Source organism: Scatophagus argus, chromosome 4 (genome assembly GCF_020382885.2).
Source record: "Scatophagus argus isolate fScaArg1 chromosome 4, fScaArg1.pri, whole genome shotgun sequence".
NCBI classification, from domain to species: domain Eukaryota; kingdom Metazoa; phylum Chordata; class Actinopteri; family Scatophagidae; genus Scatophagus; species Scatophagus argus.
This window is the reverse complement of record NC_058496.1, coordinates 24,742,537-24,886,715: the sequence shown is the minus strand read 5'-3', so window position 1 is coordinate 24,886,715 and position 144,179 is coordinate 24,742,537. Positions and strand designations below refer to the sequence as shown.

Genomic DNA, 144,179 nt, shown 5'->3' with positions numbered 1-144,179 from the left:
TCATTCATGTATTCATGCACATGATTAGTCAAAAAAGACCAGGCTCAGTTTGTGCCAGTGAGCATCACTTTCAAATACTCAACAAAAATGTCTTATTCATGTCAGGGTCACTCTCCATTTCTAAACTAGACTGTACACTTTCACATTTTCAAGAAGCATTATCATCTCCTCAGAAACTCATTATATATCCCATCTCTGTTACTCTGTACTTGATCTCAGATATCCTTAGATCAGCTCATATTCTCTTTCATCGCATCTCTCATAAGAAGCATTTCATGAACAACTCTGTAGAAGGAGGCCAAGTTCAGCATCAGCCTTAACAAAAAGGAAATCTCAGTATTATGTGACAGCACAGGGAAGATTATTAAAAAGTGCAGGTTGCAGTAGCTGTCTGAAGAACAGACGTATTCATGCTAGTGTTTGCATCTTCACGTCATGATTTTACTGTCACCATTTCAAAGAATACACGTCTAAGTGGGATAGTTAATTCCTTTGTTGTGACATGATCCAAATGACGTTCTGCATCTGTGGTTCTGTTGGCTGAGCAGAGAGCTGTTATCTAAAGCTGGATTTTATGGCTTTTGACTACTGGAAGGCAAAAAAGTAACCAAAACAAAATCACAAAACAGCAGTCCCAAAAGTCATCTTGACTTCTCAACTTGTTAGGAACACCAGGCACACAACAGAGTCAAATATTCACTCTACTTTTAGATCTGGCTTGGTCTCCAACAACTGAAATAAAAGCTTTTCAGCTCTCAAGCTCACTGTTGTCACTTTACTGGCATCACACTGGTACACTATTTTATTATTATATTTAACTTCTTCTATTCTTCGTCTATTCTTTTTCTCATGTCTTTGTTTGTATTTGAGTATTGAGCTTGAGAACAAGAATTTAATGGTCAACGACTGTTTCTATGCAATTGTTGTGCATGTGACAAATAACAATAATTATAATCATACTGCGTCACACACATAGCAACTCTTCTAATCTGAGCTTTGTTTTACAGGCGATGGCAGATAAACTGGAGGCAAAGATTCTCCTACACTTAAATATTTTCATGTTCCTTTTAGGTGCAAGAAGTATATTTATTTGTGTTTGACTCTTTCAGAATAAATGAATAAATATCAGGTTTATGCACGCTATAGGGTTTATTGATATAAAGGGATATGAAGCATAGCGATAGGTAAAATTAAATTCACAGTCACATCCAGTCTTCCATGAGAAAAAAAAGCTGCTGCCCCCATTTCATTTTAGCGACTTGTTTTGATGAGACAAAATTAGTTGGATAATGACATCTCCACAGCATCTGCAGGGCAAGTCCACAGAAATCCGAAAGGCTTGACAAGACTCATTATTCACTAATCAAAGGTTGGGACTGAAAGGCTTGTGTGTGTTATTCACACAAGACACTGAAGAGAGACAGGCGAGAATAATCTTTGGTGCCATTTTGACACCATAATATGGTTGGTTCTATTGCCACCTTGCAACCCTTACATTACAGCAAACTTGGAAACAAATTCAGTTGACGACCACTGAAGCTTGAAGCTACTGCTCAACTGAAGAGAGGGAAAGACATGGCAGACAAAATTGTCCAACATACATTGGGTTGACTGTGAAGTTATGTTCCTGGTCTAAAATGGTTCTTTCAGTATGGTTATAAAACCACAGCTGGTGTTGCTGTTTCATGTTCAAAAATGTTCTAGTCAGACCTCCTCCTCCTACAAACCAAAATATATTGATCATATAACTACTAAAAAAGATTTTTGCTGTTTTTCATAAATGCAACCTGCTTTAACTGACAATATATTTGGCTTTTACACCAAAAGTCTCTAACCAACCACTTCTTGATCCTACATCGGAGAAATTTGCCTTCGGGCCTTTCCAGAAAGTCAGGAGACGTGGAATCTAGACATGCTTATCTAGACCCGCCTAGGCTAGCCTAGCCTAGAACCGATGAACCCTATGGGATGAGAAACTTCTTCAAAGACATATAACCAAGTCCAGTTGCATTCAATTCAATTTCCTTGAGACAGCTATGACCTGAATAAATGAGAATATCCAGACATGTTAGCATGCTAACTTCAGTAAATATCCCCGCAACACAGAACATAAACATCATTGATATAACATTAACACTGTTGTCTTCTTCTTCGTAGACAACATTACTTCATTTTAAGTACTTTGAACAAAAATGTAGGCATGTAATAATAACAGTCTATGCCAGTCACATCACTGTTCTCATGTGAAGCATATGGTTGGCTCAGCTCAACTAATGAAAATTGGCTTCACAAGGGAATTGAATGCTGTGCAGCAGGTGGGCGAATTGTGAACACACAGAACCACAAACCTGCAGCCAGATGCAGATGGTGTAAGCTTTTTCAGCGTTAGAGACACTTCAACTGTATTTCAAAATGGCTACATTAGATCTTCTAACATGGCACAGCAGTTTTGGAAAGGAAGCTGTTGCATATGGGATTGATGGGCTCCAGTCTGATGTGTGTGTTGATGTGTGTGGCTATTTTTGTTGCAGCCTGGTGTTGTTGGAACATAATTTGATGGTGGTAAACACACTAGACAGCCCAGTGTAATGGCACTGTGCTCTGGCAAGGTGCTGGCAGATTTATCAACTTATCTTGCCAGCCTGCTGTCTTCAGATGTCTGCAGTGATTTAATGAAGTAAAACATAATAAAGCAGCTGTGACAACAGATACAAAATCACTCATATTAAGTTACAGGTAAATGCAGACTGTTTTACTGACATTCCTGCTTTAGCCACATTAAATGTTACCTTTTTAATGCAGATTTAAACACACCTTGTTTTGTATTCACATTTTAAGCATTACTTTACTGTTGTATTGGATTTGTTCTTGTTGATAAAAATCACCAAAATAGCAGTTGAAGTGATGTTCCCAGAAACTGATGCATGTCTGAGACATCTACTCTCAGCAGAAATATTTTCTAACAAAATACCAACAAGTCACTTTGCACTGCTCCACTGTAATAAACCCACTACCTGTGCACACAACTGGCCAGAGCCAAATTTCAAAGTCTGCAAAATACCAAAATGTCAGAATGCTGCTTGCACTGGTTGTTGAACCACTATGATAATAAAGCCCTGAGAGTATATGGATAGCCATAGTGCAATCGAGCCATATATCCCTGTAACCAGAAGCAATGACTTTTTGACCTTTTTTAATGACAAGATTTTAATCATTAGAGACAAAATTCTATTGACTCCAGCTGGTACTGATCTACCTTCAAACACCAGAGCCTCAGAAACAGCAGTAGAACCAGATAATTATCTTGAATGCTTTTCTCCCATTGACCTTCATCAGCTAAATTCATTTATATTTTCATCTAAAGCAACAACATGCCTCTTAGACCCAACTAAGCTGCTCAAAGAAGTTGTACCCTTAGTTAGCACCTGTCTATTCGACATGATCAATCTGTCCCTAATAACAGGCTATGTACCCAGTCCTTTAAAGTAGCTGTAGTCAAACCTCTCCTTAAAAAGCACACACTTGACCCAGAGGTTTTAAGCAACTATAGACTGATATCTACCCTTCCATTTCTCTCCATGATCCTTGAGAGAACAGTCACCAATCAACTACATGACTTTCTATGTAGTAATAGTTTGAGGTTTTTCAATCTGGCTTTAGAGCTCATCACAGCACAGAGACGGCACTGGTCAAAGTCACAAATGACCTTCTACTTGCATCAGGCAAGGTACTTATCTCTTTCCTTGCACTGTTAGACCTTAGTGCTGCATTTGACACCGTTGACCATTCTGTCTTATTACGCAGACTGGTTTCAGTCCTATTTATCAGATCATCTCAGTTTGTTCGTATTAATGATGCATCGTCCATACTCTCAAAAGTTAGTCACAGAGTTCCTCTAGACCTGCTTTAATTGGAAAGTGTCATGAGATAACTTTTGTTGTGAATTGGTGCTATATAAATAAACTGAATTGAAATATTTTATATTATTCTCATTATTATTTCAAAAACATGTGAAACCAGTGATAGTGGAATGAAAACACTTTTTTGCACACTTGTTTTAGTAAGTTGTAAACTCATGTTTCCCACAGCAGTGTACAACTGACAGTCTAATCTCTGTGTTTCTTCTGTCTGGAAGTCAGACCACTCTGAGCACTGCAGTGGAGCAAAAGTGAAAAGTTCAAATATTGAACTTTCCTGTGAAGCTGGTGTGGTGACAACTGCCCTGTGCAGGAGTGCAGCCAGAGGCTCTGCCCACTCTATACTGAGGTGTGACTGAGCTGTAGGAGCAACATCAATGTGAAGCTGTGATCCTCTGTGTAGACTCACAAATGCAAATTCACAATTCCCTGTTAGTGGTACGGGTATTCTGCAAAGTGGCAGGATATGTTTTGACATCATATGTGCGATTCTCCCCATAGAAATAATTTCTTCATCCTTTTCCTCAAAGGAACACACATGCAAACCCTAAACACTTGAGAAACTGGAGAAAATGTGAAGAAGAAGAAGAAAAAAAAGAATGCAATTAACATGTTTTTTTTATCAGCGGTGTAGGTGTTAGTCACAGCAGATGATGTTCAGCAACAGATGGTGTTGAAAACAAATGTCAGAGAAGTGCAAGAGGGATGTGTATTCTGGGGCAAATAGTTCACCCACGATAATACTTAATTTTGGTAGAAAATCTATGATTTGTTTATTCCCCTGGATATCATGTATCATTTCTTCCTTTTCTGTGCTGCTGCTGCTGGTGCTGTTGACAAGGAGCTGTCAGGGGACAAGGACAAGGAGCTGTCTAGGGACAAGGACAAGGAGCTGTCTGGGGACAAAGACAAGCTTCCATCACTGTTTACAGCCAGTCCTTCATGTGTTAGATGTCAGGTCCTAAGTTCTCCTTCAGGAACATTAGCCGGATCCAGATTATTCCACTGGTTAGTCCTCATCCAAAAAGCCTGCTCTTTTTTCACATCAAAAGTCTCACATCATGTCTACAAATGATAAAACTTAAATCTGACCTCTGTCCTACTTCTTCAAGTATAAGCTAAGCAGCCAAAAAAGCATTTTTTTCTCTTTATCATACACTTACTGTATAATACCAGCTAGTGCTACACTGGAATGCAGAAAATATCCTTTGTTTATTTCTTTGTCTGCCGCATGGATCATCATTGGTGAGGATGCTCAGTTTGCTTGGGCCCCGTTAGTTTGGGATACACATGGGATATGTTGGGTACAGGGTTCTCATTTCGGAATGAAAACTTTAAGAAGTCAGAGGAAGACCTTTTAAATGAAGCTAAATTCAGCTACACCTGACTATACAGTATGTGTCAGTGACAACAGACATTTCAGATGTGAAATCAGTGGTTTTACTGCATGCACCCAGCTAGAAATGAAAAGGCTGTGTGTTTACAATGAATGTACCACATTTTCATTGTAACAGAGGACAGCACCTCCCCAGACTTTGACATTTTTGGTGAGTGTCATAAATCTAAGCTGTTACAGACATTTCCTTACTAAGCTTTATAATTTTCAGAGAGTTTTCAAATTTTAATAGATGTGAAATCCTCAGGTGTGATTTTGGATAGGTGTCTGTGCATTTGCCTCTGCCTACTCTGTAATGTTTATGAACATCTCAGTTCTGAGAAGTGAGAAAAACTGATATTCAGACTTTGTCCTGTGTGCAGAGAAAGCTTATATGATTATGCCCCCCCCTCCCCCCCTTTTGGCCTCCTCGTATTTGGTGTAAGATTTATTTGGGTGGTGTGAGCGCGTCAGACAGAGCCTAAAAGCAGATGTCTCATGTCAAAAGCAAGCCTGCAGTGGATGTCCCGGCCCCAAATGGGGCTTTTAGTAATGTAACATGTAACCCCCACAAAATAATGTACTGCAGGCTAGTCAGCTAATGGCTACTACGAAGTGACACGATGTTAACACACTAAATCTCGAGCACATAAACACTAACAGATAAACACACTGTTTACACTTTTTATGCACACATGTACACGCACACACAAACCCAACCAACCCACCAACCCCCAAAACTCTTTACACAATCTTACCATTGCACTACAAAAAGTATTACTGTCTAGTCCAAAATCAGTAAATCCTCACATTTAAAAACTTGGAACCAGTGAACATTTTGCTTGATTGGTCAAGTTTTAAAAATGATTGTCAATTAATTAATTTTCAGGTCATTTAGAGAGCCTGCTATGAAGAGGGCTGTCTCGTGTTTCTTCCATTAGGGAAATCAGGGGAGGAATCACAGCTCAGCCTCAGTCTGTTCACCCATCTGTCTGTTTGTCTGTAATTCCCAATTAATCCAATCACTCATGCCTGGGCACTTGAACAGCAGCAACTAAATTTAATGAGACTTAATGAAACTTAATGTATTTCATTGCACAATTACAGCATTTTCAAAAAGGACACTGGTAGGGACCTACTTCATATTTTCTGATTTTCTTGTTCTTTTTTCATAATTTGAAGGTTGTGACATGTGTGCATACTTTATATAAGGTTTTCCTGGAAGATTCCCACAGCTGCTCAGGGTCACTGAGGTGGTGAGCTGTGTGGGATGTTTTCATGCACACAAATAACTCATTAAGAGTGAATATTCAAAATAAAAGCATAGGCACGGTTCACAGTAGCTTGACTTCTCAAGAACCTGAATTTCCATGGATGATTTAATAATGTCTGTGGGGATGTCAGCTAACCTAAAAACATTTATTACTGACCTAAACCTTTGAAACAGGAAAATGGAAGGACTTTGTCCGTGTGTCTTTCCGCCTTTGCACATGCTCTTATTGTTAGTTGCATCATAAAATTAGACCCCAAAGATAAGATGAGGCCTTTATTAGTCATGCACTGGGGAAATTCACATCGTTACAGCAGCACAAAGATAGTAAAAATAAAAGTGCGGGTAGTTCAAGTAAAAGAAGATATATAGAATAAAAAATACCAGAAATTGTCAAAAACACACAACACACACACATACTATTTACAGTCTATTTAATAGTTAGGAATAACAAAAAAAAAAAAAAAAAATAGCAAAAAAATACAGTATTGCACCAGGATGGGGGGTTATTGCACAGTGATTTACTGAGATTCTGTTGTGGAGTGCATGGGGTCTGCCCAGAGCAGTGCTGGTTGTACAATCTCACAACAGCAGGGAGGAAGGACCTGCAGCAACACTCCTTCACACACTTGGGATGAAGCAGCCTGCAACTGAAGGAACTGCCCAGTGCTGTCAGAGTCTCATATGCCAACCCATGCTATTAATAATAATATATATATATATATATATATAAACATACTTCAGTTGTCTCGGTTCGGCTTTATGAGTCAGTAGTTCGCCTGTCGCCGCAATATGGATCGAGTTGATGATAGAGTGTGAGGCCACTTTAAAAAATGATGCATGCAATAAAACAATCAAAAGCTATTGTCTTATACATTGAATTTTCTTCTGCAAACCTCAATCTGCATTCAATTAAAATAAGTACAATCATAAATACATTTTGTTTGAACATATATGCACATTACATCACTTTCAAATAACATGAGATATAGGCATTATGTATGGCATATATGCAAAAAATCAGACATATATGAGCTGTATATAAGACATTATGTATGACATATATGCACCTGACTGTGGCACATATGTGGATATATATAAGTTATATATGACACATGTATTTCCTATATATCCACATACATGGCAAATGGAAAACATGCAACATATATTCTGCATATATTTGGATATATGTTCATATATTTCCTTTTCGTGTGGGAAGCTCAGGTCTGTGCTTATTCACGCCTAATCACATTCACTTGCATCTTTTCATTGCTGCCCCCACACCACTTGTTAGTAAATAGTTGTCTATGTAATCAAGCAAATACAAAGCAAGATTTTCACTAATGTGTTTCTGTAGGTCCAGTATTAAATTTTTCTTTTACTTTTGGTTTGGCCTCCACCAACTCCTGGGGGAAACAGCTGTCTCTTTAGCTGCTAAAAACTACTCTATGTTCAACAGCTAAGTTCCTAATTTGAAACTGAGCAGATGGTACACAGGTGAATAAGTAAACCAAAGCAAAGCACTTATAGTCGCAGACAGTAAAACCTCTGGACAACCTGAGTGGCACACGTCATCTCTTGGCTCTTAGCTAATGGATTCATTATTAGGTGGGTAATAAAATAGTTTTCCTTTATAACTCAATAACATCCAGGCCAAATAACATGACTTTATTACGTAATGTTTAAATATATGAACCAAAGTTCATGGCTGCATTGTTCTATCAAATGCACTTTATTACTTTTCAGTGCTGCAATATTATGCAACCCAGAGCCTTATCAAATATTTTAGAAACTAAAAGTAAAACAAAACCAGTCTATTGGACTTACATTGAATTCAAACTTAAAATTCCACACAGATACAACATAGTCAAAAATTAAATTCAAGCTACAATAAATCAGGTTGTTGGCAATCTCTCCTGGCCTTTTCCTACCCACTGGTAGCCTACGTGTCCTGCTGTGTGAGTGCGATTATGTGCTGTGTTTATGTATTAGAGCTGTGGCCTTTACTCATTTTAGACTTTTATGACAAAAGCCTTGTTTTGCATTTGCACTGTCTTCTAGTTAAGAAATGAATAATGTCCTTGCTTCTCAGACATTATTAACGTATGCATAAATATCAGTCTGAATACATAGCCCTGGGCTGATTATATGCAAAAATGTTCCATGCTCTTGGTAAATCAGCCATTTGGGGTGGAAGGCCTGCTCGAGGTGGTTGTTTTCGCTATGGTTAACAGTGTAGGAAATCACAGGGATAAATAAGGATGTTCAAAGCAAAACAGCACACAGTATCTGACTAAGACCCTTCTACCCCGATCACTCAGATCACTCAGTTTAGTTGGGCAGCCAGCTCTAGGAAGAGTCCTGGTGGTTCCAAACTTCTTCTTCTTATGGATTATGCCTTTCTGTCACAGAAATCTTTCTGTACCCTTCCCCAGATCTGTGTCTCAACACAATCTTATCTCAGAGGTCTACAGACAATTCTTTTTGACTTCATGGCTTGGTTTGTGCTCTGACATGCACTGTCAACTGTGAGGGTTTATATAGACTGGTGTGTGCCTTTCTAAATCATGCCCAATCAACTGAATTTACCACAGGTGGACTCACCTCAAGTTGTAGAAACCTCTGAAGGATGATCAATGGAAACAGGATGCACCTGAGCTCAACTTTGAGTGTCATGGCAAAGGATGTGAATACTTATGTACATGTTACCTTTTTTTGTTTTTCATTTTTAACAAATTTCAAGCAAACTTGTTTCACTTTGTCATTATGAGGTATTTTGTGAAGATTTTTTAGGGAAAAAATGAATTTAATCCAGTTTGGAATGAGACTGAAACATAACAAAATGTGGAAAAAGTGAAGCGGTGTGAATACTTTCCGGATGTACTGTGGTGGCAATTTGGCCGTTCCAGGAGCTACAGTTTTTGGTATTTTGGTATTGATTAATTTTTCAGCATAGGAGATTGCCACTTGGGTTTTGAATCACTGTGTTTTGAATATCTAAGGTGTTTGGACTGTTGTATGGACAAATCAAATGGTTTGAAGGATAAAGCAAACGGCTGGCATGACCTTTCACTCTGGTAACCTTTTTCTCACAATTTGACCAAACAATAAACAAGTTGAATCTATGATAAAAATAACAGTTTTGTAAAGAGATGACTCCTCTGCCACCATTTTAATACATCTCACCTTCAAGTGTTCATAGGTGATAACCGATTGTTCCCAGAAATGCAACATAATAAAGTCTGTCACGGCATCATTATGTTCACTATGGTGCACAGTCCACAGTGCAGTATAAAAAACACTCCTGTAATGGTACAGCTTTAATATACTTTCTCTTCCCATCACATTAACAGTCTTACAAATTCTTTCTGACACAATAACACCTGAGTTTAAATGGCTTGTCAACATCATCTGCACGTCTTATACGTTTGCAGAAAAAAAAAGCATAACTCAGCAGCTTCTGGAGATGACTAATGCTTGGGTGGTAGTCTTTTTCATCTTTTGTTTATGAGGTGATGTGTAAAACGACCAGACAGAGCAACATGACCTAGTTCTATCGCCATATGGGGGCCACTAATTCACCTCCTTCACAGTTTGGGCACATTTTATGGCTGTTTCCGCTGGGCTTCTTCTGTTGAAGTGAGAGCCATGAAAGCGTAGGGAGAAAAGGGGTGAGAGTGCACCACTCCACTCTCATTATTCACTTTTGTTTCAGTGGTTTGTTTGACACGACAGAGGAAGTAAGAGATAATTTTGCTCTGTGAAAAAAAAACCAAACAAAACAAAACAGATTGACAGTAAGAGGTGTCTTGAATGCATGTGTCCACAAGCCAAAGGTTCATCAGGAAATTTATTCTGACAAGAGTTTAAATTGGTTAACAGATACAAAAATATAATGGAAATATCCATCCATCCATCCATCCATCCATCTTCCACAAATATTTTTCAAAAATAGTCAGCTAGTTGGCAAAGGAAAAAAATAAGCTGAGGAAGGGCTGATAAGTTTTTTTAGTGATGTAGTTTTTGCAGCTGTTAACAAAGACTGTGATTGGGGTGTTGCTGTCACTGAAGCAGCTATATAAAGGCCATTATATTATCCATCCATCCATTTTCTCACATTAATGTGAATGTGTGCGTGGGGAAATGTAGAGTAGGCAAATTACCAAATGTGCATGTTTTTGGGATTGTGGGATTAAGCCAGAGTACCTGGAGAAAATCCACGCAAGCACAGGGAGAACATCCATCCATCCATCCATTTTCTATACCGCTTATCCATCAGGGTCGCGGGGGAGCTGGAGCCTATCCCAGCTGACTACGGGCGAGAGGCGGGGTTCACCCTGGACTGGTCGCCAGTCAATCACAGGGCCAACACACAAAGGCAGACAACCACACACTCTCACACTCACACCTAGGGGCAATTTAGAGTAGCCAATTAACCTAATGTGCATGTTTTTGGTATTGTGGGAGGAAGCCGGAGAACCCGGAGAAAACCCACGCAGGCACAGGGAGAACATGCAAACGTATTAACTATTGCATTATATTACACACAGTTCTTCCAGCACATTTTGTTGCCTGACATTGACTAAACTATGAAAAATTCATCTCTGTTCATCAAAATGATAAATTTAGAATTTATTTTTATCCCTCCATGCCTTGGTTGGTTTCTCTGTTGCCCGTCCAATCTGGAGCAGAGCTGGGTGGAACCATTCCTGGCACCAATCAGTCACCTACCTGTGCACCTGCTCCTCATCAGCCTCCAATTACACATGGTTACCTGTGGCTATTTAAGACCGTCTCTCCCTCACATACTGTCTACCCTTGTGGTATTTAGTCAGGCTTACCTTCTTGCGATCTGTTGTTGTTTGTGTTGAGGAAACTAATTCTGATCTCCTTGTTCAGGTTAACCTTAATGCCTGCCCTTCCCATCCCTGACCTGCCCTGTCCTGTTCAGCTTTGTCTCTGGATTTGATCTGAAATTCCCTAACTTTTTGTCAGTTTCTGTGAGCTATATCTAGTGTCTTTGTACTGTTTCCTGATACATTCACTAAAGATGTTATTGACCATTTGCCTGTAAGTCTTTTGTCTGTTTTCTGGAGTTGTCTTTGAAACTCAAACCTGACAGCTAATCTAAATTGTCCCTGCCTCTATCTCCACCCACTCTTCTGCCACTTTTTGAGTTTGAGCTTTCCTGCTCACTCTCCAATTACTAGGTCAAATCTGAAGGTCAATGACAATGACAGTTCATTACCAGAACTGCTTGGTCAGCAGGGGATGCATTTAAAAGTGTTTAATCTCTAACATCACCCACTTTGGTGCAGATTAGGTGTACAGCATAAGTTACCAAGGTGTTAACCTTGAAGTTACTAAATAGCAAGCTGACAGACACACTGCTCTGACACTGCTCTTAAAAAGTTCCCAGGTCTTATGCAAACATTCATTTTCATTTAAAGTTCATTTCCACAAACTCCTGAAAGAAATCTTCTGGCTCTTTAGCTGCTAAATATTCCACTTTCCTCACCAAGTATTCAGTAACTATGTGTTATTTGATGCTGGGCAGGCGGTGTGCAGTGGGTTTTTTGTTATCAAAGTGTGTGAGCTTGTTGCCACTGGAAATGGGGTTTGCTACAAACTGCAGAATGTGTGTCTTATTTGAATTCTAAATCAGATCTGTTGTTGTTTTTTTATAAAGTGTGAATATGTTTATGTGCTTCTCTGAAATGTTAATTGTAAAACATTATTTCAGCATTTTTTTTTATTATTAAGTTCCATACAGCAGGTAATCAGGAAATAGCCTAACGGTACCTGAAAATTTGAAGTAGACCTGCACTCTGCTAAATGAGATGAATTTTATCCACCTGTGTTAGTCCTCATTAGTGGGACCCTTAACATGCACATACCTGTGGCCTGAAGCTGCTCATAAAGAGTGCATCACACATGCCTCCACTTTGGTGTAGTCTGATGAGTGAAAACAAATAAATAAATAAATGAGAGCAGGGAAAACAATACATTTAAAAAGAGAACATCAAAAATTGAAACTCATCAACACTTGAGAAAATGAGGCAGAGGTACTATAGGCTTTTCTCTTTGTGAAAACAATGCAAATATAGGCTTCAGTCATCATGTCAAAATGGATCATTTAATCAATAAGCCAGTAGGTATTTGACTGGTCTGTGGTGCTCATTAACCATCAAAGTTGTTGTCTAATTGTTTCCGCCACAAGAAAGCCTGGAAGGGATTATGCCTTTGATCATGTATGCGTGTCTGTATCTGTTCACAACTCATACTACTGGATCCATCTGCATTATAGTTTTTGTGCACATTTATGACTGTATGCTCAAGAACCTCTTGTAGTTGTGGGAATTCACAATTTTTGACAAGCCTATTTTATTAACTGCTCTGTTTCATACCACCACTGACTCCTTCATTCTCCCAGCTGGCCACAACTGCTTCAAATAGCCCCCAGACATGCCTGGTGGACATCTGGGTGTAGTCTTCTAGTTAACCCATGTGACTCCACTGACAAGACATCATTCATTTAAAACCAGTGAAACTAGTGAACCAGTCTCCTCAGAGGGTTGATTGACTTAGTCCTATAGTATCTCTAATGATCCTTCATTAGTCTAGTAAAATTCATTTAAGGCTGAGCTAAATTATTCAGATTATTCAGAGCCATATGTGAAAAAGACAATTCAGTTAAAGAGCCACTTTAATCACTAAGTATGGAGCCTAAGAAACTGCCCCCATTTTTAAAAATGTGTTTTGGCCGCACTACACGCTGATTCTAAGAATGTTTTTCAGTATGTTCACGCTGGAATTTAATATTCTCAAAAAAGACAGCATATATAATAAAAACCACCTGATGTTTGCATGTGCTGCTACTGCTGTCAAACAATGCAAAAAGATTCTCACAGCTGCATGCATACAGTATTAAATATTATGTATGGTGAAGAAACAGTTCCAGGAAGATCTTAAACAAAAACAAACACATTTTGTCTTATGGCCTTTGGACAGACTTTGTCAAGTTGAATTGGCAGTGGCAGGGAAAGTCACTCTGATGTATGCGTTGGATGTTTGTCCTGTTACATAACAGTTAAGTCCACTGAACAATCAGAAGGTATTGCTGGTTGTCTGTGTAACAGGCCCAGCAGTTCTGTCAACAGTGTGTGTGTGTTAAAAGCCAAAAGCTGAGCATTAGCATATCAACTATATCATTAGGATGGCAGGCAGTAATTAGTCAGAGACTGCCATGTAGTTTGTCAGGTTTCTTGGTCAAGTCATAACTTTATTCACCTAATTTGACTGACCATCCTAAAAGACAAAACTTGCATTAGATTCAAAAATAACAATCCATCCCTCTGCTTTTGTCAACTTTCTTCTATTGAAAATTACTCCTAATTTTAAGGTGGAGTAGTGCAGTAGCCATGAAGCTGTGTTAAATCTGCCATTGTTGAACCAAAACACACATTTAGTGCTACCTTGGAAAGCTTGGCAGCTTGGCATTACTGCTGGCCTCTCTGGCTTCTCACCAGTTGTCATGATGTCATGGTCTGTCTTAAGAGACACTTTGGCATCATTATGGCTTTAATTTGAATAAAACTTCCTCCAAGGACACTCCATGCTTCGTCGTTTAGCTTCACTGAAACCAACAAGCATTATTCAGCATAATGTATATGAAGACAGGCAGAATGCAGCGAGTATCAGTGCTGTTTCTGAGCTAAATTTAGTAACATATGAGAATGTTTCTGGTCAGCAAGTCTTTGTGGGGGGCTGCTGCCTCTGCCAGGGCTGCATCAAATCCTCTGCTGCTGAGAGTCGTTGAAATTCACTGACTGTCAGAGGCTCTACTGCTTCTGTCTCCTTAGAGACAGCAGAGGGATAGAGGGACCCAAGGAATCTAAGACACTAGTGCATTCCCATGCGCTGAGAGATCCATTAATTTCTTCATTCAATGGAGAAAAAAGAGCAGAATAGAGTTGAGACACATCACCTGCTGTGTCCCTGAAAACTGTCTTTAGCCAGCTGTCCCACATAAGTGAGTGATACACAGGCAGGACAAAACAAACAAAAGTGAATTGATAAAAAAACAGAATTTATACATTTACATTTGACTTTCATTTACAGAAATCTAAGTAAATGACAGAGAAACAAAATCAGCCAAGCAACAGATATCATAATGTTCGACATACTGCAATTAGTTTTATTTTTACCCGTAACACAACAATATGTATCGTAAATAAGGCAAGAAAAAAAAAGCTAAAAAATAAAGGTCATGCAGAAAGAAATGAAATATACAATCAAACCCAAAGAATAAGAAAGGGACAGAAAAGAACAAAAAAATAAATAAATAAAAATATGGAGCAATGGAACAAAATTCACAGATTGGGGCAAGCTGAGGAGATTAGAGGTGACAGACAAAAAATGCTGCAGTTTGGATTTGAGCTTATTGGATAACTGCCTGCTATCAGAGAAAATCTCTCCTTCTCAGCCTAAAGTGGATGAGCAGACATAAAGTGAACCATCAGCCCAATGACACAAATGTGGGATTTTTTTAGGGCTCTCTAAAATGTATGTGAACGGAGCAAGAAGGACTGAACTGAAGGACTACGCTCTGAATGACTGCTGTTGATGTTGATGTTGATGATGATGTTGTTTTTTCATGTCATTTATTTTTAGTTTGTAAGAGCAGTGACAGACAATTTCAATGGAACTGCTTAGTAGGTATACAGTACATTATCAAGAATTAATTGACATCCTGCAGCCAATCAGAATCTGTAGTAACCGTGGCACATCACATCACACTCACACAGCTAGATTCTGAGGACAACAAGTTTAGACTGTTAAAGCAACCATCCATCCATCCATCCATTTTTTATACAGCTTATTTGTGCTGGGTCACGGGGGCTGGAGCCTATCCCAGCTAACTACGGGTGACAGGCAGGGTACAACCGGACTGGATGCTAGTAAATCACAGAGCCAACACACAAAGAGACAATCACACACGCTCACACACGCACACCAAGGGGCAATGTAGAGTAGCCAATTAACCTAATGTGCATGTCTTTGGTATTGTGGGAGGAAGTCGGAGTACCCGGAGAAAACCCACGCAGGCACAGGGAGAACATGCAAACTCCACATAGAAGGGCCCAGACCGGGAACAGAACCAGGAAACCTCCTGTGAGGTGGCAGTGCTAACCACCACACTGTGCTGCCCAAAGCAACTATCACAGCAATTATTTTATTTGCTATTTTATTGTTTTTTTTGTTTTTTTTTACCTGAAATGATCTGCATTGCTCATCAATGTAACTTTCAATTTTAAATGACAGAGGAATGTAAATTTGATTTGATTTTCTATATTTCTTCTATATTTCTTATTCCTGCCACAAACTGACTCTGTGGTAAAATGAACAGACAGCGTATGAAATATAACAACAGAGTATTAAAGCAATTCGAAGTGTGATCTTTCAGACTCACTTTTGTTGAGGTGAGGGAAAAATCATGATTTTGGTTAAATGTTTAAAAAAAAAAATCAGTTTGTAAAATACTGCAGACATTTGAACTTTTGGATTCATGTATATGGACACAAATCTTTAACTCGTGTTGACTGTCCTGAAAAACATGGACAATTTGTGTCCATGTATATGAGTCTTGTTTAACTTTAGCCACTATTCCACAAACTGCCATGATAATGACTTATGATTTTACTTCTATAATTGTGGTGTAAACTGTGCTCTAAGTCTGTGATGGTCAAGTTGTTGGCCAAAGAGACTGATTTTTTTTTTTTTTTTTTTTTACAGTCTTCATTGTAAACCTGAACTCCTGCATGAAGGGAGTGCTTTTGATCCTTGCAGATTTTGTGACTAATCACTTCCCGTCCATTCACACGCATATTGTAACACAGAACAGTCAACCCTTCTGCCCTCAATCTAGTTGTTTTCCTCCTGTTCCCAAACAAATCCATTTAGATGCGATCATGCTTACGTAAGAGCCACAAAAGACAAAACAGAAAAAAGAAAAAAAAAAAAAGGTTTCCACTCAGGAGGGAGGGGGGCACCCATTCAGAATATGACAACCATGTTTTAAATTATGTCAAATCCCGACGTTCCCCTCCCTCTGCTGGAATGTCTCTTTTAGCACCATGGAATTTTATTGGCCCACCTTCCCTCTGTTGTGGTGACACTGGGGGACAAAAACCAGCATGACCCCATGGGGGCATCTGCTCGGCTCACCACCTAGATGCACATTGTGACTCTGGCATAACTTCGCTGTTAGACGTCACAAGTCATTGTGTCTGGGCGTTTTTGTGTCTCGGGACAAAGCGTGAAAGAGAGAAAAGAAAACAATCCAGATGCCTTCTGTGAAATGGCTCAGTTTGCCCCCTTTTATAATGCAAGCGGGGGTCAGCTTTGTTCGAACGCGGCGATAGTTGTCGTTTTAGAGAAACCAACTTTCAAAGCACATACCTACATCCTGTAATTAGGTTGGCTGTTCCCCTTGCTGATGGCTCTGTCTTCTCATGGGGGATTACTCTCTCTCGGCAAAATTATACAAATTAAACTCTCATGTTAGAGCTATGTATTAATTTTCTGACTGACTATCAGTTGCCCAAACCCTGGGGACACACAGGCTGTCATTAAAGACTTTTGAAACGATAGGTTCTCACCATGAATATAATTTTTGTTTTATTTCTCTGCTTTCTGTAAATATCTGGCAGAAAAACTGCTGAAGAATAAAAGAACACAAGGAGGACTCCTTGTCTCACAATACATGTATGCTGACTATACACTCTCTGTGTCTACTTTTTACTGGGTGTCTGATTTTACGAGGTGCCAGTCAAATAAATGAAAATGTGATGGAAATATAACATTTACATTTGTTCTATGTATGGATGTGATAAAGGTTACAGTCATCGTCAAGGCTCTGTACAGATCTGTCGGTTTTGTCTGCCAACAATGTTTCTTAACGATGTTTCTTAATTCTTATTTCCTTTCTTATTATTCATTACCTCTGAATCAGTACTTAAATTCATATACTCAGTTAACTGTCCACCATTCAATATGTGACGAATTTAGAAATTCATAGGAGTAGGAAGGGAGTTTTATAGGCACAGCATGAAAAACAGGAAATTGGGAGGGGGGGGGCAGGGTGCGGGGTGCTGGGATGGGCGGGTCAGGAGTAATTTAATTTGTCCCATTCATACGTGTAATTTTTGCTTGGGTGATAGACAGTAAGTGAAAGAACATTTGTTACCACATCTGTATAAGCAGATGCCATCTGTTCTATCAAATGATATCCCCAAAAAAAGTCTTCCCAAAACCCTACTACTTCCCAAAAAAAAGAAACAATAAATTGTTTCCCTGTAACCTCTGGAGTGAAATGTTTTATCACACTATCTGCGTAGCAATCCAATTTTGCCGCAGAGGCCTGTTTTGAATTTGCCTCATGTGATTCCCTGCCAATTGTAACAGCAACTTATTTGTCTGGATCTGCGGCTGTGAGGAAGACCAGATGTTGGACTCTGAGGCCAGATGAAGGAAGTCAGAGGGTCTGTGTCTCTACTGTGGGTCAAGGATGAACAGGATGTTGATAAACTAACAAACCAGAAAAAAAAAAATCACTCTCACTTCCCAGCTGCCCTCATTTCTTCATCTCCCCCTCCCCACCTCCCCAACACCACCATCTTTTCTCTCCCCAACCCAACACCTAGATTCTCTCACCTTTCTCTGCCTTACAGGTTTTCTCCTGTGGTCGTGGAGCCATGAGGTGTGCAGATGTGCCAGTTAATTGGCTTTCCTTATCTGCAGGCAGCTCACCCATAGTCCAGCCGAGCCATAGAAGGCTGCAAAGCAGACACAAACAGGAGCAAACAATGACGAGGGCAGGCTTGTTATATTTCCTCTATCTTATCAGACCATTAAATGAATCCTGCAGCGCAGTGAGAAGGCAGCCCCATGTCATCACAGTGCAGATGGTTAGGGAGGGGATAACAAATATGGAGAGTGAGGAAAATGGACAGAACGTCTTGACACAGAGCTCTAACGGCACTTTCGTTGTGCCCAACAAACACAGTGATATATGATGCGTGTCTTGTGTGTGTGTGTGTGTGTGTGTGTGTGTGTGTGATGCAGCCACAGACTGTCACAGAGTCTCAGGACTCCAGTAGTCTGAAGGCTCATTCTCTTGGTACAAACCACATCAGAGAATCTGCAAACTTGGAAATTAATTTAATTTATTCATTCATTCATTTTCTATATTGTTTATACGTCGGGGTCGCTGGGAATTAATTTAATTATTAAGTTATTTCCAGTGAACAGGTGAATCTACTTGAGGTACTGTATGTCAACAAATAACTGAAAAGAGGACCTGGAGCCCAGTCTCTGTCGAGATATCAGGCTTATACGTTGGCTTTATTAAAAACTAGATGTCTGCATTTATATGAGCTTTGTTTTAACATCAAATTTCAGAGTAAAATGTGTCCTAGTATGCACTGATTTTCTAAATGCTTACATTACAGAGACCTAATGATTAAATCTCTCTGATCAGGATACATCCAAGTCAAGTCTCAAGTGTTAATTTTTGTGACTTAAAATCATTTTCATGTTATAAGATTTCATGAGAGGAATGTTTGCAGATCTTGAAAGACCTTGACTAGTTGTCTTTAAATGAACAGAATTGCATCAAAATCCTTGCAGTGTCGGAATTGTAGGATCAAAGGTTCATAATGTGAATACTACTATGATCCACATCTACAAAGTCAAGTCAATTTTGTTTATAGACCTTAAAATTAAAGTTTTGCCTCAGGGGGATTTGCAGTTTGTAGTGCATACAAACACTCTGTCATTAGACCCTCAGTTTCAACCTTGTGCCCCATAATTCATTCATCCATCCATCCATTTTCTATACCGCTTATCCGTCAGGGATGTGGGGGAGCTGGAGCCTATCCCAGCTTAGTACGGGCGAGAGGCGGGGTTCACCCTGGACTGGTCGCCAGTCAATGGCAGGGCACACACAAACACAGACAACCACACACTCACACCTAGGGGCAATGTAGAGTAGCCAATTAACCTAATGTGCATGTTTTTGGTATTGTGGGAGGAAGCCGGAGAACCCGGAGAAAACCCACGCAGGCACAGGGAGAACATGCAAACTCCACATAGAAGGGCCCAGACCGGGATTCCAACCTGGAACCCTCTTGCTATGAGGCGACAGTGCTAACCACTGCACCACTGTGCCGCTCCACACCAATAATTATGATTATATATTTCATAATTGTTTCAGAATTGTGTTGCGTTTTCAAGTGTCTGGTTTCTGTTCATAGGCAACACTTTTTAGCGCTACATTGAGTTCAGAACTTTGGCTCCAGAGTCCGTGGTTCGCATCCTGAGTCCTGTCTGAAATTCAGGCAGGCAACAAAAGCACTTTGGTTAAAGTGAGACCAAAATTGTAGTTTGGATGAAATTTTTCATTTCAAGTCACTATGAACTCATTCTATATTAACTCTGACTAAGATCTTTACTTAGCCTTAAACAAGTTATGTTTGTGCCTGAACATGGCTTTATCAAAAGTTTGACGTTGTGTGTAGTCAGTACAAGAAGATATTGTGATGCAAAATCATATATATATATTTTGCTGATATATTCATTTTTGCCACTTGCCATATATATATATATATATATATATATATATATATATATATATATATATATATATATATATACACACACACACACACACAAATTCTTCGTGATGTTATTTTGACTTTGACAAGACAAAACAAAATAGAGCATGAAATGGCAAAATGCTTGCTTTTCTTTATGCTGCATTTTCAGAACAGACGGGTGCCTCTTGTATCCCTGCTTGGATGCTTTTTCTGTTTAAAGTGTACAGCTACAATTATCCAGACATTCCTCACACAATGTGATCATCATACAATCTGACACAGAATGTAATGAAATGTTTTTTGCTTTTTCTTGGATCCAATTCACTCGGTGTGACATGAAATATGCACTTTTGTGTTTCATGCAGTTTTTTTGGTCTAATTTTCTGTTTTTTCCTCCATCTTGAAGCATTTTACAGACCCTGGATAATGGCACAAAACAAACTCTTAAAGACTGATATACAGTGTGGCTGGATTAGAAGATTAAAATCACACAATTCTGATTTTCTTGCCCTGGTTGACTCTTGTACTTTCAACAGGACTGATGTAAGACTAGTCTCATCTCCTTTTATGTTTTCTCGATTTATGTTGGTGCCTTTGAGCAAGACCTCTCACCTTTGAACCAAAATGCCTCAGTCAGCAAATTACATCTGAATCTTTCACACGGTGCTGAGATATCAAAGAGATGTATGTAGAGAGAAGGTCACACAGTAAGCTCAGGCCGAGAGGCAAACCTGCTGCTACATTTTGGGGTAATGCCCTCCAGTATTTGACAAAAAGTGGAAGAGTTCAGCTTCTCATCACAATGAAGCCTCAAGTCAAGCAGCAAGCAGAAAGTGCAGAGGTCCCATTTGAAAATGCCCTAACATACTTTTTGTTTAATGTTCATTTTCTCTCTTTTTTTTTTGTTTTTACCTCATTACATTTATTTCTCATAGTTATAGTTGCTGGTTAAAACTTTGCATAAAAATAACAGTTCATAAAAATGAGCATTTCATAAAACACAATGCAGTGTTAAAGATAAAACCAGTGGTTCTTCATTTTTTGGCATGTGATCCCTATAGAAAAAGCAGTATCTGGGCTCCTTGTGACTGTTCAGTTGCTGTAAAACATCACACAGGTATGTGTGGAACCTACAACCTTTACATATTTAAGTTTGACTAATTTCAATTCCATGTCAGCTGTTTGGAACACGTAAAACCCGTAAAGACAAATTGTTGGTGTGTTTTTTGACTTGAAATTATGAACTGAATCAATGGAGTGCTGAGAGTTCACTCAACTCATTAAAGGAATTTTCAAACATTAGCAGCAGATCTGCAGACTTTCCAGCATGTGTTGCTCCAGAGTCAAAACTTTTTTGTTCAAGCGGTTTGAAGAAAACATGCATGATGGAAATTCGTTTTTAAAGCATTAATCATGACTGTTTCTGTTTGGAATAATGAAAACAACGAGAATCTCGATGAAATATCAGATTCAGTTCTCTTGACAAAGTCACTGAACAAAACTTTTCATTTTGTCTTTGTACCAAAAATAATTTTATTAACCAAAAAGTCAGAATGAGTCTCAAACTTGGAATAATATGTCTGTCACAGAAGTTGATACTTTGCCTTTCTGGATTATACTCATGCTCTTACTTAAGTGGGATTCTAATGCAGAATTTAAAGCATGTACTGGTAGTGGAGTATTTTAGACCACCGTATTGATGCTTTTACTTAATCAGAGCTTCTGAATGTTCCTTCTCAGTAGGTACCTGCTGCTGGGAAATCAAAATGGATCCCTTTACATACGTTCTGCTGCCATCTGAATTCCAGTTCACATGTCGGAGGTGTTTTAATAGGATATGCAGTGTTCATGTGAAGCCATCAATATTTATAAGTGTCATTGCTATTCAGAAAGTGTGGGCCCAAACCATTTGCCTTGTTGTGAAGTCAGCATTCATTGGAGACATTTTTTGCTCATGTATTCTCCCAAAGATTTACAGATCTCTCTGGTGCTCTGACTGGAGGTGCCCCTATTTGCTCACCCTGAAATTCTGTACTAATATTCAAATGTCCCACTGGACCTCTCTTACATCTAGAGCCATGGCATTTTGAACTTAGAAAGAGACGTGACATGGAAGAAGACGCACACAGAGAGAGAAAGAAGTAAATGATGTGGTGTTAGTAATGAGAGAGACCAAAGTTCATATTAATGTGAATGATTGCTATGCCCCCTAACCAGGTTTTACATGTAGCTCTCGCCCTCTGGAGAGTTTCAGTCAGCTACTCTCACGAATGGTTCATGGAAAATTCAGTTGTTGGAATATTTGAAGACTCATAGTCAGACACATGAGAAATAGAGCTGAAGAGAAGAATTGAACAGAAATAAAAATATCTTCCCAAAAGTAAAAGTGACTTTAGTTTTCACCAGTATCTATTTGATTCAGTATAGATTCACACATGTAATGATCTATATTTACTGTCTTATTGTTACCAGCATTAGTATTAGTTTCTCTGTGACTTTTCCTCATCAGTTTGGGTGCTAGAAGCCGAGTGCCTCTCCTTGTTCTCCTGTCCCACCATGTGTTCAGACGAGGAAGGGTAGGCGGTATAATTAATATTGCTAGTACCACTACAATCACTCTTAATATGTACTCTGTGTGTGTACAGGTCAGGACTTCACAAGATTCTTAAAGAAATAAGAAAAAATGTCACACAACATTATGTTTATTTTTCCTGACTTTTTATTTCTTTTATTTTTACTACATTTTACTATTGAAGAACTGAATACTCTCATCTCTCAATGAATCAGTCTGACATAAACACATAAAAGTCATCCTTTCATTGAACTGCTTTACTAAAGAATGTTGTTTTTTTACAGCTGTAATAATGTACAGTATTATACATATCTGTTATATGACAACGTTTTTGCAAGTGATGTCTCACATTTAATTTGTCAAATATTCGAATATTACAGGTGACTGCATCACGTGAATTTATGCATAAATACAATCACATTTCAAGAACTGTAGTCCTTATACATCATTTGAGTATTTCCATTTCATGCAACTTTATTCTTTTACTCCACTACATCTCAGAGGCAAATATGCTGTTTTTTTTACTCTGACATTTGTCTCACAGCTTTATAAAACCTTTTGGATGATCTGTAGAGTGCATTGTCACAAAGCTGAAAACCGGCTGTATGCACTGCTGCACATCAAACATCCCAACAGTAGTTGAGACAAGTAGTCAAGTGAGCTCAACCTTAAACATCCACAGCAGCAGTAAAATGCAAGTACAAGTTACAGTAGTAAAACTGATATGCTGGTACTTACAGTACATACTCATACTAACACGTAAGGCTTTGAATGCAGGACTTTTCTTGTAATGGAGAATTTTCCACAGTGTGATACTGATTTTGGAGTTACCTCTCCCACCTGTGTGTTTGGGTGTTTTTGTTTGTTTGTTTGTTTGTTTTGTTTTGCTTTTATTTTGAGTAAAGCTAGGCCCACTGTAATGTTGAGTCTTGTAGTGGACATCCTCTTGAGAAGGAGGAGGAGGAAAGGGGGTTCCTCCTCCTCCTCCTCCTCCTCCTCCTCTGTCCCTCCATGTGTTCAGGCTCCAAGAAAGGGCAGAGTGACGTCACGCAGGGCTGGTCTTGTCGTTTATTAGCCAGGGGAGCCAAGTGCCAGGTTGCAAGAGCTTCGCACTGCGGCTCTGTCCGGACAGCGGCAGAGGGGATGTCTTACTAACTCCACCAAAACTTTCTAGAAACTCAGTCAACAGAAAAGAAAGAAACACTGACTGACTGACTGACAAAAGTGTCGCAACCCGCCTCACTTCTGCTTCAATGAAACTTTAACTACTTTATGTGTTTTTCTTTTGAACTAAAAAAGTCTTCACATCCACTTTCATAACTTTTTTTTTTTTTTTAATGAGCCGGGTCACGCTTGCGTAGACGCTTTTTCTTTGCCAGATCTTTTTGTTTGTTTGTTTTCATTTTGACTTTGGGATAAAGTTCTTCTTTATCATTTAAGACTCGTGATGGCTGTCCTGTCACTAGCGTTACTACTTGTAGGATTTGTATTGACTTCAGCCGACAAGGTAAGTGAATGTATCGCTTCATAGTTGCCTCATTTTACTCTCAAATGTGCGCATTATCACCTCTCAAACTGAGTCCCGTTAGTATAAAATAAATCTAGTCTTGAACAGGGAAAAAGTGGGCCGACAGCAGGTTTTTAAGTGTCTCCAAACGTACGCGTTTGGCTCTGTGAGCGCACACACTGCTTCCTCTGTGAAATACATGTTGACACTGCACACGCATGACTTTAGCCTGTTACATAAGACATGTAAAATAGAGGCATTTTTGTTAAAATTTTACAAGCAGCCCAGCCAGCGTTAAAGTGCTGCAGGGCGGTAGTGTTTCTCCTGCTGGACATCTCAGGCTCTCAGATCATGATTTCCTTCTGGCTTGTACCACATTTAACGAGCTTTTTCTTTCCTCTTACAGGCTGGTGGAGTAGATAGAGAGGGTAAGTGTTATTTATCTCTTGGCTCATCTCGTTAATAATTAGAAGTATGTGGTGAAAAAGTAGAAGATTTTACTCCAGACGCTGATACGAACTCTCACAAGAACAACCTTGGTGCAATGAGATCAAAGTGGGAGGGGAGTTTGTGTGTGAGGAGCTCCGTAACCCCCCCGACACACACACGCACACACACACACCATCATTCCCCCCTAAACACACACACACTTATATTACATGAGCAACTGCTTCAAGGGCTTTGTTATCCAGAAAAAAAAATTCCACTTCTAAATCCTGCACATCTGTTACCCATTCTGAGGTTAAGAAACAAGTGAGCTACAACAGTGTCCACGTAGGATCCTTTTACACCCACCGTTATCTTCTGAACCCCTCAAAGGCCCTCACACAGTTAGATGAGAGCCGCCAGTTGGATTATGGTTGGTGTTTGTGGTCACCCGTCACCTGTAGTTTGCCACTGTTGGCTCTTCTTGGCCATTATCAGCCTCGTAAAACGGTTATTTCACCCATTTAGTGTGGTTTCTCTTAAATTTTCACCTCTGACTTTTTTTTCCTCCCATGAGTTAAAGTCAGTGGGGCTCATGAAAGAACCACTTATTCAAGCATATTTTGTTCCTAAGCAAGTCAAGAGAACATGTCACATTCACCGTATTAGTTTCATATTTAGTGCTTTCGTTTGATTAAGAAACAAATTCGGAAGGAAAAAGTACAGACCTGCTGTATGAGTCATAAATGGATTGTCTGCCAGTCTTCATGCCAATCTGAAGGAGTTTATGACTAAGATGTAATTGGCATGTTAGGGCAGGGGAAGTGTTGTACTGATTGTGCTAATGATGACATCTCATGTTAGCTGAAGTGGTTTGTTCAACTTCACAAGCTTTTAAGTTAAGACATTTGATCGAATAGCGTCTTATCTATCTCACTGCGCACCGTGCGACTTTTCAAATAATCCAAAAATCTTGCCCACATCAGACAGTTTTTTTTTTCAGTGTTTGTTACAGAAGCACAGAACATATTTATATAGTGATATTAAGGGAAAATGACCATTTTTGTGGTATGACCAACTCACGCGGTTTGAGGCAAGCATGGCAAGAACAGATTTAAACATGTCCATACGGTGACATATCGAAGAAAAAAACATATATATATATATTGTACAGATATATCTGTGTGTGTGTATACACTCAAACGTATAGTATCACAATCAAAGAACCTAAGAATCAAAGAAGAGGGGAGAGTGTCTTTGGAGAGCTGCCTTTTGGCACTCGCTTTGAGCAATCAAGCAACCATGCAGACATCCATTACAATGGAGGCAGAGAGATCAATTTCTGCAGTCACAACAGTAGCAGAAAACATATTGTGGTGCTGTACTTGTAGTAAGGGATGCCACTTTTGCTTTTGCTCTTTGTCTTCGCACAGACCCTTTGCTTTGTTTTGTATGGCAAGGCCGAATGGACATTTACGCAGGATAATTTGATCAGCCTTCAGTATAAACAATATAGATAATAGTTAAAGAGAATATAACACAAGAAAGAAAAGAGAGAAAATAGATAAAAGATAAATATATAGATTCAGATCTGCATTAAAGTCATTAAAGTGCACACAGGAACCACACAACTAAATTAAATGCTGTCCATGAGAATCAGACTACAGTTGAGTTGGACTAATGACAGCTGCCGTATGGTTATTTAAATGTATCTTCTACTTCACCATCAATAGATGAAATTCAAGCAAATTATGCAACATCACAGAGGCTACATGTGTACACCTGTCATCAATGTGTGGTTGCATTCAGAAGTTATAGCAGTTTACTTCAACCTGTGCAATTACTTAGTGATAAATTACTGGTAAGTGGTAAGATTCATGGGATTGCTAAAATAGGTGAAGTTTGAATGAGAGCTGTTTTGTTTGCAAAAATGTGGCATGAGAGAATGTGGCAGGAGAGAATTTGTAGTACTTTTACATACAAATTTGTCATGTATCAGAGAGTCTCAAGCTTTAGAAATGACCACATGGTGGTGCCATCCACGCCAAAAAGTAATTACATATTCCTTCACCTATGGCTGAAATCTCTCCAACGAACAAGCAAACAAGTTTTTTATTTGGATAATTTTCACTGCTGTTTGATACCCAAGGATCAAGATGGAAAGAAATGTTATTAAGCACATAGCTGAAATCTTAAGATTAAGGAAACCAAATCAGTTTGCTAGCCATTTAATTTGTGCTTTGAATTAAATATTTACAGGGCAAAAATTGTCGACAATCCTAACTCAAACCCCTCCCAAATTTTTATGTTTTAATAAGCTGCCTAATATCCTAACAGTGTATCTTTGTGTATGGTTTCAATTGGTTTTAAGTGGACTTTATTGACTTATGTAACCACAGAAAGGAATGGAGAAAGTGAAAAACTTTCCACATAAACTTTTTCTGGCCTTGCCTTTTCACTTTCACAGAATATATCATTTTGAATAGACTAACAGACTTTGAATGGAAAATGATGGAAAATGGGAGATACTTCAATTTGAAATAAGTTTGTTGCTGCAGTGCAGAATCTTCTTTTTGTGACACAATGAAGAATGGAGGTTGACATGTATAACCTTTTAAAGTAATCTAACACTAAATGGACTAAATGTGCTATTTGGTCTATTCACTGGATGCATTTCATCTTTCAAAACTGAGCGAATTTGCCTCCTTTGAGAACAGATTCACAGTTAAAATGTCATCTTTGGGGTTCTTCGGCATATCACATTGATATTACTCCCTGGAAGGCAAAATTTTGTTTATCTTCTCTTAAATAAATGGATTCCAATCCATAGTTCAAATTTTTGCCGATCAGCTCATTAAATCCTGCATATTCCCACAAGAGCGAATCTCCCACTTCTTCGGAACAACTTAATGGTCTATTCAAAGTAAATGTTGTCTTAAAAGTCAGCCTCTCAGGAGAATACTGTGAGCACCTGAATGAACAGCACTGCAAATGTTATGCTGTTAATGATAAGCTTTTTGGGGGTTCGTAAATTGTCAAAAGAATTTAAAGGCCCTGAAAATATATAAATTTTTTAACCCTATTCTTCTTAGGGCAGTGAAGTTCTATATTCACTGTTGTCTTGTTAAAGTTGGATGAGTTGGTTCTCGTCGTAGATTTCGGTTCTGTCTTTGCTCCTCTCGTTGGTTTGACATTTGTGGGGCTCAAGTGGAAAAAGTTATTCATTTAATTCCATTCACCAGTCAGGATGTTGCAACAATATGATCTAATATAATATAATATAATCCTTCAGAAGTTTTCAATTCCAGCTGTTTTGGTAAAACCTCGGGTTACTATGGCAACAGCAAGCATAGTTTAATACTACAGCAAACAGCGGTGACTTTGCTGAAACAAACAAATAACAAAAATGTTGCTTCAGTTCACAGAGCAGCCAGACTCATGTTGTTGTAATAAAAAAGTCAGTCAAAAATAACTTCAATTTGATTTCACGTGGTGCAGGTAATTTTCCGCACAACAGCAGGACACAGTAAAGCTGGTGGCCTTGCTGACGAGCTGGAGGTGTGCGGCTTGTTGTCTGTAACTCTTCATCTCGCAGCCCACTGTAGTTGCTTCTTCCTGTACCATGCACCCTTTCCCAAAATTTAAAATGATCGTTTGATGAAAATATTTTTTGTTTTGTAGATGATTTTTGATAAAGGGGTGCTATCTGTGCTAACCACGGTGACAAACACATTGTGTTTCCTGTGGCAGCTTCACAAGAAAAACGTGCTTTGCCATTTAAAGTCTTTTAATGTGAAGCAGCAGCTGTAGGAGGTAACTTAACACACTCCTGACTAGGTGCAAAGTAGTATACTAAACTGTTCAGCTGTTATTTGCATCATGAAATTTTGTTGCATTGACACATTCTGTAAATTCTTAGATAGACAATATGAAGGAATTGTAAAGGATTATAAGTATTATAACTTAAATAAATGATAACTAAAGATGTCATTTAGGAACTCTTGATTATTGTTAAGATTTGAAGTTTTCAGGAGCTGCGTCATAGGTAAGAATAGTAGAAAAGTAGTAGAAGACACACAAGTCTGCTCTCCTTCTCCTTCTAAGGAGTAAAGGCTCTTGAGATTGGCCCCTGGGCCTCCTGAGGATTAAGCAGTGAAACCCCACTCTTCAAATGCTCACTAATGAACAGCGCTAATTCTAGACTCCTCTTTGACCCATTTGACTCTATAACTTTTTTATCCCTTCTAGATTTGTCACACCAGCTTTCTTGCGTAAGGCAAACTGTAGAGAAATATGCAACACTGTGTCTAAATTTACATCAGCGCTTTCACATACGAGTATCAAACAAGTAACTCTCTCATTAATGTTTGTAGTTAGCTAGATTATAACTGTGAGGTATTTGCCATGTAAAAAACTCCTTTGTTGTTTTCTTGCATGTTCAAATCAAGACACGTGCCTGCACTTTGCTTTGGTTATGGAGTTATGACGAAAGTCTCCGATGTTTCCTTATGTGTTAAAGAAACAGTGTTCTGAAGCTGTCGTTATTCCTCACAGCAAGTATCATCATCAAACTGGCTGAATAATATCTCCATGTTTTTCTTTTTTTTCCCCAAAAGTTGTTTTTTTAAATTGCATTTGTTCAGAGCATGCACACTATGATTTGTAAAGAATGTCATTTCCTCAGACATGTAATTTAAGTTTAACTATTGACACCTGTTTAAATGTCTCCTAGTCAAAATCTACAAGATAATTACAAGGTTTAGTTATCCATGTTACATTCCTTTCCATCCAAAACCAACCAAAAAAATCTTGAATGTGTCTGCCATTGCACACATTAACAAAAGCAAACCAGCTTGGCTTGATGGAAACTTGAAACTGAGAATGCTTTCAGGCCCACAGATTTCCCTGTACAATTGATTTGACCACTAATTAGCCATTGAACAAGGACCTGAGGATACAAGAAGCACTATGCCAAGATGCTAATGATTACCATTCAGCATAAGATGCATATTGTTTAGAGCTAGGTATTTACTTTGGACATATTAAACACAGCAACAGCTTATAAAGAACATCTGGAATAGAAAAGATTTTTCCTCTCTACACTCTCTAAATGAAATATTTCAGCTTGTAGCTTGCACTGTCAGATCTAAAAGCATTCTTCCTTAATACTGGAAACAGTCTTAACAAAATTCTGGATCCCATCCATAATGAGAATAAAGCTGTGCTCCCACAAAGCAAGTCACAACCTCCTCATTCATTTCAGAGGCAAATGGAACATACAACACTGATTCCAAATGGTGTCAAATTAGGTAACATGCACGAAATTGGCAGTTTTTGTGTGATATTCGTTCATTCATTCATTCGTTCCTCCCACTCTCTCTCCTCAGTTTCCTTGGGTCAGATGATTAGGGGTGTTTATTCTTTTTGCCAAGATCTTTACCAGCCAGTCTCATCTTTGCTGTTCTTCTCTTTGTTGTTGTCGCTGTCGTTTCAGATGTGCTATATTTTGCCACATAGATAGTTACTATCAGACAAACTTCATGGTCTTGTAATATGATCAGCACAGCAATATTGGTGACTCAGCCTTTCAGATGAGGCGGGTAGCAGTTGTAAATAATGCTATATTCATGGTGCCACACTTGATTCTTTGTGAAATCGCCCCTTACTGTGTCACACTAAGGACACTGATGGAGAAGAGGCAAGTGAGAATGGGAAAAGCTTGTGAATATATATATATATACATATATATATAGTGCCTCTCCCCTCTTGGCAATTACTTTACAAACATGTAGTAGTGAGTAGAAAAAAGGTCTGATTGACAATGTGTTGTTTTACAGACCAGCTGAGAAGCCGACTGAAGGAATTTGGCCTCATCACTCCCTTCAGCACTGACTCTCATGGACACTATCTTTCACACCTTCTCTCTGCCTCTCACAAGCAGCGTGTCAAGAGGGAGGCCTTTTCTTCTGGCGAATCAGAACAGAAACTTTTCTTCAACATCTCCGCCTTTGGGAAGGAGTTCCACCTTCGTTTGCGTCCGAATGACAAGTTGGTGGCACCAGGTGCTATGGTGGAGTGGCACGAGGAAGTTGAAGATGTCGGGAATATCACTGACAGCACTGGTAGCGATGCCAGTACAGGCGCTAACCAGACTGAACCCACCAGCAGGACAGAAAGGATATTGCGCCGTGAGCTGCTGAAGACAGACTGCACCTTTATTGGTGACATCACAGATGTCCCCGGGGCCACCGTTGCCATTAACAACTGTGACGGACTGGTAAGTTTTTCTTTTTAAATAAAGATCCTTACTCCCCCACCCCAGTTTTCTTCATAACAAAAGGTACACGACCTTATCAACTAACTCTAATGAATTTAAGATGTCTGTAACTTTTAGTTTAGACTTTCTTTACGTCAGCACTCAGCATTTTTACAGCACATTGTTCTTGGAGATATTCTTCAAGCATGCCGATAGAATAGCTTTTTGTACAGAAGTTTGTCATGGTTGAGTGGCCATTGTGGGCCATTGCACCCACAAACCCAACAGATTTTCCCCCAACCTCTTCCCAACATAAAACACGAGTTCTCTTTGTGCTCCACAAAAGTCTGCAGTCCTATCCTCCCCATCACCCCTCATAAAACACTTGAGCAGTAATTGGGGAATGAATGGAGCCAAAATCTCTGAGTAGGCCAACGAAACATCTCTCCATTCAAGGAAAAGACTCAGTTAGCAAACTCAAAGACATTTAAATGCAGTTCTCTGCTGAAATACTGCAAACTTTACAGACAACATAAAGGATGTACTATGACTTACATCTCCTAGGTATTCAGAATCAACATGAAAAAGCTGGTGTTACTTTTGCTTATTATTATTAAAAGCAATTCTCCTGAAGACACTGAACCAACAATTTATTTATCCTCCTCCATGCTGGTAACCAGATGTTGCTCAAGAGTGCTACACCTGCACTAAATTTCTCTGGCACTGCACTGTGTTTGTTTTCCTGCATGAGAGTCAAATATTGTAGTAAAAAAATAAAATGATTATCTCATGTCCTGATCATTAACTGATTGGTGACTGATTTTTTTAAAAAAACAGAGTGACAAATCTGCTGCGATGTTTTGGAGTGAGACCTTCACCAATGCAGTAGTTTATTCCTCTGTAAACACAAAAGCATATGCCACAAATATCTGCCAATGTGCCAGATGGATTGGCACAAGATGAATCCTAGTGACTTTGGTGACACTGTGTTTTTCTCTTCTGCCCCAAACATGTTGACACTTATGAGTCTGATCCATGTGTGCATGGTCCCTGCAGAATGAATTTTGATAAATTCCTGTGAACCTCCAGCCTTTCTAGCTCCATTACAGTTTGTCTAATATTATGTGCAATATTAATTTTTTTGACAAGAAAAGAAACCAGATATTCATTGATACTTGAATATGTTACTTAATTAAATTACACTGAACTCTGTGTTTCCTTTTTAGTATTGTGTTAATTTGATAATTTATCATGCTAATATGCTGAATAGTAAACAGCATTCCTGCTAACATTTTAGCATTTTCAAGTGAGCATGTCAGCATGCCAAAGTAATTTAGCATCAGCATCAAAAGCATTATAACTAAGTAGAGCTTCACACAGTAAACCTTTGGCCTTGTTAATAATCTGTTAATAAATTTAGATTGGCAGTGGAGGTGTGTGGTATGACAGACTAGCCTACATCAGACTGTGGCTGCAAGGGCAATACTTATTTGTAGGATAAATTCATGATTGGCTTTGGACAGTTTGTTTATAATCCAAAGAGAAAGGAGAAAGAGAAAGTAACAGCAGCCTTTTTCTGCCTTAACGTTTCATCAGTTTGACTCAGCTGTAATTGGATTTTAAGATTGCACTGCTGCTGCTTTTGTGAAAGTATGATATGCTCAAACGTGCCTGCAAAGTCTAGTGTAGCCTTCACATCTGCATATTAAAAGGCGGAACTTCCCTTCAGGACCATTTAAAAGACTGGATATGATGATGGTGAGTGAGAGAGCCTCAGGCACTTGAACATAAATCATTGAGAAACAGGAGAAAAAAAAGCCTGATGATGTACATTTTCTTAGATATGTCAGTGTGTCTGAGTGTGTGTGTGTGTGGGTGTGGGTCCTCAGGATTTAATTCTCAGGGGCTGGCCAAAAGGTGCTCTGCGGGGATTCACTTAATTCTCTCCACATTACAACACTTACAACACAAAGCAGCACATGTAAAGGGAGATTCTTACAGGTGGGCGTGGGGGTCTGAGGTTTTCACAGTGTGCTGGCTAGTAAACGATATTAGCCCTCACTTTTTAAGATGGTTGAAAGAGAATTTCATGAAAAAGGGCTGATGTCACTGGAAACTTTAAACAGGTTGATTCATTCCAGAACGAGTTTTGTTTTGGGTTCTGCATGAAACTTGAGTCTTCCATTATACGACGTCAGACAAAACAAAATGCAGTATTTCTTCTCAGATGCAGGCCAAAAAAAGCAGACTGCAATAATAGCTGCCAGTACAAATCAAAAATGCATATTTTTTTGGTGACTACAAACCCTCCTGGCTTTGTGAATGACTATAAAAGTGTCAATAATAACATGTTTATATTGCATAATACATTAAAACATAAAAGCAGAATCGATCACTTTTATTCAAATAATTGGGATACCCAGGTAATAAGTATGCAGTTGTACCTTAAAAGCTTATGTTTGTATTAGTAATAGTGGTCATATTAAAATGATTATATGGATTTAGATTCTGATATTTTGTGTTCTTCGGGAAGCTGTTATCATAATTTAGGGAACTGAAAAGTAAAAGTTTCTTTGTCTCTGGTTGCAAATTTAGGTCTGGAAATAACAAGATGACATTTTCTCGCTAAAACTAAATACTAGATCTGAAGCATCAAAACTCCAATCCAAAAACCAGTAGCATTTTTCCATATTGAAGTGGCATCAGTCCAAATGAGAGATGACTAAAATGGTAAATGAGCCTTTTCCTGTCTTTAAAGATCCCATGAAACAGGCTGTTGAACTTCCTTGTAAACAGTTCATCTTCAGTGGTCGAGACTCATGCTTCCTCAATAGATGAATTGTTTGGTCTATGAAATGTCACACAGAAAAAGAAAAGAAAAAAAAATACTCGTCATATTTTCCCAGAATCCCAGTTGACGTCTTTGTGCTTGTTTTGTCCGACCTACAGTCCAAAGCCCAAAGACATTCAATTTACTATGAAGAAAAACTGCAAATTTTCACATTTGACAGGATGAGCAGTTCCATTTTTTTGTCACTTTGCTTACAAAATTGCAAACAATTTATAATCAAAATTGTTGGGAAATTATTTTCTCGTCACTTCGATGCCTGACTGAAGAATTTGTCCTCATGAAAACATCTTACTTCATTCTTTCTGTGCTGAACAACTGCAGTGTCTCTGTGTGAACTCTTAAATATAATGTCTAAAAATATTACAATTGCAGTTGCGAGCACATGTCCTCAACAATGATAATGCTAGTCTGACCTTTAAGTCACTCCTCTGCACTGCGGGATTTGGCCATTTCCTTTGATTGGAGAAGGAGGAAGCAGTTCATCATTTGAACAGATTCTGTCTCTCCAAGACATTTATAGTTGAACCTCGCAGGAGATTCAGGTCTGAGAGGGGGCCACACAGGATGTGGGAGTTTTGTTTTGTAAATACTGTTGTGACAGGATGTCACTTTGAAGATGCCAAAAGCCATCAAAGGATCAGTCACTTTGCTCAGTGGAAGGCTGATCTGAAAAGACTGCTGCTGCATACAGCACTGTATGATATCACAATACAGTGTGAGTGCCATCCCATCAGTTTTTCTTTTAATTTAAAAAAATGCTCCAAATCAGACAATAAACAATCAGCAATACCAAAGTAGAAATGTAAAAGTTGCTGCATTTTGCGTTTCAAATAATAGTCATATCCTTTTATTTTCTACTTGCATTAAGGGATTGTGGCACATTCTGTCGTCAGGAGCTCAGAAGCTCATTTGTCTTTTTTTTCCCCCATTTTTCTCTTCACATTCTATTACGGGATGCATTTTCTAAGCTGTCAACATCACAGCATGGCTTATAGCTCTGTAACAACAGGAGACAACACCTTTAATTATAATGGGATGAAAAAAACAAAGCACTTAAAACAAAGTGTGGGTCAGTTCCACCTGGCCTAAATATAAAAAAATGAGTTATTGTTTTCAACCTGCTTCAAATGGACATGTAATAAGCAGCTTTTTTTTTTTCCCAGTTTTTGTATCACTTTCTGGCTGTCATCGTCACAGTAGGAGTTCATTCCCAGGGCAGCAAACAACATTTTTTCTGGATGTGGTGAGGCAGAAAATCTGGGCAGTGGTTGTGAACTTTTAAAGAAAGTGGGTTATGTTTGGTTGAAATCTGTGAAAAGCAAAAGGACCAAACAATACTCAGATATGTAAATCAAAGTTAAAAACTGGCGCCTCAAATACCCGTAAGTGTGACCAGGTCATGTTTTCGGCACAAAAGCAGTGGCTTATTTGTTCTTTTTCTACCAATTTTTGTCTTCTTGGTGTTTCTTGTGGCAAAGATCAACTGTCAACATCACAAGATGTCCTAATTTACTTTCAACTGTCATGATTGTAGGGTTCTGTTGCAACACAATACTAAATGTATAATGCTATACTCTTCCCTGTTAGTATTTGGTCTTCTGGTTGCTGTAACACAGAACATGATTTGTGTTTTCCACTCACTTTGTTTTCAGCCTAAATGCAAAGCATGCAGGACAGCATGACTCGAGATCAAACGCTCACCAAACCAGTGGTTGCTGATAAAAAAGCCTGTTGTTGAGGACCAGTGGTCTTTGATCTCAAGTGGTATCCATAGCCTTTGCTAGGTGTGTGTTTTACTGTTTCTTAATTATAGCCAGGCTACTGCCTGCAAGAATTTACTGGAGGAGGCAGGCAGGCAGCCTGACTGACTGCTAAATGCTTATGAGGCAGATACTTCCTCTGCTTCAGCAGCAGCGGCAGTGTGGGGGTGAAGTTAGGGTGATCTGTGCTGGCCTGTGTGGGAGACAGCCTTCATGTTGCATACATGTCAGAGAGACCAGAAAGAGGGGGGTTTCTTGGTTAAGGCAGATGAAATATGTCAGTGGTCAGCTCTGTTTTCTGCCTCTTTACATTACTGTATGTGGTAGATGTCTGTCCATTAACCTTTTTATTTATCAAATGTCCACTGTAATACATACATACACATGAATCCAGAAAGCCAGACATTCTCCAGTTCCAGTTTCCCAAATGTTTTTTGTAATGTGTGATTATTGACTTATATATTTGACTGACTGATGAATGGATAAAACAAGGAATATGAAGATGCAGTTATGTTCTTTAGGACATTATAACAGGAACATTTTGATTTTTACTGACATTTTACAGAGAAAAATTTGTGCTGGTGTCTCACAGGCTGGACAATGGGTGGTAAAAGGTTAACATTTTCTACATATCGAAGGCTTTTCTGAAAGCTTTGGTAAAATTCGTAGAACAAGAGCTTTCTTTTCAACTTAGCACTGTTTTTGTAAATTTGAAGCTGTTCACTTCCATTTATGGTATATAATGACAGTGTTTGATCCTTGAAACACACCTGGTCTGTATGGAGTTTTTTTGTGAAAGGATGGTAGTTTTACAAGTACAGTCAGAAGGACTCGGCAGGGGACAGTTCGTTATGTAAGCCTTGCTTCTTTTTCACGTGGATGAAACATACAGTGCACAGCAAGAAAAGCATTACAGCAAACAACAAAGGAATGTGACTGACCTCGAGATGTCAGAAGTTCATGTATACTATCCAATTCCCATCCTCCTCCTCCTCATCCTCCCCCAAACATGACTACTTCATGTCTGTCCTCTCCTCATGTGCTCACAGGATTCCCTTGTCCCTTGTTATTCTATTGGGGAGTTGTTACCCTGAAAGGAACGTAGGGGAAGCTTCTTATGTCTCATGTACTTTTGAACCTTGGGACACAATCTCTGCCTAGCAGGAAAGATGAGGCATTTGAGTTAATGATCTGTTTCTACATACGATAGATAACTCGTACATAACTCCCTTGGGCTGCTGTAAATGACGTGAACGGTAGTGGAGCCTCAGGCCTCAAAATAATTCAAACTTTGAATTAAAATTAACAACCTTCAGAGGCAAACATTCAGACATGTTAACTCACCAGTGAGCCTGAGTTTAGTTTTTACACTGCAGGGCTAGTGATGATTTATTATTTTGGAAGACTGTTAATATTTTCCTCTGGGATGTACCATGTCTGACACCAGCAAAGCTCAAATGAAACACTTGCAGATAAGTGTAAAACTAATCTCACTGGAGTTGGAGTCCTACATGAATTATGATGTATCCTAAATACGATTTAAGTCATCTGCTTAGCTCTCTGTATGTTTTTAGTCATGCGGCTTTAGACAGTCCAACACGGCGTAACACTTTGGTCCATATGTCAACGATCTGATGGATTACTTTGAAATTTGGTACACACTTTCAGGGTTGACAAAGGATGAACCCCAACGACTTTGGTGATCCCTGGATTTTTCATCAAGTCAAAATTTTGAATCTATCAGTTCTACTGTTAGTTGAGGACAGTGTGCCTGCAACCTAATGATATTCCCATCAGCCATAGCTGCTTATGTTTAGTGCTATCACACTAAACTAAACATCAACATGTTAGCATTTTCATTGTGAGCATGTTAGCATCCTGACATTAATATTTGGCTCAAAGCACATCTTTGCCTAAATGCTGGCTCTCTTAGCTACAAGCATGGCAGATTGTTGGTGTTCTTGATGAAATAGGATAATAATTTGAATTTTTTGAAAAGTTTATACTCATATATAGGAGCATGACGGCATTTAATCTTTATTTTTTTCCTTTCTTTTTTTTTTAATGAGCTGTTTGCCAATTTATAAAGTGTATTTTTTAAAGACCTAGTGCGTACTTTTGTGAAAAACTGTGGGACGAATGAATGGTCAGTTTTCAGTCTGCTATCTAAAGCCTTTTGTGTCAACAGATCATCTTTGATCTCTGCTGATATTGTACTAAATAATGTAGAAAACACTGCAGGAGCTTTTTCAAAACACAATGCACAACAGTTAAGGGAAAGCTGTGTTTCTTAATTCTGAGATTTTCAGGAGTCAAATATATTGATGTGATATAGGCACACTTAGGCACACACCACTACTGTATATTTTTCTGCTGCTGCTTTTATGTAGGAAATTATAAAGTATTTATCAGAGTGGTCTAGCAGCAGGTATTTAGAATCAGAATCAGAATCAGAATTCTTTATTTGTCACATGTGGATGTGCATCCACAGTGAAATGAAAAAACAACACTCCTTTTTATTTATTATTTATTATTTACCATTTTTTAGTAAAAACTGGAATCAGGAACCAAAAAGGAAAGTGACATTCCTCCTACTGTCATTGGACCACTGACAGATTTTAGAGTTTAACTAAAGCTCGGATTTGCAGAAAGGTTTTTCCAATTGCTGTTGATTATGGAACATCTGTGTGTGATCTGTGTCATATGTTAGAGAAAAAAAAAATCAGACATTTGGTCACTTTCAGCTGCAGCATGAGGTACACCTATGTGCCATGAAGTACCAGCTTTTATTTCATCTTGACAAACAAACTGTAAGCTGCCTGGAAATGCCTTAAAGCAACCATGAAATATAGCCTTAGCCTCACTCATTTATTTCCATGAAGCAGGACAGCTGGAACAAAAACCTTCTCTTACCCTGTGTTCCATGAAGGAGAATTTTTTTTTTTCTTAGCAGGCTTTGGCAGATGGGCTGTCCGATCGACTGACAGATTGAGACAGACAGGGGCAGAGCTGACCTGAAAACAGCACCGACTGGAAGTCCAACTGTTGATATTAACCTTTACCTTGCCAGTGGCTCTATAAAACTTGGACACCTCTTAATGTGTGTCATGTTGCATAATCACCTCTGCCAGCCAGAAAGGGTGAGGCACTGCTGCGTCTGTGGCATGTGAGACTCGCAAGTGTAAACACACTGCAGGCCTGATGGGTAATGCACCAGTTAGAATATCTTTTCAGCGCAAAAGCTTGCCTGTTGGAGGACATTTTAACTAAAATGCTCCCCTGATCCTTAGCTGTCAGTCCATCCAGGCAGTTTAACACCTCCTCCTTCAGCTCCTCCAGTAAGACTCACCTCGGAGGAAATGTTTACAGCCCTGAGATTCATGAAGAGTGACAAAATGAGCAAATAAGATATGGTAATGTTTTGCTAAGAGCTACGTGTGTTCACTGGCCTAAACTTTTGGCCTTGGAGACATAAAAGAGCATTTTTGGACATGCACAGCTCCTGACATATCTGGAGCTGCTGTGGAGGGAAAAAAAGCAAAGAAAATATCCTATTTGATTAGAAAAAGAAAGTGAGCCAGTTCCTCTTTGCAGTGAACTGTAGTCAGGTACAAGAGTTTTATTCACTAATAGTTCTTAATGTTCCTTGTTGACTTAGCCAAGGCTTGTTGCAGAGGCTTGACCCCAGAACTGTTTGGGTATATGGTTTGAGGTACAGGAGGGGAGGCACACCAAGCTATGCAAAGCCAAGCTATTTCTTCCAGGTTTTCTTCTCAGCAGTTGAGTTCAATTCAGTGTGTACTGCAGGGTGCCTTTATTGATATTTATGTGTTGAAACATTTTTAATCATGACCTATATAAACATAAGAGGAGGCCACATTTTCTGTTGTTGTTACAGACAGACATTGAGTGCCATTCACCAGCGTATGGTTTTATTTAAAGTTAAGCGTGGACTCCTCACCACCTTCTCAAAGTCATCTGTAAATGTTTGTTCTGTTTGGTCGAGCAGCACAAAAAGACCGAACTGAATTAAATTCTTAAATTGTTTCTCAAAGTGCAGCCTGTTTCACACAGCACTTTTACCAAAACCCCTTCCTCTTTCATTCAGTTCATTATCTGGAAACCTTTTTGAACTGTCTTAAATTTTCAATTTGCTTTCTTTTCAGAAAGCACTTTGGAAAGCAACAGACTCTGCATAGATAATTTGGAAGTTCATCTTCAAACATGCAAGAAAAATGAATTGCATTGAAAATAGGAATTATTGTGTTAATTTTGCTAAGGAGACTTCTGAAATAATTTCTGTTTATTACTGTTAAGCATTTTCAAAAATAGTTTTTACTTCTTCGCCAAGGGATTGAAAACGCCATCCGCAAATCTCAAGAAATTAACTTGTGTTTTTTTTCCCTTAAAGTTTCTGTAAAGGCTGCAGATGAAAATGGCAGGTAATGATGACGAAGGTTTGCTCACATTTTTGAAGGCAAACACACCTTCGAACAACACCAAGGGTGAAAGGTGGCAGTGTCCTGGCTGAATTCAGACCTTTTTGGAACATTGCTGTACCTCAACATTTTTTTTTTCTTCTTCTTCTTCTTCTTCTTCTTTTTTTTTTTTTTTTTTTTTACCAAAAGCACGTTCATACTGACCTCCTTAAGAGGTTTAGACTGAAAGAGGCTGTTTTTGAAAAACTGGAGCCCTTCAGCTGAATCCCATATGTTTTTTTTGGCAGACGACTGCTGTCTGCTTGGCTGGGGCTGATGTTGGGGATATTAAACTGATGGAACACAGGACTCTTGATCCTTTTTTTGAGGCTTGTCTTTACAGCTTCTGTCAGACACCTGCCATTGTCTCCTGTGGTACTGGGTAATGCTGAATACTGGGTGGCAAGTAATGTGCCATGAGAAAGCCTTCTGCTGTGAAACCAAACTTGACATGGCTGAAAGGCTTTTTGAAAGTATCAGGTCTTGCGTAATGTGGAAGTGTAATTTTTTAAAACCAGTTGTCGCATTGCAGTTTTTACACTCAATAAAGGATTATTACCAAATAATCATCCACAAGGCATTTTATCTGACAGACTTGTCCTTCCAGAGACAGAATTGGTTGGATTTTTGTTATTTTTTCACTTAGAGCCAAGACTGTCATTATTTGCAGATACACTTTTAGTTAAATGATTAACTTATATTTGTGTGTGGTATCAGAAAGCATCCCTCACTCCAGAAGAGAGCTTATGCCCTACCTTTGCATAAAGTGTGTGGCTTCAGTAAGATGAAGAACTTTTGACCAAATTCCAAATTATCTGGTCTAGCTGAAGTTTTAGAGAAACTAGAAAACAGTTAGGTAAGAACATTTTTATCTCAACACTAGATAAATCTTATCAGTCATGTTTTTTTCTTAACAATCAAATTTATGGAATGTATTGGATATGATGAAAAAAAAGAAATTGGTTTGCAAATTATCCCAGTGGTAGAGCACAAGCTGTAGCTGATCAGCCCAGCTTTTCAAGTATTAAGATAGGAGTACCTCAAGGTTCTAACTAAGAGCCCCTTATATTTACAATTTTTGTAAATGAATCTAGAGTTAGAAACAGTAAAATATTTTATATACAGTAGTGTTCTCTGTTGCCCAAGTTTTTCAAAACTTGAAATTTGGCTTCTGTATTCAAATTTTAATTGATGTTAAGTTACTGTTAATCTGTTAAAATCTAGAAAAAGAGTCCTCTTATAAATGCCTTGTTTACAGGCTAAAAGACAAACTGTGCTTCCAAAAGATATTAATGAACCAATATCCCTTTCCCAAAATCCCCATTTTCCCCCAATCATGAACAAGAGAGTGAACTGCTAGCACATGTCCAACAGATCAAATGAAACCTTTGATCAGGAGAAAAACATACTTGGTATCTCCTTTTTAAAAATCTTATTTATTGAAATAAATTTACTGAACCCTTGTGAGTTTCTCTGTGAGTTTGAGGCTGCAATGTGTGACTGTTTTTATTCAATTAATCAGTCCAGTTGATCCAATCTTTTTGGTTTTTGACCTTAGAGTGAAGAGTAGTAGTTCGGTTTCCTGCTCCGGCTGTCATATTGTTCTTTTGAAGTTTTTTTTTTTTTTTTTTCTATAAACGTAAAAAGTGTTAGCTGAAATCCGTTCACCAGTTTTGAGCCCTTACCACTTCTTATGTTGTATTTTATTTTCCTCTGGGATCATATTATAACCGTCTGCTCAGTGGAAATGGTTCCTAGCAAACCAGGCAAGAACATTGTTTAAAAAAATCCTCTGAAAGGCCACAGTGATCTGATCTGCTCACTGGAGACAGGATACAACAAAATGATGGACTTAATGAAGTTTTCTCTAAATGTCGGTGCGTACTCATCCGAAGGGTCTATTTCTCTTGTGAGTGTGCAGACTGTATGTGTGCACCATGACAACAAAACACATTTAACTGAGTTTAGAATCTAGTTATTTTTACTGATTGTGGAAGTTACTACCATACTGATCATAGTAGGCGTGTTTGAATACGGTATTGTGTTTTATGCCCTGAGGTGTACACCTAATATCCTGTCAAATTCCTGTGTTAATCTAGTTTTCAGCTGCAATAGCTGCTAATTTAAGGGTTGCCTGCCTATTCATGTCAATTCATTCGTCAGCCAGTCAGTTGGTCCAGCTCTCTTGCTCTGAAACTTGGTATAGACATTCATGGTCTCCAGAGAAGGAATATTGACTTTGTTAATCCTCAGGAACTATTGACTCCTATAAACAAAAACAAAACAAACCAAAAAACAACCCAAGGGGAAATACTGACAGGGACTTGTTGCTTCAGGCAAGAGTTTGATGCCTTATCAGGCAACAAATATGGACATCAAACATTTGATTGATCTTGTGGATTGCATGGTAAATTGAATAGAACTACACCATCATGTTTTAAGCAATTCACCAAGAATTGGACTGGCTAATGCGGCAGTGGGCTAATGTCTGTCTCAAAATAGCTTTAAAGGTCCCATAAAATGGTTGCATTGCTTCTTTAATGTGATTAGTGGAGAACAAGTCTGATCAAATGTCCATTTAATGAGATAAGGAAGCATACTAATAGGTCAAACATTTATTCATTTAGGTATTTGCCTCTGGTACCATAAAAGGAAAGTCATAGGTCCATGATTCTCTTAGGTCATGTGTGAGGAGGGATGAAAAGAGTTAGTATTACTGGGAAAATGTGGGGCAATGCAGACACCTGCTCAATGCCTGTTTGTTTGATCTTTATTTGAAATAATATTCTTCTTGTTATTATGATATGGTTGACCACAGTTTAATAGTTTCTGCCTAGGGCTGCACATTATCTGAAAAACTGACTTTGTGATATCTTTTTATCTTTTTGTCAGGATATGAAAAAACACAAGAACTTTCACCGGATACATGCAGTGTGTTATTCATGTGTGGATACACAATTAATGATAATTTACACCATTATGTGTAAAGTGGGGTTGAGTTAATTTGCCTTAATTGATGTTGCGCATCCTACAGTGTAACCGTTACACATTGGCACGTTACAGTGTCAATACTAAAATGATATATTGTGCAGCCTTACTTCTGCCATGTGTGTACATGAGTGTATTCAACAGCAGTTGAATGGTAGATTCTTCTTTATCTCACCTAAAAGCATAACCACTTACCTGGTCAGAAGATAAAATTTGCGATAAGCCAAAATGTGTTTCTTAACTCATCTTTTCCCTCGCAGAGTATCTTGAGTGTATGTTAATCTCTGCTTTAAGGATAGATGGAAAAATAATTTCAGGACAGCTGTATCCAATTGCTTATGTCGCCATTCATTTGAAATGGTGAGAGCTCAGCACTTCTTTTTGTCACCACAGATTACTGAAATGCCTCATTGAGACTTGGGAGGATATTTGCTTTGTTGAGACACAGCGAGTATGTTTCAGCTTGATATTCACATGGTCTCTTTTTAATGGGTTTATATAAGCAAAGAAGGGATTTGATGAGCTGTTCTGTTTTATGTATTTCTATTTTTTGTCATAATTTACAAGATAAGATGAAATGGTTTAAAAATTACTGACTGTATTAAATAGAGCTTTGCTGTGCTGGCCCACTTTTCATCCCTAGGAGTTTCAGCATAATTTAGTGAAATTGTGGGCTGTCAATTATTGTCTTACACACAGAAAGATGTGATATCATCTGAACAGTCTGAAGCTGGCCATCCTGTAGAGTGGCTTTGATTACTGTTAAAATATCAGCTCCTTGTCCCATTACTTAGATTCTTGCATGACTTTGGTTTTGAAAGTTAGACCTTGACTCCTCGCATTGTTTTCCTTCATCATATCTTAACAAGATGGTAGCATATAGTTCACAAGATGCTGAAAAATAAAACAGCAGCGCTAGACAGAATCACAGTGTTCTCTTTCATAATATTTCGCTCGATGTCTCACTATGGGATGCACGCCTTGCTGCGGACCTCAGAAGCATCAATCTCAATAGGAATGATCAAAAGAATGAGATACGCCAATCCTGATTGGCTGGTGAAACGTGTCCGTCTGCCCCAGGTAGTACCATCTACCTTAAATAGTTTATGCGGACTGCAACACGTCATTCAAACACCTCTTCTCACTCGGAGCATATCTCGTGTCCTGGGCTAGCTAGCTTAACTGTCCACAGACGGATCTTATTTAGTCTCTGTCGCCGGGCGCTACCTAGCTTTGGGCATTTTGATGGAGCACTAGTACACCAGCTATTCCCTCGGTTTCTTCAGAGTAGCACACCAGCTACCTGCCTCTACTCCCTGCCTGCACACCAGCTCGTGAGGAATGGAGGCTAGAACCCCTCACACCAGAGGACACGGAGACTCTGAGGCCCGTCCCTGTCGCTGTGGGAATAAGATATCGCGCAGGGACCCACACCAGGCCTGCTCGAACGGGTGGAAAGGAGAGGGGGGTTGCGGCGGCGGTATCTGAGGCTAGCGTCAGCTGGGGCTCCCAGCTCGATCTAGCGGACCCCTGCAGGAGGAAGACATCCTATCACTGGACTATGGGGACGATGAAGATGGCGCCTCAGTGCTCCTCATATCAGAAGATGAAGACAAGGACGACATCTTCATGACTCCGGCTCGGGCTGCACAGCCCGCGACTTCCGTCGCCTCTTGGAATAGAGATGAGGGAAGCACACCAGCTTCTCCTCTCCCCAGCTCGGACATGCTCGACGTGTGCAAACGCACTGCTGCCCGGCTGTCCATCCCCTGGCCTGCTGTCGTAGCTGAGACCTCCAGATCCCGCTACGAAGGGAAGAAATTGCATGTGGCCAAGAGTGCGACGAAGCAACTTGTCCCCGTCTTCTCAGAACTGCTGGATGAGGTGGCGTGCTCATGGAGAAACCGCCCTTACAGCACTAGGAGCCCGATCCCCAGGGCCTCGTCCCTCGACTGTGAGGCGATGGAGAGCCTGGGTCTGCTCCGCATACCTCCGATGAAGCCACTTGTCGCAGCGCACCTTCACCCCCAGCTGTCGGCGTTGTCCTCCAGGAGTCCCAGCCTGCCGTCCAAGTTTGACCATTTTCAGTCAGCCCTGACTGAAAAAGCGTACAAGGTGGTGGCGGTTTCAACCAGAGCGCTCAATGTCCTCTCCCTGCTCACCGCTTATCAGGCTGAGTTATGCGAGGATTTTGGGCAAACTCAGGACCCAGCTGCGTGGGAAGAGATCACGGTCATTACTGACTTGTGTCTCCGTCTCCAACTCTGCACGGTCCAGGCCACGGGAAAGGCGCTGGGGAATATGGTACTGCAGGAACGTGCACGGTGGCTCAACCTCACCAACCTGTCAGACCGGGAGAAGGATGACATCCTGGATATGCCCGTTGTCCCGGAGGGTATTTTTGGGATTTTTGGCATTGCACTCCATGCAACGGCGGTGTGAAGCCAAAAAGAAAGAGGATGTCCTTTAGGAAGGTCTCTGGCTTTGCCTCACACGTAAGTCCCCAGCTCCCTCGCCACCTGCGCAGCGTAAAAGCCTAGCGCAGACTGCCTCCTCAGCTTGCCCGATCGGGCCAGCTGGCCCAGGAAATCCACAGCCTCGGTCACAGCTCCACCGGCTCAGCCCGCGCGAGCTGCCCACGACCAGGTCAGGAAAAAGAAGAAAGCGGCCTGATTGCCCCTCTCTCCAACGGTGATGCTGCTGGATGTTCCCCGTTCGCCAGCTCCTCCTGTTTGGCTTTTCAGCGTGCTCCTGGCCCACCATGCCCCCATCTTCCGGCTGCCAGAGTTATCCGGGAGATGGGGACGGGAGAAAGTTCAGTTCCCTCATGTCCACAAGCTGTCCTCCAGCGCTCTCACATAAAATTTCTGTAACTTTCAGCGGCGTTCCCCTCCCTGAAACATTTTCTTCCGTCTCTTATGGGTCATCATGTCCTGGTGAGAACGGACAATACAACGACGGTGGCGTATATCAACCGTCAGGGGGGATTACGCTCCCGTCAGTTGCACATGCTGGCACGCAGACTGATCCTGTGGAGCTGCGGTCATCTCCTCTCGCTGAGAGCGACGCACGTCCCGGGAGTCCTGAACACGGGAGTGGACCTGTTGTCCAGGGGCGCGCCAGTATACGGGGAGTGGACTCTACACCCGGATATTGTGAAACAGATATGGGCCCGTTTCGGTCGGGCCGTGGTGGATCTGTTCGCGTCGAGAGACAACGCGCAGTGCGTGCTGTTTTACTCTCTGCGCAGCGTGGATGCTCCTCTCGGGGTAGACGCACTAGCGCACGCCTGGCCGCACGAGTGTCTGTACCCATTCCCCCCCCTGGCCCTGATACCACCCACTCTGTCCAGAGTGAGAGAGCACGGCCACGCACTGATTTTGATAGCGCCGCATTGGGTGCGCTCAGCCCTGGCAGCTCCTGCTGTGCAGGGACCTGCTATGGGGGGAGGGACTGTTTTCCACCCGCACCCAGGTACCACCATGGGATCTGGCTGTGGTTTTGGAGGGGCTTAAGGCCCCCCCCTTTGAGCCACTGGAGGGGGCAGACTTGAAACACGTGTCTCTCAAGACAGTGTTATTGCTGGCTCTGGCTTCGGCTAAACGGGTTAGTGACATACATGCGCTTTCGGTGCATCCCTCTTGCACCCAGCTCTTTCCTGGGGATGTGAGGATCATTTTGAAGCCCAACCCGGCTTTTGTGCCTAAGGTGGTGGACTCATGCTCTCCTATTGACCTTGTGGCTTTTGCTACCCCGCCAGGTGAGCAGCGGTCGCATGCGTTATGTCCAGTCCGTGCAGTGCGCATGTACATGGAGAGGACGAGGGGTGTCAGGAGGAGCGATCAGCTGTTCGTCTCCTGGGCTAACCCTCATAAGGGGAGACCTGTCACAAAGCAACGTCTGTCCCACTGGGTGGTGGAGGCGATTGCTTTGGCTTATACGAGTCAGGGTTTGCAGTCACCTGTGGGACTGCGAGCGCATTTGACTCGTGGCATGGCCGCATCCTGGGCCTTATTCAGGGGAGTTTCTGTTCAGGACATCTGTGCTGTGGTGAGTTGGTCCTTACCTCTCACTTTTGTCCGTTTCTATATGTTGAACGTCTCTGCTCTGTGCGTAGCACGAGAGAGTATTTTTCCCTGTGGGTTGGTGGACACTTGATAACCATATCCCATAGTGAGGCATCGAGCGAAATATTTTGAAAGAGAACTTTAGGTTATTTGCATAACCCCGGTTCTCTGATTAATATGAGTGAGATGTCTCACCAGACAATCCTTCTTGCTTGGGCGAGTGAGAAGAGGTGCTTATCTTGAATAACGCGTTGCCGTCCGCATGAACTATTTAAGGTAGATGGTACTACCTGGGGCGGAAGGACACGTTTCACCAGCCAATCAGGATTGGCGTAATGAGACTGATGTTTCTGAGGTCTGCAGCGAGGTGTGCATCCCATAGTGAGACATCTCACTCATATTAATCAGAGAACTGGGGTTATGCAAATAACCTAAAGTTGTTCATCTCTCAGTTTGCCCGCTTCCTACAGTTTTCCTGTACAGAATCCCAAATTCACCTGAAGATGTGCTTTGATAGTACTGCAGCCTAATTTATGATATGTCTGAGGGTAGAAATTCAAAGCTGGACTATGTTGTGCCTCCTATCTTAGGCAGGGTGAGTGATTCTAGAGAAAGATAGCTGATTGTTGATTTTCAATCTCATATTGTCAAATAATATTAGGAACAACAATAAACACGCTGAGCTATAAACTCAGTGAGTCAGTATTTGACAACTTGTTAATGATACTCAACAATCAACTATCTTTCTCCAGAATCGCTCTGCCTTAAACTGATTGAACATTCAACCATTGAATTCTTAGTTCTTACTGTTGTAATTATTGTTGGTATCTGAGCCCATTAAGTTATGAAACACTCTTCTTCTTCTTCTAGTCTCTACTTGCATACTTTGAATAAGGGCTCCCTTTAACTGGCTAAAAAGTGTTTTGATGCTGCCACCATACACACATTACTGAGCTTCCGTGATGATACTCCTGCTGCGTCTCCAAACTGCGGGATGCCAACCTCCATCTACTGCCAATAATACAATGACTGCGAATAAGTACCTCATACAGTAAAAAACCTTGAAATATGCCTTTGATGTGAATCTGTTTAGCTGCCAGCTGGGAGCCAGGAAAGTTGGGAGATGAGATCACAATCAATAAAGGCAAGAACTAAGTGACAGCATGTGTTTACGGGCATAATGTCAGGATTAATTCAGGCTGGATAATCTTCAGACCTTGTCTCCTCTATATGAGGAATTGGTAATTGGCACAAGGCAGGGCAAACTGAATTACATCCTGACAATGTATGCTAACATACAGAGTATTTATAATCTGTGTTTGTGGGTACTGCCTGCAGGCGTCAGATAAAAGCACACAATAAGCCAAGGATGAAAACCTCACTGCAAATGTGTTTAAATTAACAAGGCAAGGCAACAAGAAAAATGTGAATTTGAAAATGTTCCCTCACGCAAACTTTTGGTTTTACATAATTTTTTTGTTATGCATTTGTAACAAATATGTGGCAAAATTTAAAATGCAAATTGGCCTGAGATAGTTATTGATGTCTTAAAAACAAAATCTCTTTCTCATAGCACCATATTCACATCACTCTACAGGAGATGCTGTTCCCTTTGATATGTAAGGTGTTACATGATTGCTCTTATTCTGCCTTCCAGATTTCATTGAAATATGAACAGGATATCCTGCTGCAAATTATCATTATGGTTCAGCTTTTCTTTGAGCATCTGTCAATATTGTCTGCACTGTGAGTTTGCTGGCAACATGCATTCAGGGATTCAAACATGAACAACTTGTGGTTTGTCATACAAACCTTTGCTTTAAGTCTGAGACCTTGTCTACAAATGTCAGAATGTTTGTGATCTAAGTGAGCTGAGTTCTGAGCTGTATGCATGTATGAATTTTTAATGACTAGGGATCAATGATTCTGATACTCAATCTGACATGCCTGTAGGGTCTTAAGTCAAAGATCACCATATATAACCTATAAATAGGGAGGCCTTCAATAATCCCTGCAAATTGAATTTTAATTCTTAATAACCTTTCCTACACAAATTTCAAATTTGGTGTTGCTAAATTAGGATAAAAACATGAGTACCCATGTTCGCTTATGATCAAGCGGTGACCTGCCTGACCCACCATCCAGTCCGACTGTAGAGAGCTTTAATGCAAAGGTGTGCTGCGACACAGCAACTTACTTGATTGTGTTTATGATAAAGCAAAGTTTTAGGATCCAGTCAGTAAATAATATAAATTCTGTCAGCATCATATTGCTTCACATTGCCAGAAGGAACCTGGGCCCCATAAACTGCAGCAAAGACTAACACATCATTATGGCTACATTATGATACCAGAAAGTGGCAATAGGCAGTACTAACTTTTTTTCAACTAAGAGATCATGTAGATGCTCAACCCCTTAATTTCATTTTACTTGTAAACTGTTTATCCACGTGTAGCACGCCTAGGGCATGTTCTGGAAGTTTGGTAATGCTAACACGAAGACTCAGTCACATAGTGACAAAGTTATATGTGAATCTGAATAAGAACATAAATTGGATTCCAGCCAGCAGTGCATGTAGGAGAAGAGAGAGGGGAGAGTGTTTGGTTGACTGGGGACTATGGAAGTTAGAAATGAGCTTAGTGTGCACATTAGTTTGCAAAACACCATATGTGCACAGTCCAACAGAATGTTAGTTAAGAGGCCAGGGCAACGTAAGGCCTGGGAGGTGCAGCAGCAGACCTGGACCGAGTGACCGGCTGACTGAGAGCCTGAACAAATTCCTGTGGAGCTCTGTGAGAAGTGGCTCTGTCTGAGTACAGTACAGTTGTTACTTAAAAACTTTCTTGAAGTCTTGAGTCTTCAAGAAATATAATATATATAATATAATATAATATAACTTGTGCTTGTTACTAGAGGTTTTCCCATAAAGTAGATGTCGCATTAGATTTCTGAGAACTTCACTGCATAAATTTACATAGAGAAAAACAGATTTTCTTGAACGTACTGTGACAGCTTAATGAAGTAGTTGTCATGATCTGTGACAACTATGATGACACTTATGGAGAGCAGCTGGAAGACAAATCAAAAAAATGTTTGTGCTTAATTAAAGCATAGCATTAAGGGGTCTAATTGCTCTTTTTTTTTTTACAATATCGAAGCCTTAATGATGATTCAGGTATTTCAGGATTCAGTTAACAGAACTGTTCATGTGTACTCTTTCCTGTCTGTACAGAAGCAGGATCGCTTGCTGTATGAGCACACTCACTGACCTGGTATGTTGTTGCAGGCTGGGATGATCCGCACTGACTCTGATGAGTACTTCATCGAGCCACTCGAGAAAGGCACGCAAGAGCTAGAGGAACATGGCAGAGTCCACGTGGTTTACCGCAGGTCGGCTCTGCTGCAGGCCCCCTTCAACATCTCTGTGGACTACCAGCCCCAAGGTAGGATGCACAACCACAGTGATTACTGCTACAGGGACAGAGAGCAGCCCAGACAGGGGTACTGGTGCTGCTTCTGTTTCTGTGTCAATGATAACACTACTTTTTGTACTACAAGTGCTCAGGTAGTAATGTGACTTCCTGTTTAATCTAGTGGAGCCTAATTAACTTGTCTACACGGAGTACTACCACCCATAGGGGCCAGACTTGGGACAAACTTCCTGGTCTTATGAGGAAGATGATTTTCTGTTTCATCTACAGCCACTCACTAGAAAAACCTTTGTCGTGATGTGATGACTTATGTAAATTACAAGTGTAAATTTAATAATAAGCACACATTATTTATTTAAACTTGCAGATCTCATTCTGCTTGCATTTAATAACAATTTACATAAATTTATCAGTATATGTAATTTTTGGCTTATAATTTCATCAGCTACAGTTCAGATGATGAAAACAGACTTAGGTTAATTCGCCAGTGAAGACTGTGAGATGCAGTTAAAAGCTTAGAATAAAAAGAAGTGATCTTTTTGTCACACAAATTGCTGCTTTTACTGCTCCTGGTACGACTACTTCCGTTATTATTGCTAACAGCTGTCACTGCTTGCTCTAAATCCCCAGCTTGCCCTTTATTTATACCAAACAAATGCCACTGTTGATGCTGATGGAAACATGTAATGCGTCACATCCAGTGTGAAGGAGACTTGTTCCCAGAATAGACCTTTTTCCTGTCCATTGACTGTGTGTTTCAGAGGAATAAATAGAGGTTACATGAGTCACATTTTATTTTTTATATATATATGTTTTATCCATCTATCTATTTATCTATAAAATAAGTATTAGTAAAAACAGAAATGTATTCCTATTAAAAAGTTACAATTTGAATGTAACAGGAAACATTTCAAGAACTTACATGATAAGAACAGATTATATAAAAGTTTTTCCTGTGAGTCAAAATATAGGCGATAATAAATGAGAGTCAGAATCAGCTTGTATATGTATTTGGCTGAGTCGTGGTCCTTCTGGCTTTAGATGTGGTGTAAACAGAGCTGAAATACTGGTTTCATTGTGTATATGTACGCAGTTTTAAGGAATTAATGGGAGTAGCGTACTTAAATTTATGTCTGAACTTGTCACAGTAGCTGCTGACAGACTCACTAAGTGTTGCATTTCCTTTGACCTTCCTACATAAAACCATCTGCCAGTGGAGATATTTGTCCTGATTGCCGTTATGGAAACCATTTTCTTTGACATAATACTTTTGCAGATTTTATGTGAAGTGCTTAGGCAATCAGCTGCTCAATTTATAATCAGCTGCTCAGTTTATAATCCCAAAACTAGATTTTAGTTTCTGTTTTTTCTCCACAGGCTGGCACACAAGCTGTGAAAATTGCTTTATGCATATTTATTTGCCTGGCAGTTTCAAGCAACCCCAAAGATTTTTTTGGGATGATGCTGGCACCAGTTGCAATTACCTGTTAGTTATTTATTTATATTATATATTATATTAAAGAGCACCTGAATTCACAAATAGAAACTGGGAAAAAGGACTGTCTTTGGCTTCTGAAGTTCATGTCTCAGTATAGCTCAATAACTTTGATTTGAGTTCAGTCTGAACACAAATATAGCCAGTTTGCTCCTGTTAGCCCCGGCAACAGCAACTGCCAAAGTTATTTGAAACTATCAAGCTAGAGCTTGAGCTGCTGTGTTGCTACACAGACGCTTCTGTACTTCTTTTAAGCTGTACCTTAACAAGGCTGGTAATGCTATTTGCCCAGCCAGCTCACTAGCAAGATAAACTTAAGAGCTTGGATTAGTATTTAGCACCAAAGTGAAGAACCAGTGTTAGCATTGTTAATTGGCTTTAATAACCACAGAGAAATGCTGTATTCGTTTGGATCTCCACAGAGTTGGTCTTTTCTCTGTAGAACACGGTTACATCTACAAGCACTGTATTAAAACTAAATGAAGGGAGGAAAAGTCAGTTTTTTAAGTCAGTAGGTCACGCAGGATAATTTTTTCTAGAAAACAAACAAACTGGACTTGTCAAACTACAAAGCCTGCCAAGAAATAGAACAATTGAAACTATAGCTGAACTATTTTGTTTGGTTTTGTCGTATCAATTATGTCAGAAGTGCTTTCACAAATACTTGCTGCTAAAACTACAAAGGCAGCTCATCCTCAGACACCTTGAGTTGTGCTGCTCTGTCTTGTCTGTCTGTATGCTGTAAATTTTTTTGTGCTTCTTTATTATCAGTTATGTATTTGTTTTTCACCATGTGAGAAAACCGAAGTGTGGTTTGTAAGCGTACGGGAATCGTTAATTGGGTAAGTTTGTGTAGGCTGACTTTTATACTGGAGAATTAGAAATATCAGAATTACTTTGACATTGTTGTTGCGTTTGCTCAGGGGTTGTCAAAGTCTGACGCTGCAGGCCCTTCCTCTGATAAAAGAGAGATAAAGTTTGTCACTCCTGTTGTTCTTTGTTTTCTACCTGGTGGATGATCATGCATGTTAGTATAGTTCCAATATTGTGGAGGTTTTGGGGGGATGTAATACTGTTACGCTGGAATCAGTCATGGGCTACAGCTTGAGCACCGTGATTCCTAACCAGATTTATTGGTGTTTATTTGTGATGGACATCGGAGATAATCATATTCTTGAGAGGTGTAAATCACATTCAGTCTAAAAATGTATGCATCATGTCCGTACGTTAAGATTTGACCGAGTTATGACTCTGAGCAGAAATACAATTTTTGATTTAAATTCACTTCACACATTATCTTTGCTTCATGTGTGCCTCTCTCTCCTTGCCTCCCTTGCAACTCTGCTGTACTCTGCTGTAGTCTCACTCATAATTCACTGCATCACGAGGCTAGAAATAAAATTACATCCAATTAAATTCTGACAGTAAAATCAACGAGTTTTCTTAATTTCTTCCACATAAACACACTTTTTTTAACTGTAAGTGACTGAAATGGCATGCTCATTTAAATCTAAACTGACCAATCTTTTGGCTGTTTATGATCACGTCACTTGGTGATGCAAGCTGTTATTATGTTCAACAAGAGACGAAAGGAATTCAGCTGGGGGAATATACAAAAATGGCGGAAATAAACCCAGCAGGACTGTCAGAATCAGCAAGGTGCAATTTTGTGCCTTTTTCTTCTTTTGTATTTGATTACTGATAGAGAAGAAACCAGAAGCTGTACTGATTGTGGCACTGATTGCAGTACAGGAGGTCACTGGTGTGTGAACAACTATTGTTCGATTCTATGAATGCATATAAATGGGACAAAATATTTGATCAGCCACAATCAATTAGCTGCATTCTAGAAAAGCTATCCATCCTTCTAGGTGGTAAGCAGAAGATCTGCAAAGTAGTCTAAAATGAATTCTGAACTTTCACACTTGAAGAGATAAGATGAAGATTATATTTTCATGCATTTGCTATGTTTAAAGAAAGCTTGATGCCCCACTGGAATAACTAGGCATGGTAAACATGTGATGTACGGTGTTAAACTACACATCTACTAATGAGACCCTTAAATAGAAATCAATATTTTACTCTGTTGAGACCTACAGCACAATAATGTTAAGGGATATGCTTTTTCACTTTCAGCAGATGCTCTGCTGCTGCAGCTTCTGCTCAGAAATCCTCTCAACACCTGGTATGTGTTTACAGCTATTAGAAAATAAGCACAGGTATAATGCACTGCTTAGGTTACCTGCTGGTCACAGGAGACAGCTATGATGAGAGTGCAACAGCCTAGGCGCTCTTCTTGATGCAGTGGATGCACTCCATCTGACCACGATCACATGCCAGTTGTTGTATAGCAGCAAGTTTAAATGAAGTGCAGGTGACATACGAGGTGGCAGGCATGGCATTAATCACACAGTAGTAGGTGGAAGAGATGCTATGGTAAACTTAAAACTTAAACGAAGCTTTCAGCTGTTGCCAGCGACAGACCATTTGGACTCAACCACCGCAAGCCATGTGAAATATGGGCTTTTCAGTCTGTATTGTTGGTCCATGTCATAGTTTGTGTACATGCACACAGAGCTGTCCATTCAAGTCCGCACAAGTGGTTACTGTAGGAAAGTATGTTTTCTGAAGTAAAGTTTCACGGGGTTTTAAAAAAAACTTTTTTAAAAAATTCCAAGATACATTGCTTGCTTGCCTCTTTGTCAAACTGCGTTATGTAACTGCATTAAAAATTTGAAAATAGTTAATTTATAAGTAATTTAAATTCTTAAATTCAAATTGCTTTCAGATTATATGTCAATTTTGGATTAAGTCAGTGACACAGTCACAGTATTTTGTTCTTGACTGCGATGATGTTTCTGAAAAAACCCTTCATCTGGATGAACTTCAGCTCGGTTCTTTACCATAGCTGAAGCTCATGGATACTGTGCACCCCTCATGTGAATGTGATTTCCTTGGAGATTCCTTATTCCTTTGTTTCTACATTAAGGATTATTGAGGTAGTTTAGAAGTGAATTTCCACTAAGGAGAATATTATTACTGACATGAGGTGACAAAGGACATGCAGACATGTTCAGTACTCTTTCAACATTTATGGCAACCTTACCAACACGGTAAGTTGCCATGTTAGTAAGTTACAGGTTTGACTTCATTTTTATAAGGGTAATATAACATTAAGCACAACTTTGTTTACAAAAACGCTCGGGGGATGCTTACTCTAAATTTGATACCAGTAACATGTTTCAAACATGTTGGGACAAAAGGCTCGGAAAGTTGTGAAAAGTTGTGGATTCATATTCAAAAAACACCCGTTGAAAGGGAATTGCAGTTGTACTTGTACAAACAAGTAAAAAACAATTTCATGTTCTTCTGTTTGCTAATAAAGGGTTAACAGAGATCCCAGGAGGAGGTGTGAAAGATTATTTGCACTGTACAGCAGATACTGTGGTGCTGATTGGATTTCATACCTTGAACAAGTCTAGTCTCTGTTCTGCCCAGTGACCAGAGCATTATGAGATTTATTTTCCAGACACACTTGGGGTGATGGTAGTGGAGGAATGATTCCTCTCTTCCCTTGACAAGGTCTACTGTGATGTCTCTGAACAAGGCACATACAGCCTTTGAGGAGCTGCTGAGCAGGTGAAATTGTCCGAGCAGGTGTGCTTGGCAGATTTAGGTGTTCTTATTTAGTACTTTATACTTTCCTCTAAAACTTTTTTTTCCATTTGTATATCTAACCCCTGAAAGTTCTCCTTTGATCCTCTCCTTAGATTTATTATATTTAACTTTAAATAATTGATTTCAGTGACTTTCAAATAAAAAAGGTTTTGGATCAACACATTTGTGCAGAGCTCATCTTTAGTAGGCAGCACTGGGGACATCTGTTTACCACAGTGGGAGCTGATGGTGGCACCCTTTGATATTCCTGCAGGTAATGTAAATGATATTGAATAGCTGTTTTGAATTTACACTGTGAGACTGCAGACAGTGTTAGATAAGTTAACATCCACAGTGAATGGGATTCACAGCAGGGAGGGCTGGGGTTAGAAAATGTAGCTGTTGCTTGCATACAATTCTCCTGATCTCAGTAGTGTGTATGGGTAAGATTGAGTTTGCTTCAGAACATCTTTTTTTTCTCATGGAGAGTTAGAGTAACAGCACAGATAATTAACTTGTGAAAACAAAGGTGTGAGGACCCAGCACTTCAGCGGCAATTGGCTTTTCAATGACAAGAACAAGCAAATGTTTTGAGTGTTACTGATAGAAAAAACAGTTTTTTTTTCTTTAGTGTCAATCCAAGCACAAGAACTGAAGATGGCTGAAGGCATGTAGACACTTTAACCAAATATGTGATCTGATAGAATATTCAAAATTCAAGGTTCCCAGACTGACTAGAATTTTCACTGATATTCAACAGTGAATGGAAGTTCATTGTTGAACCACAAAACTTGACACAGTGACTCTTATCATACTTGTGGAGGGAAATCATCTCTGTCTCTGTTCAAGAATAATCTTAGGTGTTGGATGTGAATGGCCTCCTAGAGCTCTCTTCAGCTCTGACTCCTAATTGATGACCCTTTAACCCACCCACACTTGATGCTGTTGCTGGTTCTGGTCAGCTGTTTGCAAGCAGCTGATAATGTCTGCCTCCATTGCTCACTCAGTCACCTGTCCAGGGCTCTTGTCTTCTCACCGAAGTAGCTGTTGAAAAAGATACATTAAGCACTATTTTTGAACCTTGAGTTTAGAATATTTTGTCACAGAACCAAAAATCTTGGCTGGCATTAAGGTCAGGGTTCTGTGCAGGCCACTCAAGTTTTTCTACATCTTTATGGACCCAGCTTGTGCATGGGAACATCGTCATATTGAAACAGGAAAGAGCCTACAAGTCCGAATTGATCAAGGGTGTCCATATACTTTAGTCTACTTTTCAACATGGTTTTTCCAAGGTTCAACGTATGCTTTCGGTTAATAGTGAGGGAGTATTTTCGACTCTTGTTAAGGTCTCTCAACTGTGGGAACCGTGCCTGCTGCAGCCGCACCTATAACAAAAGATTATACTGCAGTTTGTGGAACAAGATTCTGAATAAATAATTCTCAGCATCTTCATTAATTCCTCAGTTTTAACAATTCAGTTTGTAGAAACAGGATTCTGCTGACACTCCTGCAAGTAAAACAGCCTTGAGCATTTTCTGTTTTCCTATTAAACAAATTTCTGTGATATGACATGCCAAAGAAAGCAAACAAGAGCCAGAGGATTACACATGGAGAGGTGTTAATAATCATCTAGAACATTGTTTCTTTACAGAGCTTCACTGGATCAACAGTTTGATTCATGGAAGAGGGTTTTCTGAAATGAATAGAACAGATGAAAATGTTCTCCATGCTTGAAATGTAAGAGAATTATCATAAAATCTCTCTAGGGATTCCATTATTTCTCTTAAGATATTTTTTAAAGAAGGATGCAGTTCCACGACTTAACTGAACATTACCTTGTACATTGTAGACTGTAGCAGATTCCTAAAACACTGAGAATTATTATTTAAGTGTACTGTAAGTGTAAGTAAGGTTAAAAAGTTTGTTACAGCTGGATGTGCAGATAATTTCAGAGAAAAAATAATAATAATAATAATAAAAAGAACAACAACACAGAAGTATTCATTAATTTTGCTATGATTTAAATAGAGATGTTGTTTTTTCCCGGAAGTGTGAATCACACTGATATCACACTGAAATTACAAATTTGTTTACCATGTAAGTGAGTTATCTGTGAGTAAAGTGCACGTGACAACAGGCTCGTTTCAATTTGCTTATGTGGTATGATCACAAGCTACATACCACTTTTTGATGAACCAGATTAAATTAATGTTCTACATTTTCAAAATAAAATCACACTGCATATTCTGAGAAAATACTAACCCCATACTGGTCAGACATGAGGCCTGTATCCATGCTGACAAAAGTCAAAGGTGCCATACCTGTGAACAATCTGTCTTACAAGATGAATACTCCTGATTTTCCACAAAGGTTCAAAAGAACCACCAAACAAAGCAGTAGAGCTGCTCACTGTGAGCAAATACGTTTTCTGGAGCCAACACTACTCAGGTACGAATAAATAGAAAACGTGCCTAGAATCACAAAGTGAATGAAACTGATCGTGCTGGTGATAAATTGACCACGTCTACCTGATTAGTGCCGTCACACCACTATCTGTTCTCCTTCCACGGTGAACAGAAGAAGTCTCCATGGGGGCCCCAACTGTGAAAACACTAAATATCAAGGAAAAGGCCTAAAGGAAGATGTTCAGTTTTCACACTTTCATCCAGCTTCCCACATTTCTGACACATGATGTTTATCCAGTTTCTCCAATTTCCTCAACATCAACTTAAACCTCAAAGTGCTTTTACAAGCCAGTTGTAATAGATCAATCAAGTTCTCTGCAAGCTTGACAAGAGAGACACTGCTCGGTTGTTAGTGGTCATTCGGCTGGGGAGCAAACTATTGCAGGGGTCGTCAACTACATGTGTCCCCAGGACACAATCTTTCTAAGTAGACATTGTGGAAGGGGGAATTTAAAAAAAAAAAAAAGAAAAAAGACCAAAATTTTCATTAAAATTTTTTGCTTTCTTTCAAAATTATTGTTATTTTTATTAGCCTATAGATCAATACGAACAACCTCCTAAGTAAACCATATCCCACCCATAATGATAACGAAATACATATCTCAACAAGAAAACTGCTACCTCCCATACTCCTACTGTAGGGTGTAAGACTCAAGAAATCTTTCCTCCCACTGGGTTTTGTATAAAGGTGGTGTAGCAGGACTGTAAATTATTTTTGCTACAGCCATAGGCTGATCAGCTACACCATTAACATCACTCATAGGTGAAATGATATAACATTAATCAACTGTTTACAATGCAATGTTCTGCAGGGAAACCTTGGGTTGTGGATGTTCTTTGACACACACCACCCACCTAAGCATTGCAGAACAAATACACCCTCCCTCCCACCACAACCCTGGCTCTTGATGTCAACAGCAGCCTCCCTTCAGCTGGACAATGTACCTTATCACGTTTTGAAAACAGCTCAGTAATTGCTCCATAGTGGCCTGCAGACTCCCCAGATCCCAAACAGATCAAGAATTTTTGAGATGCACCGAAAATAAGCTGACTCCACCCTCCCAACATGTGGGGCCTCTCACCTGGAAACCCCACCCTCCCTGCACAGGGCCCCAGGGAGCCAACATTCCAATGTCCCTGACCACAAAATACCACCAGTTGTCCTGTGTTCCTTCCCTTTACAGGTCAGAGCTGTTTTGGCAGCACAAAGGGGACCTAGATAATATTAAGCGAGTGGTTTTAATGTTGTGGTTGATTGGTGTACAATACAGGTAATGAGAAGAAGATTGCTTTAAAATTTGACAGAAACATGCGCACCAACTCTGTAACACACAATATACTGTCACAGCCTGACCAATGATACATTTTAGTCAATTAATTCTAATCAATATCAACATGGTTGTTTGCAAGTATGAATCTACTAAAAATTGTTTCCACTATTCATTGGCTGTTTTTGACAAGGATTCTAATATACTAAGCAACATATTTTACAGTTTAAAGATAAAGTTGTGTTAAAATTTTGGCTAAAGTTCTGGCCTGAAGATTGGATAACATTTTACCGTCCGCCATACCTGAAGACCAAACGGGCTTTGTCAAAAATAGATACTTCTATTTCAATATACGTATACTGCTATTTGATATTTTATATCTCCCCTCTGGTGCAACTCCTAAGTGTATCCTTTCTCTAGACACAGAGAAAGCGTTCGCCCCGGATAGAGTGGACATATTTATTTGTGACTTTATTTGTGTAAAAATTTGGCTTTGGTCCAAATTTTATCACTTGGATCAAATTATTGTATTCAAGCCCCACTGCTGGGTTCCTCACCAACTCTCAGTGGTCACGACCTTATAACCTCCACCGGGGAACCCGGCAAGGGTGTCCTTTAAGCCCCTTGTTATTTGACCTGGCCATGGAGCCACTGGCAATAGCAGTCCGCGGTTGTGAGAATATCTCTGGCATATGGAGGAATGGAGTGGAACATAAGGTGGCTCTATATGCAGATGACCTGTTGAGTTTTATCTTGCATCCAGATACCTCCCTAAACGCCATGCTGTCTTTACTGAACGATTTTAACCAGTTCTCAGGATATAAATTAAATTTAAACAAATCTTAACTTTTTGTTGTCATTGAGAGGATGCCAGCATCAGACTACTCCAGCTTCTCTTTTAGGATTGTGGAAAACAAATTCACTTAACTTGGTGTTACAGTCACGAAAAGCCACAAGTGCCTTTTCAAAGAAAATTTTATAACTCTGCTGAACCACACAAAATGGTACCTGTCACAGTGGTCACCCCTTTCTACATCCTTGGTTGGCCGAATTAATTCTATCAAAATGAATATTCTTCCTAAATTTTTATACACCTTTCAATCGATACCGACCTCTATTCCTAAATCTTTCTTTGATACATTAGACTCTGTTATAACATCTTACATATGGAAGGGCAAGCACCCTCAGCCTAGTAAGGCCCATCTCCAGAAGCCTAAAGGAGAGGGGGGTATGGCACTGCCTAGTTTTCGTTTTTATTATTGGGCAGTCAATATCTGCTGTCTTTTTGGTCATATTTTCATAATCAATCTGACTGCCCTTCTTGGGTGGCAGTGGAGTTGGCTTCTGCTAAAAACTTTTCCATTCCAGAACTTCTTGGATCTCCACTCCCTTTCCCACCAAATAAATCCATAAACAATCCAGTTGTCAGACATGTGTTGAGAGTGTGAGTTCAGTTCAGGAGACACTTCGGCCTCCTTGATTTTTGCCTCTCAAGCCCCATTTCTGCCAACTATCTCTTTGAACCCTCCTTACTCGACCCAACATTTCAGGAATGGCAGAGACTGAGTATTGAGCGTTTCAGTGATCTCTTTACTGATATTAGTTTTTTGAACTGAAAAGTTTAGTCTCCCAAAGTCTCACTTTTTCAGATATCTACAGATAAGGCATTTCCTCCGCTGTCAGATACCAAACTTCCCTCAGAGGCCTGATGTGAGCATTGCTGATGCATTTCTCAATCTACAACCATCATTCAAGTGTCTGATATCCATTATCTACAATAAACTGCTAGGTATAAGGCAGCCCCCACTTAAAAACATTAAAAGTGCACGGGAGCAAGATCTGAATCTCACCTTGTCTGAGGACATGTGGAACACAATTTTTAAATTGGTCAACTCAGCTTCTCTTTGTGTACGACATTACTTGTTGTCATACACAGGGCCCATATATCCAAATCAAAATTGGCTCGCTTTTACCCAGATGTAGATCCCTGTTGTGGGGGGCCTAGAGGTTGGAGAAGTGCCTTGTGATCGGAGGGTTGCTGGTTCAATTCCCCCACTGGACGGGCAGGAAAAATTTGAGTGTGGTGGAGAGATTAATGTGAAAAATGCTCCCCCACCCCATTAGCTGGCTGATGTGCTCTTGAGCAAGGCACGTCACCCCCCCATTTTTTTGCTCCCCGGGCGCTTGATGCTGCCCACTGCTCCTGTGTGTGTTTCACTGCATGTAATTTGCCGGGTGTTGCATGTGTGTGTTCAACAAAGGATGGGTCAAATGCAGAAGATGAATTCAGTGTGTGTATGTAAAAATATATATACTGCCATTAAAGTGATTCTTCACTTATTCACATGTTCTGTACGTGTCCTAGCTTGACGAAATACTAGAGGGAAGTCTTCCAAACTTTATCCCTAATTGTCGGCTTGGACATGGAACCCAACCCTCTGATTGCTCTTTTTTTTCACTGCAGGCGATCTTGATATGCGCCTGATCCCAGCTAAAACCCAAACTATGTCTTTCGCCTCTTTCTTGGCCGGATGTGCAATATTGCTGGGGTGGAGGGATGCTGCCCCAGCCACCCACACTCAGTGGCTGAGAGATGTCTTGTTTAGACCTGTAACTTCAAAGAAAAGTTTCAAAAAGTATGGGGACTTTTTCTGGAACACTTTCATTACCTTCAAACTAGCTAGGGACTGGATCCCTTACTCACACTTTACTCTGTCTTTACATCAGCAATAACAAGTGTATAAATCGGCCCTCTCTCAGCTGCCTTTTGGCCGGTGTGTGGGTTCATAATTTATATGTATATACATTTCTTTATTTTGTTTTGTCTTTTCTTTTTACCTTCTTAGATTGGAATCCGACTTCCAGCTGTTACTTGTATTACTCTAGGAATTGACTATTTGTTCTGCTGAGTCTTTCATGTAAAAAGTCTGGCTCAGTAATGATGGGTGGGTTGGGTGGGTTGAATAAGGTTTTCTTTTTACTACTACTGTACACGGACAGGATTATTGTTCTCGACCTGAGCTGATTATATATTTTACAAACCTCTTGTCAACGTTATATAACTGTATCATTTAGATAAAGCTCTCTGGTGGAAAAATAATGAAACTGATGTTTCTAAATTACCTTAAACGTATCTTTAGCATTTCTATACTGCAATTTCTTTGTCGTTTTTTTTTTGGGCAACATATATATTATAAACAAAGACAGCGAGCATAAAACGATGCAAACAAGTGAGACTTGTGAAGTATTGCAACATGAAGGAAGACGGTTTATTGGTCGTGTAGTCTTAATTCAATGTGAATTAGCACTAACAATACCACTGACAACTGATGATAATATATGGGGCTGCACCTAAAAATGCCTTTATTATCAATTAATCTGTCCATTGCTTAATAGCTTATTTATATTTTTATCATCAAAAAAGTCAGAAAATGTGGAAAATGCATTCAATAAAACCAGATAGTATTTTGTTTTTATCACAATAACATGAGACAATAAAAAATTCTCACATTTGAGTAATTGCAACTTTCAAAATGTTGCCCGTTGTCTTGATAAGTGACTCAAAGTGATTGATAACTTGTAAGGGTCAATAATATATAATATATATGAAGTTCTACCCTGATACTTATCACACACAGTATCTCATGTGAACATGTAGCCAACACTGTACTCACATAATGTATACCTTTGTGATTTTCTCTCTCTCACACAAACACACACACACACACACACACAAATACACAACACACACACATGCAGCTAATCATAGTGATAGATGGGTGTGTATGTGTATGTGTGATCCTGAGAAAATGACCATTACAGTGAGAGCAAATGTGTGCTCTCCTCTTTGTGCCCCCGAGATCTGATCTTCTGTTATCTGGCCTGATGCCCAGATGAGGGATTCACCCTCCACAGCACTTGAATATTAGGTTTTATTTTGACATGGTAGTGAAAAAAGAATGGGAAACTAGTGAAAGGCCTCATGTCTGAGGGCATATCAGTAACTTTCACAATCTGGTGGAGTTTGGGAAAATAAGCCAAGCTGTGAGAGAGGGACCGATGAGGATAAAAGATAAAGAAAGAAAAATAGGTCCTTACAGAAAGTGAAAATGATGATTTATATTTGTCACATAAATGTGTTAAGCAGAGTGGTGCCTGGCTGAGTGTGGAGGAATTTGGTGAGCTGGCAAGAATGTAAAACATTCAAGAGAGAAAGAGGCAAGAAAAGCAACAATAGAATATTTTTTAGTTTATCGATTTTTTCCTGAAAATGAGATATAGCAGGGAAGGGGAGAGAATAAACTGAGAACTCAGTGAGTGTAATTGGCAATAGAAGAATATGTTGGAGTAAACTGTTTTGCCAAGCTGCTTACTGCTATAATTATTAAGCTATTCACTGTTGCAGCAGGCAATTCACAAGTGCAGCTGAAGCAGAGACTTTTTAGTGCTGATTACATGTAAAAGCATCCTATTTTTCCCCGTTAGACCTACATACCATGGCACAGAGGCAGGTTAGAAAATGTATGAGGAAGGCATTTCCTCGGCCACTGCAGCTGTTAAATTGATTTTGAGGTTGGGGAAGGTAATCACTTCATATATTGTAGTTAAGTTCCTCTTGAATTGTGGTTCTTCTGGGCAGAGGAAAATGAATGACTTAATCTGCTCAGTGAACGTGTGCAATGCAAAGTAGGGCGCCGATAAACATGAGCGTGTGTGCTCAGCAGACCTCGTCTGGAAGAAAAGGTTTTTGCAAGGTTGCCTGTGTGCTCGGCTCTCTCTTTACATTTTTGTGTGCAGGCTCAATGTACACCACCTGGCCCTCTTTTTCCTTCCTCACTTCAAATGCAGATACTGTACTCTGTTGTGAGAAGAGCAGCAAAGTCACTTTCTCGTCTGCAGTCTCAGAATTCCTTTGAGTTCCAAAAAACATCCTGAGGTCTGCAGTGATCCAGTGATGTTGATGAAAGATGAATGCTGTTTGACCATCTGTTTCCACGTGAAGCAGACTGCAGTTGTGTTTCATTCTTTCTGAGATGGGTTTTATGTCAGCTAAAAACCCATGCCAGAGGGAGAACTGGAACATCTTGTCACTCGTTGGCTGTTGTAAGCGATGGTGCTCTGTGATTTTGAGGACTGTAACAAGATGTTACAAGACGATTCCTCATCCAGATGACTGGATGGGGAATGAAAATACTGTGACTTGTTAAGTGAACTTTTGAGGGTTCAGCAGTTGTATTTCTGAAACCAAGTGGCACAATCTGTAGTGAGGATGAGCACTCATTTATCTCTCTCTCATTTCCCTTTGAGCAAGGCATGTCTCCTCTAACTGCTCTAGTGGAGCTGCTCAGTGATCATTAGCAGGAGACAGGTTGCTACACTATGTTAGTTAGTCCTCTTAAGCCTACTTGTACAAAGAAATATCTGGACATGATCTTACAGTTTTGCAAACTCTGAGCTTCTATTAGTCAGTAACAAATATCATCATCATGTATTACCTTTGTGTGGGTATACCATATTGTTTTGTTGAATGAGGGATTGTGGGATTGTGGGATTTATTTATTTTCGTGTCAAGGACTGTATGTAGGCATTTAGGAGTTGCATGTGAAGTTTTTGATGCTATACCTTTTCAAAGGTTGGACCATAAGGTCATGTTCATATCATGCAGGCCTTACTACTGCACCACAGGTTTTCCTCAAACCACCTGGATCTAATCTCAAGCCCACAATTTTTCATATTCCTCAGCTTCTTCTTCAGTCTTCCTCAAAGAAGGCAGCCTGCAAAGAACCCAGGTATGCCAGTGAGGGGATGATGTTATGTTGCAGTTGTTGGTGTGCAGCCTGGTGTGCTTGTCCGCTATTTTCTGTTTGTTTTGGTTGTGCCCCAATGAACCTTAACCCCCATTATTAACTGCATCACCTTCCACAAGAAAAGCTAATTTGGTCTGTGGTGGATGTTTCAATCCAAGATATACTCCCACAGCTTGGACAGATAACTGATGTGTAATTGACAGTGCTGATATCTTATGTATAGAGTGCTCATTTACAGTTGGGGTACTGTTTCTGCACAAAGCTCAACACTCAATAAGAAATAAAAGAGCTTGTGAACTAATTCAGTCTTGGTCTGCTGTGTTGAGCTTTTCTTTAATGACCAGCTTGCTGCTGAGATAACATCCTTGGAAAAAACAAATGGCTTTTCTTTCTCAGTCTGAGTAGTCTTTTAATTTGAGCTCCTTACCCAGGTACTTGCTCACTTGCTCACTGAAACCTAAAAAAATTGTATTTTTCTCCCCGCCTCCAAACATGATTCAACTGGAAAAACTCATAAATAAACTCAGAAATGGTATTTCACCATCAAATGTCAGCTGTGAGGACGTGAGGGATGTGTTTTAAATTACAGTATGTGAATGTGAAAAGTGTTTTAAGTGATAAGGAAAACAATTCACCTGTGGTAATTTTAAAAACAATAAAGGTTATCAAGCTTGTTTGGTGCAGCTGGAAAGGAGGGATCCTCTAATCTGTTGTAAACACAAGTAATTTCAAACGCTCAGCCTCCTCTCCCCTTGTGTGTGTGTGTGTGTGTGTGTGTGTGTGTGTGTATTAAGCTGGCCACAGAGACTTTGAAGTTTTTTCCATGCTCAAAATCAGCATTAACCCAAGGATAAAACACATGCTGAATACAAAAAAGCCTCCCCATACGCCTCCCACCTCCGTCATTGTCATCATATGTATACAAGTATGTATTTCTTTAAAGAACCCGATGGTGCAATATTTGATATTTCTACCCTTTTCCTATTTGCATTATGACCCAGTAGACCAGGAAGATATCATCCACATTGCCTCATATCTCCAGAAGTATGAACCCTGAACGCGTCTGATGATTTTTTTCCATTGGAAACCTGGTGATAATTAGTGACTCCGGCCCATGCCAAGGATCTGGAAGGAGGGTGGAAAAGACCTTGGAAGCATTGAGCAATATTTTGAATCAAGAAATGCTTTGGTTTTGCTCTCTTCTGACTTGCTGTGATTCATCAAGCTGCTTTCCAAAAGTCACATGGCAGCTGGAGGAGGCTCATGAGCATCTTTTTCTTCTTTCCATCATGGCTGCCTGCTCGTGAGAGCCAAATACTTAAAATTCTTGTTGCATGTTGTGATACTGCATCTATTGTCTTTACAGAGCAAAGCTCACCAATGAAAGACAGAAGAGTCAAGATTAAAGCTGTTTGTGAGACACAAAAAGAGATTAGTGTGTGTGGCATTCCTGAGTGTTGCAACACTGGTTTTTCTTCACTCAAATGTGTTTGCATTGTGTCAGAGAACTGCAGTAACACTGCCCGTATGTCTGCAAACGTCAGAGAAATGGCCCAGTACTCGCCTTGTGATTAAGTGGTGTTGCTGAAAGTGTTGTTTGTTTGATTTAATTTCTAGTGCTGCTTTCTCAGTTGTTTATGTGGAATCTTAGAACACTGAACACTAAACTGACATCATAGTATACTCATCTTACTCTAAGGTAACAAAAACACAACAATTCTCAGTTTCAGGTCAATATATCCAAATCAAAACACAATTATGGATATTATGTTCCAGTTGTGCCGCTAAAATCCAATTCTGCATTCTGGACTTTAAGATAAATAAATGTACATTGTTGTCTCTTACCATACAAATGAGCAGAAAATACATAGATTGACAAGAGGAGGCATCAGTGTTGGTCTGGTTGGACTGTACTCGCATCAACCATACCAGGCGAATGGTCATTTGTTCTATCCCCCAACCAAAAAGGTCATGTTATTCATCGCAATTAATTGGACAGTGATTTGTGAGTTATTAAACAATAAAATATAAAATGAATTTGAAATCAAGATAAAAGATGAAATAAAGAGAATTAAAAAGCCAGAAAGCTTGGACAACATGCTACATTTTTTAAAATAAGTTAGGGTACTTCAAAATAAGTTTTTTAACTAATTAAAGTCAGCAGAAGTCCGTCAGTAGAAGTCCGAAGTTACAATCTAAAATTTGATTTTAGATTGTAGATGTTTTCAGGACACTCTGCCAGCTAAACTGAAAAACAAACAGGACCAAAAACATTCATGGCAGAGGTTAAAACACGCTCCTTTCACAGTTTTACATCACCACCCAACTTTTTAGTCATTTCTCAGTATTTTAGGTTCTTACATTTCTTTCTTTTATCAGTTTTGTTGGGCAGGGCTAGAGTGGAAACAGTTTGTCACTTGACCTTTTAAACGATGACATTGGCTTCTTTGTTCTGTGAGAGAAAGAGAAAAAAAAAACAGATGCAGGTCACCAAAATATATTGAACTCCCTGAAAGGAAATACAGTGAGCATTTCTTCCAAAAAAGCAGTTTGCACCCTACCATGAATGAAGCCTAAGTTTTGCTGCATGTAACTGACCGACCCAACAAGGCCTACCGTTGTCTGCTTCCAAACTCTCTCTCTCTCTCTCTCTGACTCTCTTAATTCACACAAACACACTCCACACAAGTTTGATATTCTGTTACTCAACAGTGCAACAACAGATAAGCAGGTTTGCAAAAGGGAGAGGTACTTAGACTTCTTAACAGTAAACAGCTGCACAGAAATTAAGTTCTTCTGCTCAGCGTTGCAGGTTATAGTACGGGTTGCCAGAAGCAGTGCACACAGAGTGATGCCATTATCAATGCTTTTTCTTGTTTTTTTTATTTTTTATTTTTGAGTGCAATCCCCCAACACAAAGATAATGCAGAAACCAAGTGCGCAATCATTCCAGATCACAATAAAGAAAAACACTCAGACAGCGAGAAAAGATTTCGAGGTGTAAAACACAGAAACCTCCTGATATTTTAAACCATTACAGGCCATCTAAATAAAGACCTCTGATATATAACCTTTTTCTCCTTGCTCTGTCTAAGAGTGCCTGAGCAATGTTTTCTTTTCTGTGACCTGTTTTTAAGTGTCTAGGGGCAAGTCAAAGTCAAGTCTCAGTTCCGTCAGTGCAAGCCTCAAGTAAGGCTGGAAACCCTTTAAGGCAAGTCCAAGTATAGTCTGCCTTCATAGACACAATGCAAGTCAAGCTGCAAGGCTTCCAGTTCTCTGAATCCTGACCACTAAAACTGCAGACATTTAGATACATAAGCTGTTAATAGTAGTTGACGTGGTTTAACCCAAGAGCTTTTAATGTACTAAGATAGTACTTGAAGACTGATTCCCGTTTGGACCATCAAGTTGAATCCTTTTTAGTCGGTTTGGTCATTGGCTAGATCAGGTACGCTAACATCTGAGATCTGGGCAACATTACTGAAAAGAAGATAAAAGGAACAGTAAACAGAAAGGTTAAGATGATGCCCAAAATATGAAAATGTGCCAGCTTGTTACTATTTTGATTATTTTTAGTTTTTCTGTTATTTCTCTGGTCAAAATCTGATACTAAAAACGTCTTTTTTTGGTCCAACTGCCCAAATTGATTAAATTTGAAGGTTAACCAGTATATTTTTGCCTTTTTTTCTCAAATAATGCCTTAAGTAAATGAATGAGTATCAAAGTAATCTACTAATTTTTTGTTGATTGAATGATTAACTAATAGACAAAGAAATTCTGCCTTGCATCAGTGTTTAATGTTGCCTTAACACAGACTGCTGGAAAAGCTTTTGACTGAACATGAGGAACATTAACAAAATTAAAATTTAGTTAAAGCCACTTTTGATTAAGTGCAACTAATATGAATCTGATCAAGAATTCAGTGCCAGCATTCAGTAACACTGAGTAACAGTGTGTTTCTCAAATCAAAAGAGAACAGAAAACATGCTGCTTTAAAGCTTCCTTAACTTGATGATAGTTTGGGTTGTGGTTCTGGCCTTGACTTTCTGGTTTTCAGATAAATACACTTAGACACGTACACTGCTCTGGTAGTTGGGCTCCCTCTTTATTTACATAAACAATTTACAGGAACATTAAAAAGGTAAGTCGCGCACAAAAATTATTTATATTACTTAGGCATCATTCAAGTGCAACAGATACCAGCATTAAAGAGGAGAAGTTAGGACAAGTGTCTGTTATCAGAATTCTGATACGACAGCTTTTCTAATAAAGCCACATGGATTGCTTGCTATTGTTTGTAATTATTGTATGTAAGTAACTGGATAGAATATTGCAGAAGTTATTCCATAGATTAATGTGATATACATTGATCTAGTGTGCTGATATGGAAACACTGTAAAGCTTCTCTGAACCCAGATGTTCTGAGTGAGTATCATATGAAAGTCCTTTACATGAAATATACCAATATTATGAACTGGCTGAACTGGAGAGCTGCTGTCATGTTCATCAAAGAACTGCAGGTAGTAGTGTCCTAATAGTTTTATAGAATTTTAGAGAAACATCTAAAGCAAATTTAGCTCTCTGAAGGAATGTTTATCCAGTCAGCGCTGTTGTATTTTCCAGTTCAGTACTGAGAAACTCACTGAATCCTGATATTTTAATGTGGTAAAACACCTCATTTTCCATAAGTGTAGCTCCACAGGAAACCTTCAATTTTAGGTGAACTGGCTGTCCGCTGTGACGAGCAGCATTTATGAGTTGATTTTCCAGTTCTCAGTGTCCTACAGGCCTGCAAAATGACTCCTTCAAAAGCAAACACTTTGGCAAATTATGGCATACCTCCTTGGTCCTTTTGCTCCTCCTTGTGACTTTTTCCCCTAACAAATAAGCTGTGTTGACTGCAAAAATTCTGTTCCAGCAGGATAATAGAGAAGCTCGTTTGAGTTGGCTTTGACTTTGGTGATAGACATTGACATTGACTTTTAACTCCTGTAGCAGGTGGTTAAATTAAAATTTAATGAGGGTGTGCAGTTGAAATTTAATGAAGTCCTGTTCATGTTTTACTTGCACTCACATGATAGTTTTATATGCATTTATATTCCTCACTTTAGAGACATACAAACATAAGTGTGGCACACAACTCTTCCGATGCACATTAATTGTGTGTGTTAAGTGGGAAAATGTTAGGCTGCTAGGAAATGCAAATGTTGGTGCCAGTCTGCACCTCGCTTCAACTCTTCATCAATTCGCCCTTTCTCAATCTTCTCAGTTTCCAGCTCTACGCTCATGGTTTCCATTTCAAGTGTCTGTCTATTGTCTTTTAATATCTACTGAAGTCAAGTATATATTTTGTTGAAATATAAATTGAAATAGAATATAATTTGAATAAAAGTACATTTGTTTCATGTAGTATGGATTTTCAGTCTATGCAAGCCGATTAACTTGCCTAACTAAGTAAATTTACTCTTTTTACAAGACTGAGGTATTTGAGGTATGAGGCTCCTATTTTCAGCTACTTTATACTTGAACTCACTGTGACATTTTTGAATATTATGCTTTTTACTGCACTATATATATTTGAAAAGAAAGTTACTTTGCAGATTCAGATTATGAATACAAACTGTAAATCTACCATTATGAATTTATAAATAATTTGTTTTGTCAGCAATCATGCAGAAAAACACACAGACAGGATAATCAGACAAATCTGATTTGATAATTGGACAGGTCAAGATTACCCAGAATACAAATCAGTAAAATCATTTTTATTATCCATTTATATTTAGGAGACTATGTGGTGACAAGGTGCTGCATTCCTCATGGGCAAAAGCAACTCTGACAAGCCTTTTAAGGAACATTTCTATCATAAATGGTGCTTTACTTTTGCAGTGAAAGACTCTTGAGTTTATTTTCTCAGGCCAAGCAGCCAAGACTTAGAAATCATTAGTAATGCTTTAATATAAGGCCCAGTGGGAGCAGGAGTGTTGGCTTCAATTTTATGCCTAAATCTCCCCACGAGCCTGTTAATAGTGTTTCTGAAGCGTCGGGTGGGCCGCGGAGAATGCACATAGACACAAATGCACCTTTTAAAATCTCCACCATGCTTCAACACAGAACCACAAACCTGCAGGGTGTCTCCGCCATGTGAAATGCCTTGACCAGCATCTTTTCTCCTGTTGCAGTGTGCTGCTGGTAATTAGGCTGCTGTTGTTCCTGCTGTCAACACTCATTTTTAACTCTATTGAAGCAGAGGGAAGAAAAAGGCTAAAATAATATTGCCTTGGCCATAAAGGCCGGTGTAATTATCCTAGGTTTTATGTACCCCAGGGAGTAAAAAAAAAAAATCCCCTTACATGACAAGAAATTTATTGCCAGCATTAAATCATCTGCAGCTTCAGACAGCCTTATTGTTGGAACCACCACACTGCCAAAATGATAGAGCTATAAATGAAGGTAATTTCATTTTTCTATTCAATGTTCAAGTGGAAATTCTGATATTGTGTACATGCTGACCTATCCACTCCATACAGAATGAAATTGTGCAGCAACAGCGTAACACACATGATTCACGGATACTGTAAAATGAGATGCCAACCAAGAAAGATTTGTGGCATCAATGGCTTCGGTCACATATTGCCTCCCTCATATGGACTAATAGAGGACATGCATCAAGCCATTTGGTGTTTCATAGAGTAAGAAAAGAAACCCCTGATCAGCGCCATGTTCCAAACATCACTGCAATCAAACAAGGGACTTAATGTCCCTTAATGTTTCAGTGTTAAAGCTGATGTCAGCTGCATACAGTTAGAAGCTAGCTGCAACCAACACCATGTTTAAAGCATTTAAAACATGTTCATACATGTGCACAGATAATTCCTAATTTCAGATAATTCCTCAATTAAACGAGGAATTTATTTATAAAGTCAGGCACTTTTCATAAAATGAATAAATAAAAAACTCCTCCTCAGTTTTTTCATGTGAACCCTTTGAATGGTCCAGTACTGGTCTGTTGGGAACCGCTAATTTACAACAGGTGTACCAGCTGGAACCGAGATTCATTAGACAAACCAGCTTTTCACCTTATCTGCACCGTTCGGGACTGTCTGGGATTGTTTGCTTTGTCATTAGTTGTTTTGGCCTGAGCCATCTGACATGTCATCAGATGCTTTGATGAGGTGTCTCCTGTCCTGCCTCATTCACTGAACTCTTTTGAGGTCAGGGCCATCCTGTAACCCTCTCTCCTGGTGCCCATGATCCTGCCTTTTTCACAATCAGTTAGATCCCACATCTCTCTCTCTCTCTCTCTGTTGATGGATTTCTGATCTTTGATCCTCTCCTGTAAGATCACCGTCAGCTCATCAGGCTCAAACCCAGTTTAAGGTGTCCTTTTAATTCAGTCTCCATTCAGATTCTCAGTCATTAAAAATAATGTCTGGTAACAGTACTGTAAGTGACATCTTTTCCATGTGCTCCAACGAAAAAAAATCGCCTCACTCCCTTCGTCTATTTGTCCCACTTTGTTTTTTACCCCTTGCTAGTTTTGCCACAAGAGACAAATTACCTTCAGTTCACAGAGCAGATCTGATGCAAATTCATATCCCCAATTTCTGTTCATACCCACGGTACAGTATATAGGCCAATCCTGCAGCTCTCCTTCATAACAGACTCAAATAAGCCCATATTTTAATGCAAAAAGTGCTCCATAGTGTATCTGTAATATCCTGCATACTGGAGCATTTTAATAATAATTAAGATGTTTTTTCTGTTATGTACCAGCATTTCAGAAGGGAAATAAAGAGATCTGCATCCTCAGAAGATAAGGATTTGAATGAAAACAAATGCAAATTTACCCCTCATTTTTTGCCATTTTTCCTCTACCATATGTCATTCCTGTAGTATGTCTTTGTTCTCATTCTGATGGGGTTGCTGGAGCGTCTTTGATTGGCGGACTGTGGATATTAATGCCATCACAGCAGACACAGTAGATTTCCACTCTAGGCTGATGGTGAGTTGCCTGTCCCGTACCTCTGTGTCATTTTTAGCCTGCGGCAGCTCTGGCTGGCCTCGTTGCCACCTTGCCGTACAGTGCCATGTGTGGGCAGGGGCTGGCTAGGAGCCTCTCCCATCTCCTGGGCTGTTGCATGGTGGGGCTCCCATGGGACTGGGCTGTGGCCCCTGGGTGGGGTGAGGAGGTGGAGGAGGTGGGGGCTCGCTGCTGACTGAAGCACACTAGTGGTCTTAAGGAGTGCTGCTGAGGGGAAGTCCAGTGCGTTTGAAGTAGGGACCTCAGAAAGCCTGTTTACTCAGGAGGGGGAGGGGGAACTGGCCCGCTGCACAAGAATGCCTGTGTCATGACGGGAGCGGCGGAGAGGAGGAATGCACTCCACAATCCCAACACTGTCGGAGCCGGGCCAGGGCTGAGGTGGCAGCCATTTCTTCCTATTTATTTTAGCTCCCTCTCCACTCAATCACTGGCCCTGTCTGTGGCTCAAGCATCCCTGGAAAAATAAAAAATGGCCTGAGCTTTTATTTATGGCTTGAGATTTCAAGTATTTGCCAGCACAGTATCTGTGAATGAAATATTAAAACCATGAATTTCTTTGCTTTAATCATTTATTTATTCAGGGGACGTTCACAAGGCACGGAGCAGCTTTTCTTTCAGTAATGTTCTGGCTTAACTTTATTCAGTTACATTAATACTGAGGAGATCTCAGTCATAGTTCAGTGTTATACACTAAATATGCTCTGAATGGTTTTTCCTGCTGAAACACCAGTTTAACACCTTAGAGTGTTTTATCTTCTTCCAGGAGCACTGCACTGTGGGTCAATACCAGTACATGAGGCTGAATGGTGATGCAGTTAATATGTCTAAATATATAAATGATGCTTATATTAATCTGATTTGTGGCTATAGTTAGAATACCACACAAGGTTAATTCCAGTACAGAGAGCAGACATGTCCTTCAGGTTTAGCTAAATTCACAGGCCCTGGAACAAGAATTGTTTTGACTCACCCCGCTGCCAAATTTTCTGACACGGCACGGGGAGAACTAACCAAAACCTCTTTAATACACAAGCGACTTGTGAGTCCATGTGACCTTTGTTTACCAACTGTGGTTTGTTTGTAAATGGGCTATGTGAACCTATGTGAACTCAATTTTTAGCTCAAGGCTAGCACTGTCTGGCAGATAAGAGCAGAGGTTTATGGACATTACTGAATGCAGTTTATATTCATTTTGAGGATCTCTACAACAGATGAAAAAGGATCACACAGGGGGGCATCTAACACCCAGGCAGAAAGTCTTGCAATTCTACAGGTGATGACCATTTGCACCGAGCTGTGCAATAAAAAACATGCACCATTATGTGCTTTTGTCAAATATTTTAACTTACGGGCTGACATGTACCTGATGAATTAATAAGCCCACAGCTTTCCAAGATCAGAGCTCTGATGTTTTTTATGTTAAGTGCACTACAAAGCTTTTTAAAGCCTGTGATTAAGGCAAAAGAGCTACATTTAATTCAGTTGCCTTTTCCGTACTCAAATAAATAACTGAGCATATGTGCAAATGGTTCTTTGTTGATTGTCAGAGAGGTTTGTTGTAGCATTTGATGAGCTGCAGTTATATGAGTTCATTTTATCCATTAACAACTGTAAAAGCATTACAGGGACAACAGATTTACATCATGCACATGTAAAATGGAATCTTTAGTGCACACAAAACTTGAACTGCTGATGCAAAAGTTAGATTTAAATGTCAGTGTTTGTGTAGTAGCCGACATGTGCTTGAGTGAGAAAATCTCAGAAAACCTACCCCACCTTGAAAACACTTCTGTTTCTAAAAAGCCAAGAGTGCACTGCACATTCAGACTCTCCATTTTATTTGGAGATTAGGTCAGATGAACCAAATACAAAACTAACAACAAAAGTGCAGTTTTTCAGTGTGGTGAGAGACAAAACTGCAGACATAATCACGGCCTTTCTGTTGGGCAGCAGCTCCGGCAAAGTGAAAGTCTTGCTGAAAGACACCCTGTTGATTCATTGACACCACTGTCAAGATTTTCCCTGCTGGGTTTTCAACCTGCAACGCTCCTGTGGCTTCTGCTTCTATGACCAACTAAGCTACAGATTTTTCGGTCATTAGAGTGGAAAATGTTATCCCCAGACATACTAGTACTACTGTAGAGCAGCAAAATGTAAAGTGAGAGATATCTGTGGCCACTTGATCATTTCCCATTGTGGCCGTTGTTTGCTCTCATCGGGATTACTGAGCGGACTAGATGGAGGATTTCGCGTCAGCAGTGTTCCCTGAGAGGTTTGACAGATAAGGCCTCAGCCTTCAGAGTGTGAAGCTAAGCAGTATGAGGCGGACATTAAGTACTGGCAGGGCGTTTCATCAAAACTGGAAGTATTAGCAATTTCATGGTCAGATTCAGCAAGTGCAGAGGGTAGCAAATACTGTCAAGTCAGATAATTCAGTTCATATTCGTACTGAGCTGATATCGAAACTCGAAACGCTTTGAAGTCACATCTGTATTTTTGGTTATATAACCACAGTTGGTTATCTGTAAGTTGTAAAGATATCCAAAAGTAACTATAGATTACTGGAGTGCGATTGGCTTTGGCTTATAAGAACCGAACCATGGTCTGAATGACCTGATAGCTGTTCAGCAGCATTTGAACTGCTTTTACCACATTGTCACAGACCTGTTATCTTTGCACTCTCAGGAGATTTCCAGCCTTAATTTTGGCAGATAGCATGAATATATAGCATATACAGCATATAACATATGAACTCAGGAGTTTTCAGGGTGTTAATGACCATTTACCTGAGAAGCCCGAGGCTTCATTATCAGCCATCAGCGAACACACACACACAGTGTATGACACAGAGTCATGCCAGCTGTGTGTGATACAGTGTGTCTCATGTTCATTGGAATACACAGTTGGTCACTTACAGCAAGGCATGGACATGAGCCTCTTTATACATTCTCATTATAACAGAATAAAAATAAAAATTCATTCTATCTACTGATCTGATCTTATCTATTGATAAACTTCTTGACAACAACAACAACAACAACATTAAAGTGCTGTAGACAGAAACATTTGTGTTTTTCAGGTAATTGCATATTGTGACACGTGCACTGATTGATGATTAAATGCATTGTTACTTAAAGAATGAAGAACACTTTCAAGAATTCTAGTTTTCATGTACACGCTAACACCTGTGTTGCTCTCCCCTGACCCCTGTGCAGAACCAGAGCTGGATGTCCCTGGGACTCTCAACTCTCTAGCCCGACAGGTCAATGAGACCGTTCGGCGCCGTCGCCGCAGAGACGCCGGAGAGGATGACTACAACATTGAGATCCTGCTGGGAGTTGATGACTCAGTGGTTCGGTTTCACGGCAAGGAGCATGTGCAGAATTACCTCCTCACTCTCATGAATATCGTGAGTCACTGACACCTTTGTGTTATTTTAGGCTTTATTTTGCTAGTTTGAATACTCCAATTAGAATAACTGCATTGGTCTTAGTGCTGGACATAATTTGAGAGAAATGGGTGTTTCAGTAACCGCAGTACTGTGATTTAATTAGGCATGTTAGGCTGCTGTTGGCAATGGAAGAAGCTTGCTATATATATAGAATATATATAGAAAGACAAAGTCCTCCCACAACTTCCTCCCCGGCATCTGCTCCACTATCTTAAGCAAAGCAATATAATTTCTGAAAATTTTAATTTTAATTTCATGAAAGTACACCAGCATAGCAGCACAGGCACTTAAATCATCATAATAAAAATGTCTTCCTCCTTTCTGTCCTTCTGTCAGCCATGTGTAAACCGGTCTCGTCTTTTCATCTTGTCCATTGACTTACTTCAGTCATGTCGAGCCAAATGTTTTTAGATGCCTTTAGCCCATAGTTTTCATTTTGCAATATATTTACTGTATTTTTAAGTCTCAGTACTCATATGGATCCTGTTTCTAGGAGCTGCTGGAAGCTGTATTCACTCAACAAGTTTTGATAACACACTGTAACAGCATGCAGACAAAGTTGATTACTAATTGGTAGGGTAACACCTAGCATCCAAAAAGCCTCAGAGAAAGAAACTGAATACTCGTTGTTGTTGCCCTGTGTCTGTTCTTCTACCAAGCAGCCAAGAGAATCAGTGAATTTGTTTTGGAAGGGTTAACTACTGATCCAAATGTGTTTAAGTTGCCTTGGATTTAAGTTTTCAACATAAAAAAAAAAACAACTTACTTTCAGTTTTTGTTCCCATCTTTTGAGAGTCGAGTCAGTATTAGTAAGCAGTCTGTACTGTGTTTCTCAGGGTCAGAAACAATACAGAGGAGGTTACAGTACGCTCTAATCTGCTATAACAATCATATACTGTTTGTCCCTGGTCATGATCTGAATATATGAACTGTCAGCATTAATAACAGCATCTCCCAGCACACAGCTGGTGAGAAGTCTAATGCATCTGTGCAGAATTTGCACTTCTGTTCACACCAGGTTGCCAATACTGCCCTCTGTATATATGATTCCACTTGTTCAAACAGAAAGGAGTGTGCCAGTAAATCCCAAGCAGGCATTATCCCATCTACATCTGTTTTGTGTGTAGTTGCACCACAGCAAGGTTATTTAATCAAGATGCTCTTTGTGGGCATCTAACAATTGATTTTGGCAGTCATTTGCCTCTGGAGGTAGATTAGAAGTGCAGTGTTTTCTCATCAGAGATGCTCCAAAAACCCTCACTAGTAGTGAAAGAAATTGGCCATATGTGCCACCATTTGGTGGCTGCACGGTGAGGCACTCCCTTTAATAAGACATTTTAATGCAGATGGAGAAGCAGACATTATACTTTCGCCGCATTGCTTTCATGCTTCTTGCGGAGAGCAGTTTCACCATGGAAGCTGCTGTTGTTGTTCCTCAGCAACAGGTCTACTGATGATCAAAGCTTCCCCAAGGCTCTTGGGATGGGCTGAAGATGATTGTGTAACACACTTCATGTACACACACACACACACACACGCATAAATTCTGATCTGTGCCAGATAACATTGTTTTATGTCATAGATGACATGCTGTGGGGGAGAAGAAAAATGAAAGCAATGAGCCAATGAGACCAAAGCATCAATGCTAACAAACAGTTTATGGATTCGGATTGGAAGTTGCTCCTGTGAACCAGCAGGAGGCATTGATTTTATCAGGGTGATATCCATGTCAAGCTTGTTTCTCTTGCCCTCATTGGTGTATTGTTGTCATTATTTATTGTTGAATTAGAATTGCGGCAACCCTCAAAAAACGCATTTTTATTGAGAACAATAGTCTCATTTTGTGGGCATTGTGTTTTTGAACTGAATGCAGTTTAATTAAAAGCTTAAATGGATCAGTTAATTTGAATGCTCTCAAATGAAAACAGTCACAATACTGGACCCCGACTGGCTTCCATCAATATTCAGATGAGAAACATGCTCAGTGGTTTGAGGGCTACAAGCTGGACTGAATGGCAGGATTTCAGCAAGGCTTTTGTTGATGGCAGCCAAGCTCTATCAGTCATATGTTCGTTGGAGTCTGGATTGGGCTAGGACAGTCTGTCTGTGAAAAAGAAGAATACTCATGTTAAATGTTTTGATTATACAATTCAGATATCAAAATGAAATGGCTTAAATGGCAAAATGAAATGGCAAATAAGCTCAGAGATTTTTCTTAGTATTTCATAATTTTCTTCTCTCTCTTTAATTTGACTTTGTATGTTAGAACATTTCATTTATTATTTTCCTCTCCTAGTGTAAATGGCTTCCCATACTTGAATGAAACAAAATGAATATAGTTCATAGTTCATTCATAGTTCAGTCTAAAAAATTCCATTTTCCTTCATTGCCCATATGATAAATGCTCTCTCACTCTTTCCTCTTTTCTTTCTTTATGTGTGTATATCCATAAAAGATGTTGCTGAGAGACTGATTCAATTGTCTTAGTATCTTGTAATTTTGACTTTGCATCTCATAATTGATTAATTCAAGGACCTCTATACTGAACACTGGATAACTGGCGGGAAGGTTTTATTAAAAAGATGAAACATAGATTATTTATTTCAGCTTAGCTACATTGCTTTTTGTTCCTTGATAAATGACGATATATCACAATTAGTGCTGATTTTCCTTTAGTATTTATAGTTATGTTATTTCTAGCTATTCATCTGTTCTTTTCTTTTCCTGGTATTAATAGTCTTTCTTTAGAGATATAACAGCATTTTGCATTAAAATGTCTAAAAAGACTAGATTACTGTTATATATTTGGGTTAGCTGTGTACGTACATTATCCCAAATGTTTCCAATAGTGTTCAAACTCAGACACAACCATGATTTAATTCTGGGTTAGTGTCAGAGAATGAATGAAGTGAATGAAGATGTCGGCACACATTGACCAGACGTAACTTGAATAAAACTTTAACACATTACCTTTTCTATGAATGTCTAACATTCATAGAAAAGGTAATGTGTTTTTGTTGAGAGACCCTAAGGCACATAAATGACATATTGTGTGTTTTAAAAATAGATAAAAACCTTCCTTGGGGTTGAGGTGCAGAATGTAAATCACAAAGTTTCTGGTTCGTGTCCAGTGGGACCATTAATTAAATTCACTCTCAGCTCTCATAATTCTGTATATATACCCATAAGAGACACTTCTGAGTGGTTGGCTATGCAGAAAAGTAAAATGTGATGCCATGTGTTCAATCTATCAAGACATCTCCTCACTCTCTCGCTTTGTTTCCTGTGAGGTTTTTTCTTGTTTTTTCCAGTCGAGGTTCCTGCTGGCTTTGACCGGAAGCAACTTAATTTCTGGTCACTATGTGTGAGAGGGTACTGTATGAATGCATGTCTGTGTGTGTGTGTGTGTGTGTGTGTGTGTGTGTGTGCATTTGATTGACAACAATCCTATTTTCAGGGAATTTCTTGCAGACACACACAGAACCTGCGCACAGTATTTACCATTGTTGTACTGCGTCAGCTTTAAGTTTGGTCCCCAGTCTTCAGCAGTAAATGAGATAAGAATTAACGGTGCACTTTTGTTGTCACATCCTTCATTGTTAATGACACTCCATCAGCAAGTGCAGCTGAGGTTGTCGTACTCCTCACCACTATCAGGGAGAGTCAGACCTGAGACAAGCGATACGAGTTCCTGTTGTAGGAACTCTCCTCTGAATTTTCTGTCTTCCCTTTGGTCCGTAGCTGTTTTTTGGTCTCCCTGTATGTCTGTCTGCACTTCATTCTCTCTCATAATATCTATGGCTGCTCGATACATTCATCTGTACTGTGATCCAGTGTATTTAAAGGCATGCTTCATTAAGTTATTTGATGATCACAGTCATTTGAGAACATGTCCGTATAATTTTGATTTCTAATAAGTTTCTTATTTGTTATATCTTAGATATAATACAGATATAATAGATATTATATATATAGATATCTTATTTCTTTTTTGTCATTTTTGTCATAGTATTTTGACCTGTCTAGGAATTAAGAGTGAAGGGCATTTGTGCCTCGAAGGTCGCGCACCTTCTGTCCTATCTTCTATTTTTAAATCTTTTTTTCACTGGAGTAAAGATTGTGCCTGCTGCCAGTGGATGTTTTTTAGTGTTTGGTGTGCACATAAAAAGACACTCATTGGAATGAAATTGTTTCCCCTGGTAGCATGAGCTTTCCTTCTCAAGCTGACAAAGATCAATAACGGCTTCACATTTTTCATCAAAGTGTCAGATGAAAGCTATTTGGCATCGACTCATTCTCCATAAAGGTCTCCAAAGAAAAGTTATGTCCTGTACAATCTGCTATCTTCAGAAATTACATCACTAACATAATAGCGGTGGTAAGGAGTTTAAAACTTTTTGGTAGAGAGGATAATCTGCATTCAGAAGAAAAAGATGTGAACTGTGTGCAGTTCAGTTGTGTGAAATTATCTAAACCAAACCCAAAAAAGGAAACCACTCACATTTAGAAAAGCAGGAAGCAGAGGGTCCACTTTACTGAGTTTCACTAATGAGTCCTCTTTGTGGGACATAAAGTAATGCATGACTTTTATGGACCTCTGTTGGTGACATTTAGATACTGCAACAACACTTACATTTAAATATACATTATACAGTACAGTTACCAGTTTATTAGACCTACCTACAAAATAAAATTCTCCCTACTACAACAGCAATGATTTAGAGAGATGTGTATTTTATGTGACACCTAGTTCCAGGCTTTGTTTTTGTATTGGATGGCAATTTAGTTCAACAAACTGTGTTTTCAGATTGTTTTGTCCACCGTGATGGAGTCCTGTACAACGTCACATCTTACCATAGACTCAAATATTAGTACAGAAAAATACACATGGCATTGCCATAAACTAAACGTTACATGTGTCATACAGGTGGAATTTATTGCACAGTTGTTGCATTGGATTGCATTGCCATGGAAAATGTGGAAACTGCAGGATTAAGCGTTGCATCCTTGTTATAAAAGAACCTGAGCTTTTCTCCTGTTCAGAGATAAGATCATTACTGTGGTCCAGCATTGATATTAGGTAATAAGGTGTGACTCACAGCTAGCCATCCATTTCAGCACAAAGGTATTCAGTGTGGTTAAGTTCAGAGCCATTTGCAGACCAGTCAAGTGCATCACCATCAAAATGGAAAAACCATTTCTTTATGGATGTGGCCTTGCTATTGAAACAGGAACGAGGCCCAAACTGTTGCGACAAAGTAGGTTGCAGTAGAGATCTTAAAGAAAAAACACAAAACCTCTTCGAGATTTAGTACAGAAGTTAGAACGTGAAGACCACAGTGAGGAGGACAACTACTACTACTACTAACTTGTAAAATTTACTAATATTGTATTTTCATCCATTGACAAAGACCACTTTACAGGTGTAGTTTTTATTGATTTAACCAAGGATTTTGATTTGGTTGACCATTGTATTCTTAATAAACTTCATGCTATTGGTGCTTCTTAATAGACATGAGTTTGGATTTTATTCTCATAACTGTCATCAGTGTTTCTTTTCATGTTGAGAAAGTGGTACCAAAAGGAGTTACTTTAGGACCTTTCTCTTCTTTATTTTTGATAATGATCTTTAAAAATTTAGTTCCTAATTCTTGTATTTATTATGCAGATGATACAGCTAATCAGATCTGTGCAATTAGAATTTTCTTTTGTTCAAAAATTTTTTTCAATAATCTCTCTCTCTCATACGCCTTTTTTTAATTCTTAATTTGTTTCTTAATTATCTAATTCATCTGCTCAGCCAGTTTTAGTTTTAGTTTTACTTTTCATGTTGGAAAATGAGTCGTCCAATTGCTTTCCTTTGCTATTATTGATAATGGTGATATCATATACCAGAACATCACCACCTTTATCCCTTAAATGTAATTTGGCTATTAACTGACTGCCACATTTTCGATGGTTGACTTAAAAACTGCATCACAGTGTGCAATGGAATCAGCTTAACCTCGACTATTAAATGAAATTATTCTTACTAATTTTAAATAGAATTATGACAATGATTAAATTCATAGACTTATAAAATAATAATAAAATAACAAGCTTAACTACGTGGACGTTTGAGTAACTTAAGACATAGAACATAGTATAGAACTTGCACTTGCAAAGTTCAATCAAATTCATCCAGACTCACATTATTTACAGTTTGCTACCCTGCTTCTCTACCACCAAGGCACCCCAAATAGTCGATAAGGCGAAAACGGTGCTCTGAGGACAATTTAGCATAGAATAATGCTGCTGGAATATATTTTCCACTTCCTCTGCCCTGTGTGGAAAACCCTGACATATTGTGCAATGTAGCAGATAAGCTCAGTGTGAAACCACTGGCCCAAAGAAAATGAGACCAACTGTGATGCGGACAAATGCTGTCATATACAGAGTCAGAGAGGAAGAGAAAATGTTGATTTGTTCACTGATTCGATTGGTATTTACTATACGGTCAATCAGTCAGTGGCAAGTCCAGCTGATGGGTGACCCTGCACATCACACTGAGCTTTTTAAAGTTCAGCTGTCAATAAAGTACATGTTATCCTTGTTTCCAGCTGTCACGTCATACAGGCATGACACCTCTTCGACTAATATAATATAATACAACATCGCTGCCCCGTGAAAAAAAACGTATCTTCAAAATTCATTTTTTTCCAGGAGCATTTTTTTTTTACTATGTGCTCCAGTGACGTGTGGTTATTTACAATCCTCCGGTCTGATTTTTATGTCCCAAACTTGATTGCAGGCTATTCTACGTCTCCACTTAACACATTACGCTAAGGCGTTTGGTTCGCATTTTATATTGAAATCAAGATAAATCATGGGCAAATCGTAATCTGATATTGACATGCACGCATGAGTTTGATATTGTAACTGACCAATCCTCCATGTTGCCTACAAAGGAAGGAAAATTAACAAACAAGCTCCCATACTCTGTTTCTTCAGGCTGAGAACTGAATACAGTAAATACATGGAGTAATTTAACAGCAAATCCATCCCTCTATTTAATATGTCTCAGATACCTGCAGATAAAGTGAGCAATGCTGATCCTTGAAGAGGAAATTTGATCCCGTTGGCTGATTGAGAGCACACAGAACTGTGGAAGACAATGGGGTTCCCTCACTGGGTGAATCAGGTTGTCCCACTCGCAATTTTAAATCATCTGCATGGAACATGTGGTATCTTTCCTTGATATACTGAACGAAGTCGATGTTATTCATAAAGGCCAATATCACAAACAACAAATTTTTGATCTAATTTGATTTAAAAAAAATCTGTACCACATATCACTTCTGTTCTCTTAAATCCTTGATTCGGAGAAAAAATTCCACCAAAAATCCATTTAACAGGGAAAAAAATACTCCAAACTAAAAGCTCCTTTTTCCTCAAAGCCTGTGAGTGCACACACTGCAGGCACGATTATTTAGATGCTGATTTAGCTGCCTTTTTAATGTTTCTGGTATAGCAGGTCTGGTGAGGAACAAGAACATGATGATAGGATGCTCGTCCTCACTGTGTTCACTGGATCTCCCATAAAGCCACAAAATGGTGGTTACACTGTTGTATAATTATATTCAGTCAAGCAGAATGATTTGTTTCTCTCAATCTCTTCCTCTAATGAATGGAAATCAGAAACTGAGAATGAACAATATTGGGGTTGAAATGTGTCAGTGATACAGGTACCTTAAATTAAATGCTATTTATGTAAGCTATGGACAGTCCTTTGATTGATCAAGTATTTCCCTTGCTTCTCAGGTCAACGAGATTTACCATGACGAGTCACTGGGAGTCCATATCAACGTGGTCCTGGTAAGGATGATCATGCTGGGGTATGCCAAGGTGAGTTTTACAGGCCATTTCTATTTATTTGCTTGTTGGTACTGATGAATAGTAAAAACTCAGGTAAGAAAGCATTTGGAAAATTGAAATACAGTGAAAAAAAAATTTGAGAAGCTGGAAGCAGCAAAGCGCAATACTTGACATTTTTGATTGAAAAATTACTGAACTGATTAATCGATCATCAGAAAAATTGGAAACAAACATACAAACAAGTCTCAGGTCTGCAGTTCATAATTTAAGATGGTCACTTCTTTTTCTGTCAATTTTGTCGATTATTTTATCACCATTTAGGAGAATAATGATATATTTCTTTAGAATTTTTATTCAGTCGTATAACTAATTTATATTAGGGAAATTGATTAAACAAAAATTCACAATTTTTCTTCTTTACATTCTGAGCCCATGATAACTGCTCGAATATCCAGACTCTTGAGCACAAATCACCCTGAACATTAGCTAAAATGTCTCAGAAGCTCTGTCAAAGTGATAGCATGAATAAGACAGAACATGTATGGGTAACATGTGGGAGGTGTTGATGCAGTGGGGCGACACAAATGCACCTTTCCCCCCTCCACACAAGTCTGTGCACGATAGTTTGCTGTGTTTGCAGTGGGGAAGCAAAGGCTCTTACCCAAAGGTGAAGCATCAACCTACGGTCACCGGCTGTAGCTGCAAACAGAGAAAAAGAAAATCAAAAACATTCCGGCCTCAGAGGGAAAAAGTATCTCAGCAGTACACAAACAGAACTTTTCTATCAATAAATTGTTTATTTTCAATGCTCAAGCTCTTTTTTAATCTATTTTAAATTCTCCCATGTATTAGTTTTGTTCCTGCCATTAATAATTTGTCCATCATGTGCAAATTTAGAACAATACCAGTACAAATAAACAGGATTCAGTCATAGTATTTAGACATTTAAATAAAGCATTTTGTTCAAATCCTTTTACTTCAATATGTGTATAATTGCTTAAGAACAGTGGCTATTTCACCCTCATGCAGCACGCTAGTGACACATCCATAGCCATTAATAATAGAGCAGAGATGCTAAATAGGGAAGAAAATGTATGCAGATTGCAGAGGTCAGCCGCTCTCACAGTCTTTCACACACACTGTAAAAACACACAGCAATCTGCAATGGCATTTTGATGATGTATGTTTGCCTGAACCTTAGCATCGTTTTTATAAATTTTAGGAAAGGAAATTCAGCTTGATATCCGCTTATTATTACCTTGTGTTTAACCTGTGTTTATATTGCTTAAACCCATCAAATTAACAATCTGTACAATTTTGGGCTGCTGATGCAAAATTAATGTGCCTAATTTCTCTCTCCGTTTCTCCCTTGCTCGTAAGTCTATCAGCCTCATTGAACGAGGCAACCCATCAAGGAGCCTTGAGAATGTGTGCCGCTGGGCGTTTGTGCAACAAAAAGGCGATCCTGATCATGCTGAACACCACGACCATGCAATTTTCCTGACTCGCCAAGGCTTCGGGCCCACAGGGATGCAGGGTAAGACACTAGAGGACACACTGGTTCAAATGAGAATGTGTGGCTGTCTGCTGCATTTTGACCTGTCCCAGGAGGTTATTCTGAACAGTTAGAGGAGGTTCTCATCGTAATACAAGGCAGCCAAAGCATTCTGTCGTTGACATTAATGGTCATGAGAAGCTAACCTTGAATGATTTTAAGGGATTACATCTTGTGTTACTGTTAAAAACTGTTTCACATTTATCAACTACAACAACAAGAAGTTCATTTATCATTTTAGAACACAGGTTTGTATAACAAAATGCTAGTTGTAGTTCTGTGGAGGATGAATTGGAGAAGTCTCAGTGCCTGGGCAGGCTGGCTCGGGTGGTGTTGTTCTATATTGTTGTTCTATGAGCTGTGTGCAGATACCTCACAGATATTACAGATGCTGTTCTAATGATATTTTTGGTGATTTCAATCACCCACAGCAGATTCTTCCTATCCTGGGCTGTGCACAAACCATGCCAGCATGTAATGTTTCTTATTCAGCATGCTTTCCATTAAATTTCTATAAAAGATAACAACAACTTGGCACAAGAATTTTGCCTGTGATGTGAGATGTCGATGACAGGTGCAATTCTGTGTCTCCAGTTTGATGGGAACAATTTGTATTCACTGTTCAAGGCAAGAGTTGGTGTGAGAGACAATGTTGCTGGGCAGCCTGTAAGACACTTGTAATCACAGAAGCAAACACAAAACAAGTTTTGTCCAATTGCCCCAAAAGACTGAAGGCGGCGACTTTGTTTGACATATTCACTGCGGTCTTTTCCGGATAACAGATGGTCTATCATTGCACCCATTACACCCTACTCATATTATAGTCCCTGCTTGATTTTGTCATTATAGATAACAATGTAATGTTTAGGAGAGGAGATGGTAAACTAAATACATTTTGTTTCTTTCTTTCTGCTAATCTCATGAACAGTATTATCAAATAATATTATATGCAGAGTGTGATGAGATCTAAGTTTGCTTACCATCAGTTTAATGTGTTGAATAATGAGCTGAAATCAACAAATCTGATGTAGGTGTTGTTGTTTTCGAATTGCATAAAGGTCAGGTGGAGGTCAATGGAGGCATCCTTTGTACATCTGTTTGTTCTGAATGCAAAATTAAAACAGACAAGCTGTTCAAGAAAATTTCAAAGGAAGACATTGCCTACTGTTCAGATTCTCTCTGGCTGCATTTTGAATGCATCTATAACAATACATCTTTGTGGCCTAATTGCTCTAGGTAAAAGCACTGGCCTTTTTTGTCACTCAGAAACAAGCCTTGAAAAAGAGAACTAGACAGTGGAAGATGTCCTTTAATACTGACATCAAGCACAAATAGCATGGCCGATCTAGCATGGGTGACACCCCAAAGCCCTTTTGGCATCTTTCCTAAATTTATATTCTTGTGATTGCAGCCCTAGAGAGGCTTGAGGCTCAAGGCAATTTACACTTTCTGCTTGATACTGACTACTCACCCCGCTTGTTATTTTCTCCACAGCAGCCAAACTGAAACAATGACAACGACTAACTGTCTAAAGTGGCTATATTAAACATCCATTCAACTTGTTTTTATCTCTTTATATTTCTCTCTTTATTTGCTCCTTTGATCATCAGCTGTATATATTTTTCACTTGAAAGCGAACATTGACTATTGCTAATCTGGCTTTGTATGAAGACAAAAGGGAAGGAATTTGTAAGCTGCACTATGTAGGTTATGTACCAGTCATATTTTACATTACCTGACAAGATCGAAGCATGTGCAGGCCACACTGATGCAATGACATTTTGTCAGAGTTATTGGACTGCATTTACAACCTGCATTTTTAAGGGAGCTTAAGGGAGCTTATAAAATTCAGAGCATCACCACTGCTTTGTTTGGCCACGTAACAGCTCTGCCAAAAATCATCAGTGCTTATCAGTACTTTGTTCACAATAACAAAAGTTGTCTCATGACACTTTCCAATTAGAGCAGGTCTAGACCAAACTCTTTATTTGATTTTTAGAGAGACCCAACAAAACCCCCATGAGCAAGCACTTGGCACTTCCTTTTAGAAGGCAGAAACTTCAGAGCAGACCCCGGCTCAAGGCCATCTGCCTTGACCGTTGGGTTGTGAGTGAACGAGAGAGAGAGACAGAGACAATAATAATGTGGAAATGCAGCAGCTGGTAACAGCCATCAGTGTCAAGCAAGACCATAGCAGCAGGTCCAGACACGATCCATGGGAACCTGAGAGACAAGAAAGTCAACTTGAACTTTATCATTTTATCAGCTTCATCAGTCTCAGCAGAGTCATCATTCACCACCACCATTACCAGTGTCAGGACCCCATGGGGGAGTTATCTCACTGCTGCCCAGTGCAGATGCCCCTTGATCACAGCATCTCTCTATAGAGCCTAAGCACCAAAGAATTTCTGACAAGACTTAATTATCTCCTCATCTGCTGTAATAGACAATTAACTTTAGTTCATTCACTTGTCTCTCCTGACTGAACTGTCATCTTGTGATCATGATGTCATTTGGAGCCAGATTCTGCAGATTCTGTTTAGCCACAGGATCGAGTCCCTGTTCATACAGCCGCTTGACTCCCTTGCGAGTGGTGCTCCACTGTCAAACATAATAGCAACAAATAACTAATTAAACCAAACTTATCAGAAAAAATAATATTTTAACATGCATCAGGGTGATACAAACTGCTTTAAATGACAGAAACCATCAACGGAAATATTTTATCTATGCATACTTTTTAGTTTTAGTTTGACCCATGTCCCATCTGTTAACATGCAGGGGGCGAGCTCACTGTTTTTAATCAGATCCAACTTTTACCCTTACAGCTCTGCCAACATTTCAGTGTTGTTGGGAATGCTGTTGAAGTCTGACACCACTGCTGTCAAACTATAGTCTTGTAACTTGTGAAATAACTGGTTATTAAAACTCAATAAACTCCAATAAAGCAGCGACCTGTGAGTTTATAACTTGCGTGGTGTAAAATAGAAGATTTTTTTTCCCAATTAAGCTGTGCTATATATGTGGTTGGATGCGTTCAGCTTGTTCAAGCATAAAAGTTAGCTTGCCTCAACACACTGCACGCAGTCAGTGTGATGCAGCTGAGGCTAAAATGACCAGTGACCTGGTATACAATGTCATACTCTACCTGAAATGTGAGACACTGCAGCATTTTCATCCATGATTGGCTAAAGACCACAGAAGATAAACAAGTCTTTATTAATCCCTCTAGGGGAAATTCAGTTTTTTCGCTGTTGTTATTTTACACACACAGACCTGAAATACACATATGCACAAATGCATGGAGGGATGAGAAAGCAAGAGGTTTACCACATAGTTAGGTGCCCTGGACTCTGGTGTCTTGTTCAAGGCCAACCCAGGAGCTGAACTGGCTGCTCAACCTGTTAATCTCATATACTGATTTTATTTTTGAAGCTAAATTATTCTCCAGTGCCACTAAGGAATATCAATTTTTCATAGTGCCCTTTTTATACTGGGGTAGTTATGCTTTTAACATCACTGGTTGTGTGCAACATATAAACACAAGATCTTTATGACAATATTTGACAGGATTTTTGCATTATTATGAAGTACCTTTTTAGGGTGAGTACTTATTTCACTGGATCATCAAAACAAACATTCATATCTGCTTATTCAGTTGGAGGACATGTTGTCTTTGTTTTTAATTCAGTTCAGTTTTTATTGAGATATAAAGTTGTATATATTGTGATAACAGATTTTCGAGAGCGACATTTCACCAACACGCTGCCACTGCATGTGTTAATAATCAATGCGTGCCTGCATAGTGTAAGTGGTACAATGTGGTGCTGTATTCTCTATACAGACAATACCTTTCATCTTTTCTATCTATCTATCACCTCATTTGTGAAGCACTGAATTAAGGAAAATACTAAAAGGATCTGTGAGTTAATTTTTGTCCCCAATAGGCCTGGCACAGATAGCAACATGAGAGTATGTGTATGTTCAGACTGTGCGCCTGAGAATTGAAGCAGCACTGACACCATGAAAGTCAGGAGACACTATATTCTGATGGTATGTTCCCTGCAGGTAGGCGCTGTAATTGAAATAAGTTCAAAGACGCATGCACATATTTTACCATTCAGCCAGTGTCATCTTGACTGCAGCCAATCACATTAGAGCAGGCTTGTTTTTTTCATGCAATTTGCATTTACTGTCTGTCTTGTGCTTCACTGTTCTCAATGGTAACTAGATTAAACAAGAAGAGCAAGCAAGCATTTTCGATAATAATAATTCACCCTGTCATTAGTGTTTTCATCGGAATTAAATCCTTGTGCTTACTATAATATGTCATTTTGATGTAGAATATCAGTTTGGTCAAGTTGACATAGTGTGATTCTCAACTGTGCTACCCTCTCAGGCTTCATTTACTCAAACAAAGTGAAATAAACATCAGATTAGCAAATATGATAACGTGCCTCAAATATAAACAGAACCATGCAGAATGAGATGTGTTTTATGCTATTATTTAACATTAAACACTGAATTATTTCAATGTTAAAGCCAAATATTTTCGGGTTTTTCATTTTTTTTCAACAGTAGACACAGGAAAGATGATAAGATCTATTTATAAGTGTGTTTTGAAGCTGAGAATCTGCACAAAATTTCGTTATGCTTGCATAATGACAATAAAGACTCTTGAATCTTGAATCTTGAATCTTGAATCTTGAAGTGTTTTACTGCTAGCCAACAGTTACTTCCCAGCAGAGAGAAAAATGAATTGTTGAATTGGACTGTTCAGTTTATTGGCAGGCTTACTGTAAGGCCATTTCTATTACAGACTTATAAATTAATATGAGAGGATTCATTGATATACACTCTAACTGTTGTTTTTCATAAGCTCTGTTGGGAGAAAAAAAACACTAGTTTTTGGATATATATCAGTACATTTCATTCTGTATTAGCAGCCTCAGTTTTCTTTGATTCAATGAAGGACATTAATGACATGACTGGCTGTAGGACTCCACTAGTCAAAGGCAATGCTGCCTGGGTAAAACATTTCACAATCACCATTTTTTGGTCTTGCCTTGAGCCATTGTCTGCTTTTGTGTTTGAGCATGACATGTTTTGAAATGGAATCATTTTCACAGGCTGAAATAAAGCAGATTGACCAGATTTCACCCCACAGACAGTGAACAGACAATAAGTGGTTTATAGGAACAGTTTATTGAAAGGAAATGGCAATTCTGCCTTTCCTAAAAAGCAAATCTAGTCCTTTGAACACCAGAGAAATCTATTTCTGTGGCATTATGTTGGATCCTTTGTCAAGGTTGTGATGATACATTTCCTAAGCCATCAGTGAATCTACTTACACACAGAAGCAACATAATTAACATCAGATGCCCTTCGGTCCTTTCTTATCACACAACAGACAGTCTTCTCCAAAGCAAATTTAGTCCTTTTTTCAGCTTAAAATAACCTGTTATTACAATGCAGATGTTTTTCCCATATACACACCTTAATGAGAGAAGAGAGGAAAGGTCTCTGTATAACCTTTTAATAACTAATTTTATATTATTTTGTACTACGGACACTTCATGTCCAGGTCAATTCACATACCTGTGAGTAAAGTATGTAAATGAGAACCTTTGTACTGATAACTGATAATGTAAGATTCTGAAAACAAACACCAGGTAGATGTCAAGCTGTGTTGATCATTCTGTGTTATCATTCGGTGAACGGAAAACAGGTTTGTAATTTCACAAGGTTTGTAATTTCACAAGTATCACACAGTTATTAGTACACAAGAGGCACATATGTGTGAAATAAGTGCTTGTTAACTGTCACCCAGTCAGTGAAATGAACCACAACACTGGCTGTGCGTGCTTCACCGCTGCAATAATATCTTAGGGTAAACACTGAAGAACTATGGCCAGCAGCTCAGAAATTGTTCATTCTTGTCTTGTCATTTAGAGATGAGATAGAGCTTCTGTCTTGCTATGAATTCACTTCCTCAGGTACAGGTACAATCCAGTCAGTTACAGGGCTAGCTACTGAACTAACTGAGCTGACAGCAGTTACAGCCACCGCCAAAAATAACGACAGCCAAAGAGAATTTCAACAAACACTATAGTGAGCAGCAGTCATTCCCTTACAAATGATGGTCATATCTTACAAGTTGCTCTTTTAATCTGTGAAATCAGTGGTAAACTTACAACACTGGTGTCTTGGTAGCTTACCTGGTAGATCTGACCGATGATCTGGTTAATCTAGATGCTTTCTTAATTATGGCAACATTAAAAGGGTGTTATTATTATATAATTATTATAATTATTATTATTAATAATAATAATGGTATTACTGATGCACCAACACTTCTGAACAACACATTATGTACACCCTAGCTGCTATCCTTTAAGATTTTGCTACTGAATGAACACCCAGCTGTCTTTGGGACGGTCTTGTTCTTTCTTTTTCTCACTTTTTTTTTTTTTTTTTTTTTTTTTTTTACAGTTTGCTTTTAGAGAGCTCCATCATATCAGTAAAATTTTAAAATTCACATCTGAATTTATTGACTCATTGCTGAGACTGCAACTTAAGTTACAAAACATAGCATGGCAAAACTAAAATAAAAGGGTTATGAGATATGGTTTTATTACTCTGGTTTAGGTTATTAGTGATTAATGTTAGCATTGTGTGGTTTGGGTTTGTGTGCAAGTTGCTTTCTGCTACACAATGCATAGTAACAATAAAATGGGCCATCAGACAAACTAGTGTGGATCTTTATAAACTCTCATGAGAATTTTTTCACCGAGCTTATGGCAGCTAGATCATAAAAGATTACTGTTCACAGAAACTTACCAAAATTGTAAATGCAGTAGGGACAAAGCCAGATTTTGAGAACTTCACTCGCCAATCCCCAGAGTAAATTGCACCTTTGGGAAATCATAACGCACCAAGAGTCAATTAGGTTTGTCTGAGGCAACAGTGAAAGAGTTTGAGCGTTGAACATTTTTCCTCCTGGATGCCACAGAGCAGGGTCATTTCAGGGTTTTCTTTGACTTCAGTATCAGCTTAGTTTGTTGTTGGTTTTAATTCTTAGTTAAATTTGTGTTTTTGATTAATTTTAGCTCCAGTTTTTGTATTTGTCGAAGAGGAGAAATTCTTACTAATGAGCAATGGGGTCATGAATTTGTAATGATGGATTTTTCAACTATAGACTGCAGAAAACCCAACATGAATTCTCTTAGTCTCACCAAAGTAAAACAGACCAAATTTACCTTTTGTTGAACGAGATCGGCACAGTCTCAACATCTTTCTGTTACCATGACAACATTGTGTGTTTTTATGTTTGCGTTACTGCTCAATCTCTTAGAATCTTTTCCTATGTGTTGCATGATGATTACTTTTTGATGTGCCTGTGAAAAGCAATACAAATCAATTTCCCTTTTGTAAAATGTTTTTTTTTTCTTTTTTTTTTAAATAATAGATTAAATTTAAATCAAAAACCCTGGAGATAGGACATACCCATTCATTCACTAAGTTTACTCAGAATGAAAAATGGATTCAAGGATTCAAGGAGCTTTATTGTCATTTCACACATGTAGAAACACGAGGTGGAACGAAATTAGTTTCCCCGGTCCCGGTATAAGCCCAATTTCCTAACAAAATACCTAATGCAAATAAATATAAACAACACTATATAAATATAAAAAAACCCCATCAGAATAAGAGATGTCACAGTACTGCGATATTGCGCAAATGGCAGAGTAGTGCCACACAGTGATGCAGGAGCACAGGATGCTCTCCACCACACATCTGGAAAAAGATGTCAGGACTGAGCTCCCCAGTCCAGCACGCCTCAGCCTCCTGAGGAAGAAGAGGCGCTGCTGTGCCTTCCTGATGAGGCAGGAAGTGTTGTTGCTCCAGGTGAGGTCGTCCGTTATGTGTTATGAGGTACCTGAAACTGGAGACCACTTCCACCGCTGTCCCTCTGATGTACAGGGGAGGAAGGGGGAGATGTCTGCCCCTTCTGAAGTCCACAATCATCTCCTTGGTCTTTTTCACGTTGATGCAGAGGTTGTTCTCTCTGCACCAACCCTCCAGGTGTTCCACCTCCTGCCTGTAGTCGGCCTTGTTCGCTGTTGACGATGCGTGTATCATCCGCAAACTTCACAATAAGGCAGCTCGGATGTTGTGCTGTCGTCGTGTGTGAGCAGGGTGAACAGGAGGGGGCTCAGCACGCAGCCCTGGGGAGAGCCGGTGCTGAGGGTGATGGGGGAGGAGGAGATAGCATGGATCTTCACAGTCTGCGGCCTGTCCGTCAGGAAGTCCAGGACCCAATTTGCAGAGGGTGGAGCTCAGTCCGAGAGCACTGAGCTTGTGGATCAGTGTCTGTGGAATGATTGTGTTAAAGGCAGATGTAAAATCCACAAAGAGAAGGCGGACATAGCAGTCTTTATTCTCTAGGTAGGTGAGAGTTGTGTGGACCACATGGCATCCTCTGTGGATCGGTTCTTCCTATATGCGTATTGGTGTGGGTCCACAGTGACGTCGATGCAGTCTTTGATGTGGGCCATGACCAGTCTCTCAAAGCACTTCATGACTATCGGGGTGAGCGCTACTGGCCGATAGTCTTTCAGGCTCGTCACTGTGGAGGTCTTGGGAATGGGGATGATTGTAGCGGTCTTCAGACAGGTGGGGACCGTCGCCTGTTGGAGAGAGGTGTTGAAGATGTCTGTCAGTATCTCTGTGAGCTGATGTGCACAGCCCTTCAGCACCCGCCCCGGGATGTTATCGGGACCTGCACCTTTGTGTGAGTTTATCCTCTGGAGGGTTCTCCTCACTTCTGCTGGGGTCATGCTGAGGGGCTCTTCACCAGGTGGTGGGGTGAGTCTGGTGCTGATGGGGGTGTCTGGATGGAAAAACTGATTTGATTTGGGGAAATGAGGAAACACGTTTGTTCTATTTTGGCACAGTTAGGTTGGTCAGTGCTGCCAGTTTCCATACTTGCAGTTAGTAATGTCAACAATGTGTTCACAGTGACTACTGGAATAGTAAAAACAGGAAAAATATGAATTTCAGTCATAATTAATAATCATGAAGCTGACAAACACTGAAATCTTTTATTCCTTCCTTCCATCCTGAATCTCGTTGTGCCTCCCCCTCCTGCGGTGTTTGTATTATCTGGTTCCTGTTGAGCTCATCATCACATGTATCATCACAATCATGATTCACATGTGACACAAGTAAATACACACAATACATACACAGACACACAGTTCTGTCCTACTTAAAGCTAAGTGTCCCCCTCCCATCTGAGTGCTAATTAGGCACTAGGGTAGAGCCCTGGTTTTGAGATTTTGAAAATGAACTGCCTTCACTCCAGTGTAGGTGAATAAGATTTCTTTTGAGCAAATGCACATCATAGGGAAATTAATCTGCAGTGTTCACTGCCATTGTATTTCACTTGTTTTGATGACTGTGTTGGTCCGTTTGTTTTGGCAGCTGTGTTGAGGTTAGGCAAAGATTGTTGAACACCTGAGAAGTCAACCCTGACTGGCCTAAACCTAACAGGGGTGATGTTAACCCAGTATCTGGTGTCAGTGTTCTGTTTTGAACATCCAGCCATCCGCTCTGACTGCCTCCCTATTTTGCCAGTCAATTTAGTTTATTTCATTTAGTTCAAAACAGAGCAAATTAGCATAAACATAAGCAACAACATTTTTGTAGGACTGGTTTGCTGTACTGCACTGACCTGAAATAATCAGCCACACAAAATCTTTGCCTCAGTACAACAGCATAAAACATGTCAGAAAAATCATTTAAGGTGAACATTTGGACAATTTTCTGTCCAAAAGAAGTCAATATGACTTTTCTCATTTAAGAATTTCTAACAATAACTTTCATCCTTTATCCTGATGTCCTTCAGGCTATGCTCCAGTCACAGGAATGTGCCACCCAGTCCGGAGCTGCACCCTCAACCATGAAGACGGCTTCTCCTCGGCCTTTGTTGTGGCTCACGAGACAGGACATGTGTAGGTTCTTGTTATGGCTGTTATGTTCACTGTTAGCTTTGTAGTTTTTTATGCTTCTAAACACACACATTCCTATTCCCAAGGTGACACTGTGGAATTATTTGCCCTTCCTCACAATGCCAGAGCTACACATGTTAAGTACAAACATTTTCCTGAGGCTTTTTCCCTTGACCTCTGTTTCAGATTCGCCTTTAGTTATGTGACAGTAAACATCATAGCCTGTATTGAATTTAATGGTTTGTTTATTGAACACATGTCCAAGAGCTCAAGGATTCAATCATTGTTTGTGGCAACAATGTCCTATCATTGCGACCAACCACAACATGAATTGTTCAACATCTTGCATAGATGTTGTTCTGAGCACCTTGAGTCCATGATGTCTGCAGATCGCTGTCTTCATTGACGTCAGATTGATCATAAAACTGGTCACTGTTAAAGACCTTAAGTAACGAACTAATATCTAACTAAAGACTTAAATGTCTGCAAATGTATGCTTTCTGATACGAAATGGTAGGTATGAGTAAGGGAATGAAACCTTGTAGCAGATAGCTGCTTCAGGCTCAGCAGTCAAGCAGAAGCAGCACTGAACGCAGCATATCGCTGGTCTGTATCCACGGGCACTGCATTTCATTTGGTTGCCATAAAAATAAATATAACAATAAAATAACAGAAGGATTTCAGGTCAGTAAATTGATACATAATTAATGAGGGAAATATTGACTACATTACCGGCTTCCTTCCCCAGCAGCAGAAACAATAAGTGAAGAGAGATATTGCCCATTACACTTGAGGCACAACTTAACTTTATTTATTATTGTTATCACCTGAGTAGCCAACAGGATCAGTCAGAGTTAAATGTTAATTAATGATCTGTGTTCTTCTACACATCCCAAGTCCATGCAGTCAAATTATTGGGAGCAAAGCTGTCGGTTTCTAAATGAAGTCTAAGCTCCATCACAGCTGCCTAAAACTATTTCAGAAAAAGAAAATAAAATTAAAAAATTAGGATAAGTTGAGTCCTGTTTTGTCTGGAGGGTTTTCTTTGTAGCTTTTAGTTTTGATATTTGCTGCAGTTACATTACTGCGTGCATAGAAATGTTTACGAAACTGAAAGTTGCCTTCATTAAAGAATTGTTAAAGAAATAATTTAGAAAATGTCACCATGATTAGATTAGATTAGAATGACCTAAAATGACAGAAATCATTGTTGGGGAAAATTTATTGGATGTGTACTTTGAATTTTCAGTTTGGACAATGTTCCCTTTATTAACATGAAGGTGGCGGGGTTCATGACCTGTACTGGAGCTCGACACCAGGGGGTGATCAAGATGTTTTGGATTCACTTTTGGGGAACTCTCATGTTGCCCATCTTTATATACAGTCAATGGTTAGAATCCCCAAATCAGATTAAAACAAAAATTCTTGTAAGATGCTAAGTAACAATAATGCTCTGCTAACAACAAAACTGTGGGCTAGAAAACCATTTAGCTGCTCATCTGTACTACATTAAACACAATGAAAAAGCAGCTGCAAATGTCACTTTGATCAAAGCAGTGTCTGCCCATGACATGTAGGCCACAGCACAGGCTTGTTCACTTTGCCTCTTTTTCACACTCTAGCATTTAGTTAGTCAGTTTTTAAAAAAAAAATCGTATTAATAATAATAATGATAAAACAACAATCAGCAATACTTTTAAAACACAGTGGTATTATGTGAGGATATATACAGAGATAACTAAACGTGATTTCAGTTGGACTTTGGGAGATTAGAGCTCATGATTTTGGGAAAGGCTGGACCACATGCTCGACAATATCAGACTGGGTGAACTTCAGTCAGAACGGAGGTAGTAATTGGTTTAGAATAATTACATTCTGCAAATTTGAACACCATATAAAGGGTGGAACCTAGCTAATAGATAAACAAATTCAAGTATTAGCCGGAGGTAAATGAAATGACAAGGCAACGGGAGGCAGGATGGTGGTGCAGAGTGAAAAAGAAACTGTCCCCTAGCAGGAGCAGCAGCTGTTTGATGGAGTAAACCAGCTGAGACAGTAAGGATCTATCCTGCTGAAATGTCCCTCAGTGAGACACTGGATTCTCCAACTTCACAGTCGTTGCTCTTCGGCTGAGCCTGGGGGCAAATAAACACACAGTTTCATCTCCAAGGATCAATAGACTTACCCAGGAAAAAATAAATAAATAAATAAATAAACATATAAGAACAATGTGGAAACCAGAAGAGAAAAAACTTGATGCTCATTCATAGAATTCAATTTCAGGATTAGTCAAAAATGAGCTATTCTGGAAGCTATTCACAAAGAAGTAAGTATGGCTGCATGAGGCAAAAAAAAGAAAAAAAAATCTTAAAATGCTGTTAGTGAAGATTGTGCTTGGATATTTTCATGGCTGATTTAGATGTGCTTCACAGATATACCTCACTCTTACTCAGCAATTCATTTCAGTCACATTTGAGTCTCAGTTTAATTGATTTCCAATCAGTATGTGCATTTTACACACAAATTTGGGTGCCTTTGGGGACTCTAAATGGACATGTCTCAGAGTCTTCAACAGTGTTGTTCCTCAGGTCATATCAGCAAACCACACTTCACTGTCTGTGTGATGGGTGTTCAACTCACACTGTCTGGCGTCCACTGGGTAATGCTTTTTATGAGAGAAAGGTGTGTTCATACATATGTACAATTCACTACACAGAGAAAATAAAGTTACACAAAATTCTTGTGGTGTAGCAGGGATGAGGTTACAGTGGCCGGCTTTTTTTATTCATCTTCAACGTTCAACACGTTTGCCTTCAGTCATGGCCGTGTGACGCATTGTATAACCTTGCTTGTTACAAGCATAGGATACTTAACCCTACCTAACCCTTCTTTAGGTGCATTTAGGTGCAGTCCTCTCTGTTGCCATTGTTTAAGTTAGCTAAATATTAGTATTGTATTGAAATATTGAATTATATATTATATATATTATTATATTATATATTGAATTACAATTATCTGCTCCTATGCCAAAAAGGCCTTAGTGAAAGGACCAAAGAGACCAAAACTAAAAGTTATGTGAAGCAATAAACCAGTAAAAGTGAAAGATAATTCTTGGTAGTAAATAAACTATAATTTAAAAATATATTTATTACATGCTGCAAACATATTTGACATTGTTAGGAGTTTGGTCACTCACTGAGATGTACAGTACTGACGTCTCATCTGTTGACACAAATGTTTACTGATGCCCACAGTGTCAGAGAAAGGACAGTACAGGATGTACGACGGTGCACAATGAAAGCATTGGCTTCTAAGCACTGGCTTTGTTTTAACTTGATCTCACTGTTCAGTCAGGCTGGTTGATGTGTTGGAGGTTGGAGAATTACAACAATTACATCTTTAGCATCAGCTGAAGAAGTGCTTTTCAGTAATTTGAAAAAATAAAAAAACAGCAAAAAACAATAAAAAACAATATACCGATCTCCATTGGGACTAATTACCTTTCAAAAGAGAAAACATTCATTCACTGAAAGCGTCCAGCTGCAGTCCTCTGTGTACATCAGTACATAGACATACTCAGTTTGTAGCACAGTTTCTTCAGAATCAGTTTGAAATACTCTCTAGGTTTTATATGTCTAAGTGAAGCATCCAAGCAGAACTGAAAATCACACAATTCAGAGGAGTTTTTCCTTCTAATTTCAAAGTTTCGAAGGTGTTGATCTTATTTTTGTTATATATTATTAATGCTTTATCTCTGTTTGACAGCATCAGTTTGCTTAACTTTGGAAATAGTGTTTTTGGCAAAATAGTCTCAACTTAAGGGTGACTGGTCTTGCATTTTAACCATATCATAGCTGTCATTAGCATTTGCTAACAGATGGACCTCTTGACATGAGCTCTGCTGTGGTCCTGCCATTTTATCCATTCCACTTTCAGGGCTTCTCGTCTGTGTCAAGCTTGAAATTTCATTCTTGAGTGTGGATATGCCTGTTACTCTAAGGGACTAATTACCACTAAGCCTTATGGCTATATGAAATACTAATAGCCCATACAGAGACTGAATTAAGTTATTTCACAAATACATATCTGAATGTCAATGTTTGTAAGTCAAGACAGTGCCCTTTTCTTCTAAATTAATAGTAAAGTAAGTTCAAATAAAATATATGAACTTAGTTCCCAACAAAGACAAGTTTTTCTATTGTTCTCAAGGTCAAGAATAATTCAGGTTTATGTTAATTATAGATTATATGTAAACCCACAGATGAGGGAGGGCTGTTAGAAGGATCTGTTTATTTAACGTTTCTTTCACACCTCACCTGTTTGGTAAAAAACAAACAATCCCAGAGAAGTTCTCAGCCAGGCTGCACTTGTACCAAGTGAATAGGAGTTAAAACAGAGTTTGAGATTGTCTTCTTTTCCATGTATTTTGGAAAGTCCTCTAAAGGCTGACTGAAATGTGCTGCAAATGTGGCAGGTACACGGTGAACATACCCACATAAAATTTCAGTCCTGTTTCTACCTGTCTGGTGATGTTTATGATATAGAGGGACTATTTGTGGCCTGGACTAATGATGCTCATAATCTCTTATTTCTTTTTTTGTGTTTTGTGTAAAATTAACACATCTGTTGCAGTAAGGTGCAGCATAATCACTGGTCTCCTCTCCACCCATTTTTTACTCCGTTCCTAACCATCTGTCTGTCTGTCTCTATGTCTACCTACCTACCTATCTGACCTGCTGTCAGTCACCCAATTACAATCTCTACATGTGGGCTGATATGATGCGGGATGGCAGTCAACTAAAGTGTCCACGTGTTGACTGTTTAGGTCTTTTGGTTTGTTCATGATAAATCATTAGCCATGTTTCCATCAAGATATTGTTATGCACACTTTGAAGTATTGCAGCAGAAATGGTTGATGGAAACGTAATTTTTTAAATTTTGCTTTAAGTTCTTGTGTTTTTTTTTTTTTTTTGTAAGAGAGCAGTGTGTCTGTGGTGAGTTTTTGTGTGAAATATACATTATACAGACAAAAGTATCCGGACACACCTCTTTTCAGGGGTTGGGTTGGGCCCCTTTCTTCCAGTGAAGGGAAATCCTAATGCTTCAGCATACCAAGACATTTTGGACAATGCTATGCTTCCACGCTTGTGGCAACAGTTTGGGGAAGGCCCTTTTCTATTCCAACATGCCAGTCTGGGACTGTGCCCCAGACTGTGTTTTGCACAAAGCAAAGTCCACAGAGACATGGTTGGATGAGTTTGGTGGCCCACACAGAGTCCTGACCTCAACCCCATCCAACAGCTTTGGGATGAACTGGAACAGAGATTGTGAGCCAGGCCTTTTGTCCAACATCAGTGTCTGACCTCACAAATGCTCTACTGCATACATGGGCAAATATTCCCAAAGAAACACTCCAAAATCTTGTGGAAAAGCTTCCCAGAGGAGTGGAAGCTGTTATAGCTGTAAAGTTGTCTGTCTGTTTAGAATGTGACGTCATTAAAATCAAGCTTTTCCTTTTTTTTTTTTTTTTTCAACATTTCAGAAGTTCACTTTATAGTCTTTTTATTTGGACCACAAATGAAAGGCAACAGTGTATCACTGTCTTCCTCATAGTCCTACCAAACTGAACCAAACAGGTGTGAAAGCAAATTAAGTCACACCAGGAGCTCTGTCTGCACCCACTGAATAACAACAACAGGTGTAGTGATTATTTCCACAGAAGGCATAGTAATGCTATCCTTCATCAGGAACCACATGCTCATTTCTGTGAACAAGGTGGTCAAACATTGTGTTCAAAATCACATCTGAAGTTAAGATAGAAGTGAAACGTCTCACTAAAGTACCATTAATCTCAATTTAGGGACACTATTTGAGTAAATGCATTAAATAATTTTCCACTTATGGCCCCTGAAAGGTAAGATTTTGTATTATGACTCAGTGGTATAAATTATTATTTACTCAGATCTCCTTGGGGATTTATCTTGATATCCTGCAGTTTTGTAAATATTTGCTCATCTGCCGCTGTGGGAGCAGGTTGGGCATGGAGCACGATGGCCAAGGCAACAGATGCGGGGACGAAACAGCGATGGGAAGCGTGATGGCTCCTCTGGTGCAGGCTGCTTTCCATCGATACCACTGGTCCATGTGCAGCGGACAGGAGCTGAAGCGATACATCCAGTGAGTTCATAACATTCACAGCAAAGTATGTGGGCATAATCTGGAGCTTTTATTAACATGTCTCCCAAAATAGTAGGAATGCAGACAGAGCTGGAACCTAAATGAATGAAGCTGGAAGGATGATGATATGATATGGTTGAAGAGTCATGGACATTAACAAAATCATGAACATGACAAAATCACAGCTTTATCTCAAGAACACTCAGCGAAGTTACATCTCCACAAGTGCTTGGTGCTTGAAAATATTTGGAAAATGTTCATCTTCATCTGCTTGCAAATGCACCAACAATAGACAATCATACTGAATGGCTGCTGTGATGTTTAGAAAATACCTAAATCCTTTCTGGGTAGATAAGGGCTTTGGAGGCTGTATTATGTCTAAATCTACAGTATGTCAAACTTATGACCACTGATTTATCATTGCTTTATGTTAATATAAACATTAGCATGGTTTTGCAGCTAAACAATATGTTCGAGAGTAAGCAGTTTATGTCAAATGACCCACATTTTAAATTGGGCTACCAACTGCATTAGGTGCATATAAAAAAAACAAAAAAAAAGACTTTTCTGTCCATTTTAAGTATAGAATCTGGTGAAGACTGAATGAAATTTGTAAGGTCAGAAGTATTATTTAAGATGATTGTTGTGATGTGATTTATTCTCGACTTTTTTTTTAGAACCAATGGACAAAGTTTTTTGTCTTTACCACTCAGAGGCCAGAAAAGGCATTTTATTAATGAGCACCAGGTGTAGTCTCCATACCATACTATAATCATAACCTGTTCATTTTTAGGTCATGGTCAAACTGTCTGCCACTTTACTTTTCAGAGCAATTTTTCTGGATGCCATCCTCACTAATAAACAAACAAATTTGCTAATAAACTAAGCTTATGCTTTTACTGTACCTCTTTTGAGATAATGGACATCACTGACTGCTGAAAGAGCCCCTATGAGCCTCAGCATATGGCCTGTGCTCAGTTCATAAACATCGACTTTTTCACTTGGCTGTAAAAGAATCAATTTCTGACAGGGAAAGTTCAGCAGAGCATGGGCACGAAAGAGCTCAATTGTATTAAAGTAGATGACAATGGAAATGTGAAATCAATCGCCATACAGTACAGTTTTTTGTTTGTTTTTTTTTTTGGAGCAGCTGGGATCTTTGCAGAGAAAAATCAGTATGTTGTACAGCATGAAAAGTCTGAAAGCTTTAGATCTGTTATTTATTTATTTAGATTTAAACAGAACAGACCTGGATAGGGGCTATAATGTTTGTGTCCACTATGAACCTCTAAAGGCCTGGCTCTCTTTGCCACCGAGGGCAATAAAGGGCGAAGGCTATAAATCCATATCAAAGAATAACTCAATGTCTTTATTAGGATGGCAATATTGTGTTTCTGTTCAGTGTCTGACACCAGTGTCACCTCTTTTTTTCATTTCCTGTCAGTACATATGACTGTCTCTTGGATGACCCCTTCAAACACGACTGGCCGCAGCTTCCTGAACTTCCTGGTATCAACTACTCGATGGATGAGCAGTGCCGGTTTGACTTTGGAGTGGGCTACAAGATCTGCACTTCAGTGAGTTCAGCCATCAGGGCTCCATTTAGTGGATAGGCGCCATCTGTACGTGTGTACATTGTACTAAAAAATATTTCTGTGAGTGATGTCTATCAGGTGAAACATTTACTGGCTTGAGATCAGCAGAGCAAAAGGTTTGGTGAACAGAGTCAGACGTTAGATTAGTGAGCACTTCAAACAGACATCTGCTTACATTACCATAGTCACAGCTGCTGTCTGGCTAGGTCTGTGCAGATGGTAGGATGATAAGTATTCTGCCACTACATTCTGTCATTACTGCCACTTTCCTCTTCTGTCACTGGTCATAGTGTCTCGATCTGTACTATAAGTGATGTCTCATTTTATTCAAAAGGATGAGTAAAAATGATAAATAGTGTGGTTATCTAACAAAAAAAATGCGGATATATACTTGAAAGGTGATATTTTATGATTTGCTATTTATGCTGGGCAAAGGTCTCCTGGCTTTTTTTTGTCAAAGTATTTTGTCAGTTGTATTGGGTTAATATTCAGCAGTTAAATATGCAAATATGTTGTAGGAGGTACTGGGAATTCTTCACCCTTATGATGAAAAGTACAGGCAACAAAGTGACTTTGAAAAGTCAGGAACTGAAGCTATGATTTTATGATGATGTTGATCTAATCAGGCCATGCAGAGAACATCATGCCCTTTCAAGACTTTTTTCTGTCATTTATCAACTTAAAAAACCCCACAAAACTTGAAGGGGATGAGTAATCTTGGATTTACCTTTTTTGGAGAGAAAGTATTTCTGTACAGCAAGAACTGGCTATAGAGGCCATTTGGGAGTTCAGACTAAGATTCTGACTTGATGACAAAGCTCTTGACTTCAAGTCAAGGTTAACATTTCTTTGAAAGCACTTTGGATTTTGGCCGAGTCCTCTTTATCCAGCCTCGCTAGGGATGGAGACTGTATCGTTTGAACATATAAAGGATTTAGATGTCAGGTTGTACTGACAGATGTCATGTTAACTTTAGTACCTTCCTGCTACATCTTTCAGTTGACTCAGAGAATTACTCTGAAGGTTAGTATTTGATGCACACACAAAACTATGATGATCAGTTTCTTCAGAGGAAACAGTTTAAGGGTTTGATATTCAGATATTAGGCCTTGTGGGTCTTTAGTTTATTCATCTGGTTTCCTTTTCACTATTTATCAATTGATTTTTTTCTTGTCACATGCTTGTCGCAGTTTAACAGGATTTCTCATTACACCAAGATACACTCTTTATTTGATTGTAATTCATTGGCCAAAAAAGAGAGAAAACATCCAATAAAGAAAATTAAAGATAAATTGGACTGATCACATTATTATTATGTTTTCAAAAATTCTATAGCGTGATACCATTATCGCAGCTGCTACCTCTGTCTCTACCCACCCCTTCACTGCTGTGCCTGTTCACCTTCGACCCTGCTCATCAAACATACGCAGTCACTGCCTGCTTTCCTTTTTGCCAGCTATTGTACATTGCACAATGTCAAGTGGTAGTATAAGAGTAATTCAGACATGCATTGTGTTTGGCAGTTTAGCTATCTGATGTGTTTATGCATTTAGCGTATGTTTGTGCATCAACACCTCAAAGCCATATAAAATGTCCTTTCAGCGCTTGGTTCTATGATTTTCAGATCCTTCAGATCCTTTGGTAAAACTTGAAGGCTCGGCTAGTTTCTTCTCTTCTAATGCTGCTGATTTCATTTTCATTTCATTTATGTCATTCATTTCATTTTATTGATTGATCTCATTATTCTCATTTTCTAATGCAGTTTTTTTTTGTTTACTAAAAACAAAACAAACCAAAAATGTCGGATTAACTCACTGTACATCCACTCCTTGCTAACTATTGATCAGACCACTGAAAAGATGTATCTTTCCTGACAAAAGACCATAATGTTTACCCTGTTTACCCAAACTTGCTTCTTGCAGCTAGTTTTTGTTTTTGTTTTTGTTTTTTTTTACATTAGCATTAACATGACCTTTTTTGTAGTGTCATGTTAATTTAATTAGCACATATAAATACATGCAAATGTTCATAAACATATTCACTTCTCGGACCTCAAATGTACAAATAACAAATTATAATCATATATCATACAATCTTAACTCAGTTCCTTGTTTTCAGGAACTTTCCCCCAGGAGACCGCTATTTATGTTGCATATGAAACAAGGAAGTCAGTCTTGACTTATTTAAACTTGTGTAAGTTAACTTACTAACATACTTACATACATAACTAACATAACCTAACCAAGTAATTTCGGTTCCTAAACTTAATGAAACTACTATCATTTCAATCACATGTTAATCATGTTGTTCATTATTGTTACAGCAAAGGTCCTGTTTTTGATTCTCTTTATATTTGTCATTTTTGGAGTCAAATGACCTGTTCTTTTGGTATGAGAAGGTGCTGATGTTGTGTAGCAGCCTCAATGCACAGTTCGAGATTGGTGTATGAAACTAGAATAAGCACCAGCTGTTTATTAGACAGTGTTAGGTGTAAGACATGGACATCAATAATTGAGATTTATATGGAATATGTGGCTATAAAACAATGAACCTTATGAAGACAAGATAAAGACACTGGCTGCTTGCTGATTGGTTAGCTGTTCAAACTATTGTGAGTTTATAGACATTTAATTTTTGTCACTTGAAAAATTGGGTGTATTGTCACTATATTAGAGAAATGAGCTCTTATTGAGATTACTCAAGCAAAAACGGCCACACAGCTCATTTTGAATTTCTGAATGTGAGCAAATTGAACTGATTTAAAGACTAATGTGTTCATTGATCTGCTGTAGGACTCTTAGATGACATCAGTTTTTGAACACAAACCTGCAATACATCATCGTTTCCCCCTCAAATTTTTTTATAATGCGGTAACAGTGGGAACGTCTTCCATCCCCCATTCTCTTTGATGGAAAAGCTTAATCAGTTGTCACTGAATCCTGAAAAAGAGAACATTCAGTCAAACACAAAAGCATACATGCCTGCAGCGCCAGACCCATCCAGACATAAAAAAGACACCCAACATTGTTTTGCTTCTTTTTCTTAAGCTAAATTTCATTTTTTGTCCAAATATTGTCATGTCCATGTAAAAAGAAAGGAGAATTGAGATTTGTTTGGACTTGTTTCAAAATCCATCTTTAGAAGGATAGACAAGGCAGAAATGCTAGTATTTTTTAATGCAGGTGTGTCAAAGAGGAGCTCAAATATTTTGTAGATAGAGAGACTCCAGCACACTGAACCATTGAATCACAGCCCCTGCAGATCTTGATCAAAGTATACTCTGATGATAGATGTATTAAATGCAGCAGCAGTGTGAAGGAATCTAATTTTCTGTCACAGACTGTGGGGCATGCAAAGTAGCAGGGGATGGACCCAAATGCAGATGACTATGCAGATAGTGAAGCTGAGTGATTTCATATTTAAAAGATGGAGGTAGATAAGTAAAAAAAAACATCGAGAGGCAGGAAAGGGTCAAAAACAGAAGGCGGCAGTCCAACACAGGCAAACAAATCCAAAAGAAACAGGCAAGAATACAAAATCCAGTAATCAGAAAAAGCGTCAAAAACACTTTGGTTTCAGGTTTTCAGAGAAACATAGAAACTGGAAAGAAAAGACATGGACACTAAACTTCTCTATATGACAAATAAATTAACTGCTATATATTGGGTATATCTCAATTCCCTTTTTCTTTACAGTTTCCTACTCTTCGATTCTCATTTCAACTGGAGGTCATGCTGGTCCACCATCTTGCCATTCCAGATTCCAAAGCCTTTATTACTGCCAAATGTTATTTCCCTCTTTCCTTTTTAATAAATACAATTTAATTTACAGAGACTGTCAGCAAGAAATGATTTTTACATAATTTATGGCCATTTCCATCCGTTCCCCTACCTGATCCCTAGTCTACTGTAGCCAGTATGTTAGATTAACCCAAGATTAACGACCACACAATCTTTCAGTTGTTTTTTCCTAAACACTGCGCTCATAAACACACACACACACACACACACACACACACACAGCATATGCAGCTATCAAATTTAATTTTTGCTGTCATAATGAAAATATACCATAAACATTTTTTTTTTTTACCAGGCAGTAACAGTAGTCCGGTAACATATGTGATTTATGAATGATTTAGTTCAGCATCTCTAGTTAGCTTGGAAAGATCAATATTTACAAGCTGTCTGACTAGGCATTTTCCCAGATTCCTTTGTTTGCACCCCTTATAAACACAACAAGGAGCCATTGCTGCAGTTGGATTGATGAGTGCAGCTGCACAACAATTGTTTGTCACAGCCCATTAGATTATTTTCATGTCACAAGCTAAAAAGGGTTTTGTTTATTTAGAAAAAAGCCCATTCAATCCAGCTAATTGTCTTTTGTTCCTCTGCCAACAAGGATCCATTTGCCCCAGTAACTGAACAAGATTAAAGAATCTTAATCTCTGCAGGATTCAAATGCTACAAATATTTCAGATCTTTCTGTGAAGTCCTAAAGGGCGGTTGGGGGAGTGAGTAGCAGCCAGGATATAGTCAGGAATTCAAAAGATTGATAAAACATCACAACAATACAGAATTTCAGAATTCCCACCAGTCTGAGTAATGACAGATTTAACTAGAAAGCACTGATCTCCAGCAAGGCATGACATTACAGCTAACTACTGTTATTGATGCTTATTGTCTCATGATGGCCAGGATTTTTAGTGAGCGTTTATATTTTGTCCAGGAATATCAGAGTTTTGCGCAAGGATGAATCAAAAGTGACGCAGACTCTAGCTATCATGATTTGAAGCTATCATTCTGCTCTCACACCACGTACTAGCTATAGTGGGGTATTTACTGTATTCTGAACAAAGTAAAAGGTTAGAGAAAGCTCATTTGGAGAAGACAGTGTCAGCAGTAAAAGGAAAAAGATCACCAAATTTGACAGATAAATCTCAACCTGTTGAAATGTGCAGGTCCAAATGTTAGTTTTGGAGCCCATGTTGTTAGATTTTATAACATCCATTTTAGAACCATTATACATTTTGAGCATCCTAATCCTCAATGCTGAGTCTTAATTGCATGGGTGCATAATGGGTACTAAGGTTCAGTTCTTGGACAGCCTCTCTATGCCCTCTCTATGCAGAATGCTTTCAGCCCATTTCTGCCTTTCAGCCTTTGGGTTGTGTATCACAAAATGAGCGGTGAAGCTATTCATATGCTTTACTTTATGTCATACACAGCTCACCTTGCTTAGAACATGATTTTTTCTGTGTTTCAGTTTCGCACATTTGATCCATGTAAACAGCTGTGGTGCAGCCACCCGGACAACCCTTATTTCTGCAAAACTAAGAAGGGGCCACCTCTCGATGGGACCGAGTGTGCTCCTGGAAAAGTGAGTTTGTCTCTTACATACGGTGCCACATAGCCACAAGTATATGGACACCCACAGAAGTGCCTGAACACAGAGGTGATTAAATGTTAACAAGACATTAAGACAATAGCCTATATGCAGCAGTTTCCTCATCGTTAGGTCCCAAATAATAACAGTAATAATAATAACAATTGCAAAACCCAAACATTACACTGATCTGTGATTGTTAAACATCTTATTTCAAAAAAATGGGCCTCCTACTTTATTAATCTCAAGCTGGGAAATTACTTCTCTGCATTTAACCCATCACTGATTGAAACACACACACGCAACATGCAGTGAAACACACACAGGAGCAGTGGGCAGCATCAAGCACCCGGGCAGCATATATTGGGGGTTAAGTGCCTTGCTCAAGGGCACATCAGCCGGCTAATGGGGGGTGGGGACATTATCACTCCACCACACTCAAATTTTTTCCTGCCCGTCCGGTGGGGGAATCGAACCAGCGACCTTCCCATCACAAGCCGCTTTTCCAACCTCTAGGCCATGGCTGCTCCCTGCAAGGTTCTTATCCAGACATTAAGCCTTGCTGCTGGGATTTCCCCCATTCAACCATAAGTCCATAAAGTGTGACTTGCTTCAAGCTTCAGGTCAGGGTCATGTGCAGGTCAGTCCAGTTCTTCCACAGCAAGCTGGGAAAAAAAATTATTTGGATCAGTAAGGGAGATCAGGCCCTCCCAAAACTGTTGACACAAAGTTGGAAACATGCTGTTGTCTCCAGTATGATTGTGTGATGCAGAATTAAAATTCCCCTTACCTAAAACCAAAGCAAGTATAGTCTACTCCTTAGAAACATCTCAGACCAATGTACATAGAAATTCCTGACCACATACATTTGGCCACAGTGTTTTCAGATTTTTTTCACATACATTTTGCCTGTATTATCATTTACTCAGTCTAGAAAGCAGGCTTTTGTGTATAGCTAACTTGTCCTCTCTACTCAACCCTGTCATCATCTCTAGTGGTGCTACAAAGGTCACTGCATGTGGAAAAACCCTAACCAGGTCAAGCAAGATGGCGCCTGGGGCTCCTGGAGCAAATATGGCTCCTGCTCGCGCTCCTGTGGAACTGGAGTTCGCTTCCGGACACGTCAGTGCAACAACCCAGCGTAAGCGGCAAAATCAAAAATAAAGCAATTGCATCCCAAAGCATTCCATCTCACACCAGCATTCAAATGTGATTTCTTCTTACCATAACAGCAATGTTTTCCAAACTATACCCATGACTATGGTTTTTCCCAACCTTTACCAGTGAGGTTTACTTTCCTAAACTTATAGGAATGCTTTGATATTTTGGAAAATACATTTATTCAGTTTCTTGTGAAGATGATTGGTTCCCCTTTCATGTATACAGAAAGTGAGAGTGCTGATTCAGTGTAATAAGGGGCATTTAATACACCTGACTTTCAACAGTATCATGAAGCATTTTATTAACCCAAAAGGTTAATAAAGGTAAGCTAACCTTCTCCTGGCTTGGTCATTTTGTATTCATATCTTATCTCCAACTCCCACTGTTGCAGACTGAAGCAACGTCGCTTGGAGTAAATTATTAGTCTGTGCAGCTCCCACAAAAGACTTTATTAAACTTCTATTATATTTGTATATGTTCATATCTGTAAAAAATACAGTAATGCGTAAAATCTGTGTAATTCAACTTTGATGCTGTTTGTTGAGTTTTGCTGTTTACCAGATATTCTGCAGGAACTGGTAATAGCTCCACAAAGAAGGACTTTCCCAGCAGGAAAAATGGATCAAATTTAAAGATTTTAGATAGGCCTTTAAACCTATGGTAGTCAAGCATACACATGAAGGTTTCAAGAGGGTTTAATAAATGATGTGAGACGTATAATACATAGGTTGGTAATGCTATGTTGAGGGTAATAAACAATTTGTAAACCATGCATTTGTAAACCATCACAAACAGCACCTTTTTTCAAACAACATGCGACAACTCTCATGGCTTAAAAATAACTCTAATTTTTCCATATGAGCTTCTTGATGTTTTAGCATCACTTTTTGAGCAGATTTTGCTTTGGCATTCTTTGCTTTAAAGAATTGCACACTGTCTGATCAGCTCCTCTGATGTTCAACTGTTTCCTTCCCCCAGACCCTCCAATGGTGGCCAGGACTGCCCAGGAGTAAACTATGAGTATCAGCTGTGTAACACTGAAGACTGCCCCAAACACTTTGAAGATTTCCGAGCACAGCAGTGCCAGCTCCGCAACTCCCACTTTGAGTTCCAAAATGCCAAGCACCACTGGCAGCCCTACGAGCATCCTGATGGTAACAGCAAAATGTCAACAGATTGTTTTGTTTCAGCGTGTTCCAACTGGAAAAACAGTGCAAGTCAACAAGAGCGGTGACTCTGACAGCCAGGACAGATGAAGTTATTGTATATTCAAAACAAAGATGTTTCCAGTGGTTTCAGACAGTTTTGGGTGTTTTGTGTCTGGTGGTTTTCTTGTTTTTAGTTTTTGTATTGTGTCCCTTTTGCCTTCTCCTTTTTTATTTACTTATTTAATTTAATTTTTTGGTCATCCATCAATGTGTCAATATGTGACATGTATCTTCTGCAGAAGCAATGGGTCTCTACAGTGTAGATTGAAAACCTGCATCCTAAAACACTTTCCCTTCTATGTTAGACTTTACGTTTCTCTGGCTGCTCTCCATGAAGCGGTTTGCCACATACTGAACCTAAACCAAATGGTTTCTAATGTCAGTCATCTAGAAAAGAAACCTACTAAGAAACTGCAGGGAGGCGAGATGGTATTGTGGGAAGCCATTATTGTATGCAACATTTTTCTCAAGAGTGTTTGACAGTTATTAAAGAACCAGGTACAAAAGAAAGCCCATGTGGTTTTGTAAAGTGTTAATTCTAATGTCAGCGCTTTAAAAATAGTAATAGATTAATAGATTTTTGTTTCAGACTCGGGTACGGGCACAAATTGATAACTTTCATTAATATTTTCTTATTTCAATTTCTTTTTGTATTTCTTATTTGTATTTGCTCATTTTGATCTTGTTGCACACCATTGTGTGTGGCTGTTTTAAAGGTACAACACGAGTACAGCAATGTAGGGGAATATACTTGTGATTTATCATCACACCGTTTAAGATGATTATTGTAATGGTTATTGTAGTCTCTGCAGCAGTGGAAACATTTATCAGTACTTTGGGCAAATGATTAAAAATTTTGGTAACTCTAGTAGGAGCCAATTAAAAGAATAATGCAGTGAAGTTCATACCATATTTTAACATTACTTAAGAAAGTATGTAAGAAAATATTTAAAAACAACACTTTTAAAATCCATAAATTACATTTTGGATTTTCTGAGTTACTTTTTCTGTCTTACAATTCTAAAACAATCTAATAAGCTCTTCTCTTGTAGCAAACAAGAGATGCCACTTGTACTGCCAGTCAAAGGAGACAGGAGACGTGGCATACATGAAACAGCTGGTGCATGATGGGACCCGATGCTCCTACAAAGATGCCTACAGTGTCTGTGTGCGTGGAGAATGTGTGGTAAGGACTGTGTTTAAACTACCTATTTGACCTAGTAAAAGCTGCATTAAGCAAATGTGCATTATCAGCCGCAGGTTGATAGAATTTTGAAAGCTTTGCAGGACTTCATTAAATTACACAGTGTGATGTTGATGTTGTGATGTTAATGTTGTAAAAAGTACAGTACATTCCTCTCAAATGTAGGGGGTTAGAATTATGAAGTTGCAGACATTAGTATTATCACCAAATGAAGCTGTGTAATTACACTTTAGCTAATAAGTACAGACAATAAGCTTTGTTGTGATACTCATTATGTTTGATTGGAGTTTTAGTTTTGAAGAAACACTTGCCTATGTTGAAATTGCTTTGCGGCATGCCCCCTCAGGTCTGTTTTTCATTGAACCATGTTATGAATTTTAGAATTTTAGATTGTTGAATCTGAGCTCATCTGTCTAATTGTGTTTATGTTCTCCAGAAAGTTGGCTGTGACAGAGAGATTGGCTCTCACAAAGTGGAGGACAAATGTGGTGTTTGTGGTGGAGACAACTCCCACTGCCGCACCGTCAAAGGAACCTTCACCCGAACACCAAAGAAAGCTGGTAAGATCATGTGATCTCATACTAACACGTCTGCAGACAATTCTTTTGAAATTAAGTTTCACAAATAATTTTTTTCACGCCAACGATTTCTCCCAATTCTTTCCCTGCATGTTTTCTCAGCCCCAGTTTATTCATGGAGGCAGACTATCACAGTGATTCATCACTGTCTAACATCTTGTTTCAGCACAAATATCATCACAAGGAAGTGTGAATAAGTCATTAATACGGTCAACATTAGTCACACTTTAACCCATGGTTGTGTTTCCCCACTGTGAGCTATGTGGTAATGTTGCTATGGTGCACAGTGCGTATGCATATGCGTATCTGTGGTCCAGAAAAAGACATCCACTAGCTCTGTGCAGAATGTCCACTTGAAGAAAAATATGATAATGAAGATGGCAAATTCTAAATAGGTAAAATTGTAATTCTGAGTAATCAGTTACTCTTGAATTTCATTTATTTATTATGTTCTATTTTTTTTTCTAAAAATGCATTAAACTTCAACTTCGCCCCTTACTGATTTCTGAAAAAGGAGAATAACTATGACTCACGATCATCAGGACTGAAGTGGATCGAAACATATCACAATGCAAATTTTGATTCTGTGAGAAAATGCACTAGCAATGTGAAAATGATAAGTGACAGTTGGTCTGTTATGGCATTTTTTACATCTCAGATATGTTCCTGAAATCAGGAAAAAATATTGGAGGAGGCAGGTGACTCTGCAGTGCATTCATATAGCTGGAGCCACATACAAAGCTTGAATACATTGTTCCTTACTTCTGCAAAAAGCGTTTCAGTCAAAGATTTAAAGAGCGTGATTGCATTATCAACACTCATTTGCCTTTGCAAGATGCAGAAGATGGATGCAACAAACACACTTCTGTGTACATTTTCGTTCAGTGGCAAACTTTATAAATAGTAAACACTGATACAGTTTAACAGACACTAGGTACAGTAGCATCAGTAACATTGGTAAATGTGTCACTTGTACTGTTGCAAAATTAAAGGAATGAAAACCTTTTTAGCTGAAGAGTGGCAGGTCAAAATGAAGAAGACAGACATGCATGTAACAGTTAGCATTCAGTGGACTGGAAGGACAACACCTTCTATAAGAATGTGCTGAAGGCCATCTTTTACAGTCTATTTTTTAATATAATAGACTACACAGTCTATTGAAAAAAAGAAATTACCATATCCTCCCTACAATTATGCCAACCGACCTTGTCATTCAGCACAGTGCTGCTCACCTCATTCTTTAGTTGGGAGTAGGACTGGTCCATTTGTGGGGATTTGGGGAAGGGGAGACAAAATGGCGATGTTTTAGTATGATCAAACAAAAGACAAATGTAAACATAACAAATATTGTATTAATGATCATTACATAGGTTTACATATCTTCAATTCTAGACATCTGACAGTTTTTTGTATAGTTTAACAGTGGGAGTTTATCATCTAACAAATCCAATCTTGTCTTAAAACTTCACACTTAACTTGAAAACTTGTACAAACTGTGTAATTGTGCAGTTGTAACAATTACTATAGTTCTGGTATTACTAATGATTTTATATAAGTTGTATTGCTGAAAGTGCATGATTCCCATTAAGTATTTTGAAAATCAAAACAACAACCATGCCAGTGTGTCATGCTGACTTGGACGAGAGCACAGAAGTGTCGATATTGCATTTACCTCCTACAGATCAATTCATTTTGAATTTGGAAAGTTCATCAACAAATTGTGCTTTTCTTTATACCAACTTCTTTAATTCAAGCTGCTTCCTTGAACTTATCTCCACTCTGCAGCTACATGTGACACAGACAGACACACACACACACACACACACACACACAATTGTATTCCCACCACTTGTGGGGACATAACAAAGATTTACATTAATTTCCTGAAAACTTGCCATATTCATAACTCTGATCTCTACTTGCCTAACCTAAACCTAATCTTACTCCTCCCCTGAATGATTTGTATTATGGGACTTGTGTTTTGTCCCTGTAAGGAAAACCCTCAGTGTGACTGTGTAAACAGATTTGTGTCCCCACAACCTAAGTAACACATGTACACCTTAAGCACCAGCATGAAGAGATTGATGATAAAAATGAAAACCTTCTGTGATCCTGGACATGACGGCCTTGTTGTGATTATTTGTTGTTGTTTTTTTTTTTTCTATGACATTTCATTCTTGTTTAACCACATTTTTAACAGGGAAACTGTTAAGCAAGAGAGCCCAAAAAGAAACCCCTTTGTTGGAAAACACAATATGCAAGTATCCAGTGTTATTGAACCCTTCACAAGCTCACGTCTAGCATTGTCTGTCCAGCTTGTAGTGCAGATATATGCCTAATAATGTAGAGACTTGGCATAAACTGGTGTTTCTTCTATTCCTCGTTACTAATTAAGCATCTGTTAGGTCCGACTCAATTCTCATAAACTCACTGTAAGAGGTTATTTTTTATGTGTTTGGTGATTTAATGTAAATGTCTCACTAGCAGTTGTTTCAACAGCCTAACAAACTAACTTTTCTTCTAGTTTTACTGGTGTGGGAAATCTGGGATGTTGTTGGCCATTTAAAATCTGATTAAATGAACCTTCACTGACATGCTGATGCTTGTTTCAACTTAAGCATCTACACATAAAGAGTCTACAGACAGTTAGCTTGTATGCAGTATTTTCTGTCATTCTACCAAAAACTCAGTTTCACATGGCAGCTTGTATTGAGCTCCATGGGGTTCCGATATTGGCTGCCATCAGAGAATGTTCTCTCGCTCAAATGGGCCTTTTTCGCCATTTTCCAAAAGTTAGATTGCAATTTATGTCTTCAGAACACTGTAGAGTGAGCAACACCCGCTTTTCTGCTACCCTTTGGATCCTTGTGTGAGCCGTGCGTCACTATGCAAGTTGCATTTTAGCTCTGTGTCTGCATCAGGAGGCCCCACTTGTTGTGCCTACCTGTCAGATTTGAGGGTGAGTAATTACATGACTGGAGGTCATTAATGGTGATTGGCTAGTGACACCTTGTAAGCAAAAATTGCACAATGTGAATTCCTCTAGTCCCTGCAATGCTAATGAAATCTGCCTCCACTGTAGGTGATGTTACAGAGAAACAATGAGGCTGTGAAATGAAGAAGAAAGGAACCACTGTGATACTAACTAACTGATTCATTTCATTTTGAAGGGAAGACCAGAGGAGCGTTCTCTTTGCCCAAAGGAGCACGAAATGTGTTTTTAAATGAAACAGAAGACTCTAGAAATGTACTTGGTGAGTCACATTAGGTTTGTAAGTAGTGGACATCCGTGACAGAAGGTGACTTTGCTGCCTTATAGTATGAAAACCTTGTTACTCATGCCTTATTGAAACATGGCTGAAGGCTGTTTTCATTCACATCCTGTCTGAACATAATCAGCATAAACACAAAAGAGAGTTGTTCATTTGAGAAACTTCCTTTCATGATCATCAGTTGTGTCATATAGCAGTTCAAGAATATATTGATCTTTCTGACAGCCCTCTGATGGCACAAGAGATGGATGTGAATGAGTGGCTGGTTTCAATGGGAGTTTTAGATGCAGGTTTCTACAGTGAGGATGAAAGCTGTTCACCATTTTCTTTTTTTTTCTCAGACTCCTTCAAAACTCTTTGTAGAGCAAAGAACAAAACTTCTGAAACATGCGTGATGTCCACTGCTGCAAACAGATTATTTCTGTATCTGCTTAACTTACCTGTCTCTGTCTTATCTTTCCTAACCCCCTCTTCTGCTACCACTGCTACAAACTTGGCAAAGGTTACCTTAAGATGTTTCACATTCCTCCTGGAGCTAGACATGTGATCATCCAAGAACATGAGGCCTCCCCTCAAATTCTTGGTAAGTCTTCCTAACACAAACACACCAATGAAATCAGATGATGCCTGAAAATGGCTCATCACCATAATCTTCATGTTTTCTCATGACTAATGGAAACATATACTGTAAAATCATATATTATAAACTTCGTACAAGTTATTCTTTGTCACCTTCCAGACTGTGAAAATTAGTCTTTATATTGCTCATTAATTATTCATCAGTCTATTAAAGAGAGCTTTCTACATTAGTGGGGCTCTTTCTCTGCTGCAAAAATGGGACTGAATTTTTGTAGCAGTGAATTTTTCTTGACTACGTCAAGGTTATTTCACAATCATAGCAAAACATATTCTGAAGGAATCACTTTCCATCCATCCATCTTTCTTTCCATATTCTTCCACTTATCCGTGGTTGGGTCACTATGGCAGCAGAGCAAGAAGGTTATTCCACATCTCTCTCTTCCTATCAACATTTAGCAGCTCCCCCAAGTGAATCCTGAGGTGTTCCCGGGTCAGATGAGATATATAAGTTCTAAGTCTACCCCAGGGTCCCCTCCTAGTTAGAGGTACCTGCAAAACCTACAAAGCAATGCACCCAGGAAACATCCTAATCAGATGACCAAACCAATTTTGTTGGCTCCTGTCAACATGAAGGAGGAGCGGCACTACTCTGAGCCCCTGTCTATGCTCATCACCCTATTTCTGAGGTTGAGTCCAACCACCCCACTAAGGAAATACGTGATCCTGCTGATCCAACTCACTACCAGGTGATGATCAGTTGCACCTGCACTCTGTTCTTTGCGTTCTGGCACTAAGTACAATCACGTTATGCTCAAATGTAGTGCTCGTTATGCCAATCCATGACTCGCACAGGAGTCCAGTAACAAAGCCCTGCTCAGGTTCAGATCAAGCTGGCAGCTCCTTTCAATTACACACCACCAGATTTCTCCATTATTGTTTATGTGAGCATTGACATCTCTCAGCAGAGCCATAGATTACCTAGAATAAATCCCTCAGGATGTCATTCAGAAAGCCTTGTATTCTGAGCTGCTGTTCAGCGCATCAGCAATTTAGAGGACATAATCATCGCATTTTCAGATTTAATTTACAGAAAAAAAATGCACTCAATAACTTTTCTTCTCCGTACAAACTACTTTTGATAGGTTTTCAATAAACTTATGATACAAATTAAAGAATTTAAATTGACTTGTTGGTGTTATTGAAGGCCTTTAAACCCTTCCCAAATTACTTTGTATTAAAGCTTGACCTTTCAGAAAAAGCCACATAAATTAATACATTTTTCACAGCTGACTCATGATAAGAGGTCGATGCACATTAACTTTAGTCGTTTCATAAAGCTGAACTGCAGTAAGGTAATGTAGCAACAAACATTTGATCAGTGAAAATGCCCCTCAGCTACAGCATGTCATTATTTGCACTGAGAGAAGGTACTGGTCCTGAAGTTTGACTGTACAGAAGCTTGAAAGATAACAGTCATGTTATTTCCTATTTTCTAAAGCTATCACAAAAACGACCAAAACCAATGGTGCATTGCTGTCTGTCAGTACTTTCTGACTTCCTTCCTCTGTCTGTGGCACTCAGCCGCAAGCCCCTTTATTCCCAACAAAGACATTAATCTTTAAAAAGTCTCAAGATATATCGTTTCGAAGTTTTTTCTAAAAAAAAGTAAGTTGTCCTTTCCTAAAACAGCTGGACACTTTTTTGCACAGAATTTCTTTCAGACACAGATTCATACACATTTGGTGCATGTTGACAGCAGAATGTGCATGGGACTGCATCAAAGGAGTGTTCATGGTGATGTAGAAGCATGAACAATGTGGCTAACTGATGTGTTTTTAATAGTTTTTGTCAACTGTGGCACTGAGTAATAAAACATATCAGGCTTCGGCTAGAAAGGCTACACTGCATTTTGTTATAAAATATAAAATATTTTAAAACAAAGACATTAAATTCTCCTGATGTATCACCAGGGGAGTTTCAACCGCAAAGCATGTTGCTGATAGACCTTTATTCAGACCTTTATTACTCAACCTTCGTTAAATATTTTGTTGAGTTGTTATTATACATTATCCCAAATGTTTCAAAAATGTTCAAACCCAGAGAACCTCATGATTTTATTCAAGGTAACATGTTTCATTTGGTCATCTGTTGCTGTAATTTCACAGAGTGAAGAAGGAAGTTGTTGAACATGACAAAACGTAAACTGAGTAAAACTTTAAAACTACTTCATCCATGAACATTTCCGCCTGAGTCACGTCAGGTAGTTTTTCATTGGAAGTAGTGCTTGTTAAGCAATGAAACAACTGCCATGATCCTTTGCTACTTCATTATGTCACAAAATGTCCTCATTTTTGATTGAGAACACATTTAATACATACTGTGTTTTATAAACAAAAAGTTTATGGTACGGACATGAGTGTCAGTTGGAAACAGGATGTGAACAGCTGTTTTGTATAAATATAATCTTTTGTTGACCACCCACCTTTCCCTTCCTTCACATTCTGGAGCATGCTGTTATTGAGCTGTCTCCTGCTCTATTATAAAGCTGAAAAGCCCAGTGAGCACTTAACGTGAATGTTAACGGCTATTGCATAAGGAATATTGGCTCTGCGCATCAGGAAAGAATGAAATAGCCTCCACCATCACAAAGCATCATTCACTGAGAAGCACCTGTAAGACGTGACTGCCTTTATTTTACCCAAATCCTGCAGCTCTTGAACAGAAACTCTCCACTGCAGGAACTGTTTTTAAGAAATAATGAAAAGGAAGGAAAATAATGCACAACACAGCACCAATAGAATCATTTTTTGGAAACATTTCATCTACAGAATTTGTCTTTTGATTCATGTTCTTTTGAGACAATTTGGACATCTTAAGCTAAAATAAAAGCTGGCAGTTTTAGCACCTATGTGCCTCTATTGTAAACAACATCCATCCTTTCTGTCACTGTCATTATTCTATAAGATGACGTGCTGATGGATCACTGTGAAGATTTTTCTGCTCACATTTCATGGTTTCCTGCTATTAGTTCTGCATTTCTGTCAATGTGTCAACATTACATATATTCTTTGGCACACTGACCCAGTAAATAATAAGAATTTTTTCATCAGGACTTCGCAGCTATACATGTATTTGAAACTGAAAACATAAGTTAGAGCACAGTTTTTTGGGGCTTGCTACATTAGATGGACTCACCTGGTGAAAATCCTATTTTCTGGTGCTCCAGGCTTGATGGCTCCAGGTGTGTTCACTGATCATACAAAATGCAATAGAGAACTTGATGCAGTTATTATGTAATTATTTTACTAATCTTTACTAATCTCATTATTAGCATTGAGTCATATTTGTTTTTGAGCTATCCTGTAGCACTTAAAATAAAAACACAGCTGACTTTTTACTCCTTAAAAGACCATGCTGGTTCCTCACTATCACTCAGCCTGGAGCACTAGAGGAAAAGATCTGTATCACAGACTTGTGGGTCGTTCTATCAGCTCATTTTGCCCCATGAGATACATTTAAATGCATCAGATGCATGACCATTATCATTTCAAACTCAATCCAGGTAAGTTTCACCATATTAGTAGTTTGGCTTGAATTATATGGAACCAGTTCAGGGCCATTTGAAAAAAAAAGATTCAAACTTGAAAGCTGAAATTTCAATTTTGAAATTAATAATAAAATACAACATTGTACTCAAACTAAAAATAAGTGTAGGAAACTTTTATTCTGTTTAAATATAATTTTTATTCAGTTCTGAAATTCTTTTGAATAAATTATCTATTTTCAGTTTTCACTTTCTCAATATCTTAATATTTGAGGTCTTACTTTTTGCAGTTGCAGTTTTCGTGTTTTCAGATTGAACTTCTTTTTTTTCGGGTTTCAGATCTTCTTTTCACTTCAACTTCATGAGTGACAGCATAGCAAAGAAGGGTCAAGACCTTCCTCTATTGTGTTGCCTTCAGGCACCATCGGTACTATATTCCCTGAAGGCAGCAACTCCTGTGTTCCTGTGTTCTAATTACCCATCATTATTACATCTGGGATAATTTCTCAGAGTATCTATTAAAATAATAGCGTACATTTCGTTCACACCAACATTTCCGGTCGGTTGTACATAGGGCGCAGACACCATTGCTGGCCAATAGTTTGTTGCGTTCAAAGTTGCATGTACAACATGGTAAATGGAAAACGTTGAAATGTGCCTGTTGAACTGCACAACCAGGCACTGTTTATTGCTCTTGTACTGCGATAGGTGCCAAGTTTGGTTTAAAACGGCTTGCGAAACAGAACCTTATCAATGGCGTCAGTTTTTTCACTGCCCACAATGTGATTATGGTGTAGAGAAAGTGCGCCGTTATACTTCTCACAGTACCTATGTTCCCTGAAGGCAATGTAATAGAGGAAGATCCTCAGCCTTCTTTGTTATGCAGTCGCTCATGATTGCATGCCCCTCTAAGCTGATGCCACGTCCCCCATTCCATTCCAGTTTGAAATTGAAAGGATGAGACCCAAAAATGATCAAAAGATCTGAAAGCGAAAAAAAGATCTGAAACCCGAAAAAATAAGATATGAAACTGTAAAAAAAGAAGATGAATCTGACAATATGAAATCTGCATTTGAAAAAAAATAAGACCTCAAATATTGAAATATATATGAAAGTGAAAAAATTTAATTAAAGAGTTTGGTTTAGACCTGCTTGGAAAGTGTCATGAGATAACTTTTGTTGTGAATTGGCGCTGAAACTGAATTGAATTGAACTGAAAACTGAAAATAGATCATTTATTCAAAAGAATTTCACAACTGAATAAATATTATATTTAAACTGAAAAAACTTTTCCTACACTTCAGCTCCATAGAATTAGAGAATGACTCAGACTTGGCAGACATACTTATTACAAGTGCCGGGGGTTAGGAAGACTCCATGAACGACCCTTGTGAGTGTGCACTGTGAGCTTTTATTTCTTTTGTAAATGATGGAGTAAGACCATTTTAACTTTGTCACTGGCTCATGACAAATGACTGATTACAGCAATCAAGAACCAGGCTACAGGGCATTACATTCTCAATGGAAAGGGAGAGGAAGTGAAGTCCAGAAGCTTCATTGACTTGGGTGTGGAGTGGCACTACATCACTGAGGAGGACGTGGAGACCCTGCACACAGATGGACCTCTGCATGACCCTGTGGTGGTTCTGGTAATAATACTTCCATCTCTTTCAAGCTTATACTTGAATGAATTAGAAGGACTATTTGCTTAACAATGAGAACTGTATGAAAAAAGCACATCAGCCATCCTGTTCAATTTTGCTCCGACCTCCATTCTCTTTCACTCACTAATTTTCTATCTCTATCTGTTAGATTTTTATGAATGAAACTCATCAGTTAACCAGTGAATTACAACTTCTTTTTAGGAAAGGCAAGGCAAGTTTATTTGGATTGCATTATTTAAACATAAGGCAATACCAGTGCTTTACTGGGGCATAGAAATACATTAAAAATAAGTCATTGAGAAAACATTAAACATGCAGTCAAAATACATTAAAAACAGAAACCAAAAACAAACTAATGAATAAAGATTAAAGAGAAATTGTGTCAAAAACAATCCATTAAGAAGGAGTTGTCTCATTTATTGTAAAGCAATAGTAAATAGCAAATTTTTAAGCCCTGACTTTTATGGACTGGAAGTTTTAGCTTGTTGCATAGATGGGGAGTGTAAAAACTAAATGCTGCTTTGGTTGGATCCTGTAAATGCTGAATAAACCTCTCCCAGATGACCTGAGTGACCTGAGTGACCTGAGTGACCTGAGTCTGGGTGCTTCATAACGTTTCAAGTAAATCAGAGATGCACTTGGCCTGAGACCATTTGCTGTTTTATAGACAAGCAACAGGTTGTCAAAATCTGTCCTTTGGCACTCAGGACAGCAAGACAGTGATTTAAGGACTGATGAAATGTTGCAGCTGTCTGATTGATTTTGTAAGACCTGTGAAGACACAATAACAAAGTCCAGCCTCCTGGAGATAAACAACTAAAAAGTTTTCTTCTGTGCCATGCTGAGACTGATCCCTTAATTTTTGCTGTGCTTTCAAAGGAGGAAAGAATTTTAGTTTAAAACTTTGGGGAAATTGCCATTCACTAACAGATGATACCTCTTTTGTACTCATGAAAATATTCGGAATATCCAGCAAACACACTGAGAACACCAGTTCTGATAGTGGTTAGTTGTCAGCTTTGTCATCAACGGTACTTTCCTGAAAAGCTGTCTTGTGAAAGAAATGCAAGTGCAATCAGAAAGCACTTTACAGGACAAAAGTTTTTGTACCACTTTAGTGAATCATTCAGATAATTATTCATACTCAATTTGGCAGCAAGTGAATAGTAATAAATTGTCAAGATACAAAGCAGATATGTCTCAAAACCTTTTTGTAGCCATATTTCTGCTATAAAGTTTGGTATTTTAACATGGGGTCTGTAAGGACTGACTCGTTTTTGAAGCCGGCCTCAAGTGGTCATTGGAGGAACTGTCCTCTTTGGCACTTCCATGTTGGTTTCATTTTTCATCCTCAGTAGTTGCCAATAAACTCATTTTGTCCATTGTGTTTAGAACAAAAGCAATAATTGCACAGATTTACAGCTTTGTGTTTCAATCTGACTGATAATTGGTCATCAGAACATGATGCTCTTCTACTCTAAGCCCTGAAATGAGAGGCATTAAGACCTGCCTAAAAACTCACTCGATTAGTCAGAATGTTGCCAAAGGGGTCTTAAAAGTTATTACAAGCAGTGACACCGTTAAACAGGCAATAATAGTAATCACTAAGAGATGACTATGTTGAACGTATTTCAAGTGACTACATATAACCATTTGTTTATACGTATTATAATGAAAAATAAATAAAATGTATTAATTAAAAACCATGGAATAATACCTGGATTTAAAACTTAATGAAGATCTTTCATACAAATTTACTCCCTGATAATTCCACGTGCTGCTTCCTGAGAAAATGTGCAATATACTGTATATCCTTTTTCAGGCCGCACTGGCAATTTAATCTGTTTGTGTGCGTGCGTGTTTGTTAATCTCTCAAACGCACACCAATGCCTGTTTTCAAGTTTTATTTTGCCAGCAGTTTGCATTTGGAATTGAACTCTAATTGACGCTACAACAAGCCTGGTAAATATACCTGACCCTGAGGCAAGCTCGGAAACATAGGAACAACGGATGAAGTTTTTGTGGACAATGCCGCAGCATATTCAGTCGTATCTGTATGAACACTCTTATGATCTGATAATCACCTGTCAATGGCCCTATTTACATCATGTGATAGTTGTCTCTGAACCTTGAGTTGGGTTTATGAAAAACACTGAGTCAATTTTTGTCCTGAATTTAAAATTTGTTGATTTGCGTGAATAATTTGTTTAGTTTATTTGCACTTCACGTATTTTAACACAAATATGCTAAACAAAGAACAAACAAAGAATGATGCCGTGATGGTAACGTGTTCCTCTTGGTTTGCAGATTATACCCAAGGACAACGAAACACGGTCCACTTTAATGTACAAGTACATCATCCATGAAGATTCAGTGCCTGTTAATAACAACAATGTCATCCAAGAGGACACGTATGAGTGGGCTCTGAAGAGCTGGTCTCCGTGTTCCAAACCCTGTGCTGGAGGTAATGGATAAATTGATCATCAAATTAGAAAAGAATAGAGAGGAACATTTTCTTCTTACTTTCACAACATGTTAATGTGAATATTAAACTCACTTCAACGTAAGCAGCACAGAACAAACATGGATCTTTTCATGAAGGCTGATGTTGTTCTGTATTAAAGTGTAATGTATTCACCAGAGAAAAAAATGTTTGCCCTAAGTTAACAGGATTATTGACTCAGAATTATGAGAAAAGTTTTTTTTTTCTCGAAATTGTTTGATTCTCAGCCTTAGTGAAAATTGTTGGGTATTGACTGAATGAAATTTGTTAAAAATTTAAAAAAAAATGTTCACTGTCTTTTTTATTGGATCACAAAAACTTCTTTGACAGGGTTTCAGTACACCAAGTATGGATGTCGAAAGAAAGGAGACACCAAGATGGTCCATCGAGGCTACTGCGATGCCAGCAAGAAGCCAAAACCAATTCGCAGAATGTGTAATCTTCAGGACTGCACACAGCCTCAGTGAGTACAGACCGTTTTTTAAACGCCTTGATGAGATTCAAAATGGGACTGAGCTGCAGATAATATGGTGGTGTTTGTCTTGGCTTTTATGACTTGAATTTAAATGAATCTCTTATTATAGTGACTGTGGGAGACTGGTAATGGAGTGAAAAAAATGTACTTATCACCCCGAAATCTGCTCTGTTTGATCAAAGATGTGAAGAATGGTAAAAGGCGGGTGAATCATTGTGGAGAAAGATATTTAATTGTCGAGTCTCATTCTCAGGTCGTTGGTATTTGACAACATGGGAATGAAACTCAACAGTCAGCTATCTTTTTTTTCATAATTGCTCATCCCACGTTTACTTGTGTGTCTTCAGAAGCATAAAAACTCCGTACCTGAGTCCTGAGCAGGTATTTGCAACATTCACCACAATGATCTCTTAAACCCAGAGGTATATGTTGTCATATAACGCCTGCTGCACAAACTTTTTCTCCTCTCCTCGTTTTTGTGTGAGCAGTTTACATAAACTGTTAGAAATCCTGAACATATTGTGCAGCTAAATAGATTTAGGTGCCAGCGATACATATGAACTCCAAACAACCCTGCAATCCTCCTACCATTAGCCACTAGCTGATGAGTTTCATCATGTGTATTTTTATTCAGACATGCAGGTTATTTTTTTTTTTCATACTCCAACAATTTTATATTGCACTTCCATTAAGATGGGAGAATTATGAGAGAGATTAAAAATAAAATGGTGAAAATTACTGAAAGTAACTGAGGCTTAGATTTCCTGACTTTCGTCCCTCGTTCACACATAGACATTCGAAGTAGCTCTGTAGTGCTGAGCACGTGAATGAATAATACTCATTTACTACAATCACTTCTGCCCTAACCATGTAAGATTCAAGTCTTTTATACAGTAATAGTGCACTGCCTTAACATTTCAGCAGTTGACTGTCAGAAAACACTCCCTTTAAGCCATTTAAGCCTTCTTTCTGTTTTGTTTTGGGTTTTTTTTCTTGCTGTAATAACATCAGCTTATCCTGTAGCACATGCAATGTCATTACATCATAGGCTCATATTTTATCCTTATTTTTGGTGTTTCCACTTGCAAGTGACGTGGTTGGCACAGTCAGAAGGGTGTAAATACAGGTAATCTAAAGTTAATTTCCCGTGGCTCATTTTTTTCAAGCTTGTTGGCTTTGATGATATTGAGCTTCATGTAACTGTCGCTTCACCATGTGATGAAGCTCTCAGTCACAACATATATGAGTCTGGATAGACATGGATGTAATCTGCAAATTGACTGGTGCTTGCAGGCGTAAAACTAGGAGGCGTTAATGTTAGTTACCAGTGCATCCTTTCAGTGGGACTTGTTATGTGAGCAATTAGTTTTGTCACTAGAGACCCACAATAGCTGTCTGTTTTAAAATCTGTCAAACAATGACAGCTGGGTTAGAGACAAGATAACATGAGTGGGAAAAAAGGTCTCTGGGTGGTAACAAACTCATGCTGGATGTAGCTGCTACACTCCTAATGGTGGCATGGGTGTGAAAGGAAAAGAAATGTCCAAAGGAATGAATGTATTTGCTGAGGTGATGCAGTCCGAATGCAGGGTCATGACAGGAAAGGCCTGGAGGTGAAAGAAATGGTTTGAGTGCAAGGGATGCATAAGATGATTAGTGATGGAGGCTTTGAACCTCCGAGAGGGAAGTTTAAAAGCAGCTATGCTTAAAGGACTGTAACAAAAATTATGCAACAACATCTCCCAGCTGCATGAGGCATAAGGCCAACTTCAGTACTTAAATGATGCAACATAATGTGCTCAAGACTTCACACAGTAACCTAACATTAACCCACTGGCTGTTCTGTTCTGCGTCAAACCAAAGGAACGAATGACAGAGGAGAAATTTGAAACTGCTGTGATCTATTAGATGAAACAATCACTCTCTACTGCATCTATCTCTTAAGTTCTGATTGACTTATCTTTGGTATGGAGATTTGACCTCGCTGCAGAACGTTCTTTGAAGAAATAAAGCACATATCTCAGGGATTGGACTCTTTCTGAATCTGAGCTTTTTTTAAGTAGGTACTGTAGGAAACAGTTTTGATAATACGATGAATTCCCTCAATAGCTGGCCTGATTTTTTTCACCATTGCTAGACTCCCTTCCTTTCTTCATGACTTGACTAGTCTGTCCTTCCTTAAAGACTTGAGACTTCAAACAAAGCTGAAATATGGGACAGTGTGCCTGAAAAAGATCCTAATGATGTAGCAATATATAATACTGAATGTATAGATGCAGTATGTTGCAGCTTAATCAGTCAGACAAACTGCCACATCCTGTTCACAGAAACAAACATAAATAGGTTGCAAGGTAGAACAAATTGTGATATGCTCCTACACACATCACAAGTAACACTCCTGTGGGTAAAAATGTTTTAATTACTGTGCAATACATAATAAACTTGTCATAGTTATTCAAATGAACCAAAAACTGAAATTCAAATGGGTAACACTTGGAAACAAAACACACTATCAACCATGTTCCACATCACATACCAATCATAAGAATGAGGGGAAAGTGCATCAGTGTAAAATATGAAATAAAATGCAAAAACACAGCAAATGCACAGTGTATCATAGTGTATTGCATATACATATTGCACAGATCATAGATAAATGATAAAATGTAACGGGTTATAGAGTCATTATGTGTTGGTTGAGACCGAGTCTGGTGGTACGTGATTTTGCTGACCTGGCTGAGACCCTGGGTGAGAAGAGTGTAACAATATCCATGATGAGTGGACTGACCAATGTGTATCTACAGGAGAAAAATCACTTTGCTGCTGAACCTAAAAGACAACATATATATCCACACCAGTCTTTGTTTGCGTATAACTGAATGTTCTTAGGAGAGAGAGAAATATGAGACTTTTCAGTAGCCTCTCGGCTGTAGTTCAGCTCCACACCGTGGACAGCACCATCCTACAGCTGAACACAAGCCATCTTACCTGGTTACATGTGACAAATCAAATATAATAACTGAATGATACCGCAGGTTATGAGGTCTCGTTGGCGATGGTGAGGCTAAAACTGATAGGCGAGGCTTGGTTAAACAAACGGGGCAGCAGCAGGTTAAGTTAGCAAGATGCATAGGCAAGTGTGCAGGTCGCCAGGAGGCCTATTTCGTATTTCATATCACGCCCCTTAGCTGTAATATAATCACAATATATCACGGCCTGTCATTAAGGTATTGCTTAATAATAACATTGTACTCCCTGAATTTATTAATGAAACAGGAAAGCGCAAGTCTGACAAGCCCACAAATATAGTAACAAAATATGTAAAAGAAAGGAAAAATTATGACCCAAACTCTCCATTGTAAACATCTGTCGCCATTTGACTTGACTTAATTTTGACTTTTCAGTATTTATGCTGACGATTATTACCAGTATTTTGAGTGTGCTTACTTTCAGTTATAACTTTAAATGAGGAGGTTTAGATAAACTGGATAAACTGTTGACTTGCTTAAAAATAGTTTAACTGACTGCTTGTATGTCTTGACTTATCAGCCTATCAGCAATTAACTTGATTAGTGTGAAGCTAGGAATCATGGCTGACTGGTATTTTCCTCAGTCAACAAAATGCACTGTATGTTCACCTACCCTTCCACACAGTTTGGGTTTAACCCTATTGCAATTTATCTCTCACAGTGTTCAATCATCAAAATTAACTTAAGTCTGGGAATTTCTTTGAACAGTAGTTATAATATCCCAGAGTTCTGCACTGAGAAGGTGTTCAGCATTTTAAATGGATTTGTTGCTTTATGTGGAGGAAGTTTCTGCAGATTTCTGGCCTTCATCTTCTTCACTGTTGTGTGAGTGTTAATTTCTGAGAGAAATTTGCAAGAGCACTCAGCCTTTGTGTTTGACAAACATTTTACAACTATATGCTGATTCTCAGTAATTAATTTCTATCCAAAACCATTGAGTGGGGTGTTCCCAGTTATGCACACCTGCTCCTGAAATATCAGGTTTCCATTACCCCTGCCTTTACTCCGCCATTCAGAAGTCCTATTTACCATCTCAACAGCCTAGTTTTTATTTTTTGATCAAAGTCTTTTTATTAGTATTTTCAAGTTTTCAATTATACAAAACAGTACAAACAACACAAAACTACATGAACAAACACAATCTGAACAAACAACATAAAACCTTCCCACCCCATCCCCAAAATACCAGACCAATATTGGAAGCAACAGCCTAGTTTTGATTGAAAGTCCATGTTGTGAAGGATTTTATCTATTATTTACCCAGAGTTAAATAAATAAAAAAAAAAAAAACATGCACCAACATGGAGTCCAAGTGGAAGTCTGAGTAAAGCCAAGTTTATATATTGTATCGCCAAATAACATTTTAAAGTAGTATACAGTTTATAGTCTGTATTATTAATATTATTTGCCATGGGGTACGTGCCACTGAAAGATGGAGGACTGTTCAGAGGTTTTGTGAAAAGATCTTGGTGAGGCCATCCCTATAGCTCAGTTGGTAGAGCATGCGACCCATGTACTGAGGCTGTCTATAAGAATAAAAGACAAAAAAGCCCAAATAATAATAATAATAATAATAAGATCTTGATGAAAGCTTTAAAGATTCAGCACTTGATCAATCAGACTGCAGACTGAACAGAGGCCTGTCATCACACAGGTAAATCACTGGATTTGTGGGAAAAGTTTGGGTGTAACTCTGAGGTTTTTGCTCACTTCAAACTGAAATGCAAGACTTTAATCTCAGGATTACTTTACATTTTTTGCCCATGAGTACTGTCATGTTGGTGTGAGGGTCCACACAGTTGACAACTTTGTCAAGTTGTGATGAAAAAAGTTTTTCCACTTGGACCACTACTGGTATGAGTGACCTCAGTATTCAGCACTTGTCTCCAAGGTGCCATGACAACAAGGACATGTTCATTTTGGCTGTCCTAAAATGCGCTTGACAGAGTTGCTCTAATTTCCAAATTAGCATAAAATACAAAGTATAGCTGAGGCTAATTAGTCCTCAACCAAAGTCACGGGCAAATTGAGCTTTTGATCTGAGGGTGGCATGCTGGGCCAGAAGGTGGCAATAAAATCTACACCATCAGTATGTCAAATACCAAAGGAAAATGTTCAAAGCCTGCACAGTGGGGTTATTTTTCATAGAACATAGAGGAATATAATTGTTTTCAAAAATATCCCTTCACAGCAGAACTTAATAATTAATTACCAAAATACTGATTACTTGTCTTCTGTTTCCATATGACAAAATCTACATACATGTCATGGACAAAACATGGAAAAAACAAAATTCTGCTACTCACACGCTGCTGAGCCGTGTGATGTTTTTAAAGTGAGAGTAACTGTGAAATTAAATGAAGAAAGCACAGCACTGGTTTCTGCCCCTGCAGTCAGGTGCTCCAGACAAAGGTGAACAATAATAATAATTAGCAAACTGTCACAAGTCATTTTGTGAGAGATACCGTACGGCAGACTGCAGCGTGGTGAATAATTTAAAGTGTTGATTGAAGCCTTTAAATGATGAAGATAATGAAAACTGAGTGGATACTAAATGTCTCCTCTGCTGTGATGGAAGGGACACAATGATTATTTGATGAAGCAATTAACAGATTATTTTATGAAGGTCCTCAGCAGTGGCACTTTAAAAGTTTAATGTCAATTCTGCAAAACTCATCTGCATTTGTTCGTTTATGGAATTATAAATTTGAGGACTGAAGAGGCCAAGGAGAGAAAAATAAGGTTTTTCATCCAAACCGACTTATTAACTAAGCTAACTGCTGATTATTGACAATCTTCAAGGCACATTCACTGTCATCTGTTTGAACTATGGAGTGTGTGCTGATTGATCCCTGAGGTATAGAACAAGAAAATTCAATGAATAAAATAAAAACATAATAATGAACACAGAAATGCTTGTAAATTTATTTTTGTTTAAATTCCACAGGACATATTAATTTAATTTAATAATAAAGTTAGCCCTTTTTTTGAGCCACAACAGCAGCATGGCTCTTGGAATGTCTGTTGGTCTGTCAGTCCAGCTCTTTTTATTTTACAGTTGTGAGTAGCTCCTCAATAGTGCATTGCATTGTGGGACAACAGTGACACCACTCTGAAATTAATTGATCTGTAGAAATTAATCTTTGACTGTTTTACTTTTCAGTTGGTTTACTTCTTTGGTACAAGCTGAAACATCTCAACAACTGTTTGATGGAATGAATGAGAGAATGAAAGAAAGAATGAAATTTTACGCACAACATTCATGGTGCCCAGAGGATGAATCGTCGTGACTTTGGTGATCCCCTGACATTCCCCTTAGCTGCAGTGTCAGGGATGGCATGGTTTTGCATAAAATGTCATAACTACTCTTACAAGGATTGACATGAAATGTGAAACACAAATTCATGTTCCCCTCTGGATGAACTGTCATAAATTTGGTGACCCACCATAAGGTCAAAGTTTCACATTTGTCCAATACTTAACTTTATGACTTGCAAAACTAATGACATTTCCTTCAGCATCCACTGTTGTACATGCACAATGTCATTAAGCACACTAAACTATGATGGTGAACATGGGAAACATTGTACCTGATTAATATTAGCATGTCGTAGGTGTGAGCTCACTGTAGTTGTGAGCATCTTAGCTCCATTTGGTGATGCTCAAAGCACTGATGTGCACAGAGCTGCTAGAAAGGCTGCAGACACTTTTAATTATAATACAGTAACAAGGATAACTTATGTGCACAAAATTAAAAAATATAATCTTTCAGAATTTTACAGGCTCCCTAGAGAGGTATGAGTATGAATGCAACATTGTTGGACATAATCAGTATATGACCACATTAGCTATACATAATTAAAACCCATTATTCTTTGATCCTCTTCTTACAAGCAGGCCAGTCAGAAATCATTTTCTACACAATATGAAAGACTTCAGCAGTGTGGGAAATGGCAGCTCTCCTGAGGATTTCATTTCATTTCCACAGTAGATTTGACATTTGCAAACTCTTTGAAAATCAGCTTGTTGTCTTCTGTCTTTTAAAGTTATTTTTACAACATATAACCGCCAATAACTGCATTTGAAAAAAAAAAAAACAGATGTTAGATGTGAATCTGATGCTTGCGTTACAGCTAAGCTAAACTTGATGTATATCCTCAGTAATCTCTTCACTTCGATATGTCCAGATGGATCTCAGATGAATGGGAACATTGTACCAAAACCTGCGGCAGCCTGGGCTTTCAGATCCGGACTGTTCGTTGTGTGCAGTACCTCCATGATGGCACCAACCGCTCCGTTCACAGCAAGTACTGCAGCGGGGAGAAGCCAGAGAGTCGGAGGCCTTGTAACAGAGTCCCATGTCCTGCACAGTGGAGGACAGGAGCGTGGTCAGAGGTTCAGTATCCACATGATCTCTTTGAAAAAAGCTGAAAGATCTTGTAGTGTTTCCAGTCACAGTGCTCCAATTTGTGCAGCTGTTCACATTTGAGTGTTTTTCATTCATTTGGTTATTAGGCCCCAGATCCATTTGTTTGTTCTTATTTTATAATGTCATCTTGTTTCCATTAGCTATTGTCAGTTTACTCACCACTGTCTCACCATTTCATTTGCTTCAACACAGCAGCAGCTTTAACATGCCTAATGGGTCTGTTAACTCTTAACTCGCCAAGTTCATGTGTAAAATAAAACATGCAGGATTTGATATTTAATTTACAGCATTGACATATCTCATATGAAAGAATGGCAGTTTTAATCCCTCCATTTCCTCTATCTTAATAGCACCTTTGAAGCCATTCAAAAATACAATAAAGGAGACATCCAGCTGAGTGGTAGAGAGCAGATAAGAGCTAATAGGATGCAATTCTTCATGCCTATAGTTAATTTGTGTGTGCTGTACTCAGTTTTTGGTATTGTGGTCTACCCTCATATTACAATATAGCTCTTAATATGCACATATTACTCAACCTGCAACGATCACAAGTTTCAGTTTAAATGTGTCACAGTTTCGAGTAACATTTATGGGAAAAAAAAGAACTGTTAATGTTAAATATGTTAAATATGTGCTACTTTGGCTCTGATGTAGCTCCCTCTTTGTGTCCTTTCTCACCACCAGGTATTATTTAAAGGTATTAATTATTTTATTTGGTCTATTTTATGGGCGGCATGGTGTTGTGGTGTTTATCCCTGTCGTCTCAGGGCAAGAGGGTTCCAGGTTAATTCTGGCTGCCTCCCACAGTCCCTAACGTGCACATTAGGTTAATTGGCTATTGTGAGTGTGTGAGCGTGTGTGATTGTGTGTCAGCCATGTGACTGACTGGCGACCAGTCTGGGTTGTACCCCGTCTCCTGCCCGTAGTCAGCTGGAACAGGCTCCAGCCCCCCCACCCACCACCACTCTGACAGTTGAAACGGTATAGAAAATGGATGCATTTTTGGCACAGTTTGAATTTCAAATTTCCACCCTATTATCCTGACATTTACTGTTGCCTCTGTGACCTGCCTCCACTTGTTTCAACTCAGCTCTCCAATAACTGTCATTTACCGTATGTGAGTGATTCGCAGTTTGTGCTCTTCAACAGTGCTCTGTGACCTGTGGAGAGGGGATGGAGAGGCGTCTGGTCACGTGCCGGATTGGAGATCAGTGCAACGGAGAAAAACCTGAAAATGTGAGATCGTGCAGGCCGGGACCCTGCCATGGTAAGCACATCATTTATTTTGAACTGAAAGAAAATACATAAATTCCCACTGTAGCCACACACTCTGATACAGTCTCTGTTAGTCAAAAATAAATGTACCACACCGTAAATCATCACTTTTATTTGTTTTTTCTTTTTTATTGGGTGCTTAAAAAAACAAAAAACAAAAACAAAAACAACTGGCTAAACAAGACAACGTTCAAAACAAACATTCATTCAAAATGGAAGATTTAAGGCTTCAAATGAGAACAAAAAATTTAAGTGAGACAGGTTTTAGAGTTAACTCGTGCAAATAAATACCCACCTGAAATTTGAAATCAGTATTGATTAGTTTCATTATTGTTCGATGGTATTTGCAGTTCAAGTGTAGATTTACTGTAAAATTCTGCCCTCATATGACAACAATAAGGCAAAACTACTGCTACTACTATTTGCTACTTATGCTACTCAAGTCCACTCCCTCTAAATCAGGTTGCACAGTGGTTATGTGTTTAAAGCAAATGGTCAGAAGAATCTTGAATATCGCAGGGAAATTAAAACTACCGTTGCTGCTGTTAAGCAAAAATGACATAGACTCCCTTAAACAGCCTGTGTTATCCGTCTACAATCTGTCCTAGCATTCATTTTTTTAAAAAAGCATCTTCTACTCATAGTGTCAGTTTGAAGTATGTCATTCTTAAATGCTGACGTATGTCAGTTGCTTTTGATGTCTCAATAAAACATTAATGCCAAGTTGATATATGCAGCTGAGACACAGGGACAAACTAGGATGGTGAAAATGAGACCCATTATCTTGTGTGCATAAAAACACATGCCGTACATTCAATATTCATCTACAGTATGTGTGGCACCTGAAGAGTATTACATAAAAGGCTCTCAAGAGCTTTAAAAATCAATATGGCATTCTGAATGTACAGACGGGAAATGATTAAACAACATCAACGCATAATTTGCATACCCATTGTCAATATTTACCTACTTCACACAGATGAGATGAACTCAGGTAAAAACAAACCTTCCCCCTTATTGATTTCCAGTACTACATTAGACTCATAAAGACAGACGTAAAGAGAAGCAGGACTTTGTAACAGTTAAAGCAGGGAGACACAGGGAGATGCTTCCAATTTTTTTAACTTTTAGGGAAGGATCAGCTTTGTTTGAATATGAAGAAGGTCACACACAATGGTATTATCTGTTTTCCAAGATTTTTTTAGTTTTGCATTGATACAGTGCTGTCCATCACCAGCACACATCAGTATGCATATAACAAATCAAACTACATATTCAAAACTAGTTCAGTTTGATGTATTAGAGTTACATTTGAGTCACAGTCAGGGAAAACAATCTGGGAGAAAAAAATTTCGCTCACACAGGGCACACAAAAAAGGATTTTACTGATTGGCTACTATCTTAGACCGGGTACCTGCTTAGAATTAGTATGTACAAGTACTGTGGTACGGATCTGGGACATAGCCCTCATCTAAACAGACTTTACACACTCTGCTGAATGTTCTGCAGCTGAAAAGTTCTCCAGTTTTTCTGCGGCAAAAACAAGATAAGCCCACCATTCACCACTTTTCGGCACTGTGTGACACACACTGAGCTCACACTGTGTGTTCTTTAAATTTCAGATGAGCCATGTAATGGAGACAAATCCATCTTCTGCCAAATGGAGGTCCTAGCACGATACTGCTCTATTCCTGGCTACAACAAACTGTGCTGCGACTCCTGCAGCAAGCGCAGTGGAGCCCTGTCTCTGTTCGCAGAGGCAGCTGAGAAGGAGGAACATGTTCGCTTTGGATCAGCCTCCCAGCTGCTAGAGACATTAACTGCTGCTGTAGCAGCCAACGGCACTCGTAGTGGTAAACAAGGCCCAGGAAAAGGATCTGCCACAACAGGCCATGGTGTGAAACATGTCACCACCCCTGCTCCGCACAAGAAAAACCCATCAAAAATCACTACGGCACCAAGGCGGGTTCCACGACACATAGGTCTTACTGGTAGGAAGCTGTCTGCTATGGCTGTATCACCTCAGGCAGATCCTACTCAGGGTGAAAGGTCAAGCAGCTTGACAGATAATCGGTGGCCCACAGCATATTCCGAAGTGGAGAGATGAAAGAGATGGCCTTCCCCTTCAGGACTCCTCATGTACAGTAGATAACCCAGTTTCATCCTGAGTCTTCTCACACCAAAAACACCACAGAGAATGAGAAACAGAGAGAAAGAAAGAAAAGTGCTGGTTCACTTTGTTGTTTAGAATTTCCCTTCCCTTTTGCCCCAGTGTTGACTTTCATACTTCACGTTGAGATGAAAAAATACTACGCTAATTTTAAGGTAAAGGGGCACATGGTTTGAAGGGAATTTTCATCCGTGTCAAATGAAAACTTTAATGAATAACAGCTGCAGTAGTTCATAGTTAATTATTTTAGGGGGTACGAAATTGCCAAAGGATTAGATTAAATTAAAGAAGCATCTATTTTGCTACATTTCTCCAAACTTCAAACTTCTCAGTAAATATTACAAAGACACGGTTGCTTAATTTCAGTCAAACAGTTGACTTTCTGACCCAAGGAGCCTTGAAACGTTACATTTCCCTTCTGATTGGTCTTTTCTCTTGTTTTGTCATTTAATGACTCGTGCCCCTGGTGTCTGCAGAGCATCGTAGCGCATCCCCTGGCAAACATTGAGCAGACAGCTAAAGAGAAAATGTCACCAGGTGCACTCATTACAGTGAAAATGTGAAAATTGTGAGAACTTATGCAGAGTGAATCCATGACTATGGATCATCTGATGCAGATGAAAGTCCCTTTTTTACTTGAATGTTACAAACTGCCATTTTCTTGCCAAATAATGTAAGTATGAAGCTAGATTTACAGGATTCAACTGTGCCGGTACTTGAGGAATCAGTGCATATGCAATGTAAAACACCAGATTTGTATGGCCAAGTATAGAAAATGGTGAAAACCATCAGGAAAATGGTTTTAGTTGTATAGATTTTTTTTCCCCAGCAATGTCTGCTTAGTGGCGCTCTACAGTTTCTATGGATAGGGGTATTTATAAAGGTTCCTGTAAATACTGTACATGAAAATATCAGTATTCTTCTAATAAGTAGATAACACTTTCAAGCACCAATTTAATCAATTAGAAAAACAGTGGACATTAACTGTCACTATTATACACTCTCAATGCTGGTACGTGTTTTTCTGCGGAATGCTTGAAAAGAAAAGTTCTACTTTTTTAGGAATACCCTTTTTTTTTCTTGCTAAAAATTAGATAAGATTGATGCCCCTTTCATATCTGTATGCCTACAGTAAATATGAAGCTTCAGCTTCAGCTTTTTTCTTTCATTTGTACAAAACACAAACAAAAAACAACATAAATAGATTTTGTTAACTTTGGACAAAGCCAGACTAGCTGTTTTTCTCTGTTTCAAGTTGGTATGCTAAACTAAGCTGACTATCGCCTGGCTGTCAGTTCATGTTTAATGTGCTGAAATGTGAGTGGTGTCAATCTTCTCATCTAATTTTTAGCAATAAAGTAAATAAGTACATTCCCCAGAATGTCAAAGTATTTCTTTAAGAAGCATCTTATACAGGTTACATCATCCCAACCCTTACCTTTTCGAAATCAGAAGTTTGTATGGTGCCAGTCATTAACATTTTTGATTGTTGATATAGCCCTCCTTATCATAGTTTTTGCTCAAAGAGGTTGAAATTGTTAAGTCAAAGAAGAGAACTTAATAGGGGATATATTTAACAAGTATTACATGTTCAATACTGTATATTATATGCATCTGGGTCTCGTTCAGCTTGAACACACTATAGAAAGGATGTTAAATTTTTACTACGGATATGAACTGCGTTCTTCTGTTGTACTGTGATGTGGCCATGAAAGAAGCAGATACCCATCTTTAAATGTTATTAAGTGTTGGATTTGCAAATTATTATATCATATAATAGAATATTTCAAACACTTAAGGCTTCATTAAGCGTTTTTGACCACTAGGATGCAGAAAGTCTCTCAAACAAACTCACAGTACCACAGTCCTGATGTACCCATTCACCTATCAAGTGCTGCTGGCTACTTGCATATCTACACATCCAGCAGAGACAAAACAACACGAGCATCCAGCTGAATCACATTTATTTCAATCTGATGAATGTAAGTCCAAGATAAACTCTTCTTTTAATTAATAATTTTTTTAATTCAGCTCTCCCCTGTTTGGTGCTGGCTAACGTACACTGAACTTTTTTGATTTCATCTGGGATGAATGATCTGAGATATCAGCTGTGTAATGCTGCAGCATTAGGAGTTGGTTGTTAATTCTCAGAAGGTTCAGCAGTGTGTGTGACCCTTTCACATTACACATGTCATTTGATCCAATTTCCATATCAAAAATATCGCTTAATGGAGCTTTAAGCTCATTGCATCCTTTCGTTTTCTGTCTGAACAAGGTTTTATTGATCATTTGGGTTTACAGGAACAAAGCCTTTTTGTAAGCTGGACTTTCAAAAGAGTATCACCACATGTGGAACTTTTTTCCAAAGTGCTTCCTAAATGGCTTTTTATTGTGGAAGAAGGTTCAGGAGAGAGAAAGCTATTTATTTAAAAAAGGGTTTCCTCACAACCACCATGCATCTGACTGCAATAGCAAAGACACAGTTTTGTGTTTTCAGCAAAAATAAAAAGCTCAACTATTCACACTCAGTCCTGTGTGCCAATGTATAGTACATGTATATAGCATTGAGTACATAAATATTTATTGAAAGTTAAAGGGTTCTGCTTTATTTTAATGGTGTGTGCAGTGCCAGCTGGTCAGCCCTTGATAACAGATCCCATTTTTTTTTCAGCCACATTTTCAACTTTTAAATGAATTTCTACTTTTTAAAAAAACATGATAGACTAGAGATGATATTGTTTTTTGCAAACAATTAGATGTAAATATACATGCTCAATTTTGAGATGTTTAACTTGTTGTCAGAAAGCTGTCTTTTCTCAGCTATTTTGTAGAAGTTGTTAACAGAGCTGTTACGTCACAGTGACATGTACTGACCAAATGCTTTAATTTAACCAATAAAACATAAATAGTGTAGTACCAGTAAACCAGTAAAGTTGTTTTTTATGCTGTTTGTAGTTGTCAGTATTGTCTTACCATTTTACATTTTTCTCCCCTGTTCTTTTCACATTTGCTGCCTATACAACATTGCTGCTAATGTTATGCAGAGCTTGTAATGATAAATAGGGTAGTTGTAGATGTTACATTGACAATCCCTGAGCCTCAGACAGATGTACTGCATAGGATTCTCCACGTACTGTAACAAGACCCCTGTGCTATCCGTGCATTAAAGTATTATGATTGTCATGACTGTCAGTCACTCTCTGCTTTTTTTGCTTTTCTGTGTATTTGTGTAGATTCAAGTGTACACTACTGATGCTGTTTGTTGTAATGGGGAGCACATAGCAATAAAAGATATGATTAAATGATGAATTTGGTTGTTGCAGTTTAAAAGTGTAGCAATTATCACTCACTAGAATGCTTTTATCATAGTGGTTTAGACATCACTCAAACATAGGATGTACCTGACCTGGATTTAAGCACTTCTTCAAAAGGATGGATGTTTGCTTTTTGAATAAACATTTTAACTCAAGACTAGAGAGGATAAATGAAGAATTATTACTCCTCAGTCACTATTAAAGATCCACAAAGACTGAGCTATAAACATCAAACTAACCATACCACCAAAAGTACCTTCACTGTACACTGAACACCATAATATATTTCAAAATAAGGGCACACTAACTTCACTAGAAGTTGAGACTAGAATTAGAATTCACCACAACTTTCACCTTCCTTCTTAATCTTTGTATCATGCAGGCACCAAAGTTAATGGAATACTTTGAGGGCAATAGTATTATTCACTTTTTGACACCGTCTATGCAACGAGCAAGGAGCAGGAGAATGAAAGTAGCTAGTTTAGCTCAGCTTAAAAAACAGTAGCAGAGGAAGACAGCTAGCATGGCTCTGTACTAAGTTCACACCTGAATTTTGTTATGGTGTGCCCACCATCATATTCTGTTGCCTTTTGTCAGGCTTTGAATGCTCATGGAAATGCACAGTTACTGTGGTCAGTTTATAGTTAGTTTTGTCTTTTCTTTGCTGACTGTATGAAAAATATTGAATATTACCAGCAAAATATAATAGAACAGAGCTGTAGTAAGTGTGTCTTTGTAAGCTATAGATGATACTGTTATTCCTAGCTGACAGATGACCTGTCAACATTCTTTGGATTATCTATTGATAACATTCAGAAGTATTAAAAAGAAGTGTATGTAAAAGATACACGAAGTCACGAAATCGCACTGCACTGCTTTATCATGCACATCAGCAGTGGATAGTGGTAAAACACTTGACTATGTGAAACTGTCATGCATAGTTACTTAAGCACCATTGTATATTTACTTGAAAACTGAAGTGTTGATGAGGCCACAGAACTGCTGCACCCTTCTGTCTGAAATTAAACCTTGATTCTTATTTAATCGCACTCTTCGACAATGACAACCAGCTGAGGAGAAAATCTGTTTAAAACCTCTTACAGACACTTGAGCCTGAATGCTTGATTTTAGGAAAATTAATAAAAATAGGATGTCATATGTCACAACCACACTCCTCAGCTATTTCCAGTTGTCCTTTAGTGCTAGTCACAGAAATGCAGTGGTATTTCAGGACAACAAGTGTGCAGTGAAAATGTTACATCAGGTTTCTAAATAAAGCTGCAATACCGTTACAGCAGGGCAACATGTAAAAGGTCAAAATGAATTAAAGATGTTGAACAAAAAAAATCATGGTTGTTCCCTGGTTGTATATGAACACTGAAGATATTCAATTAAAATCTTTGATTGTTACATCACGCTACATACCCATTTCCTGTTCCAACATGGCAATGTCCACATATACAAAGCCAGGTCCACAATAAGGTCTTTGTCCCAGTTTGCTGTGTGGAAGCACTTGGCTGGTCTGCTCAGAGCTCTGACCTCAACTCCACCTAACAAGGGATGAACTGGAATGTTGCAAGCCAGACAATAAAAGTATGGCAATATATTATTATATTTGGAAGATGTTCATAAAGTATCAAAAGTAAAAATCTTCAATCCAGAAAAATGTGTCCTGTGGCTGTTATTCGCTTATGTATTATATCATTAAAATATTATTACTCATGCAATCATATAAAAGCAAGATTTTAGTGTTGTAATTATTTTGAGGGAGCAAATTTTTAACCATTTCATATTGGACTGAGCTATCGATTGTGGTCATTATGAATCAGTCTGGTGATTATTTTCTCCATTGATTGTAAAGTACCAGTAACTGAGATCCAGCTGCAAAGAGGGAGCAAACAAAAACCCAAAATTCAAAAACCAAACCAAACCAAGAGAACAGACACAAAGAGGAAGGTTGGAACGTGATCCAAGTGATATTTTACTTTGTATTTTATATCATTTCAAAATTTTTGGTGCTATTTATACACGTGCCTTTAAGCTGATAATCTCTACAAAATTTTACAATAAATCTTGAATCTTGAAACAAAACGTAACACATGCACATCTTTCCATTTGTTCTACATCTTTCTGCAGTATTCAATAAGTTGTCTTCACAGTATGATTCTGATTCTGAACATTAAAATAATCTATTGTAAGCCTATGTAAGGGATACAGCTAACATGGACAGCAATAATGCAGTACTGGATGAGTCTATTTGGTTTTTTCAACCTTTTAATAAGGATCTTGATTATTTCCAACTATGATGTAAATCTTCCAATCCAAACACTTTATGGGTTACTTGTATGGCTGCAGAGGGCTGCTCTATTTTGACTCAGCTAAATAGGATTAGCTGCATAATGGAGTTTTGTAAGACATAAGTCAGGGAGAAGTGACAGACACTTCAAAGACATCTCCACAGATAATAATAATATCCCAAAAAACAGATACCTCTGCTGGAAACATCTGATATCTGTGCATGTAAATTTCGGAGCTCTATTTAGAAATGGACTGAGACAGAGGTGCCACAAACACAGAAGCAGAAAGAAAGGAGGAAGACACAGTGCTGGTGCAGTCACTGACTCTTCCTGCCAGTTGCTCTGCAGTGTAAAAAGACAGGAAGTAGGGAGGTGCCAAGCAATATTTTAAATGAACAAGCAGCAAAACGTCATGTGATTTACTCATTCCTCTGCTTTTCCTACAGTTCTCAGAGCTCAGGCATCTGACACTGAGCCAGTAGCCACTGTGCATGACTGATGAGGGCTTATCCTCTGAGCTGACACACTATAAACTACTTTGCACTTGGGTGGCTGCTTTCAGCAATACTGCAGAAATGTGACGTAAGCCTACTGTAGAAAGTCAAAAGTTAAATAAATAAGGTCAACTATAAGAAAATTTGTATGGCAGAAACTTCATTTCTCTACCATTACTGACATTAATCACATGACTACATATTATTCTTCCTAATTTCATAGAGTTAGAGTTTTCAGAGTTAAAAAATAGGTCCACCTAAGTCAACTAAGACAGTAAGCTGGTTCTTATACATTGTTACTTCACAATTCCTTATCTAATTATATAAAATAGGATCATTATTCTGCATAACAAATAGTTTAACTTTGGATACTTACATTTTTCTGATAATACCTCTTTACTTGTACTTGTAATAAATGTCACCACAATGTATTTTTACATTGTGGTGTTGCTTCTTTTACTTCATTTAACTGAGGACCACTACTGAGAAATTGTCTCTAGACACCACTATCCACTTGGTTTTATCTGCTTTTAGTCTGGAGTTAAGGTTTAGTGGGAACCTCCCAGCTACAACATACAGTGATGAATGGACCAGTGGTGTCCATCCTTTTTGCAAGTGAACCATTTGAATGTTAACTTGTGACACCTCTTGTCACTTTTTCCTCGAGTAGTGGCATGATTTAGAATGTGTTTAGATAAAGTCAGTATGAATGGTTCTTAGAGGGAAGCCTGGATCTCTGCTTTATATAGTGCTTTAATCCATTGTGATGGACTGCCTGTCATTCAGTTTGATTTCATTGTCTTGTCCAGGGACGGTTGGACATGCGGACAGGAGATGTCATGATTAATGTAATGGTTAATGGACCACAGAGGCAGCAGTTTGGCATTGGCCATTCTCTTTTTAATCATGAAGAAATGTTTTTCTTGGTTTGGTATGGAAAAACTTTCTCTGACCTCAATCTCACCCAAAACATGTGCCCCTCACTTAAGATTCTATTTTTGACATTGTGATTGTGGGGTTTGTTGGAGCTGTACTCAGGATGATAGGAAGACACTACTCAGCCAACCATGTGTGTATTATTGTGCGACATGACCTGCTGGGATGGCGTATAAATAGCACACCACTTTAAGACGAAGCCAGGTGTTTTTCATTTCGTTTTTCATTTCATCATTTTTTTTCATATTCAACAAATTCATAGTGTGACTGGCATATTTTGTAATGTGTTGAAAACCAAGAGCATCTTAAACTTTGCGGTGACAATGAAAGGACTTTGTCACAGGTGTTCAGGGCTGCATCTCATAGGAACATGTACAAGACCTTTGTCATTACTAAGAAAAAAAAAATGTAGGTGTATTCATGGTTGCTGTTTTAACTACATTCAGTCAGGGAGTGGATAAATGTTTTCATACTTAACTTTTGCAGCCAAATCAGTAATCTGCTCTATTGACAGGTTTCCATACGGGCTTGTGTGGATGAACATTTGCATGACAGTGCCTCAGACCATATGAGCCCTCTGAATAATGGATGAGCTCGCTAAAATGTTTTTGATGAAAAGATGCGCACAAGGTTTTTGACAAACTCTTGGCAAAACAACAATCTCTTATATGGAAAAACATCTGTGATTTGACTGATGACAGTTTGTCCATTGTGAGCAGAATGAA

At 38.9% G+C, this 144,179-nt stretch overlaps 1 protein-coding gene across 1 annotated transcript; it reads left to right on the top strand.

The window, feature by feature from the left end:
- The first annotated feature begins 23,863 nt into the window (after positions 1 to 23,863).
- adamts3 (ADAM metallopeptidase with thrombospondin type 1 motif, 3) lies at positions 23,864 to 139,605 on the top strand. Its single transcript, XM_046385976.1, has 22 exons — positions 23,864 to 24,299; positions 24,706 to 24,727; positions 30,563 to 31,002; positions 50,412 to 50,568; positions 76,508 to 76,701; positions 84,544 to 84,627; positions 85,978 to 86,134; positions 96,063 to 96,168; positions 102,199 to 102,342; positions 103,787 to 103,919; positions 109,203 to 109,316; positions 110,318 to 110,463; positions 111,462 to 111,637; positions 112,744 to 112,877; positions 113,332 to 113,455; positions 117,248 to 117,328; positions 122,354 to 122,517; positions 124,840 to 124,996; positions 125,366 to 125,498; positions 132,727 to 132,934; positions 134,118 to 134,235; positions 135,866 to 139,605. Exons 1-22 carry the CDS (start codon positions 24,240 to 24,242, stop codon positions 136,348 to 136,350), a joined length of 3,537 nt encoding a protein of 1,178 aa, XP_046241932.1. The 5' UTR covers positions 23,864 to 24,239; the 3' UTR covers positions 136,351 to 139,605.
- The last annotated feature ends 4,574 nt before the right edge of the window (positions 139,606 to 144,179 follow it).

What these genes read in the sequence shown, in the direction of transcription:
- adamts3 (XM_046385976.1), top strand. Translation starts at nt 24,240, where the DNA reads ATGGCTGTCCTGTCACTAGCGTTACTACTTGTAGGATTTGTATTGACT. An exon ending in GCTCACGAGACAGGACATGT is followed by an intron (nt 96,169 to 102,198) that starts GTAGGTTCTTGT and finishes CTGTGGGAGCAG; the next exon opens with GTTGGGCATGGAGCACGATG. An exon ending in GGACAGGAGCGTGGTCAGAG is followed by an intron (nt 132,935 to 134,117) that starts GTTCAGTATCCA and finishes GCTCTTCAACAG; the next exon opens with TGCTCTGTGACCTGTGGAGA.